The sequence below is a fragment of the Narcine bancroftii genome, chromosome 5 (genome assembly GCF_036971445.1).
Source record: "Narcine bancroftii isolate sNarBan1 chromosome 5, sNarBan1.hap1, whole genome shotgun sequence".
Classification (NCBI taxonomy): Eukaryota; Metazoa; Chordata; class Chondrichthyes; order Torpediniformes; family Narcinidae; genus Narcine; species Narcine bancroftii.
Genome location: NC_091473.1, coordinates 117,863,609 through 118,007,787, shown reverse-complemented (window position 1 = coordinate 118,007,787; position 144,179 = coordinate 117,863,609). Strand labels below are relative to the sequence as shown.

Here is a 144,179-nt window from a genome sequence, read left to right as displayed (position 1 = left end):
AACATACCAAGCATATCAGCTCCTGTCTGACATGGATCCATTCTCGTTCATCTATCGTAAAAACAGATCTATGGTGGATGCCATCGCACTGGTTCTACACAAAGCCCTGGAACACCTGGTCAGCATGTATGCTAACGTCAGGATGCTCTTTATTGACTACATTTCAGCATTTAACACCATCTTACCCTCAAAACTGATCAGCAAACTCCAAGATCTAGGAGTTAATACTCCACTATGTAATTGGATCATGGATTTCCTCACCTCCAGACCACAATCAGTGAAGATTGGTAAGAATTTCTCCTCCACAATCTTCATCATTACCGGAGCACCAGAGGGATGTGTTCTACTCACTTTACATCTACAATTGTGTAGCTCAGTACGACAATAACGCCATCAACAAATTTGCCGATGATACCATGGTGGTGGGTTGTATAAAGGAAGGGGATGAGTCAGCGTACAGGATGGAGATTGAAAACTTGGCCAAATGGTTAAAGGTTCCATTTTTGTCATGTAATACTACATTTAGAATGTAACATTCATGAAATTCTGTAACTTCTGTCTACCATAAAGCAGACTAGAGAGTCGCCACTTTGTCCAGTGCCCCACTCAGGAACCTACAGCACCTGGTGTTCCGAGGCTCTCTCCCTTCCAAGTACTGACCAGTCCTGAGGCTGCTTAGCTTTTAAAAATCAGACAATCTCAGGTGTATTTAGGTTATTAGGTGCTGTAGTCATGCTATTAGGTGCACCAATAACGATCTTGCACTCAATGTCATCAAAACTAAGGAGCTGATTGTTGACCAGGAAAGGAAAGGAAAGCCAGAGGTATACAATCCAGTGATCATTGGAGCGGGGGAGAGTTAGGAATCAGAGATGGAGAGAGTGAGCAAATTTAGGTTCTTGTGAGTCAATATCTCAGAAGATCCTTCCTGGATCCAAGATTCCAATGACACCATGTAGAAAGCACATCAGCACCTCTATTTCCTCAGGAGTTTGCAGAGGTTTGGTATGGCATCAGAAACCCTGACAAATTTCCACAGAGGTGTGGTGGAAAATGTGCTGACTTGCGACATCACTGTCTGGTCTGCGGACATCAATACCCCTAGGCATAAAGCCCTCCAACAGGTAGTGGGCACAGCCCAGGACATCACAGGCAAAACCCTCCCCACTACTGAGTACATCTACAGGGAATTCTGCCCTCAGAGAGCAGCAATCATCAAAGACCCACACCAGCCAGCACATTCTCTCTTCTCGCTGCTGCCATCAGGAAAGAGGTATAGGTACTACAAGACTCACACCAGCAGGTTCAGGAACAGCTGTAACCCCTCCACCATCAGACTCTTCAACAACAAACTCAATCAGGCACTAATTTAAGAACTTGTGCACTTGGTTTATTTTCTTTTGTTCTCTCTGTATTGCACAGTCAGTTTGTTTGCATTCGTTATCTGTTTACAGTTCTTTTATGCTTAAACTGTGTACAGTTTATTTTTTTGCACTACCAAGTAGTGGTAATTCTGGTTTGTATGTGATGTCATGTATGTACTCTGACAATAAATCTGAAAATTGAAATAACAAGGTATCTGGAGTGAAATATATTCTTCAGGCACATGCAGCACGGATTCAGCAAATGCAGGTCCTGTTTGAAAAATGTACTGATCCTTTGAGGATATAATGAGTGTGGGAGATAGGGGGGAGGAGATGGAGGTTGTTTACTTGGATTTCCAGAAGGTCTTTGATAAGGTGCAACATAAAATATGTACATAAGATGAGGATATATAGAGCAGAGGGTGAAGTATTAGCATGGATAGAGGATTTGTTAACATATAGAAAGCAGAGAGTTGGGTTACAGGGGTGTTTTTTGGTTGACAATCAGTGGTGAGCAAGGTGCCACAACGATCGGTGCTGGACCCACAAATGATCTGGAAGAGGGAACAGAATGTAATGTATCTAAGTTTTCAGATGACACTAAATTGAGTGGAAAATCAAATTGTGCAGAGTATATGGAGAGACTACAAAGAGAGATCGATAGGTTAAATGAGTGGGCAAGGGTTTGGTAGATGAAGCACAATGTTGATACTATAAATGTGAGATTATCCACTTTGGAAGGAAAAATGGAAGATCAGATTATTATTTAAATGGCAAGCAATTGCAGCTTGCTTCTGTGCAGAACAATTTGGGAGTGCTTGCACATGAATTGTAAAAGATTAGTTTGCAGGTGCACCAAGCTATCTAGAAGGCAAATGAAATGTTGGTGTTCTTTGCTGGAGGGATTGAATTTAGGAGCAGGGAGGTTATGCTGCAACTGTGCAAGGTACTGGTGATGCTGTATCTGGAGTACTGCCCGCTGTTCTGTTCTCCTTTCTTGACGAAGGATGTACTGGCTTTGGAGAAGGTGCAAAAAAGGTTCTCCAGTTTGAAGTGAGGCAGCATCAATGTAGTCATCAATGTAACAGAGGAAGAGTTGAGGAGCCTTGCCTGGGTAGGCTTGTGGGATTTCTCTGCATTGCCAACAAAAAGGCAGGCATAGCTTGGACCCATGCAGGTACCCATGGCTACACTTTGACTTGGAGAAAGTTGAATGAGCCAAAAGGGTAGTTATTGAGAGTGAGAACAAGTTCTGCCAGGTGGAGGAGGGGGACTGGTTGGGTCTGCTGTTGAGAAAGAAATGAAGGGCTTTGAGACCTTCTGAATGGAAGATGGATGTGTGTGGAAACTGGACATCCATAGTCGAGTTAATGGAATTGGAAATTGTTGAAGTGATGGAGGGCACATGAGGTATCACAGATGTAAATAGGGAGGGACTGGACAATGGGGAAAAATGGAGTGGAGGTAAGATTACACCAGTTTGGTGAGGCGGGAGCGTAGAGAGTCAATGTTTCTGCCAAGACCATTGGTTTGTGGATTGGGATAGGAGGTAGAACAGGGTAGTGCAGAGTTGGGATATAATGAGAATGAAGGCTGTGGGAGAGAGATGATTGGAAGTGTTAACGTTAGAGATGGTCCGTGAGATGGTGGCTTGTTGTTTTTTGGTGGGTTCCTGTTGAAGGTTTAAGTAAGAGGAGGTATCTGAGAACTATCAATCCCACAGACAAGGGTGGTGCTGTTGTGGTCTGGCACACTGACCTCTACCTTGCTGAAGCCAGACCACATCTCTCAAACACTTTTTTTTCTCTCCAGCATTTTTGTGTAAACTACAATCATAGCCTCTGCAGATTTTTTTGTTTAACTCAAATGGAGGTTTGAATTGCTCTTCCAATAGTAATAAGAAGTCTATTAGTCCAAGTGCCAACTGTGGTTCAGTAGGTAAATCTCATGTATAGTCAGGGCTCTGGGTTCATCATCATTCAGAGATCAGATCCTCATGGAGCTGCAGTATTAGAAATGTTACCTTTAGGGGAGACCATTAATGATGACCCTTCACCTATTATAAATGATATTATTTTGAAATTCCCCCTATGCCTTGCCCAATAGTTATCCCTCACACAACACTGCTAAAGCAGATTATTTGGTCATTATTATATTGCTACACATGGGTGCTTGCAATGCATTAATTGGGTACTCTCAACAGTATCTTTATTTTTAAAAATGCATAATTTATTGATTGTAAAAACATTCTAGGATGTTATATATGTACTATGTAAATGCTCATTTTAAATTATTTAAAGCATATTATATTGATCCATGAGTGAAATATTTGAAAACCATCCTCAAAAAATTTTTGGTCCCACATCACTCCCCTGAGCAACACCTCACTCTCAATAATAGGGAGCCTCAATATCTAGGATTTGAAATTCTCTTCCCTACCTAAAGCACACACACACAAACACACACACATCTCGAGCACGCGTGCACCCCCCCCCACCCCCCCCCCACCCCCCGTGCATAGTTGGGGATGGATTTAGTGATAAGGATAGTTTAAAGCAGTGGTTCTCAACCTTTTTCTTTCCACTCACCTACCACTTTAAGTAATCCCTATCCCATCAGTGCTCTGTGATTAGTAAGGGATTGCTTAAGGTGGTATGTGAGTGGGAAGGGAAGGTTGAGTATCACTGCTCTAGGCCCAATGGTTATTGAAATATTTTGCCTGAGAAAAATTGTCATTGTCCCATTTCCTTTGGAGTTATGAAACCATGCACATAATGAGTCAATTAGGTACGATTAATTAGTTAGTTTTCATTTTTTTTCTTTTCACCCACATGCCACCTTAAGCAATCCCTTACTAATCATAGAGCACCTACGGCATAGGGAGTTCTTAAGGTGGGTATGTGAGTGGAAAGAAAAAGGTTGAGAACCACTGGTTTTAAAAGTTAAAACTAGTTTAAGAATTAGAAATAAAATTAATTGACTATTGCTGCTCGTTACGCGCAGTTTGTAACAAATATGAAAACATGAAATTAAATTAGTTAATCTTAACAATAATTATAAAAATATAAGAAATAGGAGCAGGAATAGGGCCAACTGTCCAATGCTTCTCTTTTCATTAAGATCATGGTTGATCTGACTCAGCTCCATTTACCTGCCCGTTCCCCACAACCCTTACTTTTCCTATTCTTCAAAAATCTATCTGCATCTTCAATACATTTAAATAGGCTGCAGCTGCAGCTTCTTTGGGCAGAGGATTCCACAAATTCACTACCCTCTGGGAGACGCATTTCCTCCTCATTTATGTCTTAAATCTACTTCCCTTAATTTTGACCCTATGTCCCCTTGGTCTAGACTTACTGGAGAGGCGAAACGCCCTCTCTGCTTCTATCTTATCTATTCCTTTCTTAATTTTATATTTCCCTATTAATTTCCCCATTATTCTTCCAGTCTCGAATGAGTATATTCCCAAGCTACTCAATATCTCTGCATAAGATAAGCCTTTCATTTCCAGAATCAATCTGGTGAACATCCTCGGCATTGCCTCAAAAGCCAGTAAATCCTTTCTCATTTAACGAGACCCCAACTGTATGCGGTACTCCACCTCCAGGATTCTCGATTCCTGTAACAGAACCTCCCCCCCTTCCCAACCCCACCTCCCACTCTTAATTTCGGTCCCTCTAGCAATAAAGACCAACATCCTATTTGCCTTTCTGCTGCACCTGTAAGCACACTCAGGTCTCCCTGCACAACAGCGTGTTGCAATTTTTCACCATTGAAATTGTAGTCCAATCAAACATTTTTCTTTCCAAAATGGCTGGCTCACATTTACCAGTGTCGTACTCCATCTGCCAGACCCTTGCCTGTTTACTGACCATAACTATCTCTGCAAAATTTCTGTGTCCTCCTCTGTACACTTTGCAATCTTCACTCAATTTAGTATCATCAATGAACTTAGAAAATGCCATACTTGGTGCCCTCCTCCAAATGATTTATCTACCTTGTGAACAATTGTGGGCCTAGCACCAATCCCTTCAGCAGCCCACTAATCATTAATTATTAACCATTCTCTATCTATGCCAATATGTTACCCCAACTCCATGCATATGCAGGCCTTTTGAGTGGCATCTTATTGAATGGCTTCTGTAAATCTACGTATACCACATATGCCTACTCTCCTCTATCCACTGCACTTGAGATATCCTCAAAGAACTCCAGTTAGTTAAACATGACCTGCCATTAGAGAATCCATGCTCAGAATCAGAATCAAGTTTATTGTCATGCATGAAATTTGGTGTTTTGCATCTGCATAATAGTGCAAACATACAAATTATAATCATCTTACAACATTACTACAAAAATAAAATAAAATAATAATAATAATAACAGGGCACGAAAAGTCGGGCAGTGTCTTTGGTTCATTGATTAATCAAGAATCTGATGGTAGCGGCGAAGAAGCTGCCCTTGTGCTGCTGAGCGGTCGTCTTCAGGCTCCTGTACCTTTTCCTTGATGATAGCAGAGTGAAGAGGGCATAGCCTGGGTGGTGGGGGGTCTTTGAGGATAGAAGTTGCTTTTTTAAGACATCGCCTCATGTTGATGTCCCCGATGGAGTGAAGTCTGGTGCCTGTGATGTCGCAGGCTGAGTTGACAACCCTCTGGAGTTTATTCTTGTCCTGAGAGTTGGCGTCTCCACACCAGGCAGTATTGTAACCAGCCAGAATGCTCTCCACGGTACACCTGCAGAAGTTTATGAGAATCTTCAGTGACACACCAAATTTCCTCAGACACCTCACAAAGAATAGCCGCTGGCGAGCATCAACAAGGAGGCTGCAGGACAGATCCTTGGAGATGTTGACACCCAGGGATTTGAAGTTCTTGACTCTCTCCACTACTAAGCCCTCGATGAGGACTGGGTCATGTACCCATGACTTCCTCCTGAAATACACAATCATCTCCTTGGTTTTGCTGACGTTGAGTGTAAGGTTGTTGTCATTACACCATTCAACGAGCTGATCTATCTCCCTCCTGTACACTTCCTCATTGCCGTTTATGATTCTGCTGACAACTGTAGTGTCATCGGAATTGTGCCTGGCCACACAGTCATGGGCATATGACAAGTTGAACTGTGGGCTAAGCACTCATCCTTGGGGTGCACCTGTGCTGCTGATCAGTGAAGAGGAGACGTTGTTTCCAATTTGTCCTGACTTTGGTCTTCCAATGAGAAAATCAAGGATCCAGTTGCAGAGGTAGGTACAGAGGCCTAGAGTTTGTAGTTTCTTGACCACCACTGAGCTTTCCTGACAAAATTTATCTTGATACCTTGCTATTTCTTCCTTAATATGATTTAACTATTTTTCTAACTACAGTTGTTAAACTAACAGGTCAATAATTATTTTCCTTTTGTCTACCTTCTTTGTTAAACAACACTTGCTGTTTACCAATGTGCCAGAATCTACCCAGGGTATAGGGATCATTTTCAGATTTCAGATTTATTGTCAGAGTACATACATGACATCACATACAATCCTGAGATTCTTTTTCCTGCAGGGGAGGCAGAATTTCCACTTACTTAGTAGTGGCAAAAAAAACTGACTCAATGTACACATGAAAACAAATAAAGAAATGTAAACAAAGTGCAATACAGAGAGAGAGAAAAAAAAATCGATCAAGTGCAAAAGTAAGAATACTTAAATGAGTCCCTGATTGAGTTTGTTGTTGAGGAGTCTGATAGTGGAGGGGTAGCTGTTGTTCCTTAACTTGATGGTGCAAGCCTTGTGGGACAACTGTCCTGATGGTCGCAGTGAAAACAGAGCATGTGCTGTGTGGTGTGGACCTTTGATGATTGCTGCTGCCCTCCGACAGCAGCATTCCTTATAGATGTTCTCCACGGTGGGGAGGGATTTACCTGTGATGTCTCAGACTGTGTCCACTACCTTTTTCAGGGCTTTACACTCAGTGGCATTGGTGTCCCAATATCAAACCGTGATGCAGCTGGCCAGCCCACTTTCCACCACACCTCTAGAAATTTTTCAGAGCTTCCAATCTCATGCCAAGCCTCCACAAACTCCTGAGAAAGTAAAGGCGCTGATGTGCTTTCTTCACAATGATATTAGTGTGTTGGCTTCAGGGAAGGTCCTCTGAGATGGTGACTTCCAAGAATTTAAATTTGCTCACCTTCTCCGCTCCTGATTTCCCCCAATGATCAATGGATTGTACATCTCTTGTTTTCCCTTCTTTAAGTCAATAATCAGCTCCTTGGTTTTAGAGACATTGAGTGTAAGGTTATTGTTGGTGCACCATTCAAGCAAGTTTTCAATCTCCTTCCTGTATGCTGATTCATCACTCGATTTTATACAACCCAATACCGTGATATCGTCAACGAATTTGTAGATGTGTTGTTGTCGTACTGAGCCACATAGTCATAGGTACATAGCAAGTAAAGCAGGAGACTAAGAATTCATTAAAAGATCATAAACAATTTTATGAATTAATTTATGGTCTTTTGGTTATGGTAGTGTGAATATCCACTCAGCTGCCACAAGGGACAGTCTTGTTTTGCTCCTTGAAAGATAAAGAAAATAGATCAGATACTAAGTAAACCATCCTTTTCTTGGACCCAACAAATTGGATTTTTTAAAAGCTGTTTGTTTACACAGCAGCGCTGCTGGTAGCAGACCAGAGAGTCAAAAGAAAGAAGGGATAAACAAGTAAATACTTGAAGAAAACTATTGGTCAACAATGCAGTAGAAGTCCTAAAATCAGAACTGCTCAGAGATTGGGTTGGTCCAGATTTTACGGATTCTCAGACAATAGCTTTAAAATTCAAATATAAGGAGAAATAAAGAAGAGATGAACCAGTAAATTTTTAATAGATTCTCTTTTTCTTTGGCTTGGCTTCGCAGACGAAGATTTATGGAGGGGGTAAATGTCCACATCAGCTGCAGGCTCGTTTGTGGCTGACAAGTCCGATGCGGGACAGGCAGACACGGTTACAGTGGTTGCAGGGGAAAATTGGTTGGTTGGGGTTGGGTGTTGGGTTTTTCCTCCTTTGCCTTTTGTCAGTGAGGTGGGCTCTGCAGTCTTCTTCAAAGGAGGTTGCTGCCCGCCGAACTGTGAGGCACCAAGATGCACGGTTTGAGGTGATATCAGCTAATATGGCAGGCACCAAGCGATTTCTTTAGGCAGTCCTTGTACCTCTTCTTTGGTGCACCTCTGTCACGGTGGCCAGTGCAGAGCTCTCCATATAACACGATCTTGGGAAGGCGATGGTCCTCCATTCTGGAGACGTGACCTACCCAGCGCAGTTGGATCTTCAGCAGCGTGGATTCGATGCTGTCGGCCTCTGCCATCTCGAGTACTTCGATGTTAGGGATGAAGTCGCTCCAATGAATGTTGAGGATGGAGCGGAGACAACGCTGGTGGAAGCATTCTAGGAGCCGTAGGTGATGCCGGTAGAGGACCCATGATTCGGAGCCGAACAGGAGTGTGGGTATGACAACGGCTCTGTATACGCTAATCTTTGTGAGGTTTTTCAGTTGGTTGTTTTTCCAGACTCTTTTGTGTAGTCTTCCAAAGGCGCTATTTGCCTTGGCGAGTCTGTTGTCTATCTCGTTGTCGATCCTTGCATCCGATGATTATTCATTAGCAAAATCACCATGCTTCATTTTTCAAAACAAGCAGTTCTAAAGAAAAATAAAGTCAACAAGCATGGTCACTTGTTGCTGCTGTGGACCTGTGGTGGTTACGCATGCACACGTGCAAACAAAAGCCCGCTAAATTTAAAAAGTTTGAAAAAGTCCGGATTCTCAGGTGGTCCAGATTTCGGGCATCCGGAATTTTGGACTTCTACTGTTGAAGCGCCTTCAAAGTGCAGAGTTTGGGTATGGAACCAGTACAAAAAATGTAGAATTCTGCAGCTTTGTCCCACAATGCATCCCAACCCAAAACCTCAGAAGAACACTTTTTACTGAAGCAGGGTCGCGTTACATTTCCCACACTGGTTATGCTTGTTTCCGTCTCTTGTTACTTTTTCACCTGTGTAAACAAAGTATCAACTTTTATGGCCCCTATCAGTGGGACCCAACAGAGAGAATAATAGCTTTTGAAGGGGCAAGTTTAATGCAGTAATTGCATTAAGCATTCAGATGATGCCCTTAATTGCGAGAGGGAAAATTGAGCAGTTTGAGAGGCTTGACTAACTCTCCAGATGAAAACGTGTTTGCTTTAACTCAATGCCCTTTTACGGAATGACAATGTGTGCTATTCAGTCAACTTGACTGAAGTTGGATTCGTACCAGGGAAGTGGGGGAGTTGCTACTGCTGGTGTCAGTTTATGAAAGAAAGCAAGCCAGTCAATGATGAGAGCAAGGGAGCGGTCACCACAAATATTAGAGGAAAATTCAGCGCTGGGAGTCAACACCTTGAATTCTAAATGGAGCCATTAACTTGGAAACTGAGTGTAGACTGCTGCAAAAGTGTGGAATTGCATTGGGCCGGAGAAGGTGATGCTAGAAAATAGGATAGAAGGCACTGAGAAGAGGCCATCCCTTTCCACTGCAGGTTAATTTAGATTAAGGAAAGGGAAAATATTTCTTTGTCATGAGGAACTTTTAAATTCAGCTTGCCCTGAGACCATTAAAAAATTGAATACAAATTCTCCCGGCTGTTTTTTTCTAACCACTTGTTCAAAAATGATCTAAAGGAATGTGGTTCCAGATTGATAAAGATGATTTGTTTTAAAAATGTTATTGGTAGAAATCTGCAACGAGGTAGCATTCCAGCAGTCTGACTGCTTCAGTGGTAGAACTGAAATTCCTTAGGAATTTTAAAATTTAGCTGAACAGGACAAAGAAAGAGCAAATAGCTGTGCTCTAGGCTCACCTGCTGTGACCTAGAATTCATTACAAAGCCCCAGAGCCGCAGTAATTGCGATGAATTACCAGAGATATTTTTCAACAAGTCCTTAGAGTTGCTGGCTATGCCGCATCTCCCTGCACTCTTCCTCCTTGGCATTACCTTGGAGACAAATCTCTGGGGCCGTTCTCAGGCTTCAGTGGGAATCCAGACAAGGGTGACTCTAATTGTCTCAGCAGAACTTGTGTCACCTGAGAGGTTGTCATGAACAAAGGCCTCAAAATCCTGCAGAGAACTTTGAAAATAGTTACACTACTACAGCTTTTGGCTCAAGCAGCCACTGTCACCATCTTTTTGAACGGCACTGCCCATCTCCTCATTTAAGTACGGATGCTGCTGGCAACACTGGCAACACACCCTCCAACATTTCTGTCAGTAGATTTGCACCACTGGGATCTCAAAGCTATTGTTCCCAGGTATCCACAACAGCTTGAGCATAAGTGCAGTGTTTCCAAGTTACCATTTGTTTCTCATTATAAGTATTATTTTGCTCAAAAAATTGTAAACTAACCACATTCCATGACTCCAGCATTTATTGAGTAAAACAGGAAAGATCTATTCTCACCCTAACTGTTTCTAATTTCACAATTTCCTTTTGTTGATTCTATAAGGTTAAGGCAGTTGGTTTTCCACCAGGAATCTTCTTTCCCTTGTGCTTTTGAATAAAGACACAGTAAACCATAAGGGAATAGCAAGCTTACAATGAGACAAATTTACCTACCTGTTGATAGCTCCAAGGATATGTTGTATATTTTCAGGAGACTGTTTGAAGAAATGTCTCAAACCTTATTCAAAGTGAATTGTTTTCTTCACTGGACACATGTTTTCTATAAATCTCACTTGGTGGCTTGATGTAACTTTAACATTACTATAAACTTAATTACATCCAGTCTGATGAAAAGCAAACCCATCATCACCTGATAGTTACTGATGTTAATTGTTTCTTCATCTGAACTAATGGCTATTTAAATAATTTTCTTTCTTTATTTCAGACTTCCGGGATTCACATTATTTTGTATTTGTTAATATTAATACATTGCCCTTTCATTGAGGTTTACAACACAAACAAGAACTTTGGTCCATCCTGTTAACTTGTTAACTCCTGCACTTACTGCCCTGATCTTCTGAATCTTTGCTCCACCCTTTCTAGCTTAATCTCATTCTTCAGAACTATATACAATATTCCAGATGCTATCTCACCAATTCCTTGTGCCCTGTAACATGTCGTCCCAACTCTTGAACTCAAGAACCAATCCAATGAAGGCCCATATACCTCTAAATCTTATTCTTCACTTGTCTATCCAAGTCAACATTTTCAGAGAACTGTTTTCCTGTTTTACAACAGACCCCAGACTCTTCCATTTTCTATACAAGTCCTGCCCTGGTTTAATTTCCCAAAATGCATCTCTCTGCACTTGTCTGAATAAAATTCCATTTGTCATTCCTTACCCTAATTCCCCAGTTGATCTGCATCATTTATCTAATTTTGGATAATCTTCACTGCCCACCACATCACTAATTTTGGCATCAACTGCAAACTTACTAATGTTGCCAAATACATTCTCATCCAAATTGTTAATATAGATTTCAAAACAAAAGTGAAAACAGCTCTGTCCTGTGGCACACCACAGGTCACAGGCCTTCAACATGAAAAATAACCCCACATTCCCACCCTCCAACTCCTTACTCCACCAGTTTTGCATCAAATTGGCTCACTAACTCTGGATTCCGTCTGACTTTAGCTTCCAGCCCTTGGGTTGTGGATAGCAAGGAATGTTGTCAAATGATACAGAAGGATATGGGTCATTTTGAAAATTGGTGGGTCATTGGCAGAACAAACTTAAATTCAACCAGTGTGAAGTAATGAATTTTGTAAAATCAAATAGGAGATGGCATAGAGAGTGAATGGTAAGGGCACTAAGGAACATTGATGAACAGAGATACCTTGGGATTCAAGTCCATTATTCTTAGGAAGTGGCAACTCTGATGGATAGAGGATGAAGAAATTAAATGCCATGTTGCCTTCTTAGGTTGGGTGATAGACTATAAGAGTTGGTGGGTTGTTATGTTGCAGCATTGGTTAGGCTGATCTTGAAGTATTGTTGGCAGTTTGGTTTGCCACCCAAGAGGAAAGATGTGATTGTACTAAAAAACTGCAGAGATTTACCAGGATGTTCAAGGCATTAATGCAGCCAAGTTTGGAATATTGTGTGCTGTTCTGGTCACCAAATTATAGGAAGGAAAATTTACTAAAATGTTGCCTGGATTGAATTATCTAGAATACAAAGAAAGATTGAGTAGACTAGGTCTTTATTTATTCGAGTGTAGAAGGTTGAGAGGCGATTTGTTAGAGGTATATAAAATTATGAGAGGAATAGATGGAGTGGATGTGAATAGGATCTTCCCCTTGAGGGTAGGTGAGATTGGTTCAAAGGGTCATAAGTTGAGGGTTAGGGGGCAAAACTTTAGAAGTAACATAAGAGGAAGCTTCTTCACTCAGAGAGTGGTGGCTGAGTGGACTGACCTTCCTGAAGAGATGGTTGCAGCAGGGTCAATTTTGTAATTTAAGTGAAGGATGGATGAGTGCATGGAAGTGAGGGGATTGGAGGGTTATGGACAGGGAGCAGGTAGGTAGGACTAGTGGTGTTTCACTTAAATTGGTGCAGACCAGAGGGGCCAAGATGGCCTGTTTCCATACTGTAATTGTTATATGGTTATATATGTTTTCTAGATTGAAGGCTGTTAGTTATGGGAGAAATAAGATAAGGCGGGTTTGTTGTCCGTGGACCTCAGGAGGGAGAGAGTGACCTAAATGAAGTATATAAAATTATAGATACAGTGCCCTCTATAATGTTTGGAACAAAGACACTTTTTTTCCTTTATTTGCTCCTGTGCTCCACAGTTTTAAATTTGTAATCAAGTAATTCACATGTGATTAAAGTGCACATTTCAGATTTTAATCAAGTTTATGTGCACACATTTTGGTTTGACCATGTCGAAATTACAGCACTTGTTATACATAGTCCCCTCATTTCAGGGCACCATAATGTTTGGGACATTTGGCTTCATATGTTGAATTGCTTCCCTGGTACAGGTATAAAAGAGCTCGGCTTACTTCTAATTTTTTAAATCACCTTTAGAGTCTGTAGTTGCCATTTTTCAAAACAAGGACCAATGAAAGCCAAAGAAGTCATTATGAGGCTGAAAAACAAGAATAAGACAGTAAGAGACATCACCCAAACCTTACAATTGCCAAGTTACATATTTGGAACTTCATTAAAAAGAAAGAGTGAACTGTGATCTTCGTCCTTGCAAAGGGACTGGTGGCCAAGGAAGATCTCCACTGCTGATGACAGAAGAACTCTCAACATAATGAAGAAAAATCCCCAAACATCTGTCTGACAGATCAGAAAAAACTCTTTAGGAGGCAGGTTTGGATGTGTCAATGACTACTGTCTGCAGAAGACTTCACGAACAAAAATACAGAGGCTACATTGCAAGATACAAACCACTCATTAGCCACAGAAATAGGATGATCAAATTAACGTTTGCCAAGAAATAGTTAAAAGAGGCTGAAACATTCAGGAAAAAGTATTGTGGACAGATGAGACCAAGATTAACCTATATCAGACTGATGGAAAGAGCAAAGTGTGGAGACGTAAAGGAACTGCCCAAGATCCAAAGCTGTGAAAATTTATGGTGGGGGAGTATGGCCTGGACATGTATGGTTGCCATAGATACTGCCACGCTTATCTTCAGTAATGATGTAACTGCTGATGGCAGTAGCAAATTGTACTCTGGGGTGTACAGAAACATCTTATCTACTCAAGTTCAAGCAAATATCTCCAATTTAATTGGACAGCACTTCATCCTACAACAAGGCAATGATCCCAAATATGCTGCTAAAGCAACAAATGTGTTTTTCAAAACTAAAAAATGGAAAATTCTTGAATGGCAGATCTAAACCCAATTGAGGATGCCTTCCATATGTTGAAGAGAAAACTTAAGAGGACAAGTCCCCAATAAAATTAGGAGCTAAAGATGGCTGCATTAGAGGCCTGACAGAGCATTACCAGAGCAGCTACTCAGCACCTGGTGAAATCTAAGAATCAAGATTTCAAGCAGTTCAAAAGATAATAATTTATTTCCCGAAAAACAATTTTCTATTCTTTTGATCCCTTTTCTCTCCCATTCTCTGAAGGAAAGGTTATTTATTGTGAAAGGGATTAGTTGATTTTGTGTCAATATAAATTTTGGTAGTTGATAATTTATTTTATTCCTTTCTACTTGAATGTTCTTCCAAATGTTGAGCAGATGGTGCAATACTGGTGAATTCCTATGTTGCACCAATTTTTCATCCCACTTATATAGTATATGTTCAGGTATCTTCTCCCCTATTTTATCTAGCTCTAATCTGGTCCAATCTGGTTTTTCCCTTGTTTGATAAAAATCTGATAGGTATCTTAATTGTGCTGCTCTATAATAATTCTTAAAGTTTGGTAGTTGTAAGCCTCCTTGTTTGTACCATTCTGTTAATTTATCTAGTGCTATCTTTGGTTTCCCCCCTTTCCATAAGAATTTCCTTATTATTTTCTTTAGCTCATTGAAGAATTTCTCTGTTAGGTGAATTGGTAATGATTGAAATAGGTATTGTATCCTTGGGAAGATGTTCATTTTAATACAGTTTATCCTTCCTATTAGTGTTAGTGGTAAATCTTTCCAGTGCTCTAAGTCGTCTTATAATTTTTTCATTAATGGCTGATAATTTAGTTTATACAGATGGCCGAGATTATTATTTAGTTGTATACCTAGATATCGAATTGCTTGTGTTTGCCATCTAAATGGTGATTCTTTCTTAAACTTTGTGAAATCCGCATTATTCATTGGCATTGCTTCACTTTTATTTGCGTTGATCTTGTACCCCGATACTTCTCCATATTCCTTCAATTTCCTATGTAATTCTTTTATTGATATTTCTGGTTCTGTTAAGTATATTATAAAGTCATCTGCAAATAGACTGATTTTATATTCCTTCTCTTTTATTTTGATCCCTCTTATTTTATTTTCTGTTCTTATCAGTTCTGCTAGTGTTTCTATAGCTAACACGAACAGTGAGGGAGATAATGGACATCCCTGCCTTGTTGATCTGTTTAATTTAAATTGGTTTGATATATATCCATTTACTGTCACTTTTGCCAATGGTCCCTTATCTAATGCTTTAATCCAATTAATATATTTCTCTGGTAGGTTGAATTTTTGTAGTACTTTGAATAAATAATTCCATTCTACTCTGTCAAAGGCTTTCTCTGCATCTAAAGCAACCGCTACTGTTGGAGTTTTGTTTCCTTGTACTGTATGGATTAAGTTAATGAATTTACAGATATTGTCCATTGTTTGTCTTTTTTTAATAAATCCAGTATGGTCTAGTTTTACTATTTTTGGTACACAGTCGGCCAATCTGTTTGCTAATAGTTTAGCTATTAGATTGAACTTTGAATAAATGGGAAGGGGGAGTGAGGGAGGGAGGGAAGGGAGGGGGAAAAAGGAAGAAAATGACACTGTATATACTCAAGAGAAAAATGTCTGTAGGTATTTTGGTCAGTATGGTTTATAGTGTGAAAAATAAAAAAAATTAAAAAAAAATTTCAAGCAGTTATTGTATGCAAGGAATATCTACTAAATGTTTCCACTTTAATATACATGCCCTGAAATGAGGGGACTATGTATAAAATTGCTGTACAGTACATTTCCAAATATCTGAAATGCTGAGGACTGGACCAATATCTGTTAAGCGGAGTATTCGGATATTTGGGAATTTTCTCGAAGCACACCAATAGTATCAGAAGAATACTTATATTGATCCCTGTCTCCTCTCCATGCAGTCGCCAATCCCTGATAACCTCCCCACTGGTGTCGCCAATCCAATCTGGGATCCCAAGGCCTCACCTCACTTCTTTCCCCAATCGCTCCCCCGTCCAAGCCGTGCTCTCTCCCTGCTTGCACGAGCCGTGCTCTCTCCCCATTTGCATGATCCGTGCTCTCTCCCCATTTGCATGATCCGTGCTCTCTCCCAACCTGCAAGGACCACGCTACCTCCCTGCTTGCCCAAGCTGCTCTCTCTCCCCACTCATCTGAGCCACTGGAGGACAATGCAGAATTTAAGCAACCCCCGCTGAAAGGGTATTTGACAGAGAAAGCAGCTCGGACGAGTGGGGAGAGAGCACGGCTTGTGTAGGCAAGTGGCGAGAGAGTGGCTATTTATGGCCCAATTATTCTGAGAATAATAATCTTCAACATTTTTCATGTAAACCGTATCCACAAGGGTAATATTAGCTCCATTAGAACCAATTTTTCAGAAGCTGATGTTGGGGATATCAAGAAGCTAAAGAAGGAACTCCAGTATAATACTGAGTGGATAGTTTTCACCTTTGCTGAGAATGATTTGATGATTTGAAAGGAAATGGGCCAGGGTGGTCCTAAATTTTTTTCCAATTTTTTTCAAATTGTTAATTCACGTCACACCTGAAAAAAAAAGTCTGGATATTCGAAATTCCAGTTAATCAGATTTTGGTTAATCACAAGTATACTGTATTAACTTGGCAATCAAGCTCGGGGGTGCTGTTTTTGTGGTTCATGATTCTATAGCTCTAAAAGAGTTTTAGTTTTGATGGAATTTAGGAGAATGAAACATTTTGAATGTTTCCCATGGTGGGAGAGTCTAGGACAAGACGGCGCAACTTCAGGATTGAACGATGTGTGCTCAGAACAAAGATGCGTAGGAATTTCTTCAGCCAGACAATGGTGAATTAGTGGAATTTGTCTTCACAGGCTGTTGTGGAGCCAGATCATTGGGTGTATTTAAGGCAGAGATTGATAGGCTCATGTTTAACCAGGACATCGAAGGTTATGGGGAGAAGGTTGGGTAGTGGGGCTGAGTGGGAAAATGGATCAGCTCATGATTAAATGGCAGGGCAGACTCGATGGGCTGAATAGACTATTTCTGCTCCTATGTCTTTTGGTCTTATGCTCTATAAAAAGTAATACGTTTCCATATATGTGAAATATCTCTTCATAAAGACACCATGTTTGATTAGACAAAAGAAACAGAATGTATTGTATTTCCATATTTGTACATACTGTATTTGATGACTGACAATCACACACTAGAGATTGGTCTACCTAATTTGACCAAGACTAGATATGCTCAGAAATTTGAATGCTTGGCCTTTGAAAATAAATTACTATTTTTGCTAATTTATTATTAACTCCCATTGAGTTAGACTACTCTGCTATTATCTGCAGTTGATAAGTTTTGCATTAAGTTTATTTCTCCTTTTACCTAACATTGCCTATTGAACGTGCATGGAGTAACGATATTGAAACCGTGAAATGGACGGCAAATTAAGATTTCTGTTCCTCTGTGTGAACACACCAAATTCAGAATTCCCAGTCAGTAATATATAGGTGTTAGTTGGCTTGCTCTGACATTGAACTCCTCCTGGAGTTTAGCATTGGGAAGGACTAACTCCCCGACACGTATGTTACCAACTCACTGGGAAATTCTGCACCAAGCTCAAGGAGGTGTGAGGGAACTGTTGTGATCGCCTCAGGTTAGAGTTTGTAACTTAAAAACTCTTTCAGATGGTTTATTAATTGAAAAATTCTCTTTTCAAATCTTTCCAAGGGTTCTTTTAAATCTCCAATGGCTTGTTAAATTGAAGTGTTTAAAAGTGTCTAATATACATACAGTATTTGGATATATTTTAAATTTTTTTGTTTGTTTTTAGCTTTTTTGTTTTTAATGGTTTTATGTATGCCTTTGAATGTCTGGAAAACAATAAAATATGTTTAAGAATTAATCATCTTGTTCTGATCACACAGGGTCCAATGGTGGATCTTTGAAAGAGGTTGGAGAGTGATGGGTTGGTTTTTGAATGCCACTCCAGGAGACCTCTGTTACAAGAGCAGTTGTGTAATTTACTTGGCTTGGTGCAGCCCTGAGGGATCCACTCACCTTAGGTTTAAGAGTAGAAGATGACAACCACCCACTGCTGCCCCACAGGCTCCACATGTATGTGACTGGAATTAGTTTTGGCTGCCCCACACCCGTACTTTCCATGCCACAACGCTTCGTAAAACAAAACCCTCACAGCACTTTTCATTGGGAGAGTTGAGAAAAAGAGGGTGGTATTATTTACTAAAAGTCAAGGGCATATGCTTTTGGCTTACAAGTGAATAAAAATCCACCTCACTAAATAGTTCACTGGATGTATGTTGATACTTTTAGATCTCTATGCATGGGAGTTGCTTCCTGTTAACCCACGGATTACACATTCCTTTGATGGGGGAGTTCCCTTGGTGGTTCCTCACTGGCATTGGAACCTTGGCAAAAGAGTGACAAATGTCCCTCGTATGTAGTTTAGCTGAGGTTTCTGTTGAAATTGTGGTGGGAATTCGCAATGAGCCCTTTTATCCTTAAAATGACTCTGACGTGACCATCTTGGATAGTGACTGCAAATTGATCAATGCTTTCTACTGTGGTTTGGAATTCAAAACATATTTCCAGCAGTTTGATTTCATGCCAAAGCCTTCCTGGTTGGTAGGCTAATTAAGTACTGCGAATTGTTCCTGGTGTAGGTGGGTGGCAAGAAAATCAGAGTGTTCGGGAGGGGGGGGGGGGGCGGGTGAAAGAGCTCAGGGGTATGTGAGAAGTGAAATGAGACATGTGGGTTGATAGGTTAGTGTGGGTGTGTGGTAGAATCTGGGAAGGAGCTCATTGACTGTGGAGAGAAAGGAAGAAGATACAAGCACAGTTAGCGCAGCGGTTAGTGCAATGCTGTTACAGCGACAATCAACAGGGTTTGTCTGTAAGGAGATTGGACGTTCTCCCCATGTCTATGTGGGTTTCCTCTGGGTCCTCCGGTTTTGTCCCACTATTTGAAACGTACGGGGGGTGTAAATCAATTGGGCGGCATGGGCTCATGGGCCAAAAGGACCTGTTACCGTGCTGTATGTCTAATTTATTTTTAAAATTAGAGCAGAGAGATGCGAATGGTTGGTATGGGTATGGTGGCCCGAGGTGGAAGCTTTCTTCAAATCTGCCCCTTAATGATCCCCACCCTCTCCTTCTTATCAAATGTAAGTTATACTTGGTAAAATCTGTAACTACACTTGAAATGTTTTATTTTCTAAACCAGTTGATTTTGGATACTTCCATAATATTTCTTTAGAGTCTCTTGTGCGATGTGCAAGCTTTATGTGTTTAATTATTTTCCCTAGTTTGGTCGTAGCAGAATAGGTTTTAACCTGTCTGAACAACTTCTTCAGGAGCCGCAATGTATCTTAATCTTTAATCCAGCAGCTGGGCTTCATAGATCAGTCTGATTCCTGACAACTAGGTGGTTTTGTACAACATGAACATTTAAGCCTATATTTTTCAGAGTTAAGCCAATTTCTTTCCATGCCAGATTCCTGTCAATTTTCTTGTCTGCCTTGTGTTCAATAGAGCTTTATTTTACTAGATAAAATGTTTAATTGAGATCTCCCTCATTGTCCTCTAGTCCAATGAGCACTGGCCAAGAGCTGTCAAATGTTCTTCATGTGATAACCCTTTCATTCCCAGAATCATCCTTGTGAACCTCCTCTGAACTCTCTCCAACGTTAGCACATTCTTTCTTAAATGAAGAGCACAAAACTGCTCACACTACTAAGTGAGGTCTCACCAGAGCCTTATAGAGGCACATCATAATGATCTCTGCTCTTATATTTTATTCCTCCTGACTGAATGCCAGAATGCATTTATCTTCTTCATCACCAACTCAACCTTCAAGTTTTTGGAACCCTGCAACCTTCAGGGTATCTTACATGAGGAGCCCCAGGTTCCTTTGCATCTGGGAATTATCAATTTTAGAAAATAGTCTGCCCATTACTTTCTTCTGCCAAAGTACATAACTGTACACTTTCTGACATTGTATTTTATTTGCCACTTCATATCCCATTCTCCTAATCTAAGTCCTTCTGCATCCTTCGTGTTTCCATAGCATTACCTGCTCCTCCACCTTGATGAAGGGCCCAAGCCCAAAACATTGATTATGTTTGATCTGCTGAATTTCTCTAGTGTCGTGTTTTTACTGCTCCTCCATCTCGTTTTGTATCTGTGATAGTACAGATCTATCACCAATGTATATAGTGTATATAGTTACAGTATCTAGACTGTGCTTACAGCGATTGGCTGAGAGCTAAGCCACGCCTACTGTCTGGGCCTTAAAGGGTTGTGTCCCTAGCCAGGTTGGATCATTCCGGACTGGTCGGCCACCTGTGAAGAGCTCCTGTCTTTTGCTAATAAAAGCCTTGGTTTGGATCAACAAGTCTTTGATTCTTTTGACGAGCTCTACAGTATCATCTGCAAATTTGGCCACAAAGCCATTCATTCCACAATCTACATCATCAATATACAACATAAAATGAAGCAGCCCTGTGGAAAACCACTCCCAACTGGCAACCGACAAGAATATGATCCCTGTATTTTCTCGTCCACCTTGTGTTCACTAGAGCTTCTATTTTAACATAGGTAAAGTAGAGTGACACTATGAGTGGAGCTGGGTGACAGGAAGCTTCCACATGGGGCCAATGGATTTTTTTATAGTATATTATTTTAGGGGACGTTCAGAGATGCAACAGAGTTACAGGTTCTTCTGATGCACGAGCCTGCACTGCTGAATGATACCCATGTGACCAATTAGCCAACTAACCCCATACATCTTGGGGAAAATGGGGAAAAAAATGATGGGTCTGTTGGAGTGGCTGTAACGCCAGAGATGCTACTGGTGATGACCAGGAGAGTGTAGAGTGGAGACACAGCCCTGCTCCAAAAGGTTCCACCACCCTATCCTAATGCTGGCAGCCCTGCACAGGCTTTAAATGGCCTATCAAAGGAGCTTATGGGATTTTTAAGAAAAATCCTGCAACTGCAAAGGTCTCTGCTCAAGATGGCAATGTCTGTCCTGGCATCAACCATGAGGGGTTGCAGACTCCGGAAGAGTAGCGGACTGGCGCTGGGCAACTGTAGCAGGGAGAACAACCTGCAGGATCTTTCCTCATAATTAAAAAAAAGAAATTCAAGTGCTGGAAGAACTCAGCCAGTCAAGAAAAAGAAATGAGAAGGAGGAGCAGAGGATCTTCTGGCCCACGGCAGCGGACCAGTGAGGAGCTCAGTGGCTGAGGGATTAACACAGGCCTCTGGCTGCTGAAGCCTGATTCATGAGGACCAGATATTGGAGCTGGGAATTGAGCAAGAAGGCTGGCAAGAAGAGCTCCCAAAGGGCTGAGCACTGAAGGTTTTCTGATCGTGTTGGAGGTTTTGATCTGAAGCTTGGGGGGGGTTGCCGATGGATTGAATAGGGGTCGATGCAGCTGCTGGAGGCATATTCGCGGGCGCTCAGTGACTCGGGGACTGTCTTTTCCTCCTTTTGCTCTCTTACTATAAGGGGCGCTGGGCGACACTAATAGCGACTCTTTGCCTACCTTACAGCAGGCAGGAGGCAACTTTGTGTAATATTACATATTCTGTATGATTACATGAAAATAGGAATCCTGAATCTTGAATAGTTGCAGGCTCCCAGGTAAGTTTCCTTTCAATTGATTTTGCACTTATGTAGAAAGACAAGCTTGGGCAAGAAAGCACGCTGCTTGCCTGTGAGATTCAGTGAAGCACTTCTACTCTATCTGACTCAACAACATAACTACTTGCTTGAGAGTCTTCTGGATCAGACCTTTTGTTCATTTAGGATTTATTAGGAAGGGTCCCTGTCCTGAAATTTTAACACATTTCTTTTTCTTGACTGGCAGAGTTCTTCCAGCATTTGAATTTCATTTTTTTTTTATAATTAGGAAAGATCCTGCAGGTTTTATCATGTCATTCATGTACAAACTACCAGGAGGCCATAAATGATGCAGCAGAGAGGAGGTCTTGGTAGCTTTTGAGCACATGAATGGGGACAAATCCCCATGCCCTGATCAAGTGAATCCTGGGACTTGTGGGAATCTAGCGAAGAGATGAAGTAGGCCCTTGCAGTAATACTTACATCATCTTTGTCTTCAGGTGACAGAATGCTGGAGGATTGCTAACATTACTTAAAAGAGCACCAAGGACAAGACAGGGAAATTACAGGCCAGTGACCCTGACATTAATAATGGGCAAGTTGCTGGATGAGATTCTGTAGGACTAGATCTGCCAGCATTTGGACAGGTATGGATCGATTGGAGGTCATCAGCATGGATTTGTGTTTGTGTGCCTCACGACTCTGATAGAGTTTCTTGAAGAGGTGAACAAGATGATTGATGAGAGCAGAGCTGTGGACCTATTATATATGGACTTCAGCAAGGCCTTTGACAAAGTCCCACATGGGAGCTTAGTGTGGGAGGCTATAGCAAGTTAATGAAGTTAACACTGTTCTGTTGACAATGAACTTGGCACCAAGATTGAGGTCTTAGACTTTGAACACCGATTTTCTCCCTTGCTGTCCAATAGACACAGAAGTGAATTCTGTTGCAATATTTGGAGGCGCTTCCAAGATGTGCAAGGTGATCCATGTTTTCATTGTCTTGTTGGCACTCGTGATTGTTATTTTGCGGAGGGTGGATGGGTGCTGAAAATTGATTTCTTTGAGTTACACAGAGGGGCCAGAATCGGGAACACTTGAACTCAGAGGTAAAATTAGCATAAACCAACCAATATATTGTCAGATTCTTAAAGTAAAATGCCATTCCAGATTTCTATGCATACATACTTTAGTTTTCAGTAAAGGAGGAATGGGGACAAAAATAGAAAGCAAGAAGCATAAGATAGAGGAGAGCAAAGGCAGTTTAAACTCTTTAATATGCTAAACATACAGCATAATAATGCACTCCAGGTTCATTTTGACATCTGAAATTCACTTCCATCGATTTCAATGTGAAAAAATTTCAGAAGCCTAGTGACCTGTTTGGTGCATCAAACAGATAATGTAGTTCTATCCAGGACTTGTATGTACAAATAAAATATCATTTTAACGTGGTATAATGGGGAGAAAAAGAACACGGAAGAATGCATCATTGTGTAAATGACAGCGCGCGAGTGTTAGTCTTCTTGCACCACAGGAAAATATGTTTGGATGTTGTAAATCGAAAAGGAAATTTGCATCCTCAATGGAAACCTTCCTTAGAATTGACCTGACCTATACAGCACTGCCCCTTCCACCCTATATTCCTCCCCCCCACCGCCCCCCCCCCCCCCACTCCAGCTCTTGTCCTGGCAAAGGCCGAAACACTGGGTTCAAAATCATAGTGATTACATCTGTCTGTGCAGCCAGCTCAAGCACGTTGGATGCCTGAGCAAGCAACACTACTCCATGAAGCAGGCTTGTCATTCCCAACATCTTTCCCAGAACACAAGGCCTCACTTTCTCCTCACACGCTCATGGATGCAGCTGTGTTTATTTAGTCTGCCAAGGCCAGTGAATTTGTTGGGGCTGTTGCCAACACTCTGCACTGAGAAAATATTTTTTTCTGACAGCTGGAATCCATGACAGCATTGGACTGTTAATTATACTCAAGAGAAATGGCAGAATGCTAATAGAAAATGTGGAGTATCATCATTAATCTGAAAAGAAACCCGAAAACATTTTATACATTTTTGACATCTTACAAGTCACCCCCAAATATTTACTATTTTCAAATGAGATCTACCTATGGGTGATTTTCATTTAGTTTTTAACAATTTTAAAAAAATGTGTGGTATGTCAATGACATCATGAGGAAAAAGTAGCCAGAGGACGTTACCGAAAGCAATGGTGTGTGTAAGCTGAATTAATGTCAGTCGTAATCTGTTCATGAACATAGAGGTGTTCACTGATCTTGACACTTTAAATCTTTGTGTTAATTCAACTACTCCGCACCATTTGGCAGAGTTTGCTCTCAAAGGTACCTTCCCAGTGATGTCATTACCACTCACAAATTCCTAAAATGAACTCACCTAACACAGCACAAACCAGAGGTGAAACTTGGATCGTGTCCTGGAAAGTCCATTGCGACACCACACATCTCATTAGGTGAATCAATTTAATGATATGCACAGATTGTTTTCCCTAATTGCTAATTGATTGTCATTTGGATCGGTTAAATTTGCAATGGTAGAGACCACTAATCACAATTTCACTGTAGATGAGAGATAATTATTCTATTTATTTGCTCATTTGCGTTCATGTTCATTAACATCCTCATCTTTCCTAATTGTCAGGTTTTGCTGATGGATCAGTGAATGATTGGTAGTATGCCATGCAGGGGAGAATCACAGTGGGACAGTTCAGTAATTCCAGTTTATACTGGACAAAAAAGATTTTTCTTCCTGAACACTTCTGCGTCCGTTATGGATTTTTGGCTGATGATCCTGAAAATCCCAATTACATTTTCCTGTCGCATACCCTTTTTTTAGATATAACCTATTTTTGTGATTTCCTGTCATATTTTTAAAAACCATGAAGTGTAGCATGTCGTTGAAAATTCATTTTCTGAATCCCCTGCTGATCTTGGTGCAGTCAGTGAAGAACATGGTGAAAGGTTTCACCAGGACATTACAACCATGGAAAAGCAGTATCAGGGCAACTGGAATCCAATCAGTGCTGGCCGACTATTGTTGGACACAGACACAAGAGGCATCAGATGCTGAGTACTAATGAAAATCAGTGGCAAAACAGTTTTAGGTCAGTTGAACTAATGTCAGCATCATTAGGCAATTAAATTAAATTAAAGTTAATTTAATGTTTTTCCAAGTTCCGATGTGATATAGTAAATCTGAAATTATCTTTGTGTTCAGCTTGAAATTGCCAATCAGAATCCCCAATTATTTTTCAGGAAGCAAACCTTTTTTTTAAAATTGTTGTCCGGTGTAATTTGTGACCTACAACTATGGGCCTCAATGGTTATCAGCTCTATAAGCCAGAAGCATCAGCCAGGTCAATTTTCTCAGAACCCTTAGTATAAAGTGTTGTGAGAACAGAGTTTTACTATTTTACCCACATGGTATGGAACACCCACACTCAAATATGCAAATGAACACATGATAAATTGCTACATCCGACAAAAGAAGGAAATTGTATTTGTATGAATCTTTTCTAGATAGTGGGACGTCACAAAATACTCCACAATGCAATCACCACTTTAAAATAAAAGAAAATCCAATTTCCAGGTTGCTTTCCCTCAAAAAGTCAATGTCAACTGTTTCTACAAAAGTGAGAGATGGATATCAACTTGAAGTAAGAAGAACTCATTTACTGTTCTATAAAAAATTCCTGTGAGATCTTCTGCACACTTAAAATTGCAAAAATAGGTACCAGCATGCAAAGTCTACACTGTTAAGAGTATGGTTATGCGCTCAGTCCTGCCCTAGATTATATGTGTCTGCCTCTGGAGTTGACCTATTTGTCAACCCATGCCTAGATTAATGTCATTTTAATGTTGAGAACCATGTACCCTTTTATTTTGCGGAGGGGTGGGGGGAGACATGAGAAAATAAATCCTACCTTTCCATTTCAGTTGGATTAACCATCATTTATCCACTAACTGAGTGAAAGGTAGTTACTGTCTATGCATGAAAACCCCATGTCAACTTGGCCAAATCAAAGCAAACCCAGGCCCTCCTCAAACACATGTATTTACTGTATGTTATCTTCTATATCTTATCTAAACTGATTGGAAGTCATACTTCGATTGTTGAGTCTGGACATTGATACTCCAATCCCAGGTTAGGTCTTTGATTCAATACTTTGCCCTTCCCATCCTCCAGAGGGAATGTAACCAACTGATAATGACCTGGGGCAAACTTGAGGCTGATGCCCAGGAAACCATAGCACAAAGCTGAAAAGGCTCCACCTGCATTTCCTTGATGAACATAGAAACATAGAAACATAGAAGATAGGAGCAGGAGTAGGTCATTCGACCCTTCGAGCCTTCTCCGCCATTCAACGAGATCATGGCTGATCTTAAAGTTCAGTACCCCGTCCCCGCCTTCTCTCCATAACCTTTAATACCCTTATACTGAAGAAATAGATCTAATTCCCTCTTAAATATATTTAATGAACCTGCCTCTACTGCCCCCTGTGGCAATGAATTCCACAGATTCACCACCCTCTGGGTAAAGAAATTCCTCCTCATCTCATTACACCCTGCTTGAAATCCTGGGCCAAAGCTCATGATCAAGCCTGGAAAATCCACTCCAGGTTTGCATGAAATCCTTTGTGCACTCTCCGTTGGATATCACTCCTGCAACTTGATATTGGCACCTACAAAACATGTCCCCAAATATGGCAAAGTTTTTCATCTTGATGGATGCCAAAACTTGCCTCTGCTAACTTGAAGCTGATGACTAGAATGAGCTCCCTGACTATGGGTATAATTCCTAATGTACTCTTGTTGCCAGACATCGCACCTGCCACTGATACTTGAAATCAATATCCAAACACCATCCTCCTGTCCTGAGTCAGGTTCCTCGACTGCACTCTAGCCAAGTGTTTACCTAACAAAATTAGTGCCCAATGATCCCATCAAACAGATACAGTTAAACTGCTGAACTAAACCTGACCCAACCTAAATTTTGCAACAGAAAATATGCCCAACCTGAACCAACACAGATTATAGGGTCCAATCTGCCTCAGGTCAGAGAGCTAGATGATGGGTGAATGACCCATTTCACCATTTTGGTGTCTTGTTAAGACCATAAGACCTAGGAGCAGAAATAGGCTATTCAGTCCATTGAGCGTGCCCCACCAATTAATCATGAGCTGATCCATTTTCTCAGTCAGCCCAACTGCCCGACCTTCTTTGATGCCCTGGCTAATCAAGAACCTATCAATCTCTGACTTAAATACACCCAATAACTTGGCCTTCCAACTGCCTGTGGCAACAAATTCCATAGATTTACCACACCCTGGCTAAAGAAATTTCTCCGCATCTCCATTCTGCAGACGTCTTTCAACCCTGAATGTAGACATACAGCATGGTAACAGTCCATTTCAGTCCGCAAGCCTGTACCACCCAATTAACCTACACCCACGGTACATTTTGAACAATGGGAGGAAACCAAAGCCCCTGGGAAAAACCCACACAGACATGGGGAGAACATAGAAACTCCTTACAGACAATAAGGGAGTTGAAGCCCGGTTCCAATTGCTGGTGCTGTAAAGGCATTGCCCTAACAGCTATGCCAACCATGCCATCCCTTGAAGTTGTGCCCTTGACTCTCCCACCATGAGAAACAACCTTTCTATAGGTACTCTGTCCATGCCTTTCAACATTCAAAATCTTTCAATGAGATCTCCTCCCCTCATTCTCCTAAATTCCAACAAGTACGGGCCAAGAGCTGCCAAACGTTCCTCATATGATAATCCTTTCATTTCTGGAATCATTCTTGTGAATCTCCTCTGAATCCTCTCCAATGACTAGGAGCCCATAACTGCTCACAGTACTCCAAGTGAGGTCTCAGCAATGCGTTATAAAGCCTCAACATCACTTCCCCACTCTTGTATTCTTTCGAGAAAAAGCTAGTAGTTCCAGTAATTTAATTTTACTTGTTAAAATCACAAAAATATCCAACTTAAGTTTTGCTTCCTTTGATATTCAACGCAACTTTTACTACAATTGAACCTTCAAAGATAAACAGAACACAGTATCCAGTGATCAACAGGATACAGAAAGTGACAGACCAAATGTGGCACTCGCATAAGGAACAAATGTCAGAATGAAGATGGTGGGTCAAAGGGCCTGGTTATTCGATACGTTTCACTGACCCAATGACCAATAGCATAAAAGAACCTCAAATCCACTCATTGTTTTGGAGCTATTATTCTGAATTAATTTTTACTTAATACACTGATGTAACAATCTTGTGTCAACTCATAACAACGGTATGGGAAAATCCTCACAGGAGTGTGTTGCAGCTTGGGATGTCTATTTACAATGTGATGTTAAAGGAACAACTTCCCCACTGAAATCCTCCTTAAAACCACTGGGGTTCATCTTTTGAAAAGTGCTGAGAAGTAATTATGATTAACTTGAGCATCATGGTTTTGTAGAATATTGATTAAATAGAGGGATCATTTGGTTTAAAATTGATAGTATAGCATCGACAGCATTTTAGTAATAAGATGCCTTGTGGCAGAAAAATACTTTTCAATGTGAAATCATTCAAATTAATAGGACAATTTAATCAGGAAGCTGCAGAAAACGTATAATTGCAACCTCTGCTTCAATTCTTTCCTACTGATCACTTCTTCCTCAGAGTTCTTCATTTGAACCAAAATATCTAGAATAGGGTTGCAATACAAATTAAGATTTAGCTCCTTTTGATGTTATTTTGGGATATATTTGCTCGTTTAAATGAAAAAAGATGGGTGCAAGATAAAGCAGAACAGTTTATGAAATAAGCACCTTGCAAAATACCCACTGAACCGCAAATAGATCAAAGATAGGAGCAGTAACAAGGCCTCATTGTCCCCAAGCCTGATCCATCATTCAGTAACATTCTTGCCTCAACTCTACCCTCTTAGCTTTCCCTGTTTAATTTCACTCCCTCACAATCCAGAAATCTCTCTTGGCCATTGAGTTATTCTTTGACAGTCTCCAGATTGAGATTGACAATTCCAGATTCATAGACCTCTGTGAATAAAAGAGCCCTCTTCCTTATTGTTATGACTTTACGTTTAGCCACCCCTAAATGTAAATAGTCTTTATTCAGTGCATGAAGACTTTCAGGATGAGTATCTTGGTAGAATCTCTTGAAAAATCTTTTTGAACATTGATTTCATATTCTTTACACAAAGATAATAGCAGATGATTGAATACAATTTCATACATTTACAATTTCAAAAATTAGTTCAAGATTTTAGGGAATAGACAAATAACTCCATAGAATTACATATTTATAATGGCTCACAGTTAACTGACAATCCAAACTCTGAAAATGCAAATTTCTTTCTTGGAACAAAATTTTTCACATATTTGGTCTAAATGTTTTTGAGAACAAAACCTCAGTTATTCAAAATGTCCTACTTTTATCATAGTATTTTGAGGACTGACTCTCTGGGTTCATAAATACCCCAAGTAAATATTGGCAGAGTCAAATATAACCATGACATGACTAATGTGTTAAATGGCAAACTGGCAAGTTTATGACCATAAGATCATGTCATAGGAGCAGAAATAGGCTATTCAGCCCATCTACTCCACTATTCAATCCTGAGCTGATCCATTCTCCCACTTAGCCCCACTCCCTGGCCATCTCTTCATAACCTTGCATCTCCTGGCTAATCTAGAACCGCTGCCTTAAATACTACCCCCAATGGCTTGGCTTCCACAACCGCCTATGGCAAAAAATCCAACCTTTCTATGTCTCCTTATTCATGCTAATAGATGTTGTAAAAACTCATGTAATAGTCGATCCCATGTAATAGTCAAACCCCTCTTTTTTGGCCCCACAATTGCAAGTCTTCTATATGACCCATGTAAAAGCCTACTCTCATTTTTGGCCCTGACTGTGCGCCCTTCCCCATCTGAGCTCCCGATGCCTGGTTGTCCACCCACCGGAGCTCCTGATGCCCTGGTCACATTCTCCTAGGCTTCCACCGCCCGCCCATCCAAACAACTGACACCTTGACTGCAGATCCTCACTTCGACCACTCCTGTTGCCCCGAATGTTGAATTACCACCTGGTCCTCACCATCCAAGCTCTGGACCCTTTGAACAATGCAGGTACTTACCATGGTCAAAAGTAAAACCCCCAAATTTGATCCAAAAAATTGTCCAAAAAAAATTGACTTTCACACAAGTATATTCAAGAGTTCACTTCAGATAATGGGGTGCATTTATTCCACCTCAAAATCTATTTGGTTCAATTGGATCACTTTTCATTCTTCTAAAATCTAACGGTCATTGTTCCTCAGAAAACAATGTCCATCTCAGAAATCAAACTGGGGAACCTGCTCCACACTGTCTCAAATAAAACTAATTTATTAAATAAGGATACCAAAACAGTGTCCAGTATCCGTTATGCTACCTCCAAAACCAAGTACAGTAGCAGCAAGAGTGCCAAAATGTTGTACCACTACGAGCTTCCTAAAGGCCAGCATCCCATTTGCCTTTCCAATTACATACTGTGTCGGCTTGCCAAACTTCTGTACTTCATGTTCAAAGATATGAAATGTTGCTCTCCATAATTCCATTCTGTGTTCAAAGTCTCAGATTTCTGTGAAATACTTAAGAGCATTTCATGATGATTCTAGTGATTTTCCTTTCCTGTGAAGAACCACCTGGATACCATTCATCACCTCGCTGAATGACAATATATTAGTTGCTCCAGGATACTTCAGGCATCAAAACCCCAATTGGCCGCTTGCTGCTTAAGGAAATTTCTCTCTACTAATGAATCCTTGCTCACACAAAATGTTTCTAGAAATGTACAGTTTCACTCCAGTGAGAAAATTGTTATTAACGACTAGCATTTTAACTATTATCCTGCTTGCAGAGTGGGTAGAGAATGGACAAAGCAGCCCTTGTATTTAAACAACAAATATTATTATTGATACTTTCTGCTCTTCTGATAAAATAGAAAATCCCTCAGTTATGGAATCATAGAAAATTAACACCACCAAAGAGATAAATCTTTTAAATCTTGTCAGTGCTGGTTGAAAAAGTACAGGCTAATTCCATCTTCCTATACAAGGTCTGTAGGTATGCAAGTCACAGGTTTTCAAGAGGACATACTTAAATAGGAGTGGAAAAAAAATGTTCCTCATTGGCCTTCATCACACTGGACCATACCGAAGCAAATCCATTCTGACTGGTCAACTGCCTGTGCATTTCTAATTGAAAGTTTATGATGTGCCTCAGCCATCACTACCCTGTGAGATAAGGAAAAGTGGTATGTAGTTGCATAATATAATTTTACATCTGGAATTAGCATAGATTAGCTCAGTAATTGCTTTAAAAAATCTGGAGCTAATGCTTTCATGTCAAAATTTAAATATCAAAGCAATGTTTTTCATTGAAGTATTCAAAAAACACTAATTGACAATTTTTTTTGAAACTACGCTTCTTAATTAAAATGCTGAAATGTGAATGCCTTATTGTAACCTTTTTTCCTTTTCTTGTCAGTGTGAACCGAAAACAATGCAAAGAAATATTTTAAAGCTTACTTGAAATTAGATGGGTTAATGAAGAGGATCTGCTTTTTCCAAATGGCAGTGAATCTATGGAATTCACTGCCCATTGAAGCAGCGGTGGCTACCTCAGTAAATATACCGAAGACAAGGTTGGATGGATAGGGGATTAAGGAATATGGAGAAAAGGCAGGTAGGTGGAGGTGAGCCTATCAGATCAGCCATGATCTCATTGAAGAGCAGTCGGGCTGGATGGTCTTTGCTCCTATTTCTGATGTTCTTATATATGCTAGCTGCATTTGCACCAATGAGACTTTTTTGAAATTCAATTTAAAGCAGAAGCAAAGCAAGAATACTGAAGTTAAGAACCGTGAACAGAAATAACTTCTTTTCCTTAGGATTTGATAAAATAGCTAATAACAATGAAATAAAGAGTCCTTAATTAAAACGTGGAAGAAAAATAAATGGTTATTTTGTTCATTCTGGATTGTTCCAGATTGCATGTGAAATGAAGAGGTGGGAGAGAGAGAAGGCGAAACTTACATTTGGTCTCTGTGAAGGTGGTGAAAGCTGATTCCTTCGAACCAGTGAGATGATTGCACTTTTCTCAGAAAAAATAAAGGTACAGAACAGGGCTAAGGAGGAGATGGTGAGGAGGAGACTGAGACTGTAATTGGATCCTAGATTTCCTCACCTCCAAGCCACTGTATGTCTATGTGTATGTACTGTATGGACTGGCCTGCCCCTGCACCTGTGACTTCTCCCCTCGGAAATCCCCATAAAGGCTATTACATCCAAACTCCTCCCTCAGTACCTGTCTTGGAACTGGGCCAGAAACATGTGAGCTGTGTTGATGTCTATTAATCACAACTCTCAGTCTAATGTGGTTGATCGATAGTGCTACAATTTAATCACCTTAAATTCTGGGCCATGGACAAGGCAATACGGGCGGATAAACTGGACGTTGACCCTAATGATCCGAAGACCTCCATTAAATTCGATCAATGGCTGCCTCAACGTTTTTATGAGACGAAACTATGTGCAGACTGAAGAAGACAAACAAGGTCTACTATTCGCTCAGGTCAGCCACTGTGTTTTTCAGATGATAAGGGACTTCACTACTTACTCAGCCACAATGAAGCTCCTGCAGAGACAGTATCATACCCCAATGAATGTTATCTATGCCATGAACCTTCTAGGCAGTCGTAGACAAGTGCCTGATGAGTCAGTGGATGAGTATGTATGGGTCCTGTGGGAGCTGGGGCGAGCCTGTGACTCCAGAGATGTCTCTGCTGCTGTCCACTTAGAGGAACTGATAGGTGATGCATGTGTGGCTGGATTCAAGTTTGTTCACATCAGACTCTTGGAAAAGGGCAATGGAAGCCTGCAAGAAGTCATCAATCTGGCTAAAGCACTTGAGACTTATCCTCGGGAAACGCGCTGCCATGTGGGGAGCACAGCACCGTCATCTTGGGACATTGGGTCCCAGGTCACCACCGCTGCCATCGAGCACCCGAAGTGTTACTTCTGCGGCCACATGAAATATCTCCGTAAGAGCTGCCCCGCCTAAAATGCTACATGTTCTGCCTGCGGGAAGAAGGATACTATAGGAAAGTATGTATGCTGCCATCTTGGACTGCACCACTTCAAGCTTCACTTCCGGCATCATTTCCAGTCATGAGGAACGGCTCAGCGGAACCATGGGAGCAGAAAATTGGGATGGCGCCACTTCCAGCGTCACTTTAAGTGGCGAGGAGCAGCACCACGTGTGCGACATGAGGGAAGGAATCTTGGAGGGTGCCTCTGAACCATTACTACAACAGCGATTCAAACGGCAACAAGACGTTGGCCTCAATTACACTGGATCAGGCCAGCCCACTGGCCAGGGCCATGATGGATATCAAGGTAAATGGTCGTGTCATGTTTGACTGTTTCAGTCACTTCAGGCACAGTGCAGTGCTACTCCCTCGCGGTAACCCCAGCAAAGTGTAAAGTCTCCCTGGCCTCCAAATCCCACTCAGCTGAGATCCACGGCTGCTGCACTGTGACACTGACTGTGCAGGGCACGGAGTACAAGAACTTTAAGCTCCTTATCATGCCACATCTCTGCGCACCAGTCATACTGGGATAGGACTTCCAAGAGCATCCAAATTCAGTTTTACGAGCCAGAACCCCCCCCCCCCCCCAAAACGCCATGGTCTGGAACTACCAATTTGTAAACCACCAGACCTCCCCCCCCACCCCCAAATACGACCTGTCCACCCTCTGGGTCCCACCAGCACCCTTGTTTGAGAACCTCACCTCCGACTGCAAGCCAGTCACCATCAAGAGCAGGTGATACAACTCTGGGGACAGAACCTTCATCAAAGCAGAAGTCAAATGGCTTCTGGCAGGAGGGATCATAGAGCCCAACATCGTTCCCTGGACGGTACAGGTGGTGGTTGTTAAGAGCAGAGAGAAACACCACATGGTCATTGACTACAGTCGGACCATAAACCATTTTACCCAGCTGGATGCCCACCCACTCCCCCACATTGCTGACATGGTAAATGAGATTGTCCAGTACCAAGTCTTCTCAACCATTGACCTCGTCGGCTTACCGCAAACTCCCAATCTGCCCAGAGGACAGATGTACTCTGCCTTCAAGACAGACAGTCGCCTCTATCACTTCCTCCAGGTCCCCTTTGGGGTCACCAATGGGGTCTCTGTCTTCCAAAGGGAGATGAACTGGGTAGTGGATGACTATGGGCTAAAGGCCGCATTTCCTTATCTGGACAATGTGATCATCTGTGGCCATGACCAGCAGGATCATGACACTAACCTACAGAAATTTCAGAGGTCAAAAGCCTCAACCTCACATACAACCAAAATAAGTGCTTGTTCTTCATGGCTGGCCATCCTCTGTTGCATGGTGGAGAATGGCGTCATTGAGCCCAACCCTGACTGCATTCACCTCCTGCAGGAGTTCCCATTGTCCCATACCCTCAAGGCCCAGAAAAGGTGCTTGGGGTTCTTTTCCTATTATGCCCAGTGGGTCCCTAAGCCTGCCTTCTATGAAATCAACCACTTGGCAGAAGCCCAAGCGGCATTCACCTGCATCAAGGGCAACATTGCCAAGGGGGCGATGCACCCTGTGGATGAATCCATCCCTTTTCAGGTGGAGAGTGATGCATCCGAGTTTGCCCTGGCTGCCACGCTCAACCAGACAAGCAGGCCCAAGGATTTTTTTTCCCGAACCCTCCAGGACCCCGAACTCCAGCACTCAGCCATCGACAAGGAGGTCCAGGCCATAGTGGAAACTGTGCGCCACTGGAGGCACGACCTGGCCAGCAAACAGTTCACCCTGCTGACTGACCAATGTGCAGTCGTCTTTATGTTCAATAACAAACAGCGGGGAAAAATTAAGATCAACAAGATCCTAGTGGTGTGCTGTTAGACAGAATCAGACACACACAAGATAAGGACTGTACAATAGGCTTTAATCCACAAAGACTTCCACAGTGCCAGGCTGGCTGTAGCTGCAGTAACTCTGAGAGACTTCAGAGGCCGGCACAGGCTTATATTCCGGAGAGTGATTGACACCCGACCAAGAGGGGCTTGATCCATTCAGGTCGACTGATTGACAGCCGGCCAGGTGTAGTCCTGTCCCCTTTACTCTCCTGCAGGTACAGAGGTTGCCCCTGCAGTAGGCCGGTGGTGTACCTTCTTAACCCCTTCTTTAAAATTTGTCCCGGGGTGGGAGGGGGGCAGTAACAACGAATCGTACCCATTATACAGAATACACTATTTACAGATTGAGACGATCTGTTGGCCGCCGGAGTTTCTGTGACCATCATAGGACTGGTTCCTGGTCGCGGTCGGAGGGGAAGTGAGGGGGTGGGCTGGCAGCAGGGGTCTGAGCGACTGGTGTGGTGCCGCGTGGAGGGGTGGACGAGGGGGCCAACATGGATATGTGAGAGTTGTATTGGATGGGTGGGGGCAGACAGGTTCATACCCCACGGCTGAAATGGGCCCCTGGTGATCGAGGAGGTCCTGCGTGCCCCATAGCTGCCTGGGGAACGAGGATGAATGCCTGGTCAGCATTGTCCTGGGCTGAAGGATGCTGTGGAATGGGGGGTGCTCCTGCTGGTGCCAGGCCCCTGGTTGAGACAGTGTCCTCCCTGCCAGTGCCGAACCTAACGTAGGCATTGTAGTGGTTCGTGTGTAGGAGGAAAACCTTCTCAACCATGGGTTCGGCCTTGAGTGCCCGTACGTGCTTATGCAGGAGCACCGGTCCCAGGGACGCGAGCCATGCTGGGAGAGACATTCCAGTCGCCGACTTCCTGGGGAATGAGAACAGACATTCATGAGGGGTCTCGTTGGTAGCCGTACGCAGAAGTGACCGAATGGCATGGAGCACCTCGGGCAGGACGTCCTGCCAGTATTTTTGACTTGAGGGCCAGGAGGACTGCCTTCCAGACCACCCCGTTTTCGCATTCCACTTGCCCATTGCCTCTCGGGTTATAACTATTTGTGCAGCTAGTCGCGATGCCCCTCGCCATCAGGTACTGGTGCAGCTCATCACTCATGAAACTAGACCCGCAGTCGCTGTGGATAAAAGTGGGATAGCCAAACACGGTGAAGATCTGCTCCAGGGCCCTGATGACGCTGGCCGTGATCGTGTCCGGGCAAGGGATAGAGAAAGGGAAGCGTGAGTACTTGTCCACTTCCATGAGGAAGTAGACATTTCGGTACGTGGAAGGCAAGGGCCCTTTAAAATCTATGCCGAGATGCTCGAAGGGCCAAGTGGCCTTTATGACATGGGCCTGGGGCGGGTGGAAGAAGCAGAGTTTCCTCTCCACACAGACCCAGCAGGCCTCGGTCATGTCCCTGACGTCCCTGATGGTAAACGGCAGGTTCCAGGACTTAATGAAGTGGTAAACTGGTGACACCCGGATGCCAGAGGGACTCATGCAGTGCCTGCAGCCAGTCCTGCATAGATGAGAGAGGGCATCGGGGGAGTCGTTAAGCTTTCCCAGGCGGTACTGGATTTCATAGCTGTAGGTTGCCAGCTCTACTCTCCAGTGCAAGATCTTGTCGTTCTTGATCTTGCTCTTGTGGGTAGTGTTAAACATGAACGCTGGTAAGTGAGGAGGGTGAATCTCCTGTCGGCCAGGTAGTGGCGCCAGGGGCGGACCACTTCTACAATTGCCTGGGCCTCCTTTTCAATGGCGGAATGCCCTAGCTCGGAGCCGTGGAGGGTCTTAGAGAAGAAAGTGACGAGGCGCCCTCCCCCTTGGTTGAGGGTAGCGGCGAGGGCTACCTCGGATGCATCGCTCTCCACCTGGAAGGGGGAGTCCTCATCCACGGCCTGCATCGTGGCGTCTGCGATGTCTTGCCTGACACGCATGAAGGCTGCCTGCACCTCGGGTAGGAGGGGAAAGTTGTAGCTTGGGCCAGTGGGCGGACCTTGTCCGAGAAGCGAGGGACCCACTGCGAATAATAGGAGAATAGGCCAGGGCACCTGCAGGGGACCTTTAGCATGGGGGGCAGCGGTAGCTCCATTAATGGGCAAATCATTTCTAGATCTGGGGCGATGACCCCATGGGCCACTATATACCCAAGGATGGCGAGGCAAGTGGTGCTGAACACACACTTCTCCTTGCTGTAAGTGAGGTTCAGCTCCCTGGCCGTCTGTAGGAATTTCTCCAGGTTGGCATTGTGGTCCTGCTGGTCACAGCCGCAGATAGTGATGTTATCCAGATATGGGAACGTTGCCTTTAGCTTGGGCCGGTCTGCCATGCGATCCATCTCCCGCTGGAAGATGGAGCCCCATTCATGACCCCAAAGGGAACTCAGCAGAACTGGTACAGGCAGTGTAGGGCTTGTCCTTTGGGTGGATGGGAATTTGGTGCTACACCGACTTCAGGTCAATCGTGGAGAAAACCTGGTAGCGGGCTATCTCGTTGACTATGTCGGCTATCCTCAGCAGGGGGTAGGCGTCCAGTTGGGTGTACCGGTTTATGGTCTGGCTGCAATCTATGATCATCCTCGGCTTACTTCCCCCTTTGACCACCAGGACTTAGGCTCTCCAAGGGCTGTTACTGGGCTCTATGATACCTCCGCTAGGAGTTGCCGCACCTCCGCCTTGATAAAGTCTCTGTCTGCGGTTCAATAGCGCCTACTTCTGCCAGCGATCAACTTGCACCCTAGCATAAGATGTGCAAAGAATTAGTAGTGTGGAGAGGCTGCAGGTTGGCCGGGGCTGGTAGGTTGGCGCACTGTGTAACGTGAGTGGAGATTGGGGCCCCCGAAGGCAAGGATGACACTCTGCAGGTGGCACTGGAAATCCAGGCCCAGGAGGAGTGGGGTGCAGGGTTTGGGCATGACCAGGAGCCTGAATCCTGTGTATGTCTCCCCTCCCACAGTTATATCGGCCAAGCAGCGCTTGATGGTACCAACAGTCTTATCCTTGGCGGTGAAGGCGATCGAGAAGGTGGTGGGGTGGACTTTTAATTTCAGAGAGTGGGCCATGCTTGCGTGAATGAACTCTCAGTGGTGCCACTGTCGAACAGGCACTTTGTTACCTGCCCGTTGACTTGAACGTCCATCATAGAGCGCCCGAGGTCGTGAGGGATGTCCCTGGACAAAATTGTGGCAGCCAGGACAATCTCAGGGTCGGAGTCGTCGCTCCCTGGCTGTGTGCAGCGATTTATGGCATCCGGAGGCGTGGGGAGCATCGGTGGGGCAGCCTGGTCATCGCCCGTGTTGACCACGTTGTCCTCGTCATCGTTGGAGGCTCTCCGTGTTGGCCTCTGCCTGGCCCAAGATGGAGGTGCCACGCGGGAGCCCGCAGCGTGGCTGGCCTCCTTCTCCAGCCATGTTCGTTGGACCGAAGGAAGTGATGTCATTCCATCAGCCGGAAGTGACATCACACTGTGAGCCAGAAGTGATATCACTGTAGTTTTCGGTGATCGCCGCTGCTGAGGGCAGGGACTGGTCTGGGTGCACGGGGCACATGCTGCGATTGTCGCTGGCGAGGCCGGATGCTGCACCATCGGGGTCGGGGAAGGCAGAAGTCGTAGTGGGGACAATGGCGCCGCCTGGCACATGCACGTGGAGGTGACCGCGGGAGAGGTGGAGAGGTCATACAGGGCCACTGAGCTGCCAGCTGGTTTTGAGAGGCACACTTTAGCAAAGTAGCCTTTCTTGCCACATTGGGAACAGTACTGGTTCCTAGCCAGACAGTTTTGGTGCGATCGTCGGTCTGACCCACATCAGGACCAACTGTACTTACAGGAGTGCCGGGCATCTGCCGCAACGATGTTCTCCTCCCCAGCTCAGTCTGGGGCTGCAACTGCAGTGTGAGGCAGCCATGAGGGAGCCTGGGGAAACCTGGAATCGAAGGCTTCGATGTGCAGGGCTGCAGCTTCCAGGGTTCGGTCCACTTCCACTGACCTGGTCAGGGCGTAGATACTATCTTCCAGAAGCTTCTGCCGGATGGCCCTCGAGTGTAGTCCTCAGACAAAGGCATCCCGGATCAGCCTCTCAACCTCCTATGTGCCTACCCCAGGTTCAGCCAGACCCGGTCGGGCCAACTCTCAGAGGTGTCCCAGGTAAGAGCCATGTCCCTGGGTTGCTGGGCTTGGGTATTGTGGAGGTACTTTGCAAAGACTGCATTCATGGAGGGTTTGTACAAGGTCTCAGGAGTGTCCATTGCATCCTTGTACATGGAGCAGCCTTTGGTTGCCTGGAAGGTGTGGGGTCCAGCTTTGACCGGAGTAGGACCAGCCTCTTCCGATCTGAGTCTAGGATGCCCCCTGTGTGCGCCTCGATGATTGCTTCGACCACGTGCCACCAGATCTCGAAGCATGTCTGAGCTCCCTGCGCTCAGGAGTTTTTCCATGGCAGCCGTGGGAAAAAAATCCTTTGGGGATTAAATTGTGGTGCGCTGTTAGACAGAATCAGATACACACAAGGTAGACTATATAACAGGATTTAATCCACATAGACTTTCACAGAGCCAGGCTGGCTGTAACTGCAGTAACTCTGAGAGACTTCAGAGGCCAGCGCAAGCTTATATCCCGGAGGGTGATTGACACCCGACCGGGTGGGGTTTGATCTATTCAGGTCGACTGATTAACAGCCGGCCAGGTGTAGTCCGGTCCCCTTTACTTTCCTGCAGGTACAGAGGTTGCCCCTGCAGTAGGCTGATGGTGTACCACCACAATCCTGAGGTGGATAATTGAGCTATCCACCTACAACTACGAGATCTTGTACCGGCCTGGAAAGCTCAATGAGTCTCCCAATGCCCTGTCTCAGGGGACATGCACCAACGTGCAGTTGGACCACCTCCAAGACCTCCACAACAATCTCTGCCACCCTAGAGTCACCAGGCTCTACCACTTCATTAGAGCTTGCAACCTCCCTTACTCAGTTGAAGATATTAGGGATTGACTTGGAGCTGCCTGTTCTGCGCCAAATGTAAATCCCAATTCTATTGGCCAGATAAAACTCACCTGATTAAAGTCATGCATCCTTTCAAACACCTGAGTATGGACTTCAAGGGCCCCCTCCCTTCCACCAACAGGAACATACTCTTTCTAAATATCATCGATGAATAGACCCACTTCCCTTTCACCATCTCCTGCCCAGACATGACCATGGCCACAGCCATAAAGATACTGTGCAGCATATTCACTCTGTTGGGATACCCCTGTTATATCTATAGCAACCTGGGATCCTCATTTATGAGTGAAGAGCTGTGCCAGTACCTGGTAGCCAAGGGCATAGCCATGAGCAGGACCACAGGTTATAACCTCTGGGTTAACAGCCAGGTAGCTCAGGTCGAAAGGCCTATCCATCTCCTAGTGGCAAGAAGTCCTCCCTGAGGTGCTCCTTGATACCAGGTACCTCCTCTGTACACCATATGAAAGGCTCTATTCCTTCCCCAGGAAGTCAGCGTCGGCAACAACACTGCTGTATCAGCTGATGACCCCTGGGGCCGTCCTGCTTCGGAGGCATACAAGAAGCCACAAGACTGACCCTCTGGTTGAGAAGGTCCACCTCCTCCACACGAACCCCCAATGCACTTATGTGGAGCACCAGGATGTGCAGCAGGACATGATTTCCATCCAAGACCTGGTGCATGCAGAGGACCCCTCGACCAATCAATCAACATCCCCTCATGGTAACCCTGGCCTGCTGGCCCCAATAATTGCGCCCTGTGCCCCACCCCATCCCCAGACCAAGCAATCCCACAGTCCTATTAACCCTCCTCTGTCGCACAAGACACCGCCTGGGAGCCGGCTGCTGAACCACAGCAAACCCTACAACAGTCACAACAACAGATGAGACCACCGGACAGTCTGAACCTGTAATGGACATTGACTCACTTCACCCTGCTGGACTTTGTTTCAAAAGAAGGGGTGAATGTGGTGTAACCACTGTATAGCTATTATGTATGTATGTACTGGCAAAATCTTCGCTAGGATTCTACTAAATAGAATAATACCTAGTGTCGCTGAGAATATTCTCCCAGAATCACAGTGCGGCTTTCGCGCAAACAGAGGAACCACTGACATGGTCTTTGCCCTCAGACAGCTCCAAGAAAAGTGCAGAGAACAAAACAAAGGACTCTACATCACCTTTGTTGACCTCACCAAAGCCTTCGACACCGTGAGCAGGAAAGGGCTTTGGCAAATACTAGAGCGCATCGGATGTCCCCCAAAGTTCCTCAACATGATTATCCAACTGCACGAAAACCAACAAGGTCGGGTCAGATACAGCAATGAGCTCTCTGAACCCTTCTCCATTAACAATGGCGTGAAGCAAGGCTGTGTTCTCGCACCAACCCTCTTTTCAATCTTCTTCAGCATGATGCTGAACCAAGCCATGAAAGACCCCAACAATGAAGACGCTGTTTACATCCGGTACCGCACGGATGGCAGTCTCTTCAATCTGAGGCGCCTGCAAGCTCACACCAAGACACAAGAGAAACTTGTCCGTGAACTACTCTTTGCAGATGATGCCGCTTTAGTTGCCCATTCAGAGCCAGCTCTTCAGCGCTTGACGTCCTGCTTTGCGGAAACTGCCAAAATGTTTGGCCTGGAAGTCAGCCTGAAGAAAACTGAGGTCCTCCATCAGCCAGCTCCCCACCATGACTACCAGCCCCCCCACATCTCCATCGGGCACACAAAACTCAAAACGGTCAACCAGTTTACCTATCTCGGCTGCACCATTTCATCAGATGCAAGGATCGACAATGAGATAGACAACAGACTCGCCAAGGCAAATAGCGCCTTTGGAAGACTACACAAAAGAGTCTGGAAAAACAACCAACTGAAAAACCTCACAAAGATAAGCGTATACAGAGCCGTTGTCATACCCACACTCCTGTTCGGCTCCGAATCATGGGTCCTCTACCGGCACCACCTACGGCTCCTAGAACGCTTCCACCAGCGTTGTCTCCGCTCCATCCTCAACATCCATTGGAGCGCTCACACCCCTAACGTCGAGGTACTCGAGATGGCAGAGGTCGACAGCATCGAGTCCACGCTGCTGAAGATCCAGCTGCGCTGGATGGGTCACGTCTCCAGAATGGAGGACCATCGCCTTCCCAAGATCGTATTATATGGCGAGCTCTCCACTGGCCACCGTGACAGAGGTGCACCAAAGAAAAGGTACAAGGACTGCCTAAAGAAATCTCTTGGTGCCTGCCACATTGACCACCGCCAGTGGGCTGATAACGCCTCAAACCGTGCATCTTGGCGCCTCACAGTTTGGCGGGCAGCAGCCTCCTTTGAAGAAGACCGCAGAGCCCACCTCACTGACAAAAGGCAAAGAGGAAAAACCCAACACCAACCCCAACCAACCAATTTTCCCTTGCAACCGCTGCAATCGTGTCTGCCTGTCCCGCATCGGACTGGTCAGCCACAAACGAGCCTGCAGCTGACGTGGACTTTTTACCCCCTCCATAAATCTTCGTCCGCGAAGCCAAGCCAAAGAAAAAAGAAAGAAAGAACTGTATGTACTGTATGAGCTGACCCACCCCTGCACCTGTGACTCCTCCCCCCAGAAAACACCACAAAGGCTGCTGCACCCAAATTTTCCCTCAGTACCTGACTTGGTACCGGGCCATCAACATGTGATCACAGCTCTCCATCTAATGTGGTTGATCAATAGCTCTACAATACAGTATAGGGGTGAGGAGGAGCCTGAGTCTATGTAATTGGATCCTAGATTTCTTCACCTCCAGACCCTAATCAGTGAGGATTGGCAACAGCATCTCCTCCACAATCTCCACAAGCCTACATAGTTAGCCCCCTGCTCCACTTGCTTTACACCTATGACTGTGAGGCTCAGAGCAATGACAACACCATTTACATATTTGCTGACGATACCACAGTAGTGGGCTGTGTAAAATGGGGTGATGAGTCAGCATGTAGGAGGGAGAATGAAAACTTGGCTGAATGGTGTACTAACAACAACGTCTCACACAATGTCACCAAAACCAAGAAAGCGATTGTAGATATCAGGAAGGGAAAACCGGAGGTGTACGATCCAGTGATCGTTGGAGGAATCAGAGGTGGAGAAGGAGAGCAAATTTAAATTTCTCAGAGTCACTATCTCAGAGGGACCTTTTCTGGACCTGATATACTAATGTTATCGTGAAGAAAGCACGTCATAACCTCTACGTCCTCAGGAGTTGATGGAAGTTCAGTATGAGATTGGAAACCTTGGCAGATTTCTACGGATGAGTAGTGGGCACTGTGCTGACCGGATGCATTACAGCATGATATGTGGACACCAATACCTCTGAGCAGAAAGCCCTGCAAAAGGCAGTGGACACAACCCAGGTCACCACAGGCCAAACCCTCTCCACCATTGAGAAAATCTACCTGGAACGCTGCTGTTGGAAAATAGCAGCAATCAAGGATCCACACTACCCAAGAAATATTCTGTTTTTCTTGCTGCCATCAAGGAAGAGGTATAGGTGCCACAGGAATCCTATCGCCAGGTTCAGGAACAGTTGCTATCCCTCCACCATCAGACTCCTAAACAACAGTCAATCAGAGATTCATTTAAGGACTCTTTACACGTTATTTTTAACCAAACATTTATTTTTTTCTATACTGCACACTCAATTTGATTACATTTCTTTTTTGTTTACATTTCCCTTATTTTGTCTATGTATCTTTCCTCTTGAGTACAGTTTATAGTTTTGGATAAGTTGAAATTCTGCATGGCCCACAGGAAAAAAGAATCTCCAGGTTGTATGTGATATCATGTATGTACTCTTACAATAAATCTGAATGATGAACTTTGAGAAGATGTCCTCTTGATTGCTTTTGCAGGTTGATGTTAGTATGACAAGTTGTGATTGTGCATTTTACAGGCAGTTTAAACTGTAACAGCAGCATGCCAAGTGCTGATACTGGAGTGACGGACATGAAATTCGGTGATAGGCATTATGATCAAATGCATGGCTGCGTCTTGGACAACACAGCACATCTTATCAATTTGTCTTTCGCTGATTCCGTATTTATTTCAAAGGACATTTTAATTTGGCGTTCAATAAATTCTCTAAATTCCTGTCTTTTAAGTAGCATGGAGTTTCATCTCCATCTATATGTTCTTGGTGGGATGTCCTCCAGTTCTATTGCTAATAACAGGGGTGAGATCAGATAGCAATCTAGCTTTATATTCCATATTCCTAACTCTCCCTTGAATATGGGCCAAAAACAAAAACATATCAATCCCTGAGTACATTTTAGGCCTACTTGAATAATATGAGTATTCCTTCTCCCTTGGGTTCTGCCTCCTCTATATATCCATAAGTTTCATTTCCTGCATTGATTTAACCATAAATTTGGCCACTTTATTCTTTTTACTAGTCTTTTGTCCAGTTTTATCCAACATTGGGTCCAAATTAAGGTTAAAATCCCCTTCCTATCAATATATTCCCCTGCGTATCTACAATCTTCAAAAAAATATCTTGCATAAACTTTTGATCATCTTCATTAGGTGCATATATATTGACCAAATTCCAGAGTTCTGAATATATCTGACACTTTATCATTACATACCTCCCTGCTGGATCTATTATTTCCTCCTCTATTTTGATTGGTACATTTTTATTTATTAATATAGCTACTCCTCTAGCTTTTGAATTATATGATGCTGCCGTTACGTGTCCTAACCAGTCTCTCCTTAATTTATTATGTTTCACTGTGTTTCCTGCACAATGCTATGTCTATTCTTTCTTTTTTATTTTTTCAGAAAATTTAATAGCCTTATTTGTTTAATTTGGTTTTGTATTCCATTAATATTTATAGTCATATATTTCAACATGGCCATCTCATATTCTGTTTACACCTCATTTCTGCTTCCTCACCACCACCTTCCCCCTTTTCCCCATTTTCATCTCTCAGTTTTCCATTTTTGAACTCAATGTATGACAACACTTTTAAAACATAAAATACTTCAACAACTCCCATATCTAAAATTCCCTTAAAACCAAATGTTCCCCCCACCTCTGACTTGCCCCTTGTCCCTTGCTAGGCAACAACAGCTCCCCTCTCCATTTGGATTGCGAACCCGCTCGCAAGCGTCAACTGATTTCGCAGTGACTGTTATTCTCTCCCACCCAACCCTCTCCAGAAAAGACTTTTATCTTCACATATAACAAAGCTCACCTTCTTTTCCCCGCTCTTACTTCCTTTCTTCCCTTTTCTTTCCCTTCTTTAGTTCATTATTTTTACATCTTTATATGTAGTTTGTCATTGTTCTTCATTCTTGTTACATCTCTTCATCTCTCCTTCTTTCCTGCAGGCGTTCTGCAAATTCTCGTGCTTTCTCCTGATCTGAGAACAGTCTGTTTTGCTCTCCCGGGATAAATACTTTAAGCACAGCTGGATATCTTAACATAAATTTATAGCATTTTTTCCATAGAATCGATTTTGCTGTGTTAAACTCCTTCCTCTTCCTTAGTTCAAAACTTATTTCTGGATGAAAAAATATTTTTTGATCCTTGTACTCTAATGGTTTTTTGACTTCTCTAATTTTATTCCTTGCCCTCTCCAGTATATTTTCTCTTGTCGTGTATCTCAGAAATTTTACTAAAACAGATCTTGGTTTTTGTTGTGTCTGTGGTTTTGGGGCTAGTGTTCTGTGTGCCCTTTCTATTTCCATTCCTTCCTGTATTTCTAGCATTCCCAGGACCTTTGGGATCCATTCTTTTATAAATTCTTTCATATTTGTGCCTTCTTCATCTTCCTTTAGGCCCACTATCTCTATGTTGTTTCGCCTACTATAGTTTTCCATTATATCAATCTTCTGAGCTAACAACTCTTGTGACTCTTTAACTTTTTTGTCACTTTCTTCCAATTTTATTCTTAAGTCATTCACTTCCATTTCTATAGCCATTTCTTGTTCTTCCAATTTTTCCCTATTTCTGTCATGACCAGCTCGATTCTTCTCACTTTTTCTTCTGTACTTTTCATTTCACTAAATTCTAATGTCAACCATTCTTTTAATGCTCTCATTTGTTCTTGAAAATTTTAAAAATCTATATACTGTCCATCTATTTTACCTTCTATACCTCTGTGCAGATTCCTCTGTCTTCTTCTTCCTCTTCTTCTGTGTCTGCATCTTTGTTTGTGTCTTCTACTTCTCTTCCTTGTATCTGTGTCTCTTCTGACTTTCTTTTTGAGCTGCTTGCCTCACTTTGCTGGGCTTCTTCTTTCATGGCTTCTTGCTGTTTGTCCTCTTCTTCTAGGCTAGTTCTTCTTTCCTATCACTCCCTTTCCTGTCGCTTTCCTCCTCTTCCAGCTGAGAGCCCTGATATCGGGCATCCCTCAGTTGGTCGCACTGTGTTAGTTCGCTCCTCAGCTGGGTCCCCCTCCCATCGGTGTCTTCTTTTTCCTTAGTGTGTGCACTGCTCACTTCTGTTTGGCTCAGAGAGCCATTTTTGCAGTCCAGTGGTCGGGAGGTCGCGACTCTGCGGAGTCGTCACCAACCTTGGGGAGCGGGCTCTTTTCTCCACAACAGCTCCCTGTTTCTTCATGCAGGTAAGGCCTTCTCCTTTCTCTTTCAGCATCTTTTCTTTTTTTCCCGTTGTTTTTACTTTTTCCTTCTTGGGTGCCATTTTCTTTCTTTTCTCCACAACTTTATCTTTTATTTGTTGTGCTTTGTGTTTCTTGAACTTTGTATTTTCTTCACTTTATTTCTTCTTTTCTGGAGAGGGCTGGTATTCTCCTACTGGCCACTACTCCATCACATGACTCCTCCCTGACAACACAGCACATCTTGAGTAGTGATTGGATCTATTCAGTTAGCCAGTTGTTGTGACTGGTCCTGGTAACAGATTTTCTTCTTTTGCAGTAAACAAAACTGCTGGAGAAACTCAGCAGGCCATGCAACATGCATAGAATGTAAAAGGTAGGTTAATTTTCAGGTCTGAGTCCTTCTTCAGGAATCCCAAAAATCAGGCAGTCGTTTGAATAAAAAGGTGAGGGGAGGGAAGGTGGAAGGGGGATGAGCGCAGGCTAACAGGTAAGAGGTAATGTAGATACATGTGGGAGGGTAGAAGAGAAAGAAGTTGAGAATTGATAGGGGAGGAGAGCAGAGGGCTAAGAAAGATCGATCTCTGATAGGAGAAGAGAGGAAAAGATTGAGGAACTCGAGGAAGGGAGGCAGAAGGAAGAAGGAAACAGCAGGGGAGAGGATAAAGGCAATTGGAGAAGTCAATATTGATGCTGTCTGGTTGAAGACTGCTGAGATAGAATACAAGGTGTTGTTCCTCCAATATACACATGGCCTCAACTTAGCAGTACACGAGGCCATAGATGTGTCAGTGTGGCAAGGGAGTGTGGAATTGAAGTGGTTGGCCACTGGGATGTCCTTAGTGTTGTAGTGGAAAGAGTGAAGGTGCTCAACAAAGCAATCTCCCAAGTATCCCCAATATAGAGGAGGTTCCATCTGGAGCACCATAGGAGTAAAAAGCCCCTTCAGGTTCACAGTGAAGTATTGCTTCACTTGGAAGAATTGTTTGGGGCCCCGAACAGTGATGAAGGAGGAGGTGTAAGTGCAAATGTAGAACTACTTGCAGCCACAAAGGTATATATCGAAGGGGCTATTAGTGGGAAGGGATGAGTGGACGAGGTAGTCACGGAGGAAGGCTTTCTTTGTTGAAGGGCATTAGAGAACCAGTGGAACTTCTATGTAAAGCTATGCCAAAGAGCTTCAAGGTGATACTACACGATTTTCTTTGAGAATATGTTTATTTGGAATACATAAAGAAATCTGATATCTATTGCCATCTGTTTGATTGTGGGTGGGAAAGGTATTAATTTCTTCCATATTGATACCTTCTTCTCAAGAAGTTATTGAATCACTAAGCCAATGCATGAAAATATCAAATTTGCTGAAGTAACAGGCTAACTGACCCCTCTGTGTTGACACTGTTGCATCAGTAGCAAGATTTATTAGCAGTAGAACAGATCATTGCCCAAAAATGTAATCTGGTTTACCTACAGTCCAAACACATCCATGTGTTCTTAATGGACCCGGAGCCAGTAAACTGTCACAATGCCAATACGTCTGACTGCCAGTGAAATGGTAACAGGATAGATTATTAAGTCTGCTTGGTTTCATGATTTCCATGTGTGTGTGGTTTTTAGCAAGCCCCTGAAAAGAGCTTAATTTATATAATCGTTGACTGTGTGTCAGTGGTTATGCATGTGTGTGGGTTGACCACTTCTTGTCAATAAAATACTACTTACAGACATGATTGGAAGAAATCAGATTTTGATGTAAATGTAGCATAAAATCAGTGTTATATCCTTGACTTTTATCATTGGGGTAATCAGGAAGGTTAAGCAGAAACTCCACACCCACAGGTAAGAAGAGCATAAAAGTTCCCAGATTCTGATGAATGAACACCGATGCTAAAGAATTTGTATCACCCAGTTTCGACCTCCCTCCACAAAGTGAATACCGCAAAATCATAACTGCAGTCAAGTCAATCACAAGCCCAACTTTTCTCTAGATATATTCAGTCTAGTCACAGAGATCTACATCAGAGCAGCTGCCTGATTCCATGATAATTAATAATTTTGAGGAACATGAGTTGAAGGGTCCATATGCTTGTGCATAGGTCAAAAGTAAAATGGATGACTGAATCTTAAATGAAAAAAAAAGATTTGAAGCAGATTGACCCATGTATGCTAATGTGAACAATATGAGCAGGTTGTTTTTAGACTGTTATATTTCCACGACTGAAGACAATAAAAACAATACACTATTTGGAAGTTGCATTACAAGCAATGTTAAAAAGCACATCAGAAGTTCCTGCATCTCAAATACTCATATCAGTTTGATTGCCTGAAACAATATAGCAGGATTCTTTACCTTGTACCTAAAGTTAGCAGTGAGAAGAGGTTGTGTCCTGGATGATGGGGGCCTGCTGACTTCTTGAGGCAGCGCCTCATATAGATCATTCAATGGATGGCAGGTTGAAACCTCTGATGGGCTTAGATATGTGATGCAACCAGTCAGTGCACTTCCAACAGTGCATTGAAAGAGTGCTTAACGACATGGCAAATCTACTCAGGCTCCCTAGCTAACAAAGAGATTAGATTATTGGTGTTTGGAATTTTCATATCAGAGGAGAATGAGGTTCCATTATTGAAGTTGGAGAAATAAAGGGTTAGGAATTAATAAGCACATCTCAGAGATCCATCATGCAGGTATAAGGTGCCAGTTTTTTCAGTGACCATGCATCATTACCAATAGTCAAAAAGAGTAGTAGACAAGTTCCTGTCTGTGGCAGAATTCTTCACTCTTCCCAGTTACACATCAAATGAAAATAAATGATTACTGCCATGATCTCCTTTGTGCCAATGAAAGAATAGTGATCTGAAATGCCAACTCTGTTGTTTCTTTTCACGGAGGCCGCCTGAGGTTTTTTCCATCATTTTCTATGAAGAACTTTTCACAAGTTCACAAGTTAAAGGAGCAGATGCAGGCCACTAGGCCCATCAAGTCTGTTCCATGACTCTACACTAAGCTGGATTATGCTCGCACCAAGTTCCAATTTCCAGCCTTTTCCCCATATACCTTGATACCCTTACTAATGAGATGGGGATCCATTTCCTGTTTAAATACTCCCAGCGATTTGGCCTCCACTCCTTTGTGGAGCAGTGAGTTCCACAGATCCACGATCCTCTGGCTGAAGAAGTTCTTCCTTCTCTCTGTTCTAATTGGTCAACTTCTAATTTTAAGACCATGGCCCCTTGTCCTCGATTCACCCATCAAGGGAAACATCTTATCTGCATTCACTCTATCAAAACCTTTCAATATTCGAAATGTCTCTATGAGATCCCCCCCCCCCACCTCATTCTCCTATACTCCAATGAATACAACCCAAGAGCTGTCAAACGCTCCCCATATGCCAGCCCCTGCATTCTAGGAACTTTGAAAAATCTCTTTCAGGAAACTGCATAAAAAGAAGGATTAGAGGTGAAGTAATGGAATAGGTACAATAGATTAATGATTACCTGCCTGCATTCTGTGCACATTAAAAGTATTTGCTCGTACACTGAATTAGACATATAGCAGAGCTGATAAGGTGGTGTTAGTTGCTCAACAGCAATTTGGAGAGAGGAAGAATTTGGTGCAAAGTAATTTAAATTATCAACCAAGAGTAAAAATAAAATCAATGCAAGCATTTATATCTAAAGAAATAAAAATTTTTAAAAAAACCGAAACATCCAAATGATGAGCTGATATAAAGGCCTTGAATATAAATTTGGTGCATGTAAATTATAAATAGGAGCAAGAGATTACTAAGTAAAAAAAACTGAAGTGACAAAAGTAGATAGGGTTCTAACCAAAATAATAGGATATCCGGCACCCATTGCTTGAATTTTTGAGCCATGTGGGAATTTCAGGGTGCTTTGCTTATTTTGATGAACCATGTGTGCAGGATTTGCTTCCACAATTAACTTCATTGATGAAGTTGCCCAACATATTGATGTGTATATAGATTTTCAAAAAGCCTTTCGATGTTAATATCCCTTATTGCACTTCTGAGACTTGCTGCCTAGACCCTGCAGGGTGGCCAAGTGAGTGGTGGCATCTTCTGGGTTTTCAAGTGGGTGCCCTCCTTCCTCAGTGTTTCGCTGATAGACTCATGACACCTTTGGAGGGTTCAGCATCCCAGGCTCACCCCCTAGATGCCATTCACTCATTTGGGTGCCCAGGTGGAATCATTTTTTAACCTCATCCAGAGCCTCTGAGAGATCTTTAACTGGTTGTCGGCCGATCTTTCCTCGCACCCACAACTCCCCTGAGTAGCCTTGTTGTCGATGTGGCTATCAATCCTCTGCAGCCTACTTCATCCGGTTGGACCTTTGCCTTCCAGTTACATTGCAAAGGACTCCTTAAAACTTTAATTTTTTAATCAAAATGGAAGTCCATGACATTAAATGATGTGACAAACGAGAAAAAAAATGGCTAAAAGAAGAGAGACAAGTCATCATTTTTCAGGCTTTACTATAAAATATTATATTTGCCAAAGGTCTGTTGGAGTCACTGGTTTTGATATAATTGAATAACCTGGATATGCATAAATAGCATATAACTTTAAAGTTTGCAAAGAAAAAAGAAACCAAAATGCAATCGGCAATGAGGGAGTTAATTACAAATGCAGTCAGACTGGTAAACTGATCAGATACATGGCAGATGACAGTTAATGCACTCATGTATGGAATGATATGTTTTAGCAGTTGCAATGAAGATGGACAATGTCAATCAACCTGGTATAATTTAAAGAGGAAGGGGTCGTGAGTAGTTAGAATGGAAGCATATATACACAAATCCATGTTTGTTAGAGGACAGGTGGGGAGACTTATAAACATGTGGCATCCTTGGCCCTATGTACATATGGGTAGAGAGTCCAAGAAGAAAAGTTATTTCAAGCATTATTAAAAGATTGGGAGCAGATGAGGTCTAGGCCTGATGTCCCTCTCTCCCAGGGAAAGTGTATGCGTAATACATTGCCTCTCCTTTTTCAACATAGTGATCGCCGCATGGCCACTGTCTGGCTTGCCAAGCAGGAAGACACTGCAAATGGCCTCTCCTACATTACTGCATCCACCACCTTGTCAGTGTCTCCCCATTTTCACTGAGTTTGCTACATCATAGTGGAAATGAATGTTCAGCAGTATAACTGGATGGGTAGGCTGGGCTCATTACCCTTGGTTGGCAACCAGCTTAAGAGAAGGAGAACTCTGATTTCAATCCAGGGCAGATGGGGATCATTAGACTCTCTATCTAGGACAGTGGTTATCAAACAGCCCCCTTAAACTCAGTTTCCACCATAAGCAATCCCTATGCCATAAGTGCTCTGTGATTGGTAAGGGACTGCTTAAGAGTGGAAAGAAAACAGTTTGAAACCCACTGTTTAATTGTACCTAATTGACTCGTTATGTGCATGGTTTCATAACTCCAAAGGAAATAGGCCAATGACAATTTTTCTCAAGCAAAATACTACTGTAACAATTGGGTCTAGAGCAGTGGTTCTCAACCACCACTTATGGCATAGGGATTGCTTAAGGTGGGAATGTAAGTTTAGGGGGAGCAGTTTGAAAACCACTGATCTAGGAGAAGGACACTTCGCCATAACACCTATGCCCTGAGGACCTGACTGTCACTGTCCCAGCTTGCTAGGCCATGGCAGATAGACCCTAGATGTAAAGGGTTGGGCCAATCCTGTGCACACTGCACACCACCTAAAAGAAAATCCATCGCGCAAGCTTGAAGGAAGTGCCCATGTCTATGATCCTTCCTAAATCTTCATTCGCGATGCCAAGCCATGAGATGAAAAAACTGGCAAGGACTTAATTGGAGTATTTTGTCCAATTGCAGTACCAGGCATGAACGACATCAGTTACATGGGAAGTTTGGTCACATTAGAACAGGGGAAGTGAAAGATAGATTTCAACAATGTGTTCAAATTCAAAAATAGTTTCAAAATAAAAATTAAAAAGGGTGTTGAGAAGTAAAAGGATTGGGGAAAGGAAATACATTTGAAGTAAAGGATGAAATAAATAATTATGCAGGAGGTTGCTACGATTTGGAATGCTTTCCTGAAAAGAATGGCATTAAATATATAAAAACAATTAAAAGCCAGTTAGCTAAATACTGAAAGGAAGCAGTATTGCAGAGTTATGGGATAAGAACAGGAGAGAAGAACTAATTGGATATCTCTTTCAAAGAGTCACGCAGGCACAAAGGATTTGTGCTATATTTTTCTATGATCATCTATATGGCTTCATGGATATTGGAATCAGAGTGCTCTTTTATTGAAACAACCATTTTTATTCATTTTAAAAAAATGTCTAATAACTGGTTGTACCTTGTGGTTTTACTTTTATATTTACTTTGAGAGTATGTGTTGAGCATTAAAGCCATCAATGCAGGACCACCAATATTGAAAAACACTAGGAGGGAAGACAAATACAACAAGTGGTTTGGGTTTCTACCAAATTTTAAAACGTTGCAGAATATGGGGAGGAAGCAAGGCTGGGGCATCAGCTCTGAAGGTCAGGGAAAGTGGAAACAGCAAGGAGAATTGCTGCACCGTGATATGGAGATGAAGGAAGGACATGAATTGCAACAAAAGCCAAATGTGTTGAAAATGAAAGAAAGATGAAAAGGTCTCGATTACTAAAACAGTTTTTTTTCTGCAGTAAAGTCCATAGATCTATACAGCACAGAAACAGCCCCTTCAGCCCAACAAGAATCCTCTTAAGCTTGTCTCATTTTCTTGTGTTTGGCTTTCTAAACCTTTCCTATCCATTAAGTTGTTTAAATGTCTTTTAAACATTGTAATTGCACATGCCATAACCATTGCATCTGGCAGTTCTTTCCATTACCCACTATCTTCCATAATTAAAGTGTTGTCAATATGTTCTACATATCTGGGAAGCAACAGCAAGACTTTCATTGCATCTGTACCTTGTACTCATGTAAATGTCAATAAACTATTCTTATTCTTACCCTTGCCCTGCCTAGAATATTCCCTTTAAATATTTCCCCTAAACCTATACCTTCAAGCTTCAGATTCACCTAAAAGGACTGTGACCATGTGTTAAAAAACACCTTTTCATTTCTGTACATGCCGAACCCCTAGTTGACTGTCCAAAATGCATCATCTTGCACTTGCTGGGATTAAATTCCATCAACCACACTTTCCTTAACCAACATCCCGATCTATAGCCTTAGACCATTTTCCTTGCCATCCACAAATCATCAATTTTTGAATCATTAATTTTATCTCCTAGCACAAGACACATCTTCCTCACTCTTCCCCTCTCCACCTTCCATAGCGACCGCTCCCTCGTCCACTCATCCCTTCCCACTAGTTACCCCCTTGGTACCTTAGCCTGCAGCTGCAGGAAGTGACACACTTGCACCCACACCTTCTTGCACACAACCATTCAGGGCCACAAACGGTCCTTCCAAGTGAAGCAACATTTCATTTGTGAATCTGGGGGAATCATCCATTACATTCAGTATTCCTCTTGTGACTTTCTCTACATTGGAGACACTGGACACAGACTGGGAGATAGCTTCACGGAGCACCTTTTCTCTGTCCACATCAATCACAGTGATATCCCAGTGGCCAACCATTTCAATTCAGCCCCACATTCCCGTAACGACACATCCGTCCATGGTCTCATGCACTGCGAAACGAAGGCCACCCATAAATTAGAGGAGTGACACCTAATATTCTATTGTGCACTCTCCAACTGGATGGCCCACTCCTCATTTTCCCTCTCTTCCCTATCCCTCTATCTTCATTCCTTCAGTTCTCCACTCTCTTCCCTCTTCATTCACAAAACCATCTCCCCCCCATCCATTTGCTGGTGAGCCCTCCCTCCCTTATCCATCTATTACCTCAAGCCTGTGGGACTGTAATCCTCCCCTTGCCCCACCCCCTCCACCATTTTGTTTGGGTGCCTGTCTACATTTTGCTCATACCTTGATTAAGGACTGAAGCCCAAAAGGACAGTAGGGTTGGCCTACAGGTTAGCACAACACTTTTACAGTGCCAGCGATCGTGACCAGACCTGGGTTCGAATCCCGCGATATCTGTAAGGAATTTGCATGTTCTCTCTGAGTCTACATGGGTCTTCTCCAGGCCCTTTGGCTTCCTCCCACCCTTCAAAAGAAACTTTCCAGGATGTAGGTTAATGGGATGTAAATTGGGCAGTCCAGACTCACAATTCTGAATTGGCCTGTTACAGTGCACTATGTCTAAATTTAATTTAAAAAAAAAATTTCAAATAAAATGTTGGCTATGTATTTTTATCTTAGCCAACTGCATGAAAACCAACAAGGTCGGGTCAGGTACAGCAATGAGTTCTCTGAACCCTTCTCCATTAACAATGGCGTGAAGCAAGGCTGTGTTCTCGCACCAACCCTCTTTTCAATCTTCTTCAGCATGATGCTGAACCAAGCCATGAAAGACCTCAACAATGAAGACGCTGTTTACATCCGGTACCGCACGGATGGCAGTCTCTTCGATCTGAGGCGCCTGCAAGCTCACACCAAGACACAAGAGCAACTTGTCCGTGAACTACTCTTTGCAGACGATGCCGCTTTAGTTGCCCATTCAGAGCCAGCTCTTCAGCACTTGACGTCCTGTTTTGCGGAAACTGCCAAAATGTTTGGCCTGGAAGTCAGCCTGAAGAAAACGGAGGTCCTCCATCAGCCAGCTCCCACCATGACTACCATCGGGCACACAAAACTCAAAACGGTCAACCAGTTTACCTATCTCGGCAGCACCATTTCATCAGATGCAAGGATCGACAACGAGATAGACAACAGACTCGCCAAGGCAAATAGCACCTTTGGAAGACTACACAAAAGAGTCTGGAAAAACAACCAACTGAAAAACCTCACAAAGATAAGCGTATACAGAGCCGTTGTCATACCCACACTCCTGTTCGGCTCCGAATCATGGGTCCTCTACCGGCATCACCTATGGCTCCTAGAACGCTTCCACCAGCATTGTCTCCGCTCCATCCTCAACATTCATTGGAGCGCTTTCATCCCTAACGTCGAAGTACTCGAGATGGCAGAGGCCGACAGCATCGAGTCCACGCTGCTGAAGATCCAGCTGCGCTGGGTGGGTCACGTCTCCAGAATGGAGGACCATCGCCTTCCCAAGATCGTGTTATATGGCGAGCTCTCCACTGGCCACCGTGACAGAGGTGCACCAAAGAAAAGGTACAAGGACTGCCTAAAGAAATCTCTTGGTGCCTGCCACATTGACCACCGCCAGTGGGCTGATATCGCCTCAAACCATGCATCTTGGTGCCTCACAGTTTGGCGGGCAGCAACCTCCTTTGAAGAAGACCGCAGAGCCCACTTCACTGACAAAAGGCAAAGGAGGAAAAACCCAACACCCAACCCCAACCAACCAATTTTCCCCTGCAACCGCTGCAACCGTGTCTGCCTGTCCCGCATCGGACTTGTCAGCCACAAACAAGCCTGCAGCTGACGTGGACATTTACCCCCTCCATAAATCTTCGTCCGCGAAGCCAAGCCAAAGAAAGATATAAATTCCACTCTCTGTTTCACCTGGGGAGTTTCCCCAGCATTGTGTTTTTACTTCAATCACAGTGTCTGCAGGCTTTTTATGTTTTATTCCAATCTTATCTCCTACATTCATGTTATTAACATTTGTCACAAACCACAATGGTCTCAGCAGCAATCCTTGAGATACAAGATTCTAATCAGAGAAGAAAAAAATCCTTCTACCAGTGATCTTTGCTGCCTATAAATCTCATTGTGCCTTCTGGACCATGTGGATTTTTGTCAAATGCTTTAATAAAGTCCTGCCTTCATCAATCTTCTAAGTTACCTCCTTCAAAAAATTCATTCATATTAATGAATTGGGATTCCCAACACACAAAAGGCATGCAGACTATCTCTGATTCACTCCTTCCCTTCGATACATACATAAATACCAGTTTTTCAGGTTCTCTCCAATAATTTTCCTACAACTGACAATAAACACACTGGCCTAGTTTCCTGGCCTGTTCCTGCTCCCCTTCTGAAATAAAGGATCTTTGTTAACCACAGATGAGGTCCTCCAATGATGTCAGAGGCCTTGATTCATTTTTGGTTCCTGAGGAAAACCACTCAGTAGTCGGCCTCATCTGCAACAACGATGAGTCACACTACAGAGAAGGGGTGAGAAATCTCGTGAAATGGGGCATGAATAATTACCTGAGTCTCTTCATGGAGAAGACAAAGGAGATGATGGTGGACATCAGGAAGGCCAAGAACAACCACACTCCACTTCACATTAATAGCTTGACAATGGAGAGAGTAGAGGGCACTAAGTTCCTTGGAGACCACTTATCAAGTGACTTATCCTGAACACACAATAGCTCCTCACTTGTCAGGAAGGTGCAACAGCATTTCATTAGAAGGCTCAGGTGGGAAAGACTACTGGCCACTATTCTATCAACTTTCCACAGGAGCTCCATTGAGTGAGCCCTGGCTGGCTACATCACAGTGTGCTACGGTTGCTGTTGAGCATTGGATTGGGTGTCAATCCACAAAACTATAAAAGCAGCAGAGTGGATCACTGGGTCTCCCTTTCCCCCATCGATGCGATTTATCGGGATCATTGTTTAGAGTGGGCTCAATAAATCAGAGAGAACCCTTACCATTTCATGCGCAGCATCTTCCAGCTACTCTCATTGGGAAAGAGATACAGAAGGAATAGTCCAGAACCACCAGGGTGAGGAATAGCCTCTTCCCACAGGCAATGAAACTGCTGAATGGAGGATGAACTGCTAAAAAAAAAACAATCTGAGTCTTCCTTATTTATTAACAATATTTATTTTAAATAATGTGCATTGTATTTGCTTGTATGTACGTTTACACTGATTTGTACTGTGGACTGATAAACACTTTTGTCAGATTGAACTTGAAAGCGAATGGACTATCAGTGCAGGGTCCCCTATGGTTGTTCCCCTCAATAACACAAATATCATTTTGGATGCTGTTGAGGGGTATGACATACCTCGGACAAGCCACAGCATTTAGGTCTCTAGCATGGTGTGGTTAAGAAGGGAAGGAAGGAGAAGAGGTGAGCTATAGTGATAGGAGATTCGAGAATGAGGGGAACATATAAGAAGTTCTGTGGAAGAGACTGAGAATACTGAATGGTATTTTGCCTCCCAGGTGCTAGGGTCCGGGATATGTCAGATCAAGTTCATGGCATTCTCAAGAGGGAGGAAAAGCAGCCAGATGTTATGGTCCACATTGGGACCAATGATGTAGATAGGAAGGGAGATGAGGTTCTGTGAAGAGAGTTCAAGGTTAGCCTAAATTAAAGGACAGGACCTCCAGGATTGTGATCCCAGGATTGCTACCCATGCCAGGTGCTAGCGTGGTCAGAAATAGGAGGGTAATGCAGCTTAGTGCAAGGTTGAAGAAATGGTGCAGGTGGGGGGGGCTTCAGATTTCTGGATCATTGGGCTCTCTTCCAGGGAAGGCAGGACCTATTTCAGCAGGTTTGCATCTAAACTGGAGGGGGACTAATATCCTTGCAAGAAGGTGTGCTGCTCCTGCTCCAGGAGGTCAAACTTGATGTGCAGAGGGATGAGAACCAGAGTGCCAGAGCAGATAGGAAGGGTGGAGAAAGATTGACATTAAGACTGCATACAAAGGCTGGAATCAAAAGGTTGTGCATGGCAGGAATAATGTACTGAGCTGCATCTATTTCAATGCAAGGAATAGTGTAGGAACGGTAGCCAAGCTTAGAGTGCAGATTGGCACATGGAATTATGACATTGTGGCCATTAGTGCAGGAGGAGCAGGACTTGCAGTTCAATGCTCCACGATTTGGTGATTCAGATGCAAAAGAGGGGAGGGATGAAAGGGGGAGGATGGTATTGCTCATCAGGGAAAATGTCACAGCAGTGCTCATACAGGGCAGATGAATGGGATCATCAACTGAGTCTCTATTGGTGGAAATGGGAAAAGGGAAATTTATGTTCACATTAATTGGGATTGTATTATAGACCTCTCAATAGTCAGTGAGAATTGGAGGATCAAATCATCAGAAATATAGCTGACAGCTGTGATAGTAGGTGCTTTTAACTTTCCATATCTTAACTGGTACTTGCATACTGTAAAAGGGCTAGATGGCTTTGAATTTGTCAACTGCATTCAGGAAATTTTTCTAAATCAATATATTGAGGTACCAACTAGAGAGAGGGCAATACTGGATCTTCTCTGGGGAAGATGGACAGGTGACAGAAGTATGTATTGCGGAACACTTTGGGTCCATTTATCATAATGCCATTAGTTTCAAGATAATCATAGATAAGGATGAATCTGGTCCTTGGATTGAGATTCTAAAATGAAGGAAGCCCAATTTTGAAGAAATTAGAAATGATCTAGAAAGTGTGGATTAGGATAGGTTGTGGGAGGCCTACAAAGGTGAAATTTTGAGAGTTCAGAATTTGTCAGGATAAAAGGCAAAGTTAACAAGCATAGGGAACCATAGTTTTCGAGGGATATTGGGGATTTGGTTAAGAAGAGAGAAGTTTATGACAGGTATAGGCAACAAGGGGTAAATGAGGTACTTCAGGAGTATAAAAAAATGCATGAAAAACTTAAGAAATCTGGAGCGCTAAAAGAAGACATGAAGTTGCTTTGGCAGACAAGGTGAGGGAAAAATCTAAGGGTTTCTGCAGGTATATTAATAGCAAAAGAATAGTAAAGAACAAAATTGGTCCCCTTGAAAATCAGAGTGGTTAGCTATGTAGGAGATCTTAAACGTTTTTTTTTGCATCTGTGTTTACTCAGGAAACTGGTCTATGGAAGTGAGGCAAACAAGCAGTGAGGTCACGGAACCTGCATGGATTAAAGAGGAGGAGGTTCTTGCTGACTTAAAGCGAATAAAGGTAGACAAGGTATTCCTCAAACTTTGAGAAAGGCTAGTGCAGAAATTTGCAGGGGCTCTGAAAGATGTATTTAACATGTTGTTGGCCACCATTGAGGTGCCGGAAGATTTGAGAGTAGCTCATGTTGTTAAAAAAAGGGTCTAAAATAATCAGGAATATTAGAGGCCTGTCAGCCTGATGACAGTTAATGGAAGTAAATTATTGGAAGCTGTTCTAAGCAATTGAAAAAACAAATATTAACCAATTTTGTAATGTTTTTTGAGGACGTTACCAGAAAGGGCAATGAAGGCTGTTGATGTTGTTTACATGGACTTTAATAAGATCTTGATAAGGACCTGCTTTGGAGGTTGGTCAGGAAGGTTTATTTGCTCAATGTTCATGGTGAGGTAGTCAATTCGATTAGTCATTGGCTTTATGGGAGAAGCCACAGAGTGGTCGTGGATGATTGCCTTTCTAACTGGAGGCCTGTGACTAGTGGTGTGCGTCAAGGATTGGTGCTGGGTCCATGGTTATTTGTCATCTATATCAATGATCTGGGAAATAATGTGGTAAACTGAATAAGCAAATTTGCAGATGACACGAAGATTGAAAATGTCATGGACAGTGACAAAGCCTTTCAAAGCTTGCAAAGGGATCTGCACCAGCTGGAAAATGGGGTTGCAAAATGGCAGATGGAATTTAATGCAGACAAATGTGAGGTGTTGCATTTTGGAAGGACAAACCGAGGTAGGACATACACTAGAATGGTAGGGCACTGAGTAGTGTGGTGTATCAGAGAGCTCTGAGCATACAGATACAAAATTCCTTGAAAGTGTCTCGACTGATCCAAGGACAAGATTGGCTGATTTAGGTGTGGTGAAAGGCATTTACATAGATGTATGGACTGACCAGTCCGAATCTCCCTGACCTTCCTTAATTCCTCCCTTGGCTCCTCCCCAGAGTTCCCAATAAAGGCTGGCAGGCTTGGACTTTCCCCCTCTTGCCTGGAACCTGGCCAAGTAGTGCATCAGTAATGTTCGTTTTTGGTAATTAAAGCCATTTAATCAGTCCATCATGCCAGTGTGATTATTGTGTGCTCCACAGTAGGTACCGGGTTTAGCTATTTTAAAGGGGATATGATGGGAGTTAAAAGGGGGCAGGGGTGGGGTGGGGGGTGGAAGCATGAGTAGCATTACTAATCAAGGATAGCATCTGTGATAGTACAGATCTATCACCAATGTATATAGTGTATATAGTTACAGTATCTAGACTGTGCTTACAGCGATTGGCTGAGAGCTAAGCCACGCCTACTGTCTGGGCCTTAAAGGGTTGTGTCCCTAGCCAGGTCGGATCATTCCGGACTGGTCGGCCACCTGTGAAGAGCTCCTGTCTTTTGCTAATAAAAGCCTTGGTTTGGATCAACAAGTCTTTGATTCTTTTGATGAGCTCTACAGTATCACAGCTGTAGAAAGGGAAGACGTTTTGAAAGGAGAGTACAGAGTTTGAATGCTCCTGTTAGGATCAAAGGCAAGATTAGAAGGCACAGGGAACTCTGGTTTTTGAGGGATATTGGGGACCTGGTTTGGAAGATGAGAGAGGTATATAACTGATAATAGGCATCATGGAGCAAATGAAGTACTTGAGGAGTATAAAAAAAATGCAAGAAAAACCTCAAGAAATAAATCAGGAAGATAAAAGAAGACATGAGGTTGCTTTGGCAGACAATGTGAAGGAAAATCCTAAGGGTTTCTACAGGTATATTAAGAGCAAAAGGACAGTAAGAGAGAAAATTGGTCTCTTGAAGATCAGAGTTGTCAGCTTTGTATGGAGCTAAAAGAGATTTGAGAGACCTTAAATGTTACAGTTTTTTCATCAGTATTCACTCAGTAAAAGTGCACAGAATTGTGGGAAGTAAGGAAAACCAGCAGTGAGGTCATGGAATCTATACAGATTAAAGAGGAGTAGGTGCTTTCTGTCTTAAAGCAAATAAAGGTGGAAAAATCCCCAGGGCCTGACAAGATATTCCCTCAGACCTTGAGAGAGGCTAGTGTAGAAATTGCAGGGGCTCTGGAAGAAATATTTTAAATGACCTTACCCATGAGTGTGGTGCCAGAGGATAGGAGGGTGGCTCATGTTGCTCTATTGTTTAAAAAAAAGGCTCCAAAAGTACCCTTGAACTAAAAGGCTGGTGAGCCTGATGTCAGTAGGAGGAAAATTATTGGAAGGTGTTCTAAGAGATCAGATATAGGATTATTTGGATAGGCATGGACTGAATAAGGATAGTCAACATGGCTTTGTGCGTGGTAGGTCGCGTTTAACCAATCTTATAGTGTTTTTTGAGGGGAAAGTTGACAAAAGAAAGGCTGTGGATGTTGTCTACATGGACTTTAGTATCCCCTTTGATAAAGTCCTACATGGGAGGTTAGCCAAGAAGGTTCAGATGCTAGGTATTCATGATTAACTGAATTTGACAATGGCTGGACAAGAGAAGCCAGAGAGTGGTGGTGGATGACTGCTTCTCAGACTGGAGGCTTGCAACTAGTGGTGTGCCTCAGGGATCAGTGCTGTTTGACATCTATATGAATGATCTGAATGATAATGTGGTAAATTGGATCAGCAAGTTTGCAGATGACACTAAGATTGGAAGTGTTCTTGAAAGCGAAGTAGATTTTCAACACTTGCAGTGGGATCTGGAGCAGCTGGAAAAATTGGCCCGAAAATGGCAGATGGAATTTAATGCAGACAAGTACATTCTGTTGTAATGTTCTATAGTTCTATGTTTCTGATACACTATGTGGACTAGCCAACCAGCAGAGAGGCCATACTGGATCTAGTGCTGGGTAATGTACCTGTCCAGATGACAGACCTTTTTGGGATGCAGCAGTTTGGTAATATTGACCACAATTCCTTGATCTTATTTAGACATACAGCAGGGTAACAGGCCCTTTCCGCTGATGAGCCCATTGCCGCCCAATTACACCCAATTGACCTACAACCACTAGAATGTTTTGAAGGATGGGAGGAAACCAGAGCCCCTAGGAAAACCCACACAAACATGGGGAAGAATGTACAAATTCCTTACATTCGAAACCAGTCCCGATCGCTCATCCTGTAACAGTGTTGCGCTAACCATGCTATGGGAAAACAAGCATGTACATCTTAAGCATAGCTACAGAAAAGGATTGGAGTAGATAAAATGGTAAAGTATTTAATTTAGGATGGTCTAATTATGATAGTATAAGGCAGGAACTGGGGTGAGTAAATTGGGAACAGATGCTTTCAAGGAAAAGCACAGAAGCAATACTGTTGATGTTTAGGGACTACTTGCACGGGGATTTGGATTGGTCTGTCCCTCTGAGGCAGGGAAATGATTGACAAAAGGGAACCATGGTTGACAAAAGAGATGAGATAGTGAGTTAAGAGGAAGAAGGAAGGATACACAAGGTTTAGGAAGCAAAAGATAAGAACGGCTCATGAGAATTATATTGTAGTCAAGAAGGAATTTAAGAAAGGACTTAGGAGAGCGAGAAGAGGGTATGAGAAGGTCTTGGCAAGTAGAATTAAGGCAGACTATGCATACGTAAAGAACAGAAGGATGACTAGAATGAAGGTTGAGCTGCTTCAGGGTAAAGGAGGCAATAGGTGCTTGAAGGGAGAGAAGGTAGTGGAGATCCTAAATGAATACTTGGCTTCAGTGTTCACCAGAGTGAGGACAATATAGAACAAGCTTATGTGCTCGAGCATGCTGAGAGAAAGAAAGAGGAATGCTGGATCTTTTTAAAAACGTTAAATCAAATCAAGTTTATTGTCATCTGATTGAACAAGTACTACCTGATGAAACAGTGTTCTCCAGTCCCGGTGTAAAAACCATACAGTCACACAACCAATCATAACACACATACAGGCAGATAATATATATTTAGGACAAGTAATATAGTCATGAACTATTTTGTAACTGTGTAAGAATATACCCTTCTTTCTGTAGTAACTGTAGTGCACCACTGTGGGGTGTATGAATATGTATATCAGTGTGTGTGAACAGTTTCCTGAGATGGTAGAAGGTATCAGTAAGTAAAGTCTCTTGTTATTTGAATCTTTCATCTCTAAGTTGTTAAAGAAGCCTCCAAGAAACATTACATGGTGGCAGTAGTATAAGAGAACAAGAATAAAGCCATACAGTTGATTGTAAGTCACTGAAATACGAAGGGGAAGAGGAGAAAAAACATTACTGAAAAAAAGTGGCTGGAGCAACAGTAGTTCACCCAGTGATGGACTGGGAGGCTGAAGACATCGTTGAATTAGTTAAAAAGTTTCAGGGGTGCAATTTATCATTGAAAAGCGATTTTAAAAATACAACAGTAGAGGAGAAGGTCCGTTATATACTTCTCTAGACAGGGGAGCGAGGCCTTGACTTATTTAATAGCTGGGAGCTTACAGAGGTGGAGAAAAATGATCCAGAGCAGATATTTGCAAAGTTTGCCTCTCATCTTGAACCCAGGTCTAATCAGAGAATTAAGCGCTTTAAGTTTCAAGGCTTAAGGCCTGATGATACGGTTGATAACTTCCTCACTAGACAAAAAGTTGTTGCTGCAAAATGCAGATTTAAGTTTATAGTGGAGAGCTACTGGAACACATCCAGAGAAAGAATCTAAACAAGGCATCAGCTAGACTGCAGAGATTACTTCTATGACTACAAGGCTACGATTTCAACTTAAAATACATACTAGGCAAAGAGATGGTGCTTGGTGATACCTTCTCACAACTTTCCGCGAATGAAAAATATGAAACGGGGATCAAGAAACATGACCTCATCAGTGCATCCAGTAACAAAATAAGCCAGATCAGAGAAGAAACCAGTAAGGATGATGTGTTGCAAATGCTTTCTCAACAAGTAATAGAAGGATGGCCAGAGAGGATAAAGCAGATACATCCTTCAATACGTCAGTATATCGTTGGAGAATGGTGTTCTGCTGGCTGGATCAAGACTGATTATACCTGAAACAACACAGAAAGAGATTCTCCGGAAAATACATGGGAATGGAGAAATGCAAACTCAGAGTGAAGTCAGCCATGTTCTGGACTGGAATATACAAAGACATTGAAAATATGGTGGCTACATGTCAAATATGCCAAAAGTACAGAAGCAAACAACAAAAAGGGGAATGATTTCCGCAGAAGTACTTGCCAAGCCATGGCACACAGTGGGAGCAGACTTGTTCACTGAGAATTGAGAGTGGTATTTAATAGTAGCCTGTTACTACTCTAAGTTTCCATTTGTCAAAAAGGTGAAAGACCTGAGAGCATCAACTATCACCTCAGAAATGAGAGCACTTTTTGCTGAACAAGGAACACCTGAGCAAGTAATATGTGACAATGGAACACAGTTCACCTCACAAGAATTCAGAAAGCTGGCTGCAGAGTATGGGTTTGTTATCACTACATCATTCCCATCCTACCCCAAAGGTCATGGGTTCATTGAAAGACAAGTGCAAATTGTGAAACGCACACTAGTTAAGTGTTGCTAAACAAAAGACCCACACACGATAGCCCTTGGCCCCTCCATAGCCAGGAGCACGTTGGGCTGTGGCACCCTGAGCCATCCCCAACACCAATCACCATGGGAGCCCTGGGTGGTGCCACCTCTGCGTGCTGATGGGCCTGGGCTGCTGAGCAAATCAACCAGCAAGAAAAACCAAATCAGTCTGCAGACACTGAAACAATGCTGGAGAAACTCAGCACAGCAGGTTAACACAGTGAACAAAGATATTGGGTAGGCAACACAAGGCAAGAACCGTGGCGCCCCCCTTCAAGTGGCACCCAGGGCATGTGCCATGGCTTCCATTCCCTAGATACACCTATGGAGAAGACAATTTCTTTTTTTTTTTAAAAACTTTATTTAAGATTTTTATAACATGAATAAAATAGAAAGTTACAGTAAAAAGATTAAACATAAGATAATAAAAAATTACAATACTACATCGGCAGACTAAATAAACTAAACCCCCCCCCCCCAAATTAGTACACAACATTAATGACCTAGCTTAAAGTTAGTCCAACCCCCCCAAAATAAAGAGTGAAATGAACAATAATTATATATAAAAAAAACCCTTACACAAAAAAAGATAAAACATAACAAATAAAGATACTAACCAAAAAAACAGAAGGAAAAAAAAATTATCAATACTAAAATATCAAACTTAAAAACATATTTAAATCAAACTTAAATGCATATATTTAGCAAACAGAGTCCACTTCAACCTATAAAAAGACATCCTATCCTGAATTGAAAAAGATATCCTTTCCATAGTCAAACAGGATTTCATCTCCAAATATCACCTATCTAAAGTTAATATATTTCTATCTTTCCAAGTAAGAGCTATATATTTCTTGGCCACAGCTAAAGCTAAATAGATAAAAGAAATCTGATAATCTCGTAGGCCCAAATCAATTAATGATTGCATATTCCCTAATAAAAATATACCAGGATCTAATACAAGACAGATATTATATAAACTGTTAAATATAGATTGAATATCCTTCCAATACTGTTGCAATCGATCACAAAACCAAACAGTATGCAAAAAAGTATTAGCCGTCTGGTCACAACGAAAACAGCAATCCGACTTACTAAGACCAAACTTTTTTAGTTTCTCCGGTGTTAAATATAACTGATGTATAAAATTGTAATTAATCATCGCTAATCTAGCATTAACCAATTTCCTAATACTATTCTGACAAATTTCCATCCAAGCTTCTTCAGCTATTATAAAACCTAAATCTTTTTCCCATTTCAGCTTATCCTTATCCCAATCTTTTTCGCTATCAATTTCTTGTAAAATACAATACAAATCAGATATATATCCCTTTTGTGGTATTGAAAGTACATATTCCTCAAAATTAGAATCAGGCAATAAAATCATATGTCGACCACATATCTGTTTTACAAAAGATCTTAATTGATAATACACAAATACAGTGTTTCCACTAATACCGAATTTCCTTTGTAATTCATCAAAGGAACAAAAACATCCCTCAGAAAAACAATCGGATAAATTTTTTATTCCCTTCCTTTCCCACTGTTTCAAAGTAATATTGGAGACTGTAAAAGGAACAAGTTGATTGTTATATAATGGCAATTGTCCAGACCATTTATTTTTGAGCCCCCAATTTATTAAGTTTACTTGTCCATAAGTTTAATAAATGCTTCAATATTGGGACATCATAAGTTCGTAATAATTTTTTATTCCATCGAAACAAAAACTTATGAGAAAATTTTTCTGAAATAACCGCCATTTCTATCTTTGCCCAACTGGGCGGATCATCCATATTCATTAATGCACTAAGAAATTTAAATTGAGCTGCAGCATAATAATGTTGAAAATTTGGTAATCTTAAACCTCCAAATTGAAAATCCCACATCAGCTTTCTCATCGCTACCCTTGGAAATTTTCCCTTCCATAAAAAGTCTCTAATTGCTTTATATAAATCCTTAAAAAACTTTTATTTAAAAAACAAGGAATTGATTGAAACAAATATTGTATTCGTGGAAAAATATTCATTTTTATAGTATTAATCCTCCCTAATAGACCCAAAGGCAAATCCTTCCACTTAATCAAATCTAATTTAATCCTTTTTATTAAAGGAAGATAATTAATTGAATATAAATCTTGAAATTCTGTATTAACATTAATTCTTAAATATTTAATTTGTGTGGTCCACTTCAAATTTGTAATACTTTTATACATTGAATAATCATTTTTACAAATTGTTAAGATTTAACTTTTGGTCCAATTTACTTTATAACCAGATAATTGGCCATAAATTTCTAAACATTCTTGAATTGCTGGTAAAGAAATACCCGGATCCACCAAATATAATAAAACATCATCAGCAAATAGATTAATCTTATATTCCTCATTCAAAACTCTCATGCCTTTAACATTTTCATTTTGACGTATTAATTGTGTCAAAGGCTCAATAACTATAGCAAATAAAGCAGGTGACAATGGGCATCCTTGTCTAGTAGACCTTGTTAAATTAAAATAATCTGAAATCTGCCCATTGACAGCAATTCTGGCCTTCGGACTATTATATAAAGCCTTTATCAATCCAATAAATGAAGAACCAAAACAAAATTTCTCAAGTACTTTAAACAAAAAATTCCATTCCACTCTATCAAAAGCCTTTTCTGCATCCAGCGAAACCACTATTGGATAATTCATCTGAGATTTAGATTTATTTATCAAAGTTATTAAACGCAAAATATTATCTGACGCATATCTATTTTTTTATAAATCCCGTTTGATCACTATGTATTATTTTAGGCAAATATTGAGCTAATCGGTTAGCCATAGCTTTTGCTACAATTTTATAATCTACATTTAACAGCGATATTGGTCTATAAGAAGAAACCTCTAAAGGGTCTTTATCTTTTTTTGGTATAACTGTAATTATTGCATTGGAACAAGACTCGGTAATCGAAAAGTATCATAAATTTGTTGTAAAACATCCTTATATATAGGAAATATATCAGCATAAAAAGTTTTATAAAACTCTATAGAAAATCCATCTTCACCAGGTGCCTTTCCATTTGGCATATCTCTTATCGCCGTTTCTATTTCCTTTTCTGTAAAGGATTTATCTAACTCCTGTCTATCTTATTGATTCAATTGTGGAAATTTAATATTTTTCAAAAAAGAATCTATAGCATCCTCAGTTACATCTTTACATTCTGAAGTATATCATTTTTTATAAAAATTACAAAATTCCTCATTAATTTCCTTTTAACTAAAAGTAATACCCGATTTCTTTCTAATTACTGGTATAATTCTAGATAATTGTTCCTTTTTTAACTGCCATGACAAAACTTTATGAGCTTTCTCACCCCATTCATAAAATTTATGTTTAGTTCGATTCATTAAACATTCAAACCGATAAGTTTGTAATTCATTATATTTAAATTTTAAATTAGTTAACTGATTCTTTTGCATTTCAGTAGCATTTTTTAAAAATTCTTTTTCAGTAACAGTTATCTTTTTCTCTAAATCTTCAATCTCTTTAATTCTCTCTTTCTTTACTTTAGAAGCATAACTAATAATTTGACCTCGTAAAAAAGCTTTCATTGCATCCCATAAAACAAAGTGACTAGTAACAGAATTACTATTATTACTAATAAAAACCTCAATTTGTTGTTTTAAATAACTAATAAATTCCATTTTTTGCAGTAACATAGTGTTAAATCTCCATCTTGGAGTGTTCAAAACATCCTGTAAACTCTGATATTCTAATAATAACAATGAATGATCCGTAACCAATCTTGCCTTATAATCCACAGATGTAACCCTATCCTGCAAATGTGTTGAAATTAAAAAATAATCAATTCTAGAAAAATAATTATGTCGTGACGAATAAAAAGAAAAATCTTTCTCTGTAGGATTAAATCTTCGCCAAATATTAACTAAATTCAAATCTGACATCATATTAGTTACTTGAACTGCCATCTTCGATTTCTTAATTACTCTTGGATACTTGTCCAATAAAGGCTCCAATACCACATTCAAATCTCCCCCAATCATCACATTAGAATTTGATTGTCCAAGTAATAAAGACATATCGACAACAAAAGCTGTATCCTCAACATTCGGAGCATAAACATCAAGCAAAGTCCAAGCTTCATTAAAAATTGTACAGTTCAATTTTAATAATCTTCCACCATTTTTCTCTTCATTTTGTAACTGAAATGGTAAATTCTTGTGCACCAAAATTGCCACTCCTTTTGCTTTTGAATTAAATGAAGAATAAAAATCTTGTCCAACCCATTCATGTTTGAGTTTCAAATGTTCCTTATCTGTCAAATGAGTTTCCTGTAAAAAAGCCACATCAACTTTTAATTTTTTTAAGTAAGCAAGTACTTTCTTACGCTTAATGGGATTATTTAAACCCTGGACATTAAAAGAAGCAAACTTCAATTTAAACATTCCTTACAACAACTCAACACAAGAAAAAAAAAGAAAAGAAAGAAAAAAAAGGAGAAAAAACCCCAAAAGAAAAAAATTACCCTTTCTCTTATTCCCTCTTAAAACTACAATCAAAAACAAATAAAAAAAATTGAAAAAAAAATTTATTTAAAAAAAAGTAATAAAAAAAACTTCACTCCTTAACCCAAAAATTAAGAAAAAAAAAACAGGCAGGAGGTTACTACTACCCCCTCCTGTTTAAACCGCACAATGCGGTAACTCCCACAAAATATTGGGTGTGAGATAACTCACACGTAGCTGATGACTTCTGGAAAATAGTGTGCCCACCCAGTTCACTCTCCCAACTCCCATTTCATATTAAACTTTCATCAATTATTAAGATCTTCCAAAAAAAATTATTATTTTTTTAAATCAATTTTATCACTTCGACCACCATTGTTTCCATTTCTTCTTGGAATCTGATTCCCATCTTGTATCTCCACTCTCTTTGGAGACCGAGGAGGACTACGTCGTTCTTAAAATTGCGTGATCGGTAAAAATTGAGTAAAGTCCATAGCTTCTTTAGGATTGTCAAAAAACTTTGGCTGATATCCATCCTGAAAAATCTTCAATACCGCAGGGTACCTAAAAGTTGCCTTGTATCCTTTTTTCCACAACAACTCTTTCACAGAATTAAATTCACGTCGTTGAAACATAATTTCTTGACTCAAATCTGGATAAAAAAAAAAACACGGTTATTCTGGACCATCAAAGGAGATCTATTTTGCTGAGCGTTTCTAATAGCCATACGTAAAATTGTCTCTCTATCACAATAATTTAAACAACGGACCAGAACAGGTCTCGGATTCTGTCCTGAAAAAGGTTTCCTTCTTAAAGCTCTGTGAGCACATTCCAATATTAAACCTTCAGGGAACTTATCTTGCCCTAACACTCGTGGAATCCATTCAGTAAAAAATTTTCTTGGATCTGGCCCTTCTATACCTTCTGGCAAACCAACAATTTTTACATTGTTCCGTCTAGATTGGTTCTCCAAATAATCAACTTTTTTTGCTAAATTTTTATTCTGAATCTGCAATGTTTCAATTGTTTTGTTTACATCTTGCAGTTGATCTTGTACATCAACTAAACCTTGATCACACATATCAAGTCTTTCAGTGGTTTCAAGTTTAAATGCTCCATAGTCAGCCATCTGTTGAGTATTGATATTCACCAATTTATTAAGCTTAGAATGGACGTGGGTTATAGAGCTGTTTCATTGAAGAATACATCTTAAATTCAAGATTCTTAACAATCATATCAGCAAAAGTAGATTCAGACATAGTAGGATCCTGCTGTTTCTGAGAAACCAAAGGGTCTTCTGTCCCTTCCCTTGGTTTGGCAGCCTTTCTTGCAGTATGACTCCGTGTAGAAACCCCTGCCACAGCCCCCTCAGCAACATCAGGAGGCTGATAGTCAGGGTTATCCTTATCCTTAAGCCATATTTCATCAAAAGCTTCCATTATATCCATACCTGGGGAAAATGTCATGACTGGTAGTGCATTCCGCTATATCAATCGGAGGTCGGCTCTTTAACTCTCCAGCTGGCGGCGCCCCAGCTGATTCAGCTGTCAAAGTCTCGGTGACAGCGCTCACAGCGGTTGCTGTTTGAAATACATGCACCCGGCCAGCCCTTTGTTCTAAAGGCTGGCGAGTGCCTTCTTTAGAGAGCCCTACCAGTACAGAACGGAGCTCCAATGCTGAATCCTATGCTTCTTCTCCTGGATCCATTCCACGCTGAGTCCTGGCTTCTTGTAAACAGGTAGGCTCAGATAATTTCGGGAAATGTAATTTTTTAACAATCAGTTGGTGTTTTCTTTTACTTTTTTTTAACAAATGTACCATTAGGCATTAATTCAACTACTCTTACTATTTTTAAACTTTTTAAAGAATTTTAATGGCACTTAAAAACAAAACAATAAATCAGAGTCAGGAGAGGACTGGAAGGCACGTCTGTTCCTTACGCCATCTTGCCACGCCCCCCGAGAAGACAATTTCTGAGCATAAAATAGAGAGTTCCAAATGTGGAAACAGACTGGCTTCAGATTTAAAACAAGCTTGATCACACAGAAATGCACATGGAAAATCCTCAATTGCTCTTTGACTGGATTTTTTTCTGAAACTTGAGGTCAGCTCTAATATTCACCTTTGGTAGCAGAGTTTAGTTGGCATCTACCTGTTTAGTGAGGAGATATTTCACAAAATGTAACATCGGTTTAGGGAAATTACAGGATTATGTTTAAGAATATGGCACACACAACAGGTTCAAATATGAAGGCCAGAAAGTGTCTTAACATTAACATAGCCCCTTTCTCTCCAGGAAAGAAAAAGAATTGAATGCAGGCTTGATTTTTCTGACAAAAAAATGTTCTAAATATTGGCAGTACTTCACTTTTTTGTTGACTATTTGGCCTCTGGGTTTCTCTTTAGTCTTACATCATTGCATACCATTCTTACATTCCACATGAGGAAGTGACAGATAGGGTGCTAATTGCAATATCAGTGAGGGTCAAGGGGAGAAGGGTAAATGGAGTTAATGTATAACACATGTTGCGGCTGGCAACATGGGAAGATGACATTGTCATCTGGGTAAAGGTGCAAGTTTGAATCCAGAGTTGAAGAACTTGTAATCATTTGGCTGTCTGCTTTGTAATTGAGCTCGATGATCTGGCCTGAGGGAGGAGGACACAACCAGGCAGTGAAGGAGGAAGAGGGAAGCAAAAGGGAAGTCTGTGAAGCAGGTAATACCACACACAGAGATTGAGGCCTAAGCTGTACACACAGGAAACAGTTGCAGTAGGCCTCATGCTGAGATCAGTTCTTCTGGCTGTTACGGCCATCTGTTTTATTTCTATCTTTCAAGGAGGGGGGGGAGGGCAAAAAAAATTCAAATGCACTCAAATATGAAAGCCTCGACCTGGAAAATGCATTTAAAAATGTTACAATGGACTCATGTATTTGTTTATAAAACCACAAATACATGTATACAAATGTAAAGAGAAGATTCTTCAAACTGCATTCCTCCCCACCCCCACAACCTTTATGAAAGGCCTGAAGGCTTTAATTACTGGACTACTCAATTACACAGGCCAAAGGTTTGAAATTAATAGTGCATAATATAATCCTGAGTTATATGGAAACAAATGTTTTTGAATAAGTAATTTGATATTTTCCAATGTAATATTCCCACCTTAATTCCCATTAATTATAGATAACATACAATTCCCTGATCCAGTTTGTTTCTACCAATAACCTATTACAACTTCGTTTTTTTATTGCATTAAAAGGATGGGTGACAAGTCTAGAATTTATTGCCCATCCCTAAATGGCTTTGAGGGGTTGGTGATGAGCTAACATGAACTGCTACTGTTTGCATTACTCCCTCTTATGGCCAGGCTTCTGCACATCTTACAGCATCTGCAGACTTTCGTGTTTCACTTTGTTCCGTTGATCCACTGCAAAATCTCTTCAATCTCTCCCTGAAGTTGTTCTCCTCCTCTCTTCAAAGGGAGTTTTGTGAGAGTCTCTTTCACTGCTCCCCATCTGCAATCCCTGCTTCTCTCAAGCTGCTGACATTTCAATCTTTATGCAGACAACTTCCTGTTTTTTGCTTAATCAGGTACACAATCCTTTATCCGGAAAGCTCCAAAATCCGGCAAGTGAGGAGCGAGATGACAGCGTGAGTTGGCTGGGCAAGGGGGAGAGACCAGCAGCGCAAGTCAGGCGAGTGAGAGACCAGCAGCGCGAGTCAGGTGGGCAAGGGGGGCGGGGGGAGACGGCAGCGCGATTGGAAGTGGATGGGGGTGGAGACAGCAGCTCAATTCGGGTGGGCTTAAATCTGGCTTTCCGAAATTCGGAACACACTGTCCCCCAAGGGTTCTGGATAAAGGGTTGTGTACCTGTACCTTGAAGAAGGGCTCAGGCTTGAAACATCGGTCATGTATCTTTACCTCCTATGGATGCTACAAGACTGGCTGAGCTCCTCCTGCATTTTGGTGTGTTTTTGCTACAATCACAGCATCTGCAATCTTTCGTGTTATACTCCTGCATCTTCCTTTGTTGAATTTCTAACACCCAAGCTACCAATTCCATCAACCTGACTAACCACCACCGCAGCCGAATGAGAACCCTATCCAAGGTGAACCTACACAAGGCAGCAGGACCCAGACAGCATATCTGGTCAGGTACTGAAGGACTGTGCAGACCAATTGATGAAGGTCTCCACAGACATCTTCAACACTGCACTGCAGCAGTCCATAGAAGAAGATAGGAGCAGGAGTAGGTCATTCGACCCTTCGAGCCTGCTCCGCCATTCAACGAGATCATGGCTGATCTTAAAGTTCAGTACCCCGTCCCCGCCTTCTCTCCGTAACCTTTAATACCCTTATACTGAAGAAATAGATCTAATTCCCTCTTAAATATATTTAATGAACCTCCCTCTACTGCCCTCCATCATTCCTACAGGGTTCAAGACAGCCACCATCAACCTGGTACCGAAGAGGGCGTCAATAACAGGCCTCAATGACAACAACCCTGTGGCACTGACCTCCACCATTGTGAAATGCTTCGAGCATCTGGTGATAGAATGCATCAAATCGTACCTCCCAGAGACCCTGAACCCACTTCATTACACCTATAGAAGAAACCATTCCATAGATGACGCGATAGCCTTGTCGCTTCACGCTGATCTGGCCCACCTGGAGAACAGCACCTCATACTCCAGGCTGCTGTTCATTGACTTCAGCTCAACTTTTAATTTGATCATTCCCCAGAAGTTGGTCGGTGAAGCTCAAGACTCCTCTCTGTAATTGGATCCTGGACTTCCTAACAGAAAAACTGCAATCTGACCAAGTCTTTAGTGGAACGTCGAGCACCATCAAGCTGAGCACTGGCGCACCTCAGCCCGCCCCTGCTCACACTACTGACCCATGACTGCATTGTCAGATCCAGATCCAGCTCCAGTTGGGTCATCAAATTTGCAGATCATACAACAGTAGTTGGCCTCCGACAACCACGATGAGTCACTCTACAGAGAAGACGTGGCAAATTTTGTGAAATAGTGTGAGAGTAATAACCTGAGTCTCAATATGTGCTTTCAAGCTGGCTTGTAAAATGGGGTTAACCGGGCAATTTGATAACCCGGTCAGCAACGTCCAAAGTCAACCAGGTCCCTGCCCTACCTCAGAGGTAGTCAGGGAACCCAGTTAAACTTATCCAGGACATGTCCACCCGTGGCCAACCCGTTTACTCCTGTGATGACCGCGCTTGCTGGTGTCACAGGGAAACCCCTGGGTGAAGTGCCTGGCACATTTTGGGAGGGGGGAGAGTGGGGTCATTGCCACGGGACCCGGGGTAGGAGGGGAAGAGGTTACTGCTGCGAGAGGAAGAGAGGGGGGGAGCCACAATTGGGGAGAGTTAGGTCATTGCCATGGGGGGAGGGGTTGATGTCACAGAGGGGTGGGGTAGTGCCAAGATCAGTGGGAGAGGTGTTGCTGCCGCGGGGGGTGAGGAGCAGATTTCTTGCCGCGGGGGGGGGGGGTTGGGGAAGAGGAGCGGGTTCGTTGCATGGGGTGGCGACTAACGTCCGGTGGTGGGGTGGGGGAGAGTTACTGATAGTTCCCCTGAGTTCGTGCTGCGTCACTTACCGCATCACCACGGGGGCAGAATCCCTCTTAAATCCACCCACAACTTAAATGGTGCTGGAAGCACCTTTGTCGCAGGAGGGCTACCCAGGTGCTATAGCTTAAAAGCACCTCATGTGGACAAGACAAAGGAGATTATGGACTTCAGGAGGACCAGGAACAACCACCCTCCACTACACATAAACAACTCTGAGGTAGAGAGAATAGAAAGCACCAAGTACCTTGGAGTTCACTTATCCAAAGATCTATCGGGGGACACTCAACATCTCTTCTCTTGTCAGAAAGGCATAACAGTGGCTGCACTTCCTTAGAAGTGGGCAAGGCTACCAGCCACCATTATATCAACCTTATATAGTTCTATTGAGAGCGTCCTGGCCAGCTGCATCACAGTATGGTGTGATTACTGCAGAGAAATGGATCAGAGGTCAATCCAAAAGACCATAAAAGTAGAAAAGGAGATCACTGGAGTCTCCCTCCCACACACCACCCAACCCCCATTGACATGATCTACCAGCATCATTGACTGAAGAGGGCACGCAAAATCAATGAGGTCCCCTTCCACCCTGCACACACCATAATGCTGAATGACCAAAGGAACTACTCACAATAATTATCCAAGACTTTCATATGTACAAAACAATATTTATTTATTTGTATAGATAAAATACTTGTCCTGCATATGTATTGTTTGTGTGCATGTGTGTTATGTCTGGTTGTACGTCCACATGTTTTGCACTGAGGACTGGAGTACACGGTTTTGTCAGGTTGTACTTGTACAATCAGGACAATAAACTGGATGAACTGATTTGAGTTTCCAGTCAAATATCCTCTGAGAGCATTTTGGAATTGTGAATTTAAAGAAATCAAGCAGAATAACAATATATACTCGTGCAAAGTCTCATTTCAAGCATCTCCTTGTAGTTATATGTAAATAAAAACACAGATGTACTGGAAAAACTCAGCTGGCCTGAGCAGACAGGCATCTGAATTAAACACTGGGACACCAACAGACAACAGGTGTTATTTGGATAAGACAAAAGGTAAGTATTGATTTTGGCTCTGTGAATGGAGATTGAGGGAAAGGGAAAAGAAAGAGAGGGATACAAAGATAGGGGTGGGGGTGGTTTCACAAAAACTGGAGAAGTCGATCTTAATACCATTCGGTTAGAGGGTACCCAGATGGAAGATGAAATGTTGTTGCTCCAATTTGCAGGTGGCCTCTGTCTGGCAGTGCATGAGACCATGGACAGACATATCAGCCAGTGAATGGGGTGGGAAATAGAAATATGTAAATAACCATTCAGCATGATCTGTCATTGCTAAATAACATCTGGAGGTTCTTTAATCAGTTATGATGTAATTCTATTGTTTGGTTGAATTAATGATTTAACAGGCTGCAGTGACCAGATTTGCCACTTGTCTTTTTCTCTCACAGGTTTACAGAATGCTTAAACATGTGTGCAATTCTTTGGTAAACTAGTGACCTCTTATTGAGTTTAGACAACATACAAAATGAAAAGCAAAATCTGGCCCTTGTTTATCCAAATAAAACAAGTTGGTAGAGATGATTGAGAAGGCTCCATGATTCTGATTGTTACTGTCGACACTGGATTAGTTTGCAAATCTACATTTGTAATTAATAATGTTTTCAATGCTTGGGTGTTTATTTACTTTTATTGATTTATAAAAAAGAATTTTTGATTCCAACTCGATTCAATTTTATTGTAACATTGCAAAACCATCCTTTGCAGAGCAAAGAAAGAATCAATAAGGTCACCCGATGGTATTTACACAGTAAATTAAGTTAAAATACTTAATCTTGTTCTGATTTCTCTGTTGCAGCTTTCCATTTGGAAAAAAATTGATGCAAAACGGGCAGCAGGCCAGGCAAGGATAGATTCACAATTAAATATGAAAAGGGGTAAACATTGCTGTTGCACTGTTACAGTGTTCAGCCAGACTTTCAGCATCTCACGACTTTGCTCCTACTACTTCACTCAAGGCTGTGAATCTTGGGAGTTCTCCATCTGGAGCGCTCTGGATGAAAAATAATTAAGAATAATCAAGGCTGAGACAGAGACCATACTGGATTATTATAAAATTGATGGTTTATGGGGAACAGGTGGGAAAGAGGAGTGATAGCCAAGATCTAATCTGTCTGGACCCTTTGCAATTTCAGGATAGAGACAAGCCACTGTAGGTCTTTATCCTGTTCTCTTCCTTACTCAAATCTATTGAACATAATGAAATAGGAACACAATAAATAGGGGGAAAAAAAGCAGTCCCTCGAGCCTGCAACACTAGTCTTGGCCGATTCTGCACCTAGTTACCAGAACTAATCCCAAATCATAAAACAGCTCCTTCAGCCCAACGTGCCTGCACTGACCAAGTTATTTTCCCAAGCTAGTCCTATTCCACTCTGAACCTTTCCTATCCCTGAATCCATCCAAATGTCGTTTACATGTCATACTTGTACCCTCCTTTACCATTCTCTCTGGCAACCTATTTGACCCTCTGTCTGAAAAGGTGCATTGGGTCCTTTTAAAATCCCCCCACCCACACCTTAAATCTGCAGTTTTAAACTCCCCTACTCTGGGAAAAAAAAACTGCAACTATTTATCTCACCCATGCCCCTCATGATTTTCTGAACTACTGAGGGTCCCCTCTCCTCAGCCTCTAGACCTCAACTTCAAGAATGAAATTCAAGCCTATCCTTAGAACTCAAGGCCACCAGTCCCAAAAACATGCTCATGAATCTTTTCTGCACCCATCTGAATGACTCCTTGCTAAGAAGTTGAGATTTGATATATTCCAGTAGCTCATTGGCAATAATGGATTGCATCATGTGATAGCAAGGTACAGTGGAATAGGTCAAGTTTGATCTGTGACAAATTGGTTCACATTATATCCTTTGAATCCACTGGTTTTCAAATATCCATCTTTTAATGATTGAGCAGACACAGCCCTCTAGGAACAGAAAATTCCAAAGACTTAAAAGTCTTTGCTTAAGGAAATTTCATCTCAGACCTAAATACCAACCATGCAAAACTGGTGCTCAACAATCTCAGCTGGGGAAATCAGCCCCTCAGCCTCTATCCTGTTAACAACCGTCAATTAACTATTTGCCCTTTAGAAAGAAATCAAATTTAATCGCCAAAGTAATTTAAGGCGAAGTACTGGTATTATATGGATCACAAGTGTTGGCTTTCTCCTCTCAACAGTTACTGTCTCTGAAAATTAAGCATTTCAAATGTGGAACATCAAATTTTCATTGAATTTAAGAATTATGCTTCATTTCAGTATTCAGAGTTCTTTCCCAAACCTGCATTATCTTCGATCTGTCTCTTATTTTATATGGGTTCTTGCTCATAACATTACACACAAAATATTATGGAGATTAAACAAGTAATTTTAAGACTAACAAACTGTAGCTTGATGGCATATTACACAAATATCTGTGCCCAAGTGTCTATTCCGCTGTTTACATCTTTTTTTTTTCCCCAGCTTAATTTTCCCTAAATTTTGATTTTGCTTTGCAGTAAAAATTTCTGTCACACTGCACTTCCACCTGAAAGGGAGTTAAATGTAAACACAAAATTACATAATTAACAAAATGACCTTCATTAGATAAATTTAATTGTATTGCTATAAGATATTGTTTATTAAAATATTATACTGTTTGCCATTGGAGATTTTATTTCAAAACCTTAAAAAGTTTCAAAAGCCCTCAAGTAGTATGAGTTGGAGGAAGTGGTGGAAAGGGGCAGTGGATGAAATAACTTGGTAATGCCAGGGAGTCACCGAATGGAATAACAAGGTACTTTGCTTCCTTGCTCATCTTTTATTTTTAAACTTGCATTTGTCTAAGTTTGACAACAGGGAAGTTTGTGAATGTTAAGTATTTTAGAAAAAATGTACACAAATTATTTACCAGTTTAAGTTTTTCTTCATATTCTACAGCTTCACAACTTCTCTATTGGATGGGATGATAGGGTGAAATATTGTCTGCCCTCTCCAGTGCATTGAACTTTTTAAAGATTATTCTGTATAGAAGATGATGCTTGTACAAACCTTCCCCTTCACCAGATAAATCACAACATTTACAGAAGTATTCTGTATCACATTATTGTCAAATTAATATACCATGGAGGTTTGTTTGTGAGCTTTGCTTCTGCATTACTTTATTGCCTATAATTTATTGCCGATCATTCTGTATTTTTTTGTCCTTGACGTTTATGCAACAGCTGTCATTCACGGCTGCCACTGAAAGCTTCTGTAACTTAATGTGCACAAAAGCCAGAGTTAACAAAATATTCTTTCGGACTTTGGGTATTTAAAGGAATTGCACTATTGCCAAATCTCAATTAAAGCTCATAAATACAATGACGAGAATGGGCAACATTAATTGTATATCAATGCACAACAGTCACTTTCTGGAGGCTGCCGTGTATGCATTATAAAGACATCCACCGTGTCAGCATTTCAATCCAAAAAGGAATACTTCTGGTTAGCTCCACAGAACAAGCTACAACTTCATTACAGTATTTAAGGATATGGTTTGGACTTCTTCAGTATAACTATTGGAGAAGATTTACAATTAAAAATTGAGACAAAAAATTAAGAAATCAAGCAAGCGTGAACTTCCAAAACAATAAGTAACTGTCAATTTGGCTCAATAATTAAGAAACTGGCCGTGAAACTGGCTTTTAGTCACAGGATCTCAGCTCGAAGAGGGCCCCAGCCAAGGTTGGAAACCCAGGGAAATAAAAATGGAAAGAGAAATAATGTATGTGCTGCCAAATTAAAACTTCTACAGGGATGAACTTTCATGATGTTCAATTTGTTTAATGAGGCTGGCTAATCTACTCTCATGAGGAACTTCATGTATTTGCCATGTCACTTCATGGGCAAAGACGAGTTGTTCTGACAGAGGTGAGTACATTCATTGTTCTGAGGAGTCTTGTATCTCTTCAAAGATGCTGGCTGACCCTATGCCTCATGAATAATCTCACAATTCATGTCTTACTGAAATTTGAGAGGATTCATTCTTTGCACTGCTGAATGAATGTTACCATTGCTCTGCAACTCTTGACTTTATTAAAAGCTCCTGTTTCACTTTCAGGGTTAAAGCAGGCTCCTCACCCCACAGAATTTATGGTACACCTGTCTTATGACTTTGCATGAAGGTGCAGCCCTTCTGGTGTAAACTCGGTGACATCCTAACCAAGATCACGGAATCACCTTTCCAGTAGTCCCAGAGCTTCGTCTTCTGGGGAACTTTAACACGGTTGGTAGATCACTAACTAATTCTCAAATTAAATTCACAGAAATTGCCTTGTGTGTGGCCAGGAAGTGCAAAGTTGTAACATGGAAGTCTAATCCCCATCTACTCATGGATTGGTGGTCTTCAGAGATGAATAGTTGCATCCCACTTGAAAAGGTCACATACAATCTCAGGAAGGGAATATAACACCTTCCTAAAAATCTGTCAGCCTTATTTAGAGCATTTAGATACCTCACTAGTGCCAATATAGGGTTACTATCACCAGTAGCCCTCAGTAAAGATTTTAACAATGTGGTATTATCGTGTCTCCATGTGCTTTATTGTACACACTGACAATGGGATACTTTTTTGTGTTTCTTTTTCTTCATTCTTTCTCTATTTAATAAGACTTATATAGAGTGGATGCTGTGGAGGGAGGGGTTCTCTTGATGTTTTGTATTTGGAATGATTGTTGATGTTAAATATATTTAAAATAATAAAAGATTACAAAACAAAAAACAGGGTAAAAACCATTCACAGCTCACAGACTCCAAGGCACCATTAAGAGATAACTATTAACAAAGTTAATGCTCCAAAAGTCGACAAAATAACAATGGTTGTTTATTCAAATAAACAGATAGGACACTTTCAGAGAGACATGATCATGAGTCATGTGCTTGGGACACAAAGAAACAGGCATCATTATTGATCAGGCAGTCATCTGATAAACAAAGATAGAGTGGCTTTGTGTGACATGAACAATTTTGCTGATTCTCCTTGTCAGGAAAATATATTGAATCATTGTAATGGTCATTTTGATTGACCCATATCGGGGTCATTTTGTCTGACCTGTGCCTGAGTATTGGAAGTATCATGGAAGTCACACATTTCTTTTCCTCTATGAAAGGAAGAAGGGAGTTGTGACACCTATTTGTATGAAAGGACATTTCTCTGGAAGCAACTCAACAAGGATTTGTGAGTTTTCAGCAATCTGATCACTCAGTCTCTCGCCTCCTTCGTAATTACTTCTGAGCATCAGTTTAAAAACCTGAGTTTCAATACAGGATTTTTAAGACTGAACTATGAATGGACTTTCCAGAATTCTGCCTAAGCTGTAATGGTTTGGGTCATCCACACACACATCAGTATATTTGAGCATGATTGGGGTAGATTTAAGTAAGATGTTATATTATTAGTAATTATTAATAAACATGTTGTTTTAAAAATAACACCATATTGGTGAATTTCTGTTGCTGCTGGCCTGCAACATAACAGCTTTCAAACCTCAGTTTTTCATGCACCCATCCATCTAAGTGACTGGTACAATGCAATGATTGAGGTCTTGCCAAATCTAATTGATAGTTTCCCAGTTGTATTCCAGGCATGTCTTTTCCTGCAGAGATAAGTCTTAGGCACTGTGACATAGTCCCATCCCACCATATTGGGTCTCAACTGGCAGACACATGCAAGGAGATAGTTTATGGCATTCCAGATGATCCACTTTTCCTTTGGCTCTACAGAGAACTGTTCAGTTGGCCTAGCATTCACGTTGACCACATTGTCAAGGTCAACGTTTGATGCTTACTCAGTGTTACAGAAACATCCATGTCAAGCCCTTAATTTCTTTTCTCAATGTCAATCCTGTTGCCACCATTCACTGACTAAACCAACACACCCAGCTATCCAGATTTTATCCTCAATGTTGTTGTGCCATATCCACAGCACAAAGATGGACAACATTGCTGACAGTCAAACTAATGAACAAGGATAATGAAATCATCCACAGATATAGATTATTACCTTCAATTTTCACAGTAAATGACAGATGGGGTCAGGAATGGAGATGTGGCTGGCCAACTTATTTTTTTAAAAATCATGAACACTTCTCACTGCTATAGAATTTTGAACTCACCACTGGGTTTTTTCACTGCAATTTCACTGAGCGATGAAATATCATTCGATAGCTTAGATTTTTAACATTTTAAAATAGTAGAATGAAACATCTTAAGTTACACATCTCACTGAAGAAATTGTGAATTTTAAATTCACAATTTATGAGACATGACCAAATTAGATATCAAACAGATATAAAGTAGGTCACATGAACCTCACATTTAAATAGACCCATCAACTTATATTTCCTTCCATTTGGCCTCTCTGGCATTACCTATGACAGCAACAAGTACTTAAGCAGGAACAACACAGGGTGATCTGTCATTTTTTTCCCTCTCGCCATGAACAAGACTGGAGCCGCTGGAATTTGTTCATAGTTGAGACTCCCAGTGCTGTACTCCCATCTACTGGTCTATCTGGGGGACAGCAAAATTCACTGAATCTCAAAAATTCCTAAATTCAGTGCTCCCCAGGCTTGAATGGAGTGGCGAAAAGGCGATTTATCAATCAAGTGTTTCTTTAGTGTGGGTTGCCACTGGGAGTTTAGAGTCACAATTTTTTTTCCTGGGTAACACTGTGTTTTATTTTTTAGTTTCCAAATAGTTATAGCAAATTTTATAAATTCTAAGAGAAAACAAATGACATATTGGATTTAAACAGCACAGAATATATTTAATAGATTTTCAAATACTGGGCACCTCGCATTTGTAATTGACTTCTGGTATTTTCTAGAATTACCAAGATAAAAAGATAGCAATGCATGCCCACACAAGATCGGAGCCTGACTCAGCAAAATACATTGTTCCGTTTAATCTACCATGGCAAGTGGTTAATAATTTATTTTTAGATATAATTTCTACCAGAAGATAGAAATATCCACAGCAAAGCTGAAATTTAATTACTTAAACAGTAAAATTCAGTTATCAGGTAAATTATTAACTGCAAATTCACTCAGTGCCCTGGTAGTCAATGGGGAAGTACTAGGGCTGACTGAGTTAACCAGTATATTTGACATGTCAAGTCCAGCACATTCAAGATATCTGAGCTTTTACTTTTATTCCTAGTAACAGAAATGGTAAAATGCTGGAAAGATTCCATTTATTTCCACCCTGTCACTTCACCAATCATATGGGGTTTAAAGATATTCAGATAAATGGCTGATGCAATCTATCATGGACCAGGAGTGATATTACCTTGCCAATCCATCAGTTGTGACCTCTGAAGTCATTCTCCTGCTTACACCATAGTACACCAGTTCTAGCACGGTCACTGAAGCCACAGATATTTATCAATACAACTGAAGACTAGGGTATTAATTCTTGACCAAGTGCAGTGCAGAATTGGTTTATTTCTTTGAAATGCATAGCTCTGCAGTAATTGTGCCTTCTCATGGTGTGCAATTCAAGAATAGAGCCCTCCAACAATGCTTTAAAAACACAGATGCTGAAGGAACTCAGCCAGTCTATGCTACAAGACAAGGTGAGTTTCTGGAGCATCTTTGCTTTTACTACAATCACAGCATCTGCAACTTTTGTGTTTCACTTCAATTATGCTTTTCTGGGAATGGTTGCAAACTGCAGCACCCATTTATCAATGGATAAAAGACAAGCCATGCATTATTTATTTTTATTTTATTTAGACATACAGCATGGTAACAGTCCATTTCGGCCATTGATTAGGCATATGCAAGGACTTGGTGGAATAATGTTTACAATGAGCTACTAACACATGTTTTCCAGTCACTTAAATGAAATAATGGAAAATCAGGAGCTAGATGCACAATTTTTTGGTCAACAATTTGTGCAAAATACAGCATCAGCCCAATAACACAGATTGATAATAGGTTGCAACATGGAGGAAGAACGTCCTTTCTAGAGGTTCAAGGGAATGTTAAAAAATCTCAATACCAAAAAAAAGATGTTCTGGTTATTCATTTCCTGGGCTGTTCTTCACAACCCGTATGTCAAATTTACATGCAGAATGACGGTGACACAAGTTCATTTTATTGCAAGTTATACACAGATATTTTTCTACACACTTAGCCAAGAGCATTGTGTTCAAATTTATCTTTGCTGCAATGGATTGCCCAACTTCAATGCTTCAGAAAATATATATTTTTTCTCTCTATCCAAAGCAATGGTGATCTTATGAATACACATTGTGCAACCACATGGCTGTGGATGAAAATCACTGCAGCACTGGAGAATGTTGATCATTTTTGTGATTGACAAGAGAAAACCAATTTTATTCTAATAGATAAAGTGAATCACCATAGAACGAGAAAATAACCAGAGATGCTTTCATCAACTACAACACTATTCACTGCAGTAGATACCTGGTGTTACTCTTCCCAGGGTACCATATCCATGTCTATTGCTACGCAGTTATAGGCTGCATATCGCAACTTCTCTTCGCACACCTTCGCACTGCAAAGGAAAAAATAAATTAGAAGATTCATGTACAATGGTATACATCTATATGACTTTACACTATGGTCATTATTGAGAAATCTAAAATGTATGAATATTTTACAGATTACTCATGTTGACCCCAGAATTAATGTACTTAGTTTAAAATGGAAAATAACAAGTGGCCAAGAATATAGCAAGTGAGTTTGGGAAGAGGTTGTGGAAAGTCAAAAATGGAAGAACTCCTGGGATCAATTGTTCAGAACATGTGTTTATTCATAATATGGGGAAAATTAAAAAAAAACATTTTAATTGACAGAGAAAACTCAATTCATTGAAAGGGACAAGTCAAATTCCCTTTTACATTGAAAGTTTCTTATTTTAAAAATTTATATTTTGTTTAACAATGCTCTCTAAATTGGTACATGGCAAAGTTGAAAAAAGGACACCCTGCGAGAATTGCAGGTACATGACAGGTAGCTATGTCTCAGTGTTAACACTAAGGTTGCAACTCTGATGGCAACAAAGGTCCAGTTCATGCTGGCCTATTCCCCTACCTGGGGGTGGGGCAGGGTGGAGAATGAGAGGGGGATAATATGGGAGTGAAGACACCTGGAAAAGCCCTCTTCTTTCTAATTTGCATTTCTAGATTTGATTCCACGGAGTTTTCTACTGAAAATTTCACGTAGCAGAAGTTGATTGGGAGTCCAACTATGTTTCCTTATCTGTTTCTTAAATTTTTGCCTGTTTATGGTCTAACAATTATGAAAAACTTAAACACAATTCTAATATGGGATATTTAACAACACTGCCTTCAAAACTTCACCAGTGAATGTTCGGAATGAGAGGTGGCTTTCTACTCTATCACCTAGTGGCCAAGTATGGAACCCCAAAGACAGATCTTCTTACCCAAGATGTCAACAGATCAAATTGAGTTGACAGTCTGGCCAATGAGAAGTCTAGTGGCCAGATGTCATTGCTACTGACAGTCCACTCTACCTGTGTCATCATCATTGAGCCTATCTGCTGAGCAATAATATGTTGAGAAGTAGAGCCCAATGCATTATATAGATATAAAGCATTTGGTGTAGTTAAAGGTTTTCAGAGAGTTCCATAAGTAGGGACTCAGGATATACCACCAAAGGTTAAGTTGTCATTTTCAACCCATTCCACTCTGCAGAACAATTCTTGGATATTGAGGGCTAGTTTGCCATGTCTCCCATGTCCAGGGAAGATTAACAGTCAGGTGCTGTTGGTTGTTAATTTTGGCAATGGTTAAACTGTATACTCCTAACAAAACCTTTAATGTCCCCAATTTTCCATCCAAAGTCAGGTCTTCCTTTAAATTAATATGTTAACTTTATTCTCAACCACATTAAATGTTATTGCAGCCCATTAAACATCAATTTTAATGGACTGCTTTCTGGAGAATACCACAAATTTGATGATTTAAGTTTCAAGCTTGAAAAAAAATGTAGAGTAACACAGAACAGAGGAAATGTATGCTCTCAAAGATTATTAAAATTTTAACTCCCCCCCCCCCCCACCCAAAATGTTCTGACCATCTTTCACCATGTTTTCCCAGAAAGGGAATAATATATTTTACCTCCCTAAGTGTTGACTGATATTTATCCCTCACTGAACATAACTTTTAAATAAACCATCTTCTTGTTTTTATCTTCATGATTTGCAGGGTCTTCCCAAGTCAAAAGTAAGTCATCAACTGTGTCATTTTTTTGGGAATAAGTGAAATTATGCCCTAAAGTTGTGAAAAGATGCCATTTAAATATTAATCCTTTATTTTTAATGGGGAACATTAATACTTCTTCCCCCCCCCCCCCCCAATCCCTTTGACAACCTCACTCTTCCCATTTCTTAATCAACCAAGCTTATTTGTGATGTGAAGGTTAAGAAATTTACTATTTTGGCCATACTGAAGCATACAACAGTAGAATGATAGCTCTAGGTACAATGTGTGATAGACCAAGCTACTCATTTGTCCTTACCATTCATCATATCTTAATTGATTTTAGAATAAGAAGCAGAACTGAATTATATACAAACAAACTTTTTTTTACAATTTTGAACCATTCTAAATAGGTTTGAATCTCAATTAAAATTTTTTACACTCTTAGTCAAAAAAAATAAAGGCAAATAAATACATTAATTACTATATGATGACGTCACCACAAGTTACAAAGAACAATTCACCAAAGTACATCAAATCAGAAGTCCAGTAAAGCTTCCCTCCCATTGTTGTAAGACTAGAAGCAGAAAACACTGAGGTTTTCGATAAAATGTTAACAAATATGTACTTAGTCTTAAGGGTCATGACATGATGGGATAATGTTAAGATAATTGGTAAAAGACTTAGCAGCTTTTAAGAAAAAATATTAAAAATGTGACATTGGGAATTGAAATGTGATGCTTGACAGGATGGTGAAAGCTGCTTTCAAAGATGAATTGGATAAATACGATAGCAAAAAAAAAATCAGGAAGATGGAGCTAACAGAATTATTTAAGACAACGAGTGCAGTATCCATGGGATATATAGTTTTGTACTGAGCCACCCTATAATTTTAGTAATTTATGATAATATAGTTGTAACGATACATGGCTGAATCAACACCCTCCCCCATACAATTGTACTTCAAAAGGCAATTAAGAAAATGTATTTTGCTGCAGTTCTTGAATGGTCTGGCTATGCTCATACACAAGGCCAGACCTCCTCTTGGGGAGACAGTCCACAAATCCAGAATTACATCTTGTGTATGGATTATCACATACACAGGAAAAGAAACTGATAAATGTGACTCACCAAACCACGGGGAATGCTATCATGCTGAAGTAACAAAGTTTAAAATGAGGTGGCAGCTGGATGCTACTGTTCCATATGGAGAAAAGGTATGGCTCCTGAACACTATCCTATTTCTCTGGAGAATTCATGCATTCATCTTAAGGGAATAACCATATAACCTTGGGTGTTTGACCAATGTGCCCTCATGCTTGGTGATTTTCTATCAAGTGAATATTGAAGCAATACATGAAAGAACTGGCGATATTCATTAAAGGGGTCAACACCTCCAGAAAATTTAAATTTCAATAAAGCGAAGAAATATCAGAAACAATCATTTAGGAATAACAACCAACCTGGAATAATTTGGGAGATAAAGTGTACTAGAACACGTGGAGGATTCTGGGAGGGCATCTGCCTTCTCTGACCTGTTTTTAAAAAAAATCACATTTCTCTGGTAAATTTTTTAAAAATAGTAGGATCTTAAAATGCCCATTTGCTCTAAAGGAAACACCTGCAACATTTCTCTCTTATAGAGACATCGAGACAATCTGGATAAAACAGTCCAAAAAAATATAAAAATGAAAGACGCTGTTAATATCCTTTTTCAGAACAAAATTAGTCAAGAATTTACTAAAAAGTGTTATGGAATCATGTCGATTATCAAGATAATTCCTAATTCTTTCTCCCCTTCCCATCAATAGACATCTCAGGCCTCTGTCTCAATTGGGTTAAAGGAAAGCAAATATGATCAGTCTATCAGTTGGTACATTTCCATTGTGATGCCTTTTGAATTCTCCTCATGACCATTACTACTTCTGGGGACAGTATTAATTCTAGGATATTAAACTTCCTTCGCTAGGCTTAATAATAAACCAGAACACTTACAGATATTGTTTCCTTTTTATGCATCCAATTATGAGTTAGTACTTAGTGCCACTTGACACCACTCAAATGCCATTGAGGTGATTAAGAATGAGTACAATGATAAACCGCAAGATTAAATTACTTTGGCACGTTTACCGATTTTCCGCCAACTTTTATTTTGTCCTGAATATGAATATTGAAAATGTGACATTCTACCAACTGACGTGTTGTACATTTTTCATTTTCCAAGGCAATCACCAGCCAAAATGTAAGCCACTTACCCTGACTTGTCTGGGAAGATGAAAATAGGGGCTGGCAGTCGGCTTCTGCCTGTAACAAACCTCAAGAATCGGCTACGATCCTCTGAAAGGTAAAAGAAGAAATTGTTAAAAATACCAACTGTTTCCCTTGTCTTCTTCCCCCATCGGAATATGTGGATTGAAACCTTGAAGAAGGGCTCAGGCCTGTAATTTTGGTAATATATCATTTGCTCCTACGGATGCTGCGATACCAGCTGCATTCCTCCAGTATTTCTGTGTTTTTACTTGCATAAATTGAAATGCCAAATAATATTCAATGGTTTCTGATAAGACAATGACTGCATCACAAAGAGCTGAGCCAAAACCAAGAATACACAACATCGTCCAAAGCTGGTTTAATTGGGTGGGGGGGGATAAAAATATTTTACATTTTTCCTCTATTAGTCTGATGCAAATAACCATTCTCTGGGTAATTAATACAAGATATAATTCATACAACCAAGAATCTCACTGCACAAGTAGTCCAGCGAATGCAAAACATCTTTTTAATTTTTTAATTTATTGTTGATTTGGGCTAGCAGAAGGAATTCATCTGTAAAATTGAATTGAAAAAACACACTAATGCTGTTTGACCTGCTGAGTTTCTCCAGCATTTGTGTTTTTTTTCTCACTTAATCACAGGGGTGTTTTACCCCTGTATAAATTAAATTAATTGGTGTTGGTCATAATTCAACAATAAACCTCTTCAGAATGCTTTCACCATCTCAGGATTCCCCATTGTATAGTTAATGATGGTATTACAGGAGGGGCTTGCCACTAACAATAATTTATTGAGGATTTATTTTTGAAGCAATGATGACTATAGGATTGGACAGGACACCCTCGCAATCTCCTGACTTTCACTCATATGGTATTAAACTTTGAGACAAAACAAATTTGCAAAAGCACTTCAATGCCCTATGGTTGACAGCTGGTCTCAATGACCATTGCCAACAATAGTCCAGAAAGGGAATGATATATTTTAAATACAAGTAAACACCATTATGAGAAGCCATGCAGATGGCTTAGCAAGTCTGCTGATGGGAATCATAAAGCTACTTACCATTAGTGAAATTTGTGAGTGCTTCCCAAAGATATTTAACTCTGGTATCAGACTGCTCCAAATCTTCAAAGCGAGCTGAAAAAGCAAAATGAAGTCAGATGAAAGTAGTGACAAGGTCTAAACACATGTTTTGTTGACAACAGCTTGAAATTTGTTTTTAAATCTGCACAGAAACACAGATGCACTGGCAAGACCAGTGTTGATAATTTTAATTCCCAATTAGTCTGGGAAATGTGATAGTGTGCTGCCTTCTTGAACCACTGCCATCCATGTGCCTGAGCTTCAATTGAAATAATCGTCAATTTTCTTAATTCACGTGTAGTACCGCCAGTCAGCATGTAGATTTATGCCATGCCAAATTAATGGGTATTCCACTATGAAAAAAAGGAAACTGTAGCACATTAGACCAATGGTTCTCAATCTTTTTCTTTCCACTCTCATACTACTTTAAGTATTCCCTATGCCACAGGTGCTCTGTGATTAGTAAGGGATTGCTTAAGGTGGGATGTGGGTGAAAAGAAAACGTTTGAAAACCACTGTTTTAAATTGTACCAAATTGACATGTGCACAGTTTCATAACTCCATAGGAAATGGGCCAATGACAATTTTTCTCAAGCAAAATAGTTCAGTAACAATTAGGGTCTAGAGCAGGGGTGTCAAACTCAAATTCACGGAGGGCCAAAATTAAAAACTTGGACTAAGTCGAGGGCCGAACTAAATATTTATTGAAAATTTTCAAAAACATCTGCATGTTTTCTCTTCTTTCAACATATGTAATGTTAAACTTTAGGATATAACTTTAGGAGGATAATGTTACAGGTCAGGAGTAGGTAGCTCAAGTTCACCCTTTGCTTGACCTGAGGGAAACATATTTGGTCCCTGTGGAGATGTAGTCAGCATTCACACGCTGTGTCCATTTTGGCCTGCATCAGGACTCAGCATTTCCTGCTCACTCCTCAAGCTCTAGGCCTCTATTCACCCTCGACCCACCATCCCTCTACCTGACCAGTCCTTTACCCAACTTCTACTCACCCCTCACTCCACTCGCTCTGCCTCTACCCACCCCATCCTATACACGCCTCTACTGCCTCTCCCCTCAACCTGTTCCTCCCTCTACCTGTCTCTCACCCTCTAATCACCGCTCCCCTACTCGCCCTGCCCCTCCCCTTTTACCTCTTCCCTATCCACCCCTCCTTCTACTCATCCCTCCCTCTAACTGCCCCTCGCACCACCATAACTTCCCCTGCCCATTACTCCTCACCTACACCCTCTGCCCACCCCTGCTTATCCACCCACTCAGGCCCAGCGCGCTGCCGATCAGCCTTTGCGGACAGCCACCATCTCTCTCTTCACGAGCAGGGCCGAACCAGCCGTCCCTGGGGTCCGCGCAGGTGCAAGCGCTGAAGGCCGTGGCGACCGGGAGAAGTGCTCTCGCGCTGTGGAAGGGCCGTCCGGTGCAAGTCGCGCGGGGCTCGCGTTGCCCGGGGGCCGTGCGCAGCCTGCCATGCCCGTCGCGCCGACAGGAAATCACAGGCGCTCGCTAATCCGCCGCACCGCTCGACAGGTGGGAGAAGTGACTGGTTGTGCGGGGAGCCTTCCAACTGGCTTGCTGGCTGATGACATCGACAGACTTCTCGTGTTACAATTTCTCATGTTACAGTGGGAAGAATGTGCAATGAAGGGGGAGGATGGTGGGGGTGACATTACCAAAAAACAGCATCGGCTCTTGCTGCAGGGCGGGCCACCTCTAATACATTTTTGAAATGATCTTGCGGGCCAAATATAATTATATCGCGGGCCAGAGTTTGACATGTGTGGTCTAGAGCAATGATTCTCAACCTTCCCTTCCCACTCACCAACCACCTTCAGGCAATATATACAGAAGGGAATCAGACATCCAAATAAACACAATACATTTCCTGGCCGCTGCCAATGTAATTTAAAGAAATTCTAATTGATACTCGGACAGTTTCATTTTAGATTTTATGTCCTAAGAGAAACAACATTGCATCAATTATTTCCCAATAATTTGCTTTAATAAAATTCTTAAATTTTCCCAAAAGGTGTTCACTTTAGTGCACGACCAGGTGGGACGTAAAAAGGATCTGTTCCTTCAATTCATCTAAAATATATATCAGATAAATTAGAAATTAATTGATGCAACTTCTGCGGGGTAAGGTATAGCTGATGCAAAAATTTGTATTGCACCAATCTATATCTTACATTCATTGTATTGGTCATGCAGTCCTGACATAAATTGTACCAGTTCTCATCACCAATACTAATATTCTGATTTCCATCTTTGCTTTGATTTATATAACTCCCACTTAGGAATGCCCAATTGAAGTACAAGTTTACCTTTATGCAATCCTGCACAAGTAAGCCCAAGTCCCTTTGCATCTGCATATCTTCAATTTTCCTCCCCATTTAAAAAATAATATGCCTGTTTATTTTTTTCCTACCAAAGTGGTTGAGAACCACTGCACTCGACCCAATTGCTACTGAAAAATTTTGCTTGAGAAAAATTGTCATTGGCCCATTTTCTTTGGAGTTATGAAATTGTGCACATAACGAGTCAACTAGGTACGATTAAAACAGGGGTTTTCAAACATTTTCTTTCCACCTCAAGTCATCCCCTAAGCCAAAGGTGCTCTGTGATTATCAGGGGATGACTTAACGTGGTATGTGAGTGAAAAGAAAAAAATGTGAAAACCACTGATTTACATTTTTCCATCAAGGCCTCTGTTTTGATGGTCAATTTAATGGCATAGTAGATTCTTCTTGCAAACATTGAACCCAGCATTAGCTTGCCTCTGATGACGTGTCAGGTTTTAAACTGACCTGCTCACACTCCTCAAAGACCACTTGAGGAACAAAAGAAATAGTAATGTTTTAAATCAAAACTGCTAAAAAGACCTGACAGACAACATGGGTTCATGAACAAAGAGAGAAACACCTAAGGTGGAATCCTGAGCAGACAAAGAATTGCTGGAGGAACATTTAGACTGCATCCATGGGTAGAAATGGTCAGTCAATGTTTATGCATCAAAACCTTATTAAGGACAAAAGGCAAAATTACATAGATAAAATGGGAAAGAAGCTGAGGGAGAAGATGAGAGGTGACAGGACAGAAGGTGTGAGATGTGAAGGGAGAAACCATTTGGAAAGTCAGAGAGAGAGAGTGGAAAAAAAAAGTATAAGGATACGCAAAGAGTTAGAAACAGTGAAATCAGATGGGGTGGTCTTACCTAAAATTAGGAAACTCAGTTTTCATTCCGTCAGGCTTAAGGGTGTCCAGGAGGAATATGATGTGTTGTTTTTCAAATTTGCATTGAGACTCATCCTGACAATGGATAAGGCCAAAGCCAGATAAGTTTTGTAGGGAAGCTTGGGGGAATTAAAATGGTTGGCTGCAGGAAGCTCGTTTGCTCAACACTCAATCTGTGTTCAGTTACAGATTCAGGTGAGGCAGAGCTTTGCATGTATATCAAACAGCATTTGGTGTTCTGAGTGTGGCCTCCTTGACAATGGTGAGAGCAAAGGCAGATTGGGTGACTGCTTTGCCAAATGCCTATGCTCTGTTTGTGGGTCGAAATTTGGTAACCCTTTGCTTCTTTATAGATGCTGCGTGACCTGCTGAGTTTCTCCAGCACTTGTGTATTGCTCTACAATCCTATCATCTGCAGACTTTTCTTTTTCTAAATTTTTAAAAATTTTTCACACTATGAACCATATTGACCAAGATACACATAAACATTTCCCTCTTGAATATACACAGTGTCATTTTCTCCCCTTTTTCCCCCCTCCCTTCCCTCCCTCCTTCCCACCCCCCTCCCCACCCACTCAATGTTCAACATATACAATACATTAAACCCATTAAACAATGTCATCACACAATGAAAATAAACAAGAAAATTGTGTCATCCACTTTTACACACTGGGTCAGTTCATTTCGTCTTCTTCTCCTTCTGTCATTTTAGGTGGTGGAGGTCCACAGTAGGACTTCTCTGTTGTGTTCCATGTATGGTTTCCAAATTTGTTTGAATACTGCGATGTTATTTCTTAAATTATATGTTATTTTTTCCAATGGAATACATTTATTCATTTCTATGTACCATTGCAGTATTCTCAGGCTCTCTTCTGATTTCCAGGTTGACATAATACTTTTTTTTTCTACAGCTAAGGCTATCATAATAAATCTTTTTTGTGCTCCATCCAAATCGAGGCCAGGTTCTTTACTTCTTATATTACTTAGAAGAAAGATCTCTGGATTTTTTGGTATGTTGCTTTTTGTGATTTTATTTAATACCTGATTTAGATCTTCCCAAAACTTTTCCACTTTAGATGTTTTCGCTGTAAGAAGGAAACGGGAACAACAGGACATGCAATCTGCAGACTTTCTTGATGAACTTAACTTGGTCTCATCCTGGAGAGGTCCCTTTTGGGGTATACATCCATCGCTCAACACTCTACAACTTTGAACTAACTTATTTTCTCTTTCCTGGCTCTGATGAACGGCCTTCAACCTGAAACATTAGCATTGTTGCTATTTCTGCAGATCTCCAACATGATTAGGATACAGAGGACAGTTTCCCTCATTTTCTTCAAAACTTTCCCATAGAATAGTCTAATCCACCAGTATATTTGGTCTCTGCTTAACATCTCATTCAAAAAAAACCCAAATCTGACAGTGCAGCAGAGCTTAATTACCGTGTTGAATTAACACCTTTGAATTATGTGATGATCAAGTTTCTGAAACCTTAAGCTGCAAGAGTTTAAACACACTCTCAAATGGGTGACAGCTAATACCATTTTGAAAATAAAGGCAACTGATATGAAGACAGCAAGCTGACTAAATAGCTTTGAGACAAACATTCAGCTCGTTGATTTGTGTCATGACGGCTTGGGGAGATACAAAAGTTTTTGATTTGTTTTAATTGAAGCCAAAACAGTCCAAGACTGTGGAGCATTATAAATCAAACACAGAACTTAAATTTCAAGGCTAAGTGCACTGGGAACTTCTATACATCAGGGTCGGGGAGGTGGGGTGGGCTTGGTGGGGAGGGGGGGGTTGATGAATGAGCTAGACTTGGTAGGTACCTCTAGAAAATGAGCTACAGGGTTTTGGAGAGTTCAAGATGGAAATAGCAGCCAGGATAATACTGTAAAGCAGAATACAGAAGAAAATAATATCCCTGATGGGCTACTAAAAATTCTCATCCACTGAGACAAGACCAAAAGAAAAGCAAACCACTTGATCCAATGAAAGGTAATCACCCTGAACTGTTTCTCTCTCTCCACAGATGTGCCTGACCTGTTGAGTACCTCCAGCATTTAATGTTGTTATGCCAGTTTCAATCTAAATGCAGACATTTATTGAATTTTCAACAATTTATTACCAGTTTTGTCTTTAGTAATTGGCTGTAAAAGCCAATATTTATCCAGTGATGGAATAATGCAAATTTTGTTTGCATATTGTCAATATAACATTGTCAAAGCCACCTCTGGCATAATAAACCCCAACACCATGCCATTGTCCTCTTCATACCTGAAGGGGATGAAGCAGCCAGGTCAAGCAAAGCTTTAATTTCTTCATTTGGAAAATTCCAATTAAGGTTAGGTTGCAATTCCATAAGTTGTGGGCATCAGCAGACTCTTCACTCCCAGAAAGCAGTCAGTTAAGACCAAATTCAATCTTCCACCATATTTGTTTTTAGAGACCTACTTGTTCTTGGAGTGCCTGCCCCACCCACATTGCAAAGAGCTAACTCAACCAAAGCCCTGAATCAAGCCAATGACTCCCTGCATTTGAATGGTTCTGGTCTGCCATGCTTAAGAGAGCAAGAACACATACCAACAGGCTTAAGAACAGTTTCTACCCATTAGCCATCAGGCTCCTGAAGGAATGACAAAACAATGCTCTCTTGCTGCCCTTGCTTAGTGTTAATTGTCCTTCCTTTTCATTTTAATCCTATACTCTAAAGTGTCAGCTGTGATGTTAGAGATAACTTCTTAAGAAGACCACTCCTAACTGTACTGAGTGACCAATATACTTAACAGTCTTTGACAATTATGGGATCAAGAAGAATTGGTAATATTTAACACTGAAAGTCCATGCTGCTTCATTTCCATACTCTGTGCCAATTTGAAAAGATCTGCATAAAATATCAACAATTACATTTCATTCAATATTCTCTGGCCTGCGAATCTTTCACCAAAGCTGTGCAGCGACCCAAAGCAGCAGTTTCTCTAGGCAGCGTTCAACCATAACTCATCATCATAGACTGAAACAGGCTGTTGAATCGTGCATAGGATGTGCAAAGCAGTTCTTCACGGTTTCTCCTCAGTTATCTCTGAGCTTCTAGCTGGCATCAGGGACATAACTACTTAAAGCCATCATCCTCATTTGTTTCTATCACTTACCACATGAAACAAACTGTATAACTCTCTCTGCTACAACCTCCACAACTACAATACTGAAGCACAAGATATAATCTCTTTCTGGGCGATGTTCTATTCTTGGTAGCATCCACATTCACGTCTCACTTTTGCTCATTTGTGTGGTCAAAAGGAAGTTTGGACTTGGAAAGTAAGAAAAATAAAAATCCTCCATTTAAAAAAAACACTAAATTCACCCACAACTTACACTAGCACTCAACACATATAGATATAAATGAAAATGAAAGAAAATAACTGCAGTCTGGGAGACAGACACTTTGTACTCACTTAAACGTTTCAAAGCTTCCACTGTGATCTCAGGGTCACCACAGATTTTTTTCTCCAGTTCCTGCCAAGTCAGTAGATCAAGAACAGCTTGGGGAACCACCTTCAGCAGGCCAGCTCTTATTGATTGAATCTGCAACAGACGTAAACACTGGTCAGAAATTTTACCAGCTGTGCATATATCAGTGTTCATAAAGAAGCTAAACATCTTGAAAGTAGATCTTAATTTAATTAAACCTGCCATGCATTTGCCATCCAAGGGGGCAGTAGATCAACATGCCTTGTTCAGTATTGAAGGCAAAAAATAAATAAATAAACAAATTTATCCAGCACATCTGGAATAAAATGTCCCTCAATTAGTTGCAACTCACAATGTACAGTGCACGAGACATTTGTTTTTATAAAAGTACAAATACTTTTCATGAAGCAGATTTTCCAACATTTCTACACTTCTCCCCCTCTCTTCAAACTCTTTCCTTTCCTCCACCACTGTAGGTTACCTGATCTTTGTTCTCTTCCAACTTTGCTTTCTTTACCAGTTGAATGAACTCCATTCGATTTTCATACTTAACAGTTATGTTACTGCCATCAGATTTCAGATCCACTACTGAGTGATCACTAAGTACAGTGGTATAAGTTAGCTCATTTCCAAACTTAAACTCAAATGTCTCCTGGTCCATTGTTTCCATGGCTTCCAGTAGTTTCACCTGCAGAGAAGAAATGTAATTGGTACTGTTCAAAACTCGAGGTTATGGATAATTTACACCAAATAGATGCTTGACCCCATAAAAAATTCATATTTTATTGCATCTGCAACTTACAGTGAAGCAATGCTCCAGTTAATCTGCATCCATTTAAAATTCTGAATATACTGCAGATCCACATTTCTACCAGATGAATAACTTGTGAACAACTGGCATGCACCACAAATCTGGAGACCGCGAGGTGCTTTGAGGTTAAACTACCAAAAAGTGAAAGTATTACTTCTATGTAGTAAGTTTCACGTATTGATGCAGAGAGAAAAAATAATGTAGAACTGTCAAAATAATTAATAAAATAGTTGTGCAAAGAGCAAGTGCTTCACCTGAAGGAGGTGCAGTAAGATAGTAGCTGTAATAATTCTGTGAACTACCTGAACAAAAAGTTACTTTAAAAGGGGTATATATTACAGGTTTTTCAGATAAAATCAATCTCTCTCTCTCCCTCCTTGAGACTGTTTGTGAGAACCACCCACTTTGACTAAAACCTTGTCAAATACTCTGATTTCGGAAATTGTAAATCATCTGAAATACTTCGTATTTATAGGTGATAAAATGTACTAATTATTGATGAAAATGTCCCAAATTCCATTCAAGTTACCTTTTCTCCCTCTGGTTATGACAATCAAAACTAATAATGATGTCAGGATTTGAAACAAAGATTCAGAGACTATTCATGACCATTTGAAACCAGAGTTGCTGCCTGTATGGTGGACTGCATCGTTGAAACAAGACCAAGTACTGTATCTTCAAGCAGGAATGCTTCATACAGCTATCTCTCAGACCACGGTTTGCACGTCAGTCAAGAGAATGTAGGCCAGAGAGGAGTCATGTGATGGATTAGTGGCCAGTAGGAGAATACCAGCCCTCTCCAGAAAAGAAGAAATAAAGTGAAGAGAATACAAAGTTCAAGAAACACAAAACATAACAAATAAAAGATAAAGTGTGGAGAAAAGAAAGAAAATGGCACCCAAGAAAGAAAAGGTAAAAACAACTGGAAAAAAAGAATAAAAGACGCCAGAAGAGAAAGGAGAAGGCCTTACCAGCATGAAGAAACAGGGAGCTGTTGTGAAGATAAGAGCCTGCTCCCCAAGGTTGGTGACGACCCCGCAGAGTCGCGACCTCCCGACCGCTGGACTACAAAAATGGCTCTCTGAGCCAAACAGAAGCGCGCAGTGCGCTCAATAAGGAAAAAGAGAACACCAACGGGAGGGGGGCCCAGCTGAGGAGCGGGCAACCACAGCGTGACCAGCTGAGGGATGCCTGACACAAGGGCTCTCAGCTGGAAGAAGAGGAAAGTGACAGGAAAGGGAGTGATAAGAAAGAACAGCAGCAACAGGAAGCCCAACAGATGACTAGCCCAGAAGAAAAGGACCAACAGCAAGAAGCCATGCAAGAAGAAGCCCAGCAAAGGGAGGCAAGCAACTCAACAAGAAAGTCAGAAGAGACACAGATACAAGGAAGAGAAGTAGAAGACACAAACAAAGGTGCAGACACAGAAGAGGAAGAAGACCAAGTTCTGCACAGAGAAATCGAAGGTAAAATAGATGGACAGCATATAGATAAAAAAATTTCAAGAACAAATGAGAGCATTAAAAGAATGGATGACATTACAATTTAGTGAAATGAAAAGAAAAATGAAAAGTACAGAAGAAAAAGTGAGTAGAATAGAGCTGGTCATGACAGAAATAGGGAAAAGATTAGAAAATGTGGAAGAACGAGAAACGGCTGAAGAAATGGAAGTGAATGACTTAAGAAGAAAATTGGAAGACAGTGACAAAAAAGTTAAAGAGTCACAAGAGTTGTTAGCTCAGAAGATGGATATAATGGAAAACTATAGTAGGCGAAACAACATAGAGATAGTGGGCCTAAAGGAAGATGAAGAAGGCACAAATATGAAAGAATTTATAAAAGAATGCATCCCAAAGGTCCTGGGAATGCTAGAAATACAGGAAGGAATGGAAATAGAAAGGGCACACAGAACACTAGCCCCAAAACCACAGACACAACAAAAACCAAGATCTGTTTTAGTAAAATTTCTGAGATACACGACAAGAGAAAATATACTGGAGAGGGCAAGGAATAAAATTAGAGAAGTCAAAAAACCATTAGAGTACAAGGATCAAAAAATATTTTTTCATCCAGAAATAAGTTTTGAACTAAGGAAGAGGAAGGAGTTTAACACAGCAAAATCGATTCTATGGAAAAAAGGCTATAAATTTATGTTAAGATATCCAGCTGTGCTTAAAGTATTTATCCCGGGAGAGCAAAACAGACTGTTCTCGGATCAGGAGAAAGCACGAGAATTTGCAGAACGCCTGCAGGAAAGAAGGAGAGATGAAGAGATGTAACAAGAATGAAGAACAATGACAAACTACATATAAAGATGTAAAAATAATGAACTAAAGAAGGGAAAGAAAAGGGAAGAAAGGAAGTAAGGGAGCTTTGTTATATGTGAAGATAAAAGTCTTTTCTGGAGGGGGTTGGGTGGGAGAGAATAACAGTCACTGCGAAATCAGTTAACGCTTGGGAGCGGGTTCGCAATCCAAATGGAGAGGGGAGTTGTGGTTGCCCGGCAAGGTACAAGGGGCAACTCAGAGAGGGGGGGGGGGGGGGACATTTGGGGTTAAGGGAATTTTAGATGTGGGAGTTGTTGAAGTATTTTATGTTTTAAAAGTGTTGTCATACATTGAGTTCAAAAAGGGAAAGCTGAGAGATGAAAATGGGGAAAAGGGGGAAGGTGATGGTGAGGAAGCAGAAATGAGGTGTAAACAGAATATGAGATGGCCATGTTGAAATATATGACTATAAATATTAATGGAATAAAAAATCAAATTAAACAAAAAAGGCTATTAAATTTCCTGAAAAAAGAAAAAAATAGACATAGCATTTGTGCAGGAAACACAGTGGAACATAATAAATTAAGGAGAGACTGGGTAGGGCACGTAACGGCAGCATCATATAATTTAAAAGCCAGAGGTGTAGCTATATTAATAAATAAAAATGTACCAATCAAAATAGAGGAGGAAATAATAGATCCAGCAGGGAGGTATGTAATGATAAAGTGTCAGATATATTCAGAATTCTGGAATTTGATCAATATATAGGCACCTAATGAAGAGGATCAAAAGTTTATGCAAGTTATTTTTTTGAAGATTGTAGATACTCAGGGGAATATATTGATAGGAGGGGATTTTAACCTTAATTTGGATCCAATGTTGGATAAAACTGGACAAAAGACTAGCAAAAAAGAATAAAGTAGCTAAATTTATGGTTAAATCAATGCTGGAAATGAAACTTATGGATATATGGAGGAGGAAGCACCCAAGGGAGAAGGAATACTCATATTATTCGAGTAGACATAAAACATACTCAACGATTGATATGTTTTTGTTGTCAGACATATTCAAGGGAGAGTTAAAAAAACTGAATATAAAGCTAGATTGCTATCTGATCATTCACCCCTGTTATTAGCAATAGAACTAGAGGACATCCCACTAAGAACATATAGATAGAGATTAAAATCGAGTCCACGCTGCTGAAGATCCAGCTGCGCTGGATGGGTCACGTCTCCAGAATGGAGGACCATCGCCTTCCCAAGATCGTGTTATATGGCGAGCTCTCCACTGGCCACCGTGACAGAGGTGCACCAAAGAAAAGGTACAAGGACTGCCTAAAGAAATCTCTTGGTGCCTGCCACATTGACCACCGCCAGTGGGCTGATAACGCCTCAAACCGTGCATCTTGGCGCCTCACAGTTTGGCGGGCAGCAACCTCCTTTGAAGAAGACCGCAGAGCCCACCTCACTGACAAAAGGCAAAGGAGGAAAAACCCAACACCCAACCCCAACCAACCAATTTTCCCTTGCAACCGCTGCAATCGTGTCTGCCTGTCCCGCATCGGACTTGTCAGCCACAAACGAGCCTGCAGCTGACGTGGACTTTTTACCCCCTCCATAAATCTTCGTCCGCGAAGCCAAGCCAAAGAAAGAAGAAAATCCATGCTACTTAAAAGACAGGAATTTAGATAATTTATTGAATGCCAAATTAAAATGTACTTTGAAATAAATACGGAAACAGTGAAAGACAAATTTATATTATGGGATGCAATGAAAGCCTTCATTAGAGGGCAGATAATAAGTTATGTAACTAAGATGAAAAAGGACTACAATCAGGAAATAGAACAGTTGGAAATGGAGATAGTAAGTACAGAAAAAGAACTAGCAACAAGGGACGATAATAACAAAAAGCGAATTGTTGGACAAAAAATAAAATACGAAACATTACAAACGTACAAGGTAGAGAAGAACATAATGAAAATAAAGCAAAAGTATTATGAGCTAGGAGAATTATCCCGCATATTTCCTGATCTAAATCCCTGATGTGACAGATGTAAAGGCGGGGAAGCAACCATGTTCTGGTCTTGTCGAGTTCTTGAACATTATTGGAGGGAGATTTCTTTTCTGTTTTGTCAATAATATTACATGTAAATCTTGAGTATAATCTTTTAATGGCTTTATTTGAAGAGTTAGATGACATTAATAAGCTATTTTCTTCATCCGATCATCAAGTCATACTATTTACAACTCTTATGGTATGAAGAGCCATAAAATGAAGGAAAAACCATGTACATAAATAAATACATTCAATGATCAAGACAAACTGATTTATGTACATGGTTTTTCCTTCAGTTAGTCATATTTTATAGATTCAGCAGAATTATGCTACCTTTAATTTTATGTCAAAACATCCCTTTTTTTTGTAGGGGATTTGAGTTATTTTCTTTGGTTTCTTTTTTTCGTTGTCATTCTGACAACATTGTCTGGGGAAGGGGTATATTGCTATTGTTTTATTTTTGGAAACATATTCTTCATCTTTGGAAACCTTGTGTTCTCTATACAATGTGTGCTTGCTCTATAACACTTAATAAAAACAGTGAAAGAGAAAAAAAGAATGTAGGCCAACTTACAAAACGTCTGCAACTCACCAAGACAGAGTCCACTGCAGGAAAATCCTTGGACCATTTCACCTCCTCACCTGCTAGTTGTTTCCATATAATTCCAGGAAGAGCCAGTACCTAACAACACATGCAATGCTCTCATTAGCTTCGATTAAGTTTGCATCTCAGGTTAAGATTACTACAGGCTAAATTCATTCGTGGCAATTATAAATACTGACCAGAGACTGCTTGGATACAGCATTGATTGTCAGAGTGATGAATGATATCACATACAACTCTGAGATTTTTTTTTCCCCTATGGGCAAGGCAAGATTACCACATGTTGGTATTAAAACCAAAAACACTCAATGTACACATGTAAACAAATAAATGTAAACAAACTGACTGTATAATACAGAAAGAAAAATAAAGTGCAAAAGAGTTCTTAAATGAGTCTCTGATTGAGTTTGTTGTTGAGGAGAATGATGGTCGAGTGGTAGCAGCTGGTTGTGGTGGTGTGAATCTTGTGGCACCTGTATCTCTTTCCTGATGGTAGCAGCGAGAACAGAGTAAGTGCTGGGTGATGTGGATCCTTGATGATTGCCGCTGCTATCTGACGGCAGCGTTCCTTGTAAACTTTCTTAGTGATGGGGAGGGTTTTGCCTGAGATATCATGAACTGTGCCCACTATCTTTCAACTCAGGGGTATTGGTGACTCATATCAGACTGTGATGCCGCTGACAGTCAGCACATTTTCCACCACAGATCTACAGAAATTTGCCAGGGTTTCTGATGTCATACTAAACCTCTAAGCAGAGGCCCTATCGTGCTTTCTTCATGATGCCATTATTATGCTGGGTCCAGGAAAGATCTTCTGAGATAGTGACTCCCAAGAACTTTAATTTGCTCACCCTCTCCACATTTGATCCCCCAATGATCACTGGGATGGTTTGCCTCTGGTTTTCCCTTCCTGAAGTCAACAATCAGCTCCTTGGTTTTGGTGACAGAGTGCGAGATAGTTGTGGGTGGACTATTCAGCCAAGTTTTCAATCTCCATTTTTAATCACCTCTTTTTATACAGCCCACTAATGTGGTATTGTCAGTGAATTTTTAGATGAGATAGATCGCGGCCATTTGCACAGAATCCTATCATAAACATTTAGCTTGCGGAGGAGTAGTGGCCGGACGGTGAACTCCAGCCCTCTCCAGAAAAGTCGGGAAAAACAAAGGAAAACACAAAGGCACAGAAATAAAAGTTACAGAAAAGTGAGTATAAAGGTGGAAAGAAGATGGCGACAAAAAAAGAAAAATCGAAAGCAACGGTAAGAAGACAGGAAGAGAAGACAAAGGAGGAAAAAAGTGAAGGCCTTACCTGTCCGAAGAGGCCCGCTGCGGAGAGAGAAACTCGCTCCCTCAGGTCGGTAAATAATGGACTACAAAAATGGCTCGCTGAGCCGAGTAAAAGTGCGCAACCGCGCATGAAAAAAAACACACCGACGGGAGGGGGGACCAGCTGGGGAGTCGATCTCCACAGCCGGCAACGACAGCTGCAGAACACCTGCAGCAAGAAGAGACCACAGAAGAAATGGAAACAAGAAAGAAGAGAAGGAAAGGGCAACAAAGAAACAACAGATGGCCAACCCAGAGGAAGAGGAAGAGGAAGAGTACAGTGAAATAGAAGAAGAAAAGAAAGGCAAGATAAAGAAGGTACTTTCTCTTATTAAAGGATACCTGGAGTCATTTAAAGAATGGCAAACACAGGAATTTAATGATTTAAGAAAAAGAATAAACAACACAGAAGAGAAAATGAATAAAATAGAGATGACCTTAACAGAAATGGGAAAGAAAATGGACAAGATGGAAGAGCGGGCAGTAGCAGCAGAAATGGAGGTAGAAGACTTAAAAAAGAAATTGGAGGAATCTAATAAAAAAACTAAAGAGACACAAGAACTACTAGCTCAAAAAATAGATACAATGGAAAATTATAACAGAAGAAATAACATAAAGATAGTGGGCCTTAAGGAAGATGAAGAAGGCAAGAATATGAGGGAGTTTATAAAAGAGTGGATCCCTAAGACCCTAGGATGTCCAGAACTACAGCAAGAAATGGAAATAGAAAGGGCACATAGAGTATTGGCCTCTAAACCACAACCACAACAAAAACCAAGATCTATTGTAGTAAAATTCCTAAGATATACTACAAGAGAAAAGGTACTGGAGAAGACAATGGAAAAAGTAAGAGAGGACAACAAACTACTGGAGTATAAAGGGCAAAAAATCTTCATTTATCCAGATATAAGTTTTGAACTCCTAAAGAAGAGAAAAGAGTTCAATACAGCAAAGGCGATTTTATGGAAGAAAGGGTATAAATTTATACTAAAGCATCCAGTGGTATTGAAAATATTTATTCCAGGACAACAAAACAGACTATTCTCGGATCCAGAAGAAGCACGAAAATTTGCAGAACAATTACAAAAATAGACTGAGGGAGGAAGACGGGTAATGAGAGTAAAAATGATCACGATTGATATGTATGCGGGTAAAGAGGTTTAAGAGTGAATAGAGACAATGAGCATACATAAATGTATCTGTACTTAGAGGAAAATATAGATAGTATAGACAAGAATTAATAAGGGAAGGTAATGGAATAGAGAGAATAAGGAGGGAATTAAAAGAGTGACCTTTGTGACATATGAAAAGTGAAATCTTTTCTGGGGGGGGCGGGTTGGGGGGAAATAGCGGTCACTGCAAAATCAGTTGACGCTTGCGAGTGGATTCGCAAATCCAAATGGAGAGGGGAGATGTGGTTGTCCGACAAGGGATAAAGGACAACTCAGGAGGGGAAGGGGAGATTGGGGATAAATAAGATAGAAATAGGAGAATAAGGAAAATGTTGGATGTTGTAGGAATGTTGTCTTATAAAGAGTTGAAAATAAGAAAACAGAAATGGAAAAGGAGGAAAGGTAATGATGGAAAAACGGAAAGAGAAGATAAACAAAATATAAAAGGGCTACGCTGAACTATATGACTTTAAATATTAATGGAATACATAACCAAATTAAAAGGAAGAAACTACTAAATTTAAATGAATAAATGTATTCCATTAGAAAAAATAACATATAGGTTAAGAAATAATATTGAAATATTCAAACAAGTATGGGAGCCTTACATTAAATACAATAGCGAAAACCTACCAGGGACAAACATTACCTAAGTTGATGGAAGGAGAAGGAAAGAAAAGAATGGACTCAGTAGAATTTCTGGTGTATTTTTGTTGAATGACAACATTGTCTGACTGGCTTAATGCAACCTAGATTGTATACCTAAAATGGATGAGAGGGGGGGGTGGGGGGGTGGCTTGGGAGGAGGGAGGTGGGGGGGAGAAAAAGTCACTGTATATGTGTGAAAAAGAAATAGTGTATATCATGGCTAATGTGATTTATGGTGTGAAAAATAAAAATTTAAAAAAAAAACATTTAGCTTGCAAGAATACTAAAGTAGATCAGAATCATAGGAACAAAACCTATTTTGGCAAGATGAAGTGTTCGACATGCATGTCCCTATACCATATAGTCCTTCTATCTCCAGGTTGGTGCCTTCTTTCCATTGTTAATGGTTACCATTCCCAACTCACTACATGCTGCTAATTATCCTCCCAATAACCAATCTTAACCTTGATCAACCTCATCATTTGCCCAACTCAGTACCAGCAACCACCAATACCTGCCTCAGATGCCTTCACAATTCTCCCCATGAACCTCTCTTTCCACCTCATGACCCTCTCCAGAAATTACGAGGCTGGCTGATCAAAAATACTGGCTTAATGGTTTCAGTATTTTCCTGTTTCACTACCTCCTTTCCCAGACATACAATGGTACAAGACATAAAACAAATCGCAATAGATGTTGGAAATCTGAAATAAAAAGAGAAAAATACCAAAGACACAATAGGTCAAGCAGCATCTATAGAAAAAGAACTAGAGTAAAAGTCTTCAATCTAAAACATTAACTCTGTTTTGCTTTACACAAATTCTGCTCATGTTTTCTTTGCTGCAATGGGTCAATGTGGAAAATGACATCCTTACAAACATTCTTTAATTCTTCACAACACGTCTTTTGATAACAACACACCAAAAATCCTTTAATGAAACAATAAAGGATTTACATAGAGAATAAAAAAAAGCCAAATTATTACCAAAAGCTCTCGACCTCGTAATGCCGCCCCCATCAGCTGACCTATCCATTCGTACTTTCCAAATTCTTTGCAGGATGGGTTAGGAACATATACATCTCTGGCTTCTCCAGTTTGGTTGCCCTGGAACAATAACAAGCAACAAATGAATCATCTTTACCCCATTTTGAGCTTCCCAGTGATGCAATTATGTTGGTGATTTACAAAATTGACCTTTCCATCTGTCTTAATTGTAATCACCAAGTTGCTACAAATGCACATAGTAATTATTGATAAGACATTAGAACACAGCTTGTAGACCTCCAAGGAATTATCACAGCGGCTGTCCAATTATTTCAGAACATGCTGCTATTACTGTGAATATTTTACTTGAGCCAAAGGATGCCATAGATAGATGGTTACATAGCAATCTCCAAAACCAAGTACTTTGCAACCAGAGGGAAACACACTTCTGCACAAGTTCATGCCATTAAAAGGAGATGAAAAAAAAATTCAGAAGATCTCCAGGAAATTGTTTTCACTAGACATCTGTAAACAAACCTGATTGGACGTTCGTACAAAAAAGGGCAAAGGCACAGAACTATCTCCAGAACTTGGGCAAAGCTCTTCAGAGATATCAGAGAGACTATCTCGGAATCCACCACCTGTTGGTTTAAAAAGATGGTCCGTTTAAAAAAAACTAATTTTGATGATTAATGTTGAATTTTAATATTTGCCTAACTACTTACAAAACAGTTTATGCATTTTTCACTTATTAATGACTTTAGTACTAGACATAATTGTTTTGCAATTGAATCACAATCATTCCAATATTGATATTATGAAATATGTGAAATAAAGTTAACTGAAAGCAGAATATAAATCATTAAAGAAAAAAAAAATAAAATGGCAACTTTTGTGTCTGTTCCTTGCAGATCCTCAATTCATTATAATCATTCTACTCTACGTGTTGCACGACGTATAGGTTAACTCGCCTGGATAGCTTGCAGAAATAGATTTCACTGCATCTCATTACATGTGACAGTAAACAATTCATTCACGCAGAGATGTCCATTGGGATAGACTGGTTCACTGATGGCTTATGCTTTAAGTTAAACTGTTCAGTAAGATTGTGGTTTCTAATTATTAGATTTTCTTTTCATACATAGGTCTCTGATTTATCCCTAATTTCTTATTATAAAAATTACTGAGATATAAAATTGTAGGAAAATTATTTTTAAAAATGTTAAAAGAACCAGAGTTGCTGAAAATCTGAAATAGAAACCATTGGAAACACTCAGAATAATTAGCCTCTGTGGGGGAGAACAGACAAGTTACTGGTTGAACAACGCTTACCTTGATCAATAATTCCTTCAGAGATAAATTTACATTCCCACCACTGGTCATAGCGAGCTGGCCACCTTCAAATAAATTAAAACTGCTGAAGGTCATTATTGCCTTGTATATTTGAGTTTGCATTTCAAAATTAAGACTTAGGCAATAGAAACAGGAGTAGGGCATTCAGCCAATTGAGCCTGTTCCATCATGCTCCACTGTTTAATAGGATAATGGACGTTCTGACATTCCTCGAGCATGCTTTCTTACACTTTCCCCACATTCCTCGATAAGAAATCTGTCAGCCTTAAAATAGTCTTGGCACCCACAGTCCTCTGTGGAAAGGAGTTCCAAAGACTCAACCATCTGAGGGAAGAAATTCTTCCTCATCTCTATCTTAAATGGATGCCCATATTCTGAGAACATACCTCCTTCATAAGGAAAAACACTTCATTTTTTATTCTGTCTAGTACCCCAAAGATATTAAATATTTCAATGCAATTGTCTCTCATTCCTCATGATTACAAACGAATAAAGTCTTTGGCTGTTTAACTTTTCCTTACAAGGACTATCCCTCCATTCCTAGGCTCATCCCAATGAACCTCATCTGAATCATCATACATGGCCTCTTTGCAAATGTACAAAGTGCTGGCAAGACTTCCCTCCCTCAATACCCAACACCCCCTTGAAATTTGCACGTTATTGCATTCGTTTGCCCCATTAGCTGCTGCACTTGTGTGAGGTCTTTGTGTTTCATGTTCAAAGGCTCCTCAAATCCCTTGTCCTGCATACACACCAATGTTACCTCCGACACAATTGGCTTTTTTCTGAATCCTATGAATGTCCTGTAACATTCTGAAACCTTTATACTCTTTGAATTCTTTTTTTGTGTTCTTTCTTTCTTCAAAAGTGACCAATATTTTCCAATATTTTATTCTCAAGAGGCTGTCACTCACAGAATCTCTCACTATTCTTTTGAGCTGTTTATGCCCCCCTCAAAGATGCCTTTCAATCTATCTTTGTTTGGTGTGGGGTTCACAGATTTCACAACTGTTTATTCACTTTCAACCTCTGGGTCATTAGCAGAGATTGGGAACAGTTGTCGTCCCAGCACAGAATTCAGCAGTGCCCCATTGGGAAATGTTGCCAACCTGCAAGAGATATCTCTATCCCCAAACTTGCTGTTTCCTGCCCGTTAGCCAATTCTCCATCCACCTGAATGTTACCTCTGACACAATGGGCTTTTTCTTGATTTATAAAGTGTCTGAAAGTAGAAATATAATACTGGAGAAATATATCTATTGGATCCCCTCTATCTACTTTTGTCAAGACAGCTATGATTCCCCTTTCATGAAGTGGACTCTACCTAATTAGATAGAGTCCGTCAAGTAGATTTCCTTATTTGATTCTATGACTTTTACAAAGTAGATAATAGAACAATTCGTTTAAGTTACTGTGGTGGTACACCACCGGCCTACTGCATGAGCGCAAGGGGACAGGACATCACCTGGCTGGCTGTCAATCAGTCAGCCTGAAGGGATCAAGCCCCACCTGATTGGGTGTCAATCATCCTCCGGGATATAAGCCTGTGCCGCCCTCTCGAAGCTCACTCAAAGTTACTGCAGCTCCGTGGAAGTCTTTGTGGATTAAAGCTTGTTGTACAGTCTTTACGTTGTGTGTGTCTGATTCTGGCTAACAGCACACCACAGTTACCTACTTTTTGTCTCCATCCCCTTTTCAAAAAAAAAAAAAAAATCTGGGTGTCATACTGGTAGTTTTCCAATCTTTTCACACTTCTCCAAAATAGAAGAATTTCTTGAAATGCATCCACTGTCATGGTAGCAACTTCTTCAAGGATTTCAGGATACAAGCCAAGTGAGCTAGGGGTCTCCTTCTGCCCTGTTAAGTTTGCCTTAAGCTATTTTTCTCTTCTGGCAGTGATGGTATTTATTTCCTCCTCAAAATTATTCAGTATTAATAAATATTCAGAGTATTTTCTACCAGAATAACAGACACAAAATACCTGTTTACCTCTTCTGCCATTTCATTGTTTCCCATAACTATCTCAGCAACTTCTCTAAAACATTCAACTGGATCTCCTTTTTCCTTTTTAATTACTTACACAAAATCTTGCGGTCAGTTTTTACATTCCTTAGTTTATTTTCTATTTTTTTTGTGGTTTTAGCTGGGTATCGAATTTATCTCTCTCCTTAGATCTGTTGCTACAGCTTGCCTCCTTATTCCTTTTTCTCTTCAACTTACTACCCTCCAATCCATGACTGATTCATCTCTTCCTTACAAATCTTTCCTCCCTACTGGGATACAATTTTGCTGAGTGTCATAAATTATCTCCTTAATGACTGCTTTATTTAACAGTAGACTAAGCTGATAGATCATCTTCACAAGATAAAGGAAAAGGCTAGAAATTAGAATTGGATGCGAGAACAGTTTAGGGTGGAGATGCAGAGCAGACTCAATGGGCCAAATGGCCTACTTGAGTCTGCTCTGCATCTCCACCCTAAACTGTTCTCGCATCCAATTCTAATTTCTAGCCTTTTCCCCATATCCCTTGATACCCTAACTAATTAGATACCTGTCAATCTCCTCCTTAAACTCCCCCAGTGATTGGGCCTCCACAGCTGTATATGGCAACAAATTCCACAACTCTATGAACCTTTGGCTAAAGAAATTTCTTCTCATCTCAGTTTTAAATGGGTACCTTCTAATTCTAAGATTGTGCCTTCTTGAGCTGGTTTCATCCACCAAGGAATTCACATCTACACTGTCCAATCCTTTCAGCATTCAATCCCCCATCATTCTTCTACAGTCCAATGAATACAGTCCAAGAGCCGCTAAACATTCCTCATATGTTAGCTCTTGCATTCCAGGAATCATCCTGGTAAATCTTCTCTGTACTCTCTCCAACACCATTACTTCTTTTCTAAGATAAGGGGCCCAAAATTGTACACAGTACTCCAAATGACGTCTCACCAGTGCCCCATAGAGCCTCATCTACACCTCTTTACTCTCATACACTATTCCTCTTGAAATAAATGCCAACATAGCATTTGCTTTCTTTACTGCCGATCCAACCTGGTGGTTCAGGTTATCCTGCACGAGGATCCCCAAGTGCCTTGGCACTTTGAATTTTCTCCCCATCCAAATAATAATCTGCCTGTTTATTTCCTCTCCCAAAATGTACAATTTGACATTTCTCAACATTGTATCTCATCTGCCATTTCTTTGCCCGCTCTCCTAAGCTGTCCAAGTCTCTCTGTCATCTTTCGGTTTCTTCAACACTTCCTATTCCACCACCTATCCTCCCTGATAATCTATAAGCCAAGTCTACTTTAGTCAACTTTAACATCATTAGAATCATCTTTATTTAAGTAAAACAGCAGCATTTCCAATCCAAGTTCCTCCCTTGTGAACTTTAGACAAAACTCGATCATACTTTCATTTATTGATTTGCTCCCTTTTCAACAGTGTGACTATGTTGGTGGCGGGGGTTGGGGGGGTGGGGCGGGGGGGATCAATAGACACTCCTCTCAGTGACTTATTTTTTTCTGCCTTTCTTCAACCTCACAGGAAATGGACCCAACTTTTTCTAAGCCTATATCATATCTTTCAAATATACTTGTTTCATATCAAATTAATAGTGCAACCCCACCAACTGTTCCTTCCTGCCTGTCCATCCCAAAAATCAAATATTAGGTTTCTAGCTTTGAACTGCTTGCAACCATATTTCTGTAGTGGTTATCAAATAATGCTCATCGACTTCTATTTATCATACAGCAAGTTACAAAAAAAAAAATCAGGCTTTCTTTTTAGCCATTTTTAAATAGACAATAGACAATAGGAGCTGGAGTAGGCCATTTGGCCCGTCGGGCCAGCACCGCCATCTTAGATCATGGCTGATCATTACCATCAGTACCCCTTTCCAGCCTTATCCCCATAACCCTTAACTCCGTTACCCACAAGAGTCTTATCTAAATCTCTTTTGAACATAGTCAGCGAATCCGCCTCTACCACCCTCTGTGGAAGAGCATTCCACAGATTCACACTTCTCTGGGTAAAAAAATGCTTTCTCATCGCCGTCCTAAAGGGCCTACCCTGTATTCTTAAACTATGCCCTCTAGTCCTCGTCTCCCCCATCATTGGGAACAAGTAATCAGACTTCACCATCCCCCTGATGATTTTGTATACCTCAATCATGTCCCCCCTCATCCTTCTAAACTCCAATGGATACAAGTCCAGTTTTTCTAGCCTTGCTGCATATGACAACCTTGCCATCCCTGGAACTAACCTTGTAAATCTGCGCTGCACATCCTCTATAGCTAGTATGTCCTTCCTCAACTTTGGAGACCAGAACTGGACGCCATACTCCAGCTTGCCCCTTTTTAGTACTGCAATCTTATTTGTCTCTTGCCCTTGATTTCTGCAGGTTCTCTTTTGCACTCTACTGTTCTTTCCTTCATTTCTATCCTTGTTCCTCTCTTGTTAGTTACCCCTCTTAGGTCCCCGTTGCACACCATTATTATTTCAAGCATTCCAAACAGCACCCAGCTAGGTAATGGGAAAGAGGCATTCTCTGGATTAATATGTTAAATAAGATAAATTTCACAAAAACTTGATCAAACTCAATCCCAGTGACAATCTTATTCAAAAATTAAATAGTTGATCTGTCATCACTGCAATAAAATCCTTTCCAATTGTGTTGAATGCAGACATCCACTTAAAGGGGACAAACCTATTACAGAGATTGCTAAAGAAGATTAAAACAGATAGTTAATCAGATAGATACACAAAATCTCCTCCCAGTTAGTTTCTAACTATCACTGACTACTGAAGCAAACATACCTCTACTAGAATCTAAAAGCAATATGCACATATTAGTTAATTTAGTTATTTTAACTTTTCAGTGCTATGTTTCCTTTAAAATTCTCTTTTTATAGCGAACTTTTGGATAAAACTGGTCTTTATTAGGTTGCTTATAAATCTGTAATCAACAAAAGCCAGAGAGATTCCTAATTTGTGCCCTCTTCTGTTCTTATTTTCATTTAATAGTTCACTGGTAAAGAAAGGGAGGTTAAGGAGTAATGAGAAAGTAATGACTAAAATCCAAAAGCTCCATTCCATAGAATGGCAATGTAATAAATGCAGGGTGTAAATAAAAAAATCAATGCATTGCACGCTTTCAGCATTTTGCAATAGAATCATTGGTTTCAAGGACGTAAACAAAATTAAATCCACCCATTTTGACAGCAGAACCATCAAAGGCATTGAGAGGTTATGCATCTCAGTGGCAGAGCACTAATGAAGAAGAAAACAAATAGGAAGGGTTAAGTTAAACAAAAAATAATGTAGGGAACTCTAATTTAGAATTGCAAGCCAAAGTATACCTTAAAGTACACAAAGAATTGTAGTTTGCAATTATATGCATCAACTGAATGACTAATTTCTATCAAAAAGCCCGAGATACAAAGCTTTTTAATCTACATTTCGAAAAATCCTCGTCCGTTTAATTTTTGCATATTCTCAAATCAATAAATGGTACCTGTAATCTAAAGGTTTCTCGCACTTGTCCGAAGGCTTCAACCCCTCAAACATCTATAAAGAAAGAGAGTAATACATTGGATTTTAGGACTGTATAGCCTCAATATATTGCTGTCAATGTAGCCTGGATTTCAGAAGTGGATTAAAAAAAATCTAAATCACTGCAAGGGTTAACATGCTGCCTGATTCAAACTTCTTTTCCCTCGCAAAGGACCATTGACTGATTTTCAGACTTTAAATAGAAATGAGCAATTGCAGAAGAATCACAATTCTCATTTCCTGATCACTTGCAAAAGGGGAGCAGATTCAGTCTTTACAAATCTACTGGCCCGTCCCCAGCCACTGTCATACATTCTGCAATAAACTTTGGATGGTAAACCAAACTACTGCCATAGGACTATGGAATCTGAAATGGCTTATCCAGAATGATTAACTGAAATGTTTGAATAGCTACAGAAAGTGCAGTTGAGATGAATGGAGATGAAAGACAAATAGAGAGATGTGGCAGCTCGCAATTGGGGAGATCGGGCTGGCACATCACACGGCAGCAGACGCGGACAGAGATCGCTAAAGAGACTCCCAGGACAACGAACCAGTGGGGGTAGAAGCTGGGACAGCATCAGACCAACAGCCCTAAAATGGCGTTGGTCAACCTGCCCAGCTAACTCACCAGAAAGAGGCTGGGGAAGAAGGGCATTCATATGCATGGACGTTCCCGCCTGCTATTGTCATTCATACGGCTGACTCAGCCAATCAGCAAAAACGGCGGGAACTTGAACAGTATAAAAGCAGTCTTTCCAGACCTAATAAAGGAGTGAGCTTAATCTGCCACACTGTGTGTGCGTGTGCGTGTTTCTTTGTAGCGGTCGGCTACAGAGTATTATTTGGTATTTGGGGAAAGTATCTTTTGCCAAGTAGAAGGTACAATGAAGGGATGGAGCTGGAACAGTGGGCCAGCTCCAAATCCAAAAGATTAGCAAGACAAGGCTAAAAAGCATTTAATGAGCAATTTTTTTCAACCCTTCTAATCACAAGAGACTCATGTTTTCTTGATAAATAATGCCCGTGAGTTCTGAAAAATAAAAATAAGCAAAGAAATGCAGGAAAAATTTAGCAGCATATTTCAAGATCTCCTGAAGCAATTTCGACCGAAAAGCCAACTCTACTTCTCTTTCCGCAGGTGCTGCCAGACCTGAAATTCAAGCATTTCCTGGGTTATCTATGGTGCAGTATTGCCACTGCAGGCATCCATGTTTGCATACAAAGCATTTCAAACTCTGTCATCATTACCAACAAAACTTTCAATGTCAGTCCTTTCAAAGCAACTCCTTTTCCATTACTCTTTGAATTCATTCTCACCCTAGCTTCCAAAAGTTTTCTCTCCTCAGATGCTTTTACTTCTACTTTTAAATCTGCCAGACACCCAACTACCTCAACCACTTCTCCCTCACAAACTATTACATTTCCAACCTTCCTTTTTTCTCCTGAAGATCTTTAAATATGCTGTTGCCTCTCAGTTCACGCCCATCTTTTCTGAAATGCTCAAAAATCCTTGCTGCCATGTCACTGATGCACAAAATAGTTTTTTTTTTAAACACCTCAGAGGGCATCTAATGTGATTATGCTAAACGTCCTTCTTAACAAATCTGGAGCCACTGACTTGCTTAATCCTTACATCTTCGTCCTTTCTCTTGGCACTACATTCCAGTTGGATGCGACCACATTAAAGCTTGGTATTCTTTTCATTCAGTCATTACTGGAAAAAAAAAGGTGCTCCTTTTTTATCCCTCACGATTAACTTTGCTGCTCTCAAGATAGTCTTCACCCTTCGCGATACTCTATCCCTTCATCAATTCTGAAAACACAGCTTCAGCTTTCAAGCTCTATCACACCACCATATTTCTCCACGTTACATTGTCCCTTTTGCATTTCTGTCCAAAACTGAGGCAGAGAAAAGCTTCTGACAGTGGTGAATTGGATCAGTATGTTTGCTGACGACACAAAGAAAGGAGGGGTTGTAAACAGCCAGGAAGTTTTTCAAAGTTTGCAGAGGGATCTTGACCAACTGGGAGAATGGGCCAAAAAAAAAAAATTGGCAGATGGAGTTTAATGCAGACAAGTCTGAGGTGATGCATTTTGGAAAGGCCAACCAAGGTCGGACATACACAATAAATGATAGGGCATTAGGATTGCGGAGGAACAGAGATCTGGGAATACAGATACATTGTTCCCTGAAGTTGGCGTTGAAGGTATATAGGGTTGTAAAGAAAGCTTTTGGTATCTTAGCCTTTATAAAATCAAAGTATTGAGTTGGGATGTTATGTTGAAATTGTATAAGGCATTGGTGAGGCCAAATTTGAAATATTGTGTGCAGTTCTGGTTACCCAACTACAGGAAGGAAAGGAGTGCAGAGAAGATTTACTAGGATGTTGCTGGGTCTTCAGAAGCTGAGTTACAGGGAAGATTAAACAGGTTAGGACTTTATTTCTTGGGAGCATAGAAGAATGAGGGGAGGTTTGATAGACGTTTACAAAATGATGGGAGGTATAGATAGAGTGAATGTGAGTTGGCTTTTACCACTTAGATTGGGGAGATAAATACGAGAGGTCATAGTTTTAAGCTGAAAGGGGAAAGGTTTAGGGGGAACATTAGGGGAAAGTTCTTCACCCAGAGAGTGGTGGGAGAGTGGAATAAGCTGCCATCTGATGAGGTGAATGTGGGCTCGATCTTATGTTTTAAGAATAAACTGAATAGATACATGGATGGGAGAGGTCTAGAGGGTTATGGAATAGGAGCAGGACAGTGGGACAAGCAAAATAATGGTTGGCACAGACTGGAGGGGCCAAATGGCCTGTTTTCTGTGCTGTAGCATTCTATGGCTCTAACACATTTGGTACATCAACCAGAACATTCATTTCTAACTCCTCAATAATACCCAGCTATGAGGACCAGGAAAGACTATCCTCCACTACACATCAACAACTCTGTAGTAGAGAGAGTGGAGAGCACCAAGTTCCTTGGACACTTAACATCTCCTCACTTGTCAGAAAAGTGCAATTATGACTGCACTTCCTGAGAAGACTGAAGTGGGCAAGGCTACCGGCCACCATTATGCCAACCTTCTATAGGAGCTCTATTGAGAGTCCTCTTGCCGGCTGCATTACAAAGTGGTATAGTTGCTGCAGAGAAATGGATCAGAAGTCAATCCACAGAACCATAGGAGTGGCAAAGATGATTAATGGACTCTTTCTACCCTCCCCCCCCACCCCCCCACCATCTACATAATCTACTGAAGAGGATACACAAAATCAATGAGGACCCCTTCCATCCTGCACACATCTTTCAGCTGCTCTCATTGGGAAAGAGATACAAAAGTATCAGAACCAGCTCCACCAGGCTGGGAACAAATTATTCCCATGGGCAGTGAGGATGCTGAATGCCCAAAGGAACTGTTTGCCCTAACCATCCGAGACTCTCAAATTCATAAAACAATACTTATTTATTTGTATAGATGAAATACTCGTCCTGCATATGTATTGTTTTTCTGTACGTGTGTTATGTCTGGCTGTATGCCTGTACATTTTGGACTAAGGACTGGAGAGCGCCAGGATGTACTTGTACCATCAAATTAAAATAAACTTGACTTGAAATCCCTTTATTGCTTGGTCCTTCCTTTCTTCAGAATCCCCTCTGCTCTTGCAATATGTTTGTCCATCTGTGTTCCTTCATTTCTGGTCACTTGTTCTGGTTGATGTAGCAATGTGTTAGAACCATAGAATGCTACAGCACAGAAAACAGACCATTTGGCACCTCCAGTCTGTGCCAACCATCATTTTGCTTGACCTACTGACCTGCTCCCATTCCATAACCCCCTTGACCTCTCCCATCCATGTATCTATTCTCCCAATGTGATCCTATATTTAACTGTTTGGACCTTAAATTCTGGAATCCCTTCTCAAATGTCTCTGCAGATCCTTCCTCTTTTTACTATAATCCTTTTAGTCCAAGTGCCTAAAAATCACCTTATGAAGTTACATTTACATTTTTTTCAACTTTGCTCTTGTACATGTGAAATTTTAACTTCATTAAAAAGTGCTAAAGAGAACACACTACTTCACTTGGATCTTTATCCTCTGTATTAGACTGCATAAGAATGATAGATTTGGTCTACTGGGAGCTAGGATAGACTGAAATGGGCAAACAGCCTCCTCTGGTACTGTAACAATTCCATGTGTCTATGTATATTTCAGTACCGCAGCAGATGGTGCCTACAATCTCAATGAATCATTGGAAAGAATGATCAGAAAAGAAATTTAAAATTAAATAATTTAATTTCAATCACCACAAGTCCTACGGTAACAATTCTAGATTTACCTATACATGAATGCAAATCGTTTTGAATCACTTTGACATACCTGTGTGAACACAGCATTTTTACAAAAAGGATCAAGGGACGGGTTGTTACGATGCTCCATGGCTATTCGCCGATTTATGTAGAGTTTTGGCATGGAGTAGGGTTTGTTGGTTTCCGACTCCTTGAGGCATTGTGTGATTAGGGATGCGCGTCGTTTTGAAAGTAAGAGGAATTGTTTGATGTGCTGGAAGGCAAAAAAATCACTTTTATCAACTTGTTGACCTGGATTTTGCAGTCTTCAGTAAAGAATAGATCTCATCATTTCACTTTGGAGACACCTGCATGCAGATGTTTGAGTGCTTTGGAATGGAAGTTTGCTTTCATTTCATTTCATTCCAGAGCTATGCTCTATAGAGGGGATCTATGAGCTCTACAAGCAAAGGTGAACCTCATTAACCAATTAAACTGAAGAATCCTCACTAAGGCATGCAGAATCTAAACCAGAAGCTATAAAGCAAGAATTACAAGCTCAATATAAATTATAAACAAGAGAAATAAGGATTGAGTATGTGAATGGCATTTTGAGAGAAAGGGAACACATTTAAAAACAATTTAATTCTGCAATACAATTAATCTTAGAAGGGACAAGATGTGAAATTTGTCATTTATCAGAGTGGGTATCAGTGTTTATGTAAAAGACTGGAATACAGCACTGAAGGATGTGTGAAAGGAGTAGAAGTCATATCAGATTTAAATGAAGGAGGGATGGAGCTTTGGCAATGCATTGGAAAACAGCATTCAGTTCCCCACAAGTTTCTTGACTTTTATGAATGACCTTCCATGATTTTATTTCTTACAAACAAATCATACCCAGTGTATTATTCTGTTTTAAGCTGTGTACCCTTGATTGCTTTGGACTAGGGCACATTCATCAGAATTAGACCTAAACCATGAAGATCAGTTAGCTCGCAAGCTGAACAGTTTACCTTCAAATGACCAAATGATCCCACAGTGTGGTCCCAGGCCGGCACTAGGTAATGAATTAGATTGTCCAGGAGTTTCAGAAATCTAGGCAACAAAATAGTTTAATTAATATGGACAAAGTAGATAGTCACTTCATTACAATTAAGCTTAAAGATACACCATCAAGCACAATCTCCATAACAGCCTACACAGTGCCTTCAAATTCCTGAAACAAGTTCCCTTGCCCTTAATCATGGTGACTATCCCTAATCGCTTTTCCAAATGTACGTAGATGCTGTTTCTCAGAATTCCCTCCAGTACCTTACCCACAACTGATCAATCAATCAACTGATCAATCAATCAACTGATCAATCAATCAACTGATCAATCAATCAACTGATCAATCAATCAACTGATCAATCAATCAACTGATCAATCAATCAACTGATCAATCAATCAACTGATCAATCAATCAACTGATCAATCAATCAACTGATCAATCAATCAACTGATCAATCAATCAACTGATCAATTTTCATTTAGCTTAAGATTCCAGCATTTACAGTTCTGAGCTTCTGGGAAGCATTTTCTGAAATCCCAGGGATTTATAGCTTTTATGCACCCTAAGATTTCCAGCACTTCATCTTCAGTAATGTGGACTCTCTTCACGTCATCACTCTTCAGAAATGTGGGCTCTCTTCAAGACATCACTCTTCAGTAATGTGGGCTCTCTTCAAGACATCACTCTTCAGTAATGTGGGCTCTCTTCAAGACATCACTCTTCAGTAATGTGGACTCTCTTCAAGACATCACTATTCAGTAATGTAGACTCACTTCAAGACATCACTCTTCAGTAATGTGGACTCTCTTCAAGACATCACTCTTCAGTAATGTCGACTCTCTTCAAGACATCACTATTTAGTTCCCGAGCATTCACGTCTTTATTCATAGTAAATACAAATGCGAAATATTTGTTTAGCACCATAGACCCTGATGACCCTTGGGATTGTACTAGGAATAATCTTTTGTCTTTATATTACTTGTAGAAATTCTTAGGATTAGTCTTTACTTTATCTACCAAAGTTACTTCATGTCACCTTTTCGCCCTTCTGATTCCCCTTGGGTGTGGACCCACACCCCATTCTCTTGATCCCAGCTGACTATCTGAGACATGCTTCCTTTGTTGACCAGAGTCTCAATGTCTTTTGTTATCTGGTTTTCCATTGTTGTCCTTTACTCTAACATGAACATGTTGCCCCTGAACTCTCCATATAACCATATACAGCACAGGCCAGTTTGGCCCTATTAGTCCATGCCGGAACAAATCCCTACCCTCCTAGTCCCATTGAGCAGCACCTGGTCCATACCCCTCCAATCCTCTCCCCACCATGTAATTATCCAGTCTTTCCTTAAATGTAAATAACGTTCTTGCTTCAACCACCTCTGCCGGAAGCTTATTTGCTAACTCACTTTTAAAAGCTTCCCACTTGCGAGACATCCCATCATCTCTGGTGATGGATCCTTCATGCTAATGCTTCCCAGCACTTCGTAGCTGTTTTATGATCCCTTCTCTATCTTTGAATGTCTTTTGACTGTACATTTCATTATTTTATTATGATCACTTCTTCAGTTTTTCTGTAAAAGTTAGGCAGCATCCTTTATTTCATTTGGATACTGTCTCAGAATGTTTCTTAAAGATGCTATAGCAATGAAAGTTTCTGTTGGGCAGATCAAAATTACTTGAGACATTTTTTAAAGTGCTCTATGAAAGCAGACTATGTACAAGATTTTCGACTGTTCAATTTCCATGTCATTTTATGAGAGGAAACATCACAGTCACATAAATGCTACAAATTTGTGAATGCCATCTCTGAACTTTAGCTGTGACAGGAATGGATTATAGTGGAGTGAAAAACAGGGGTCACCAGATTAATGGTGACCCTCATTACTATGCAAGCAAATCTCTAGCTTAGTCAACTCAAACATACTTACTCTAGATCAGGATTTCCCAAACTTTTTCTTTCCACTCATATACCACTAAGCTCTGTGATTAGTAAGAAATTACTTAAGGTGGCATGTGAGTGGAAAGAAAAAGTTTGAAAACCATTGTTTTAATCATACCTAATTGACTCGTTATGTGCACGGTTTCATAACTCCAAAGGAAATGGGGCAATGACATTTGTTTCTCAAGCAAAATATTTCGGTAACAATTGGGTCTAGAGCAGTGATTCTCAACCTTCCCTTCCCACTCTCATACCAACTTAAGTAATCCCTTACTCATCACAGAGCACCAATGGCATAGGGATTACTTAAAGCAGTATGTGAGTGGAACGAGAAAGCTTGGAAAACTCTGGTCTGGATAAAAATGTCAGACTTCTTCAAAGAACAACCCACCTATCCCTTTGTTATTTGTCCTACTTTACTTAGTTCTCACCTTACTCCTCATGCAAATTCTGCTTCATGATCTCTTATAATGCTGGCTTTATGTTGTCAGCAGTTTAGAAATAAATTGAGGACTGTGGCAAATGTTTACTGTTTCTTAGAGTCCGTATGAGGCATGGTCAAACAATCTCTTAAAAATAGATCCCAACATGATTATTGCCTTTTTTCTAAATTGAACTGTGATACAAATACAAGATTGTAATCTCTTCACAGCAAGACTCTACATCTACATCCTGTTTGGAGGAAGCATAAGTGCAGATACATACCTGTGAATTACCACAGCTCTTCTATACAATACATCAGGATCATGTCCCTCAAGACGTGGATAACGAACCAGGTGTGCTGCTTGAAACATATCAATGTTTAACCCCAAGTCCCTCTCCCTTGAAGATTTGATCTTGAGACCATGTATTCGTACATCTATCCCTCCATCTATTGGAAAATAAAGACATTATCCTTTGAAGGAGATATAAAGACTGATAACTGCTTTGCAGTAGAATATAATTTCAATGAATTGTTTTGAAGTGTTGGACTCTTGAAGTGATGTAAATGACAGACATAAATGAATTAAATTGAATGAGGGTTTAGCCAGTTTATGTATCCAAGGAAATTAGCACTCTTCTGGTTTAAATGTTAAAATTGAGCAAATAGTGATGGCAAGGAGAGAAAAATTGTGGGAAAAAAACCCCCTCTTTTACAGCTCTATTTCACCAATAATTCAAATAATGGTTTCAATCTAATTCTGTGGTTTATCCAGGTAATTTAATCATAAAAAAGATCTAAAATGACTACTCTTTGATCATATGTTCTCAGTGTCCATATTATCTCATTAAAGAGTGATACACTTATTTGAATTATGAATACTTACAAATGTAGGGTGGTGCATATTGCAGGCATTGTTTCAACTATCAACTGGATACGGCATTGAAGTGGCTTGATGTAGGTGAACATCAAGGGAATCTCAGGAGGGTAGTTTCTATTTATGTGTGTCAAATTTTCTCCCTCTAGCTCAGGGGTGTCAAACTCAAATTCATGGAGGGCCAAAATTAAAAACTTGGACTAAGTCAGGGCCGAACTAAATATTTATTGAAAATTTTCAACAACATCTGCATGTTTTCTCTTCTTTCAATATATGTAATGTTAAACTTTAGGATATAACTTTAGGAGGATAATGTTACAGGTCAGGAGTAGGTAGCTCAAGTTCACCCTTTGCTTGACCTGAGGGAAACATATTTGGTCCCTGTGGAGATGTAGTCAGCATTCACACGCTGTGTCCATTTTGGCCTGCATCAGGACTCAGCATTTCCTGCTCACTCCTCAGGCTCTAGGCCTCTATTCACCCTCGACCCACCATCCCTCTACCTGACCAGTCCTTTACCCAACCTCTACTCACCCCTCACTCCACTCGCTCTGCCTCTACCCACCCCATCCTATACACACCCCTCTACTGCCTCTCCCCTCAACCTGTTCCTCCCTCTACCCGTCTCTCACCCTCTAATCACCTCTCCCCTACTCGCCCTGCCCCTCCCCTTTTACCTCTTCCCTATCCACCCCTCCTTCTACTCATCCCTCCCTCTAACCGCCCCTCGCACCACCATAACTTCCCCTGCCCATTACTCCTCACCTACACCCTCTGCCCACCCCTGCTTACCCACCCACTCAGGCCCAACGCGCTGCCGATCAGCCTTTGCGGACAGCCACCATCTCTCTCTTCACGTGCAGGGCCGAACCAGCTGTCCCTGGGGTCCGCGCGGGTGCAAGCGCTGAAGGTCGTGGCGACCGGGAGAGGTGTGCTCGCGCTGTGGAAGGGCCGTCCGGTGCCAGTCGCGCGGGGCTCGCGCTGCCCGGGGGCCGTGCGCAGCCTGCCATGCCCGTCGTGCCGACAGGAAATCACAGGCGCTCGCCCATCCGCCGCACCGCTCGACAGGTGGGAGAAGTGACTGGTTGTGCGGGGAGCCTTCCAACTGGCTTGCCGGCTGATGACATCGACAGACTTCTCGTTACAATTTCTCGTGTTAGAATGAGGAAGGATCTGCAATGAAGGGGGAGGATGGTGGGGGTGACATTACCAAAACACAGCATCGGCTCTCGCTGCAGGGCGGGCCACCTCTAATACATTTTTGAAATGATCTTGCGGGCCAAATATAATTATATCGCGGGCCAGCTGGCCAGAGTTTGACATGTGTGCTCTAGCTCATCAATATGGAGAGGTACAGTATATCTTACTGATAAATATTGTAAAGATTACAGCAACAACAAAAAATTCATTTTACTATTTCTTCCTAATGTTTTGAAAAGTAGGATGTTTATATTATTGCAAAACATGCCTTCTTTTGTTCATTTTCCAATTGACCTTTTAACAACAGAAAATTGTCCAAGCTTTATCACTGTCTATATTCATTACTAGTTCTAGAATCTACTTTGCTCCATCTCCTCTCCAATTATTCCACCAAATATCAAAGCAGCATTGTCTTGAGTTAAGGTACAAACTGCCCACTCCATTCCTCTTCCAAAGTAACAATGTTTTAAAAATAAGCAATCACAATTATCACCACTGAACCTCTTAGATGAATTGAATCCTGCCAGCTTTTATTCACACAATATGAATGCTAAAGAGAAATACATGTAAATTCATCAAGGTATAATCCTGAATTATATTATGCTGGAATACATGGATAGACAATCAGAAGATTGGCAGTGCATTCTATATTCCTTACACCTGTGTTTAGAGTTGAAAATGTAATTATCCACCAAATTTATAATACATAGACATCACTTTGTTTTGTTATTTACAGGTTACAAGCTTTTTGAATTCTTTAATTTTGAAGCTCCCTGAAGACCTGGAACCTAATATGATAGGGGATGATTTAGAATTTCAAACCTAATTATAAAGGGGTGGTATGTGACCTTTATGAATTACTTCTAAATTCTAGGGACAATTCCTTGGACAGAATTTAAAAAAACGATGGGAACAAGATTTTCAACCATTATTTTCTGAAACTACATGGGGCTCTATTTTGAAGCGAGTGGATTCATCCTCTCTTTGTGTTAGACTCTCATTATTACAATATGAGGTCGTACACCGGCCCCACTATTCCAATGTCCAATTGGCTACATTTTATTCTAATCTCCCTTCTAAATGTGATAAACGTATAAATGAAGAAGGTACACCACATCATATGTTCTGGTTATGTCCTTCTCTTTCCACTTTTTGGTAAAGAGCATTTCGTAGCTTGTCTTTATTTCTTAAATTCTTACTTTGCCTCCCAATCCTTTTCTTGCTCTCTTTGGAATAAGTGGACCAACAGATTTGATATCGACTGCTTCACAATCCCATGTAGTTGCCCTCACCTCCCTTATTGATAGAAGGGCCATATTAATAAGAAGGAAAGATGCTGTCCCTCCCACTCATACTCTTGCCTGATATAATAGCATGTTTGACTTTATAAAAAAACAAGATGTTCCACTACTGAAATTAATCTCAACTTTGTTTCTTTATGGGGTTCTTTTCTAATTATTTTCAAAATTTGTAATATTAATTAGTTTCTGGCTTTTGAGCCCATTGATCCCAATGATGGGGGAGACGAGGACTAGAGGGCATAGTTTAAGAATACAGGGTAGGCCCTTTAGGACGGAGATGAGAAAGCATTTTTTTACCCAGAGAAGTGTGAATCTGTGGAATGCTCTGCCACAGAGGGTGGTAGAGGCGGATTCGCTGACTATGTTCAAAAGAGAGTTAGATAAGACTCTTGTGGGTAACGGAGTTAAGGGTTATGGGGATAAGGCTGGAAAGGGGTACTGATGGTAATGATCAGCCATGATCTAAAATGGCGGTGCTGGCCCGACAGGCCAAATGGCCTACTCCAGCTCCTATTGTCTATTGTCTATTGTTTACCTTTTTTTATTATTAGGAGTGGACGCTTTGTGTTAAACCAGTAGCCTCCGAAGGGAGGGATTAATAATTAGTATAGTGGGTTTTTTGTTACTTCTTTTCAACATAATGTATGTTTCAATACCATTTTTATTACTATACAAGATTTGTTAATATTTTATTTTATTGTCATGTACCTATGTAACATTTACTGGATGAAACAAAAAAATAATTGAAAAGAGAGAGTGTTGAAAATGCAACCAACTTCAGATGTGCATTCATCTACCATCTTGCTCTGACCCTGGATGTACCAGGAGTCCATAGGCATTCCATAAGTTGCTGAGCTGAAGGCTGAGGTACATTCTGTATCTGGCCAATCACATTTGGAAGTCTTTAATGCACAGTACATATGCCATTCTCAACAGGGGCCATACATCCTCCCTTTCTGGGGCGGGTGGTGGGGGGGGGGGGGGTGGTGGGAAGACATCGTGGCATGGACTGAAATCAAAAAATTGTAATCAGTAGGAGAGAAGTACAGAGGAAACCAACTAAGTGACTACTTCACAAGCAAAGGGGCCCATTAACTTTGAGCAGAGTCGTTCAAGGTCCATTGCCAAAAGGTTGAGATTGGCTGGATGAGGTAACAGCAGTATCTTGTGCATTGAAATATACATATTGTAAAGAAAATCTTGTAATAATTTTACCAACAATTTTAAAATACCTTGTCAGCACAAAGGGATGAGATAGCATTGCCAATAGCACAGTGGGATCTGTCAGGGCACAATGATTTAATGTAGCCATGAGCTGCCATGAGTGCAAGTAGCATAAACATTATCATGAACAAGTCACAAATTTAGTTGTTTTGCAGTAGCATCTCAATCCAAACAATCAGATACACCACCTTACCACAATGAATAAAATATGCACAAGAAGTAAGGCAGTGTCTTTGGTTCATTGATTATTCAGGAATCTGATGGAAGAAGCTGTCCTTGTGCCATTGAGTGCTAGGACTACTGTACCTTCTTCCCCGATGGTAGCAGCCTGGATGGTGGGGGTCTTTGAGGATAGAAGCTGCTTTTCTTAAGACACTGCCTCTTGTAGATTTTCTTGAAGGATTGAAGTCTGGTGCCTGTGATGTCGCAGGCCAAGTTAACAACCCTCTGGAGTTTTTCTTGTCCTGAGTGTAGGCACCTCCATACCAGACAGTGATGCAACCAGCCAGAATGCTCTCCACGGTTCACCTGTAGAAGTTTTCGAGCGTCTTCAGTGACATACCAAATCTCCTCACACACCTCACAATCTATAGCCACTGGCAAGTCTCCTTCGAGACTGCATTGACATGAAGGCTCCAGGACAGTTCTTCGGACATATTGTCAAGCAGAAATTTGAAGTTCTTGACCTTCTCCACTACTGAGCCCTCAATGAGGACTGGGTCATGTTCTCCTGACTTCCACAACCATCTCCTGGGTTCTGCTAATATTGAGCGCAAGGTTGTTGGGATGACATCGCTCAATAAGCTGATCTATCTCCCTCCTGTGTGCTTTCTCTCTCTTTTTTTAATATTTTATTTAAAAATTTTCCATTCATATAATTAACAAATCATTATACCTTCAAAGTGGCAGGGTGATGCAATACAAATTGATAACCTTTCCCACCCACCCCCTCCCCCAAAGAATCTTCTTAACTTGTTTAAATTCTCATTTTTCTTATATTAGGGTAAAATAAAACCTTACATCCTGCATACTCAAGTGGGCCTTTCCATGCTCTTGCCCCTTCTGTCGTGGAATTGAAGAAACATAATTAGTACAGAGTGTGGGTTCTGATTTGGAAGCGGTTTTCCTCGAAGGGCTCTGTATGCTCCTTCAATCTCAATAGGACGATCAAAATTTGTTTGGCCCTTCAGGGGCCAAATTTCAGCATAATTGGATTATCCTAGAATTTGCAATATGATGGAGGTCAGGCGATGGGTAGAAACCAACAAAAAAAAAACTGATTGAAGAAATATATGAGAAATTCGCTGCTGTACTACAAATGTTACCATTTTTAAATGGTAACAGATTTTCAAATGACATTTATTCAGGATTATCATTTTACATTACAGTTTTCTTTACTTACTCATCAACAGTGAGATCATTTAACCTCTTTAAATTATCACGTTCCCCACCATACACTTGAATTTTTTTTGGCATGTAGTTGTCATCTGTGGCATCTACTGAGAGAAGCAGCTTTCTACAAGAAAGATTGCAGATACGTTCCATTAATTACACAAAGTAATGAAGCTAATTGGATCTTGCTCCTCTATTCCTTCTGTAAGACCCTCTATTTTAATGTTATTTCTTCTACTAAAATTTTCAAATATAATTTTTCTGCTGAAGTTTCTGATTTTCCATAGTTAGAACAGTGGTGGAATCATCCACTCTAGTCACTCTATCGTCCACATGCTGCATTTCTCCCTGCATTTTCTTCATTTTCCCATCTAATTTACATTTTATTAACAACATCCAGAGCTTTATTTCTCCTTTCACTTCCCTCATCATTTCATGAAATTCTTTTATTAATAAATCAATGCTGGTTATATCTTCTACTTTATGTTTATTTTTAAAAGTTTTAGCTTCTTTCAGTACCTAATTGCTGATCTTCCTCTTCATCTTCTGCCTCCTCTGTGAGCACAACTCTTCTTCCGTCGGTGTTTCTGAATGCCCCGGCTTTTCGCGCACAGCTGATGCATTTCCGGGTTCTTCTCTGATGCCGTCTCTCTGTCACTACGGGAGAGCGACATCAGCAGAAGCTCCCTCATCAAGGTCACACACCCGGGGAGTAGCTCGAATGCCAACTCCTTGCTTCGGACTTGTGGTAGGCCTCAGATCTCTTTTGGTCTTCTCTTCACGTTGGGCTCCAGGTAAGGCAGCAGTAGCTTTATCTTTCTTTGGAGGCATTTAAAAAATATTGTAACACAGTGTTTAAATGTACCTTAAAAGTTTTTAATAGTTTAAAACATTCGGTACTTTTTTTACTAATTCACCAGGAGGGTCAGGCTCCTACGCCCTCATCCTATGACATCACGTGAGATCCCCCCTGTATACTTTCTCATTGCCGTTTGTGATTCTGCTGCTAAATGTGGTCTTATTGACAAATTTGTAGATAGCATTGGAATTGTGCCTGGCCACACAGTATAAGGAGTAGAGTAGTGGGCTAAGCATGCATCCTTGGGGTGTGCCTGTGTTGATGATCAGTAAAGAGACGACTTTGTTTTCAATTCGTTATGGTCTTCCGAGGAGGAAGTCAACGATCCTGTTGGAGAGGGAGGTGTAGCAGAGTTTATAGCTTCTTGACCAGCACTGAGGGAATAACGGTGTTGAAGGCTGAGCTGTGGTTGACGAAGAGCCGCCATATGAGCTGCTGTTTGAAGTAATCCACAGCGATATTGCGTCTGCTGGGCAGTGATTGTGACAACAGACGACTTGCAGTGGGTTCAGTCCTTTGCTTAGCCAACTCTTTAGTGTGACCCTACTCACATTTGAATCTAAATGGAGACATCAAAATTTTCCCTGCCATTTTGACATCAATTTCGTTTACAATGTCAAGAAGAATATTAAACTCATTCTCTCATTTATTTTGAATAACTTACCCAGACATTCTGTAATACGAATTTCAATCACAGGAAGGTGCACCATCATGTCCTCAAGAATGCACAGGTCACCAACCAAAGTTCTGTGATAAAGAAATAATACTAGCTGGTAACAATGGATGCGCAATTTGTTTACTTCCATTACTTTGAGTGATCTAGAATGCTAAATAAGCTGTACAGTACAATTCCGATTATCCAAAATGGTCAGGACTGGGCCCATGTTGGATAAATGGGTTTCTTGGAGAACTGTTTTTTTTTTTTAAAAGCACCCCAGTAGCAACAGCAAATCACTTGTAACAGTGTTTAAACAACAGCAAACAACAAAGGAAGACATTTTAAGCATTAAAATAATGCTTAATTCTCACCAAAAATGCTGGCTGCCACCAATCCCCAACACCTCCCATCTGCAGCCGATCCCTGACACGTATGCACCACTGCCACTGATCCCTGGGGAGGTTTCCTGAGCCGATGGAACACTCACTGGCGAGACAGCAGACTCCTGTCTCCCTGGTCACTGGAGCTCCTGCCCCTGATGCCCAAGTCCCAACTCCAAATCCTCCCCTGCTAGACTTACCGCACACACACACACAGAGGAGTCTGGTGTGCATGTGCAGTAGCAGGCCAAGGGGAGGGCTCGGAGCCAGTGTCGGGGAGCATCACTGTGCCGAGGAGGGAGGGAAGGGGATGCCACTGAGCCCGATGTCACGCTCCTGCCTGGGAAGCCGCTCTCCTTGACGATGCCAGGACAAGGGATTCTTCCGACCTCTTGCAGCTGGGAGACAGTGGCATGCAGTTTGAGAGGGAGAGTTGGAGAGAAAAATCAATAAGGGAAGGTATAAAAGAAGTGGAATGAGAGAGGGAAGGGAATTACTTGAAACAAGGACAATCGTCTTTCTAATTTCATATCGGGTGAATTTTTTTTTCAACCTGTGTAGTTAGTTCGGCTCCAAAGAAATTTTGGATAAATGAGGATTTCCAATTTATTTCAGATGTCCTCGTTAATCCGAAATGTAAAAATAATTTGGATAAATGAGGATTTCGGAGAACCTGATTTCAGATAATTGGAGTTGTACTGTACTTTTAACCAAAATAGAAAAGTTAGTCTCTAAATTTCATTCTGTTGTTATCTTTACTGAAAGTTTTAAAAGCCCAACCTGAGTGGAAAGCACGATTTTTTATTAAACACTAACTAAAGCACAACATATTCAAAACAGCATCTAACTGGTGTTTGGGTCAAATGTACCTCAAGGATAGATTGACTCGATAAGCAACATTTTATGTCCACAGTTAATTCAAGTGGAAGAATGAAGAGATGGAGAGTGTAAATTTCAGCATAATTGGATTATCCTAGAATTTGCAATATGATGGAGGTCAGGCGATGGGTAGAAACCAACAAAAAAAAACTGATTGAAGAAATATATGAGAAATTCGCTGCTGTACTACAAATGTTACCATTTTTAAATGGTAACAGATTTTCAAATGACATTTATTCAGGATTATCATTTTACATTACAGTTTTCTTTACTTACTCATCAACAGTGAGATCATTTAACCTCTTTAAATTATCACGTTCCCCACCATACACTTGAATTTTTTTTGGCATGTAGTTGTCATCTGTGGCATCTACTGAGAGAAGCAGCTTTCTACAAGAAAGATTGCAGATACATTCCATTAATTACACAAAGTAAATCCCTTGGTATTTTTTTCCATGTAACAGCTGTTTAGGATAATTGAGTTGCACAAAAGTGTCTATTTTGTAATTAACCTAAGATGCATATTCAAATTGAGACTAATTTGCTTATATTAGCAATTCAATGCTGACTAAATTTTTTATTTTTTGTAACCCCCAAAATCTTTCCAAGACGTGCATATTCACTAACTTTAAAACAAATGGATGGAGACCACCTTTTAAATGACTCACTCTTCCCCATACTTTACGATGAAAGACCAAGGAATAATTGAAATGATGAACACTGAAGGATAATTTACAACAGCTATGTCATTAGGGTATTGATTAACAAACAGGATCAGATTTTAAACAATGAGGATTCACAGATGGAAGTCCATTGCCTATCAACTTGAGGGGAAATAGCAATTTTAGATATAGAGCTAGAAATCCTCCATAGTTATTTAAAAATAAACATGATTTTGTAAAACAAGAAAGTCTACAGACACTTTGATTGTAGTTTAATACACAAAAGTGCTGAAGAAACTTAGCAGGTCATGCAGCGTCTATATATATCTTTATGGATGCTATGTGACCTGCTGAGATTCTCCACAATTTGGTTAAGCTTGCTTCTTTATTTACGGAGACACTACAATAAGAGAAGATACAGTAAAGCTGACAAGATATGCATATGCCACATCAAGTTACAAGGAACCAGATGCATTGTTAGTTGACTCCAAAAATGATGCAAGAGATCAGAATGGCAGAAGACAGGAAGTGAAATTTCACAAGGATCAACATTTGGATTAGTGACATTCATATTTTACACAAAATTATACTCTGAAATAAAAAAAATATAAATATGCAGGTGAGAACAAGTTAGAAAAAAAAACAATGATGAGAATAACAGCAAGAAATTACAAAATATCTACAAATGATAATTGAAACGTGAAGTGGGACATAAAAGCAGCAAATAAAGATATTTGCAACAACATGTATATTATAACAGAATAACAGAGAACCTCAGAACTACACAGTCTCTCTGGTCTTGAAATGGCCAACACCAAGAGCAAAGTAATACATTTTGAAAAAAATCACTTCAGCTCCAATTTTGTTTCTGCATTCCATTTTTAATCATTGCTTTAATTGATTAGATTACAATATAAATATTATTAATAAAAATGCACGTTCACTAACCTCACCTGTTGCCTATTATACAACATATTAGGCATGAAATTAGTAGCACATGAACTTATTAAATCTCAAAGTCAACTTATCTATTGAATTTCCATACTTTATAATGATGCCTTTCTTCATGAACAATCGAATCCAATGATGGCCCTGATTCCCCTCACTCTCCCAGAATGTGTCATTGTCTCCATCAGTCAAACACCACACATTGGCTTCATCCTGGCAGGTACAAGAGCATTGGGCATAAAAGTTAAAAATTTGAAACCGATAAGATCAGTATCAGCTCAAAATCCTTAGTTCATAAAATAGATTATTTTTGAACTCTATTCATTAGTTGAAATAGTTCAAAATTATGGAGAGCACCCATTGATATTTTGCAATGAATCCGCTCAGAAATAGACCATACAGAGCTTCATAAAGTACTTGGTGCAAAATTAAAACAATAATTTATTTGAAAGAAGTAATTAAGGTTTGCTGTTTTAGCAGGTGAGCACAGTATTTACCGTAGCCTTCTCTACTTTTTCCTCCAAATGCCCAGCATGGTCAAACTTACACATGGCTTTTGTTTCAGTTCCAGCACATTCTCTTTTTCCTCACCAATTCACCTGCTTGAGCTTCATAAAATGCCCTTCTGGTTACATTGACCATCATGTATAACCACTTCTCAACAAGCGAACAACATTTACAAAAGAAAAGCAGAAACTAGGAGTAGGTCATTCATCCCATTCATTCATGCCATTCAATACAATCACCATTAATTAACCCTTTTCCATATTCTCTCTCTCTTCTCGTACTCCTTGATGCTTTTTGCGACTAGAAATCTATGTCATCCCTTCCTTACATATCTTCAGTGACTTGGGCTCCACCACCTTGTGGTAAAGAATTCCAAATGATCTACCATCTGAACAAAGAAATTTCTTCTCATCTCAGCCCTATTTTTTTTTTAATATCCTGAGACTGTGATCCCTCATTCAAGAGGCCCCTTGTCCAGGGAAATATTCTTGCATTCAGTCTCTTCAGTCATTCAGAATTTTGCAAGCTTCAATGAGACCCCAATGTTTCCCCCTATATTTGAAAGAAAATTCCACCCCAAAGATACACAAACCTGAGCAACAACTGTGGTATTTTCATAGGCATCTTTACAGAGAATTACAATAGATTGCATTGGAATACCCTGGGGAAATTAAGGCAAACATTTCCATGGGTGCCATACTATTTCACTGGAGTAAGAACTTACCGAGAATGAGGAAGCATCTATGCTATCAACTAGATGCTTGACATTGCCCAAATTTTCATCTTCCTTCCCAATGCGGTCATAGAAGTAATGCACCAAGTCTTCATCACATTCATATGTCCAGGTGGGGGGAGCATACCTATACCCAACCACACAATTATAACTTTAAGGCAATCAATTCTTATTGGACAAGTCCTTTCTGCATAAACAAAACAATTTCAGTTTAGAGGATATTTTGTACACAAATTCTCCACACAATACACTCCCAATCTTATCTGTAAATCGCAGACATGCAGAAAAACAATGAAATTTACAGATGCGACACTCCCTGTTTCCATGAACCTTCTGGAGGCTGACACAAACTTGAAAAGCAGCTCTTTTGGTTTGAGACATTGTGCATTACCTAAGAACATAAGAAATAGGAGCAGAAGTTGGCCATCTAACCCATCAAGCCTGCTCTTCCATTCAATGAGATCATGGCTGATCTGATGATAGGCTCATCCTCACCTACCTGCCTTGTCCCCAAATTCTTTAATTTCCTATGTAAAAATCTATCTGACCTTGTCTTAAGTATATTTACTGAGGTAGCCTCCACTGCTTCAATGGATAGTGAATTCCACAGATTCACCACCCTCTGGGAAAAGCAGTTCCCTCTCATCTCCGAATGAAATCTAGTTCAATGAGGGGAAGAAAAATTTAATGAAGCTAGAGGAGAAATGCGTTAGATAGACTTTGGTCAAAGGACTAAAAAGTCCTACTACATTAACCACCCGAGATCCAATGCATCTATTAAAACTGTAACCAGAAAAGGATTGTTTTGCATTTACTTGTCCAGCATGAGTCAGGGTAGTAGGCGTGTAATTTGGCATGGTCTCATGATGCAATCAAACAGAAATAGCACATATTAAATTGCAAATAACACAGTATGCTGTCACAGTCCTTGACTCCATTGGAGATTTAATCTTCATCATGGAAATATGCATTTTCAAAAGTCAGAGACTCTTGGTCTCTTCAAATAATAACATCTTATTTTCCATGCGACTCCACAGCGATAACCTATGCGGGTTTCTGCATATGTGCCCGTTTTCTCCCAAAAATGTGTTGGTATGTTAAATGGCTACTATGTATTACCCTTTAGTGTTGGCGATCAGTAAAAGAGCCAAAGTCTAGGGTCATATGATGAAGAATGATTTTCAAAATCCCAGAGAACTAATAGGAAGAATGGAATTGATGGGATTGCTCTATTGGTAGCCAGTACAGTCTCTATCAAGACAAATGGCCTCCTTCTGCATAATAATAAATTAATAAAATGGATGCAAAAAGGACAGCCTATCACCTTTCCCATAGGCAACACAGTAACATAGCACATATCATGGCTTACATCTGCAATCCACACACCAGATAACAGCTGAATTAGAAAACATTATTTGGAACTTAGCAGGACACAAGCAAACACACCAACCACATTCCCACCTTAGTTTATGTACTGCATCGTCATCCCTGGCCGCCACCTTGGGCTTTGCACCCAGATGCAAAGAATATTGTGTGTCAACCACCTGTTCCCATCTAAACCAGAAAACAAAAATGTCTAAATCAGAAAATATTATTGACTTCTGATAATGAAATATGTGAACTATGAGGTGATCATGAACTAGTTTGTTGTTTATGTGAAAGACATTTAAAATTTCATGAGTAATTTAAGGAAAAGTTTCAAAAGGAACTCAATAAATTGTATCGACTTCACATTCACTTTTGCCTTTTGATTAAGTTTGTTCATAAATTATTGAAAGTAATAATATATGCAAATTGAAGAGGATCCAATTTCTTGCATAGATACCCAGAAACACAGGCCCTTCATCCCCTCAGAACATCAGCTGATATTTAAGTACAACAGCATGGGCACACTGTGGGAAATCCTATTTATAGTGTTTTGAGTTTCACTTCTTTGGTTGCAGGCAAGAAGTGGAAGACATGCATTCAAACATAATTTTGCTTTTAAAATAGATCTTTAACATTATTTTGTTTCTACATCTTCACAAGCCTTGCATGAGAAATGGAAAATTTTAAAATCGGCATTTTAAGATATTGTACTCATAGAAGAAGCCAAATAACTAATTCAATGGGTCCTCAAAATGGTGTCAATGGATCAGACCAAAGGCTGAGAAAGGATAGGCTATATCTACTTCACCATGAAACCTGAATCAAAGTATCCTTTACTGAGGTTAAGAGTTAAACACCAGACCGAACAATAACTTCCTTTGGGAGATGGGGCCTGTATGACACCATTTCAAAGAAAAGACAAAAACAAAACTAAAATGAAAAAACCGTACATTTCCATAACTGGGCTTTCTAGTTTTGGGTTGCAAGGACTATCAACGAATAGCAGCGAATGGTATGAATTCTTCCATATTGCACTATCTAGATCACACATGTCAAACTCTGGCCCGCGGGCCAAATTTGGCCCGCGATATAATTATATTTGGCCCGCAAGATCATTTCAAAAATGTATTAGAGGTGGCCCGCCCTGCAGCAAGAGCCGATGCTGTTTTTTGGTAATGTCACCCCCACCATCCTCCCCCTTCATTGCACATCCTTCCCCATTGTAACACGAGAAGTCTGTCGATGTCATCAGCCGGCAAGCCAGTTGGAAGGCTCCCCGCACAACCAGTCACTTCTCCCACCTGTCGAGCGGTGCGGCGGATTGGCGAACGCCTGTGATTTCCTTTCGGCGCGACGGGCATGGCAGGCTGCGCACGGCCCCCGGGCAGCGCGAGCCCCGCGCGACTGGCACCGGACGGCCCTTCCACAGCGCGAGCGCACCTCTCCCGGTTGCCACGGCCTTCAGCGCTTCCACCCGCGCGGACCCCAGGGACGGCTGGTTCAGCCCTGCACGTGAAGAGAGAGATGGTGGCTGTCCGCAAAGGCTGATCGGCACCGCGCTGGGCCTGAGTGGGTGGGTAAGCAGGGGTGGGCAGAGGGTGTAGGTGAGGAGTAATGGGCAGGGGAAGTTATGGTGGTGCGAGGGGCAGTTAGAGGGAGGGATGAGTAGAAGGAGGGGTGGATAGGGAAGAGGTAAAAGGGGAGGGGCAGGGCGAATAGGGGAGGGGTGATTAGAGGGTGAGAGACGGGTAGAGGGAGGAACAGATTGAGGGGAGAAGCAGTAGAGGGGCGTGTATAGGATGGGGTGGGTAGAGGCAGAGCGAGTGGAGTGAGGGGTGAGTAGAGGTTGGGTAAAGGACTGGTCAGGTAGAGGGATAGTGGGTCGAGGGTGAATAGAGGCCTAGAGCCTGAGGAGTGAGCAGGATCTAGGCCAAAATGGACACAGCCTGTGAATGCTGACTACATCTCCACAGGGACCAAATAGGTTTCCCTCAGGTCAAGCAAAGGGTGAACTTGAGCTACCTACTCCTGACCTGTAACATTATCCTCCTAAAGTTATATCCTAAAGTTTAACATTACATATGTTTAAAGAAGAGAAAACATGCAGATGTTGTTGAAAATTTTCAATAAATATTTAGTTCGGCCCTCGACTTAGTCCAAGTTTTTAATTTTGGCCCTCCGTGAATTTGAGTTTGACACCCCTGGTTTAGATCAATACAATCTGAGGTTTCTTTTAAGATTATGTATAAAGAGCTGTTCTTGACATTTAAGTCCCCAGTCTATAGCAGCTCTTCTAGTATTCTTCCACAAGATACAGTGGTTCCTTAATGAGGATAAATAGCAGGATACTCCTGAATTCAGAATACCAACCTGTGGTTCTTTTGCCTTCTCATATTCTGATATTTGTGCATTGCATCTACCTAAACTTTCATCAAAAGTATTTTATTATATACGTTATCTTCCATTTTCCCCTCCCAAAATGTATTTAATGGCCTTATATCAAGGGGAGAGTTACATCGATGAATGACCAAAAACACTTTTTCACCACAAAAAAAATGCAATGTGTCAACTGAGGACAGAATAGTAGTGACATGTCTCCCTCCATTTCGTGTTTGGCTATCTTGCTAGGAGTCTATTTTACAAAAGACACTGTCAGGTAAGATTAATGGAAATGTAGCATTGCTGTGATCATGATGACCTGGCCAACAGATGGTCAGTCTGGCAACTCATTGCAAGGCCAGAGGTGATCGAACATTAAAGATTAGATTTTTTTTTAAAAGTGATGTTAACAATGGGTTTAAAGAATTGAAAACAGGTGAGGCTTGACAGGAGTAAAAAAATATGTATGTTTAAAAAAAAACAATTACTCAGCTGTCAGTTGAACATGAAGTGGCATTGGTAAGCAATATTAAGAATACCAACATATTTTAAAAATACATTGAGCTTAAAGAATTATTCAGGAAAGGAGGGAAATAAAGTTCCAAAGAGTGTATTGAGTCAGAGTAAGTTGGAAAGGTCTTAAATTAATAAATCTCATTTGCATTCACAATGGAGAAGTACATTGTTCTTGAGGAATTCAGGGAGGGGGACTGTGGAATATCAGAACAAACTACCATTAAAAAGGAGGTATTAGACATTTTAGCAGACTTAAAAAAGAGTAAATCCCAAGGGCAGTTGTTCTCAAGCTTTTTCTTTCCACTCACATACCACTTGAGTGGCGGCAGAGTCAATTTTATTATTTAAGAAAAAGCTGGACAGGTATATGGATGAGAAGAAGGTGGAGGGTTATGGTCATTGTGCAGGTAGGTGGGACTAGAGAGGAGTGTTTGGTTTGGTGTGGACTAGAAGGGCCTAATGGCCTGTTTCCATGCTGTAATTGTTGTTATGTTTTATGTTATGTTAAGTATTCCCTATGCCATAAGATAGGTGCTCTGCGATTAGTAAGGTGGTAGGTGGGTGGAAAGAAAAAGTTTGGAAACCACTGTTTTAATCGTACCTAGTTGACTTGTTATGTGCATGGTTTCATAACTCCAAAGGAAATGGGCCAATGACAATTTTTCTCTCAAGCAAAATATTTCAGTAATAATTGGGTCTAGAGCAGTGATTCTTAACCTTCCCTTCCCACTCACATACCACCTTAAGCCATCCCTTACTCATCACAGAGTACCGATGGCATCGGGATTACTTAAAGTGATATGCGAGTGGAAAGAAAAAAGATTGAGAACCACTGCCCTAGGGCTTGATGAGATCGATGTATTGCAGGGATGAGATTTCTGGGGCTCTGACAGGTTTTCTGAACTCAGAAGTGTAATTTGCAAAATTTAAGGCTGATAAATATAATATCAGTGGTAAGGAAATTAATGGGAAAGAGTTAAGAGAAACAGAACTAATCTGTACTAAGAGAGGCAGAGATTGAGGCCTTTGTTACAGGAAGACTCTGCCTTACCAATTCAAATGAACTTTGAGGAAGAGACTCGTTGTGTCAAAGAGGGTAGCGTGGCTGACTTACTCAACACAGATTTCAGCAAGTTTTCACATGGGAGACTGATGCCAAAGAGCCTATGGAACCCCAGGAAATATGATAAATTAGAAATTAGTTTGATGGTAGGAGACAGAGGATGAACGTTATTGGAACTTTAACAAATAATCTAGAATGTTATCGCATAAACAAAGGCTAAGATATACACAATGGTCCTAGGAAGTATTGAGGAACAACAAGATCGTGATGTACATTTCCAAAGATCCCGAAGACAGCAATGTAGGTAGACAAGATAGTCAAGTACTTGTACAGGACACAGGGTAGGTTATGGTGCAATTATAAGACCATAAGATAATAGGAAAATAAGTAGGTGGTTCAGCCCATTGAGTATGCTCCGCCATTCCATCATGGCTGATCCATTCTTCCATTCAGCCCTATTCTCCCTTCAACTCTTGATACCCTGTCTATTCAGATACCTATCAATCTCTACTTTAAATACACCCAATGACTTGGCTTCCATAGCCACTTATGGTAACAAATTTCAGAGGTTCACTAATTTCTGCCTAAAGAATTCTTCTGCATCTCTGTTTTAAATGGGCACCCTTCAATGACGAAGTTGTGCCCTCTTGTCCTAGACAACTCTACCATGCGAAGCAACATTGAAAACTTTACTCTGCCCAGGCCTTTCAACATTTGAAATGCTTCTGTGAGGTCCCCCTTCATTCTTCTAAACTCCATGGAGTACAGTCCAAGAGCTGTCAAATATTTCTCATATGCTATTGGCAATCCCTTCATTCTAGGAATCATTCTTCTGAATCTTCCCTAAAACTTCTTTAATGCCAGCACATCCTTTGTTAAATAAGGAGCCCAAAACTGTACCCAGTGCTCCAAGTAAGGCCTCACAAGTCCCTTATAAAGCCTTCACATCCCTGCACTTACCTCTTATTCCTCGAGATAGGAATACCAATATCACATTTGCTTTCTTCACCACTGACTCAACTGGAGGTTAACCTTTGGGGTATCCTGCACAATGACTCCAAATTCCCTTTGAACCTCTGAATTTTGAATTTTCTCCCCATCAAAATAATAGTCTGCCCTTTTATTCCTTCTACCAAAGCACATGACCATATACTTTGCGACATTGTATTTAATTTGCCATTTCTTTGCCCATTCTCAAATCTATCCATCTCTTTGAAGCTTCTCCATTTCCTCCTAACTACCTGCTCTTCTATTTACCTTTGTGTCATCTGTAAACTTAGCCACAAAGCCATTTATTCTGCAATCCAAATCATTAAAATTCAATGTAAGGAGTGACTACAACACGACCCTTGTGCATTACCACTGGTAGCTGCTAGCCAACCAGAATAGGATCTCTTTATTCTCACGTTCAGTTTCCACAATCTCTATAGCTATTTCTTTCAGAGCCCCATCTTGTCAGGGAGACTTACCTACCCATAGACCATTCAGCTTCCCAAGCATTTTCTCTCTGGTGATCATGATTGCACTCACCTCTCTTCTTTGACACCCTTCAAAGTCCAGTACACTGCTAATATCTTCCACAGTGAACCCTGATGCAAAATACTCATTCTGTTCCTCTGACACCTCATCTCCCATTACAATTCCTGCACCATCATTTTCTCTCAGTCATATCTACTCATTTTTTTCTTAATATACTTACAAAAGCTTTTAGCATCCTTTTTGATATTATTTGCTACCTTCCTTTCAAAGATCTCCTTTGCCTTCCTAATGACCTTCTTAGTTCCCTTCTGTAAGCTTTTAAAAGCTTCCAAGTCCTCTATCTTCCCATCAATTTTTGCTTCCTTGTATTATGGAAAACTTTAGTTTGGCCTCAGTTGGAATATTGTTTGGATTTCTAGTCAGCACACATTTGGAAGGATATGATGGCATTGAAAAAGATGTAGAAGATATCCACCAGTATCACTGTGAAGATACATCAGATACACTAGACTTATTCATGCACTTCCACCTCCAGTATTAAAGCACCAATGTTCTCACTCATCCATCGCACCAAAATAAAATTTCCACTGCATTCTTTTAGGAATTCCCTCCATTTGTACTCAAGGCTACCATTCAAGCATTCAACCAGCAAGTCCCAGTTCGGTCATTTCTCTGAATATTTTTACCTCTGTAAATTCCTTTTCTTTCTCAAAACTGTAAAATATATTGCTCTGCATTCACTTCTGTTTGATTATATCTTGAAAACTTGGGTTTCCAACATTGATTAACATGCAGGGCTGTTAATAAGACAATTGATTACATCTCGAAAACTTGCAATGTTCAATGCAAGTTATTGATACATTCCGTATCATATATAAATCACACATAGTTGTTGTTAACTCATATAAGCTTGGCATAGTAACATTTCAATCTACCTGGTACAAGGTCTGTAGTCATAACCAAAAAGCTGCTGTTGTTTCTGAAGCCTTTCAGACGTTTCTACTGGCACAAGCCTTTCACCACCTTCAGGCTGTTTACACAGAAGAATCCACCCTTCTTTACTCTGACAGCTGCTGTTATTCTCTTGTATTTGCTCCTAAAATATCATTAAGACAATTGGTTATTATTCAAATGGATAATTCATTTTTCAAAGGGTCTTCAAAATGTTTATTTGAGAGAATGGGTGCCTCTGGTTATATAAAGAGCAGCATGGTGGTTAGCACAACACTGTTACAGCGCCAATGACCTGGGTTTGAATCTGGCTCTATCTGCAAGGAATTTGTATATTGCGTCAGCATGGGTTTCCTCCGGGTGCTCCGGTTTCCTCCCTCCCTTAAACGTACTGGGATTGTAGGTCAATTGGGTGTAATTGGGCGACAAAGGCTCATGGGCCGAAAGGACGCGTTACTGTGCTGTGCTCCCAAATTTTTTTTAAAAATTAACATTAATATTAACTTTTTTCAAAATCACCCCTGTGACTGGAGATGCTTGGTGAAGCTGTGCTAATTTAACATAATCCAACACTGATTAACATACAGGACTGTTAATAAGACAATTGGTTCAAAGGGATAAAGATAAGCACATTCTTACATGTTTAAAGTATGATGCACTGGTTCAGCAGGACCTGAGTACTTGGTCATATTACTTCTGCTGCACTTAAATAAACACACAATTTAAAAGACTTGTGTAATGGATATGTGTTAACCTTTAATATTGAACTAGATTTCTTTTATAAAAATGTCTTAGTATGAAAAAAATACTTATAATTTAAAAATACTATATATTTTTTATACACACACACATATATACATACATTTTTATATGTATATATACACACACACTATGGAGCCCATATTTACAAAATATGCGAATAAATATTTAATGAGGTTCTGACATTTCTTTTCTCCTTTATATACTATAAGAAATTATAAAGTAATAAGCACTTCTGTTGATGGTCTCTTGTCCCTTTCTCTTTTTTCCCCTCTTTTTTTCTTTTGCAGTGGGTGTTCTCATCTTTTTTTAATCTTTTTATAACCACATGTATTTGTATTGAATTGTATTATTTTTAATTATGTATTTTTTGTGGTTCTAAATTCATTAAAAAATATGTCTTAGTAAACTATAGAGTTAAAATATTGTGTGTATGTATATATAGTTAGTTAATAAGTTATCTGTGGGTTGGTACAGGGTCACATTTATAGAGAACCATTGTTTTCTGAGAAGAGTGTTCATTCTCAGAGCCACAGACAGAGTTAATGGATTTGAAGTGGGTCTTAATTATTCAAGAACTGCTGAAGGAAGCCATCTGTTTTCAATCAAAGCCGCTTAAGCCTCCTGAACAGAGATGAGGTCAGAGGTTGTTGTGGATATGGAATGGTTTTGAAAAGGAACAGAATTTTGGTTGAAATAAAACTGACAGTCATGTGGTTTCCAAGAATTGGGACTCACTTTGATGAAGATGTAACAGTCACATGATTTGGAGAAATATATTACCGAATTCAGATGTTATAAGTTCAGTTTTAGAAGAGTTCAGTTTGGATAATACAGAAGTCAAAACCCCTGTGACACAGCGGTTGAAACCTTGTGAATGACAGGGTTGAGTTACAGTAACCAGAATTGGTGCTGTTGTTGTGTTACTCCTGGGAAAATGGAAACACAGAATCAGTGGCTTTTGAAATAAGGAAGACCATTTCGCTGACTCTTTGGAAAAGAGGACAGATTTCTACTACGTCTATTTTTGTGTATGACCACTTCACTTAACCCTTGTCTGGGTTTGTGAATTCATCGTGGAAGAAAATAACCACAATGTGAGTAAAGAGATCTGAAGATGTGATGTTTAAAAGTGCTTTATAATTATTTCTGAACTGAGAAGTTAAGACTTTCAAACAAGACTAAAATGATGGTGAACGTTTAAAGGTTGACTTTTCTGTGTGGGGCTTTAATTATACACACATTTATGCATAGTGGGGTTAAGTTTAGCGATAAGTAAGAAATGTTATGTTATTAATAGTTTAATTTTAAAAAAAGCTATTATTTTAAATTTACCATTATCTGGTAAATTTTCCATTGCTGTTCCTGTGTGAGTGCTAACAAAGTCCCTTTAGTCCCAAACAAAATTTAAAAGGGTTGCTAGTTCATAACACTTGTTATTTGTGCTCACTGCCCAATTATGCTATCATTCTAAAAATGGAAATATAATGATTATACTGTTCATAATGTAGTTAATTATTGATATGATCAGTAGAGCTAGTGAGATGGAAGTACTGTATAAACATGTGTTCCTGGAAAGTTTTCAAGTTTAGGGCAATGAAGCACAAGAAAACAATATTTTTACTCAATTTTTTGAATTTTCCGAAATGAAATCTATCTAATATGTTGTTTTATTGATTTGTGTTAATAACAATCTAACAACTGAATATAAACTCAAATAGTGGTTTTCAAGGTTTCTCTTTCCACTCACATATCACCTTAAGTATTCCCTTTCCCATAGGTGCTCCGATTAGTAAAGGATTGCTTAAGGTGGTATGTAAGTGGAAAGAGAAATTTTGATAACCACTGTTTTAATCAGACTTAATTGACTCATTATGTGCATGGTTTCAGAACTCCAAAGGAAATGGCCCAATGACAATTTTTCTCAAGAAAATATTTCAGTGACAATTGGGTCAAGAGTAGTGGTTCCCAACCTTCACTTCCCACTCACATACCACCTTATTCATCGCAGAGCATTACTTAAAGTGGTATGTGAGTGGAAAGAAAAAGGTTGAAAACCACTGCTCTAAAGAAATGCACACCCAAGGAAATAACTGGAATAATTTCACAATCATATTATTTACACAATTAAGTCATTACAAGCAAACCAATTAAAAACTAGTAAATAATTGGCAGAAAATTCACCTGATTTAACTTCACCCAGAGACCATGGCTATTGCAGTATTCCTCGCCAGTGGCTTTGATGCAGGTCCCTCTCTTTAACTCAATATCAAAGAGCATTTTGCGTGGACTCTGGGAGGCTAACTGCCAGACTGAAACAATGTACTGAGATCGTCCCAGTGTTGCACAGGGGAAGGTGGAATCTTTCCAAAATTTGTACAACACCTCTCTGGGGACATAACATAGAGCTTCTGGCAAAGGTTTGCTGTTCCTGAAGCAATCAATGCATTCAATGAGAAACCTGATCCTTCCCAAAATGTAGTGTGGATTTTCAGGATTCATCGCAGTCTAAAATAAAAGGAATACTCAGAATGTTGATTTATTAATGCAAATATGATTCATACAAGTTCAATTTCAATTGTATACAGTTTAAAGGATACAAAGGACAATCACCACAAACTGATCATTTGCAACTGAGTTCAATTACTTCCCTTGCTCAATCTTAATTTAAAAAAAAAACCAATTTCAATAACTTTCATTACTTCTTCTGTTTAAAACAAGCACCACAGAATAGGTGTGCATGAAATGAGGATACAGAGCTCAAACTTGGTTCATAGCCAAATGCACTTGGTTCATAGGCCAGGTGAAGAAATGGAAGGCAATAAAATAAGAGAGGACATGCATGGAAATGTACACAACTTTAAAAGGTTTGATGAAGATGCAAGATGTTTTCAGATGTGCCAGTAGAAATAAATCAAATTTCACTGGACACATGATCCTCCATATACAATATCATATGATCTGGTGTAGATTTTGGAGATGGGAAAAGAGAGAAGTCACAGAAAAGTTTCAAGCTTTAGGTATTCCTTTGTTATATTATCAAATACTTCACTATGACTGAATTATGAAACACCTATTACCATAATTCACACAATATTACACCCATGGTGCATCAAGGTACTTGGGATCTTCCAACAATATCTGGCACTAATCAACACCAAG

At 40.6% G+C, this 144,179-nt stretch overlaps 1 protein-coding gene across 1 annotated transcript; it reads right to left on the bottom strand.

Moving 5' to 3' along the window:
* Positions 1–75,723: 75,723 nt before the first annotated feature.
* hectd3 (HECT domain containing 3) lies at positions 75,724–143,521 on the bottom strand. Its single transcript, XM_069938869.1, has 22 exons — positions 143,202–143,521; positions 140,243–140,403; positions 133,964–134,056; positions 132,494–132,629; positions 131,360–131,475; positions 129,929–130,042; positions 128,400–128,482; positions 121,167–121,332; positions 118,482–118,563; positions 117,557–117,739; positions 113,143–113,195; positions 107,607–107,671; positions 106,812–106,915; positions 106,275–106,394; positions 102,129–102,218; positions 96,885–97,091; positions 96,388–96,517; positions 89,662–89,736; positions 88,581–88,662; positions 87,789–87,860; positions 84,566–84,656; positions 75,724–77,111 (listed from the first exon to the last, which is right to left on the bottom strand). Exons 1-21 carry the CDS (start codon positions 143,517–143,519, stop codon positions 84,572–84,574), a joined length of 2,535 nt encoding a protein of 844 aa, XP_069794970.1. The 5' UTR covers positions 143,520–143,521; the 3' UTR covers positions 75,724–77,111; positions 84,566–84,571.
* Positions 143,522–144,179: the final 658 nt, after the last annotated feature.

Coding starts and splice junctions, on each gene's coding strand:
- hectd3 (XM_069938869.1), bottom strand. CDS start 143,519: ATGAATCCTGAAAATCCACACTACATTTTGGGAAGGATCAGGTTTCTC. Junction 121,333..128,399: donor TCGTATTACAGAATGTCTGG/GTAAGTTATTCA, acceptor ATTTTCCAATAG/ATGGAGGGATAGATGTACGA. Junction 107,672..113,142: donor GAGAAACCTTTAGATTACAG/GTACCATTTATT, acceptor ATTTATTTGAAG/GTGGCCAGCTCGCTATGACC.